This window comes from Anomaloglossus baeobatrachus, chromosome 9, assembly GCF_048569485.1.
Source record: "Anomaloglossus baeobatrachus isolate aAnoBae1 chromosome 9, aAnoBae1.hap1, whole genome shotgun sequence".
Lineage (NCBI taxonomy): Eukaryota > Metazoa > Chordata > Amphibia > Anura > Aromobatidae > Anomaloglossus > Anomaloglossus baeobatrachus.
The window spans coordinates 61,561,597-61,703,212 of record NC_134361.1 but is presented as its reverse complement, the minus strand read 5'-3'; the positions used below and the strand labels follow the sequence as shown (position 1 = coordinate 61,703,212).

Sequence of the window (141,616 nt, the reverse complement as noted above, 5' to 3'; positions counted from 1 at the left end):
ACCGCTTCCTTGAGAAACTCTGTGTGTGAACGGGTGCATTTCACCACCGATACTTGGACCAGTAAGCATGGAAAGGGACGTTACATGTCGCTGACTGGGCACTGGGTAACTATGGTGATAGATGGTGAAGGGTCTGCTGCACAAGTCTTGCCGTCCCCACGACTTGTGTGTCAATCCTCTGTCTGTCCAAGTTCCGCCACTGCTTCTGCATCCTCCACCTCATCTGGGTCCTCCACCTCCGCCCCAAGCCTGCCTGGTCAGGCCACCAGCGTTCTCACTGCGCAGAAGGAATCACGCACCCCTCATTACTATGCTGGCAGCAGAGCGCAACGGCATCAGGCGGTCTTTAGCTTGACATGTCTTGGGAATAAGAGTCACACAGCTGAGGAGTTGTGGTCAGCTCTGCGGTCTGAGTTTAATAAATGGTTGTCTCCACTCAACCTGCAGCCTGGTAAGGCCGTGTGCGACAATGCTGCAAACCTGGGTGCGGCCCTTCGCCTGGGCAAGGTGACACACGTACCTTGTATGGCTCACGTGTTGAACCTTGTCGTGCAGCAATTTTTAACACAGTATCCCGGCCTAGATGGCCTTCTGAACAGGGCACGAAAACTGTCTGCTCACTTCCGCCGTTCAAGCGCTGCAGCTGAGCGACTTGCATCGCTCCAGAAGTCTTTCGGCCTGCCGGTTCATCGCCTGAAATGCGATGTGGCGACACGCTGGAATTCAACTCTCCACATGTTACAGCGACTGTGGCAGCACCGCCGTGCCCTGGTGCAATACGTCATGACGTATAGCCTGGGCCAACGAGATGCAGAGGTGGGGCAGATCACCCTGATGGAGTGGTCTCAGATCAAGGACCTATGCACCCTTCTGCACAGTTTCGACATGGCGACGAATATGTTTAGCGCTGACAATTCCATTATCAGCATGACGATTCCAGTCATTTACATGCTGGAACACACGCTAAACACTATTCGGAGTCAGGGGGTGGGACAACAGGAAGGGGATGAACTACAGGAGGATTCATATGCGCAAGACACAACAACATCACCAAGGCGCCAGGCATGGGAGCATGGGGGACAGGGATCAACAAGGGTGCATGGTAGCAGGCGAGATGTTGATGAAGGTGCAGGAGGACATGAAGAAATGGAGGACGAACTGTCCATGGACATGGAAGACTCAGCAGATGAGGGAGACCTTGGTCAAATTTCAGTTGAAAGAGGTTGGGGGGAGATGTCAGAGAAAGAAAGAACGGTTAGCACCTCTATGCCACAAACACAGCGTGGACTTGGTCCACATGGCTGCGCAAGACACATGAGTGCCTTCTTGTTGCACTACCTCCAACATGACCCTCGTATTGTCAAAATTAGAAGTGATGATGACTACTGGCTTGCCACACTATTAGATCCCCGGTACAAGTCCAAATTTTGTGACATAATTCCAGCCATAGAAAGGGACGCACGTATGCAGGAGTATCAGCAGAAGCTGTTACTCGATCTTAGATCCGCTTTTCCACCAAACAACCGTGCAGGTGCAGGGAGTGAATCTCCCAGTTGTAACTTGACAAACATGGGACGGTCTCGTCATCTTCAACAGTCTACACGTACCAGTAGGACCGTATCTGGTGCTGGTAACAGCAATTTTATGGAATCTTTTCATAATTTTTTTAGACCTTCCTTTGCAAGGCCACCAGAGACAACAAGTCTGACACATAGTCAACGGCTGGAGAGGATGATACAGGAGTATCTCCAAATGAACATCGATGCCATGACTTTGCAAATGGAGCCTTGCTCCTTTTGGGCTTCAAATCTTGAAAAATGGCCAGAGCTCGCAACTTACGCCTTGGAGATTTTGTCGTGTCCAGCTGCCAGCGTTGTCTCTGAACGTGTCTTCAGTGCTGCTGGGTGTGTGCTGACAGATAAGCGCACACGTCTGTCCAGTGACAATGTGGACAGACTGACGTTCATCAAAATGAACAAGTCATGGATCCAGAAGGAATTTACAACCCCTGTGTCATCCTGGGGAGAGTAAATGCTTGTGGATTTGGAATGTGCTTGATGCAAATCTACCTGTGAAGTGTACAACTACGGCACAAGTGCTGCCACTGAATGGGTGGGTGTGTGGGGCACAATTTTTGGAAAAAAAGGGAGACTCCGCTTGGAGTAACCCTTGCTTACATTGTTTTTAAAAGAAGCCAAGATGAACAAGTCATGGTTCAGCAAAGACTTTATCTACCTACCCCGGTGTCATGCTGGGGACGGTTAATTATGGCGTATTTTGGAATGTGCTTGATGCAAATCAAAACATCCTGTTTGCAACTAGGGCCCAAGTGCTGCCACTGATGGGGTGGGTGTCTGTGTGGCCCAATTTTTGGAAAAAAGGGAGACTCCGCTTGGAGTAACCCTTGCTTACATTGTTTTTAAAAGAAGCCAAGATGAACAGAGCTGGGATCAGGAAAGACTTTGCTACCTACCCCGGTGTCATCCTGGGGACGGATAAGAATGGCGTATTTTTGAATGTGCTTGATGCAAATCTAGCTGTGAATTGTACAACTGGGGCACAACTACTGCCACTGAATGGGTGGGTGTGTGTGGGGCCCAATTTTTGGAAAAAAAGGGAGACTACGCTTGGAGTCACCTTGCGGTGTTTTACATGATTTTAGAAGGGCGTGCCATGCCTATATCTGTGTGTCCTCCTCTTTTTCCTTGTCCAGCTGTTTTGTTTTCGCATGAGTATATGTCCTTGTCACTTTCCCATGTGTTTGTGTTGTGTTGTGAGTCATTTGTCACCTTTTGGACACCTTTGAGGGTGTTTTCTAGGTGTTTTTATGTGTTTGTGATTGCCTGCCATTGTTTCCTATGCAGTTCAAGTTCGGTTCGTCGAATGTTCGACGAGCCGAACTCGAACGGGACCTCCGTTCGGCGAACCGACCTCGAGCCGAACCGGGACCGGTTCGCTCATCTCTAGTGCTGACTTTCAAGATTTATTCTGTGAATCAGGCACTTGAAAGTATCAGTTTTGCTCAGGCACAATGACACGAAGGCGGTGTTTTGACATTTATTTAGGTCATGTTTGTGACGGAAACAAACTTTAATCTTTTTTTTCTAAACTGTTGACATGTAACAGCCCTTATTTTTCTGCAGCAAAACCTTATCTTGTGGCAGGAAGTCTCCTGGTGGTTTCCTGCATTTTTTTGTATGATTTTTGTCCAGGATTTTGGTGCAGTTTTTATGTCGATTTTGCAGTGTTTTTTGCACTTCCTCTGGTAGCGATGGCCGGACCAAGTCCAGACCGGCTGGGGTTCAAAAGTACCGGAGCGTTGAGCCCGGGCCAGGATTGATCTGGATTCGGCACTCTGGTAATAATATTATATTATTATTAATAATAATAATAATAATAATAATAATAATAATAATAAAAAAAAATTAAAAATAAGATAAAAAAAATAAATAAAAAGCAAGTGCGCTATACTTACCAGTCTCTAGCGTGGCATTACCTGCTCCCACGGCTCTTACTTCTACTTCCGGGGCTGCTCATTAGCCTGATGCATATTCACCGCTTTTCCCGCCCACTGGCATCTGTGATTGGTTGCAGTCAGAGTTTCTGAGTGCTGCTGGGCATATTTTTTACAACTGTTGAATTTTCAGCGGGCACCAGTTCACACAAAGTGGATGGGCTGGTCAGTCTATTTATTTTAATATTTCATTCCTTTCTGACTGATCACTCCGCTCTCCAGTTAGAGCGTGTTCATTTAGCTTGATCCTACCTGCCCAATTATATGTAGGTTATTTAACCAATATTAGGATGGGGTCCCAGCAAAGAGATATACGCCTTGTCGTCTGTTATCGGGCTTACACAAATTGGCAAATTTGTAAACTAAGTATGTCATTATTTTCCAATAGATAACAGGATGGCTGAGAGAGAACCGGGTTAAATGCTGCGCTAGAAAACCACAATTCCGATGGATAAAGTGAAATCCTTTCCTTTATTGGCACAAGTCTACGCGTTTCGAAGGCATACCGCCTTCTTCATCAGGACAAAACAGTACAAGAAAAGAACAGTTGCTGTTCTTTTCTAGCGCAGCATTTAACCCGGTTCTCTCTCAGCCATCCTGTTATCTACTATTTCTGCATCGGGGCTGCTGCTGACCACTGCTGCATAATCTGCCTATATGCTTGCATAGGAGTTGTGCCTGTCACAACTGAAACAGGTGAGTGCCTGTCTTTACATGTGTATTCCCTCATCCATCAGATAAGACCCTATTTCTGCGCTTGTTTCTTCCACAGTTTATTCTCCTGATCTACAATATTATTTTCCAATAGCAGCAATGCAGTGCACAAATTACTATATTCAGTGTTTACATATTTTAGCTTTTCTGAGTGCTGCTGTGCATATTTTATGAAACTTGGTTGCAGTAAGATGCGCCACCACCCTGAATGACAGTGTGTCTGACTAGTGATTGGCAAAGCCCCCGATGTTCGTGTTCAGTAGCCTCGCCCAAACATTTTGTAAAGTTCGAGTTCGGGTTCTGACATAACGCAAACTTGCGTCCGAACACCGAACTTGGACTTTACAGTTATGGGATGGTGCAGGAGGGCTGTAAAATAAAGAATAGAGTTAATAAACATTGTCAATATACTTACAGGTCCCACGACGTGTCCTGCAGACTCTGTCTCCCGGCCGCTTCTGCTTCCGGGTCCGATCATTGCTGTGTCCCCGGGTAACCAACAGTGACTAAAGGACCTTCCATGATGTCACAGCCATGTGACCAGTCTGGTGTGAATGTTGTACAAACATTGGCATAAAGACTGGTCACATGGCTATGATGTCATGGAAGGTTCTGTTAACTTCCGGGGATATTCATTGCACTGCTCGTCACTCGGCAGTCTTTGGCTGTTTTCGGATGTCTTCGCAGTGACGTTAGGGTTCACCCGAGTCCATGGCTCATGGACTCGATTGAACTTTGACGGTCACTGTGCGAGCCTTGTATCGCATGACCCAGCATGGCACACACACTGCCAACAGGTGCAGTCGGCTGCATGTATTTCCATGCAGCTGAGGCGCTCCTGTCAGGACAGTGTCAGGCTGTGCGGGGTGATGTACTGCGAGACTCGCACGAGTCATGCGGAAGTGGAATCATACCCTCAGTGTCAGCCTGCTTCTCTCTCTGTAGAGACGCTTGTCTTTAGAGCGATGAGGCAGTGCTGACATGGCTCAGAGTCAGAGTCTGCAGGATACGTCGTGGGACCTGTAAGTATAATCATAATGTTTTTTAATAATGTGCTTTTAGTTTTACAGGCCATGGACCCGAACTGGACAGGAAAGCTCGTGTTTGGGATCGTGTGCACGAACACTATGTGTTCGGTACGGACCTCGATATTTACTGTTCGGGTTCGCCTATCACTATGTCTGACTGCTTCCAATCACAGATGCTATGCGTGTTTCATCGTGGTATAAACATAAATAAATAGATTACCATGGGGCCCTCCCATATTATGATACCCAGCACAGATAAAGCCTACGGCTACAGGCTACAAGCTGCAGCCCCCAGCTTTGGTGTTATTTTGGATGTGTGTCAAAATAAAAGTTACTGCATGCATCTTGGCCACCCCACAGCTTGAATGCATAGTTGTGTCACATCGGGGAGAAGGAATGCCTTGCATGTGGAATAAGAGGAGGGGTACACCAGGAAGGGTTTAAAGGAAGGCCCTGGCAATAGAGAGAGGGTAGAGGGGTCATTGCCTCTGACTCACCTGTGTATGATCCCTGCACTCCCTAATGTCCCTAGATGGGTCCTTTCCCTGTGCACGTGCCTAGGTACTGGTTGACATATGACTAGCTCTGGCTAGTGAGCAGGCCAGCAAGACACTAGTCCTACTACTAATATAAAACACAATATGATGATGGGGAGATAGATACATAAGAACTTCAAATCTTCTCCAGAGAGGGAACTTCACCACATCAAGTGGAACGCTAATCACAGCTTTTTTCAGAGACAACTTCTTCACAGGTCAGCATAGAATGAACTATCATGGGCATAAGGAACAGCCAGGAGCAAGTTTAAATAATGAAGAGAAGTGGCATATAAAAGGTGCAGCAGCTGAGATTAGAGCTAAATGGAATTTGTGTTCAGGAATGGTCAAACTATTGGTAATTTGTTGGCCACGATCGTTAAGTATGTGGGAACTCAAACTATGGGGGTGGAGGGGTGGGGGGGGGTATCAAACTACAACAACAAAGCAATCTGCAGAATCCAGGATGCTGGCTGTTACCTAGACCAGCCAATTTAGGTTTTACTCCAAGTGGTCATTGTTCATGCTGTACAAATTTATCTCTCTGCAGATTAACAAAGACAGTTTTTAATAATAATACGGATGACAATAAAACATTGAAAATCAAGGACATGATCACATGCTCCACAACAGTGGTTATCTATGTCACAGAATGTGAAAAAAACTATATGTTGGACGCACAAAACGCCCACTAAATCTAAGAATAAAAGAATAGCTTCATGACATTAAGAAAGGCTATGTAGGCCATCCACTATCACCGTCACTTTGCAAGCAAATCACAATGCTTAATATAAAGGAACTTGTTTTGGGGGGCATACAAATTGTTCAAAAGAACTGATAAATCTTATTGATGAGCAGTGATTACATTCACTGATTCCCTTTTTAAAATTATGGAACCTCTCAAGTGCTCTCCAGCTAATCATAGTCCGCTTACTATAAGGAATGCATTGTCAGCTACACATGGATGCTGGAAACTTTATTTAGCAGCTGCTTGCCTGCTCGTTCAATCCCTGATGAAGAAGGATGAGAGGCCCTTCGAAACGCTTTGGATTTGGACTTGGTTGGACTCTGCTGCTATCCACTCCACAGTGTGTGACGTTACATGCCTTGCAATACACACCATCCTGGTAGTCAGGGATGCCACCGGTAGGGGTGCTCTATACAACCACATGTACCACCGATACCAGCACCTCCATGAAGAAAACTCTGCAACTCTAGGACATTCTAGGAGTTACTAATGTCACGGGCGGAGGGGCCGCGCTCGCTACGCTCGGGTCCGGGGCTGCTGCTGCTCGGTGGCTCGAGCGGTTGGCCGGACCCGGGGACTCGAGCAGCGCTCCTCGCCCACGAGTGAAAAGGGGGTGGTTTGTTTGGGGAGATAGTTCGTGATGCCACCCACGGGTCGTGGTGATAATGGGCACCACCGCTGCTGGTGACGGGGATCCCGGGGGCGATGGCAGGGAGCAGCAAGGATGTTGGTTCCCCCTCCGTGGGTAGGGGTTGGTGATCCCGGGGCCCGGTGGCGGTACAGGGAGGCAGGAAGGCTGGGGTGCAGGGTTGCAGGGGCAGCGCGGCGCGGTGCCGGATGGCACTGTTGTACTCACTCAGGCACAGATTCACAGAGTCTCTGGTAAACCAAACGGCTGGATGGATGGGTCCCGCAGCCGGCTGCAGTGTCTTTGCTCTCCCCGGACAGGTTGATGGTGGCTGTCTTTCCCTGCAACGCTGTGTATGTATTGACTCCGATGGTTTCCCACTGGTAGTCCGCTCCCCGACGTGTATGTACCGAAGGAGCCAGTTTTGCCCGCAGGCGCTGACCCTTGGATCTCTAGCCTATGGCGGTGGCTTTTTATCCTCACTGTGTGGACTGTTGCCTTCTGTCGGGTCTTGGGTGTTAGGCAACCCCTGGGGTTCTGGTCACTATCGGATTTGACAGTTGTCGGCGGCTCCTAGCCTGGTCGGAGTCTGATGGCCCTGCCTTTGTGCTTGGTACAGATCTGCTCCCCAGCTCAGTACCGACGGGCCACCGGCCGTCCCCGTTCCTACGGTTCCGCTGACTTGCACCACCTCCTGCAGTCGGCCACCACCGTCTGCCGACCTTACTGACAGTGCCTGGGCTCCTACCCAGCAGACCCAACAGTTTCTGTCCTCTCACTTTCAACTCCAACTCAAATCTGTTACTTTTCCCGTTTCCAGGCCTGTGAACTCCTCGGTGGGTGGGGCCAAATGCCTGGCTCCGCCCCACCTGGTGTGGACATCAGACCCTGGAGGAGGCAACAAGGATTTTGTTTGACTGTTGTTGCCTAACCAGGGGAGGGGGTGTGTGGTGTTATGTCTGTGACTACCTGGCTAGTCCAGGGCGTCACACTAACCACTCAGGATACGGCATGGAGAGGCTGTTCCCAATTACTAACTAACGTAAGTGGATGCATTGATAATGCCAATGCTATGTATCAGCTCCCACTATCCTCAAATATTTATCTACCTATTCTACTGGGACTATACTTCATAGCTTTGATTTGGAATGAGATTAAGCTTAAACTACTCTACAATTGAATGGGTAGGTCTTTATTCTACACTGTTAATGCTGGAACTGTTATTACCACACAGGTAAAGACACACTGACCATTATCATTGCATCTGTAAGTCTTTGGGACACCCTACACCCCTCTTTTTTGTGTAGTGGTGCTTGTTTATTTTGTACTAGAGGGACTTTGTTACTTCTATATTTTGCGCTCCATACCATCAAGCGCAGTAGATCTTACAAATCTTGTCTAACTAGGATTTGAAGAGTGTTTGTGTGGAAGAACATGCCAAAATCACACCTGAGCAATACATGAGACTAGTTTATCCATACAGGAGGTGTTTTCAAGCTGTCATTGTGAAGACACGAGGGTCAGTAGGTGCTCTTGGCCACTGGCTTAGCTGCCTTTAGAAAGACCTCCCGGACTGGGGCTCACCATACTGAATTCCACCAATCCTTCACCATGGACAGTACACTACTCAAACAACACAGGGAGAGGTTACCAAACTCTGGTAAGACTTTATTGGGTCCCCAACAGACAACAGCATATAGTACATTCCCAGCAAGGACATGAGATTGTGCAAGTGACAGAGTCTCACCCTTCCGTTAGCTCAATAGGGATTAAAACCTCCATGATATTGAGGCATCAAGAGCCATTACCCCAGTCAGCAGCACCTCACTTTTGGCAGGCACCCACTGAGAAGCATAGTGACCAGCTTAAAAAGGTATTAAGCACAGCAAGGTATGTGGCTAAGTTATAGGGTAGTCCTAGCCTAGGTTCTCAAAATTAATTCATTGACTAAATCTTGGGTAGTAGACGAGTACTGTAATCCACCAGCTGAAACCAAGCTCCCTAGGCAGATGTCCTGTAGAATTACACAAGTGACAGGAGCAGGCTCCTCTTTATATCCCTCAACTCTCATTTCAGGGCATTGTGTCCCACATGATGGGGAGAAGATAAATATGGCTGTTCCATCATTGTTCATTAGTTCAACTAGACTGCATAATTGTCCTCCAAAATGATGGAAACTAGTATTACACAAATTAGCATACAAAAAAACACCAGACAGTTTCACATGAAACAATGGCTCATGCCCTTTGACTTACTGAACAAAGGAATAATACGTCTTGTCTAATTAAGAATACTTCATCCTCACACAAGTGGCCAAATAATCCTCATTGACACTCACAGTCATCAACCCCCAACAAAGGCTTTTGTACAAAGTACTAAATATAAGCATGTTCAAAACTTTTTTCCTGTTTCATTTCTCATTATTACAGATCAATAAATTTACAGACATCTATAGTTTGATTTATTTGCCTTTGTGGATTGGATGGGTTGTTACAGACATCTTGTGAGAAATTAATGTCAATAGTTCCTTTAGCAATATATTTACTTAAAAAAATTGGTGCCGTGTTCAATACTTATTTCACCTGCTGTACATATAATACTTATATAAAAAAACAAGAGTGCTGCCCCCGTGCCAGCAGCCGCCGCTGCTCGGATCCAGCCCTTCTGTGGGTGGCTCGAGGGTCTCCGGACCCGGGGGTCTTGCGGACACGCCGAATAAAAAGGGGGACGTAGATGTACGGGCTAGGCCATATTAAGTTTGTGACGCCACCCACGGTGTGTGGTGAAGTGGGACACCACCGGTGCTGTTGTGGGGCACCCGGGGGAGATGTAGTGGCAGCTGGATGTTAACCCCTCCGTGGGTAGGGATGGTTGCCCCAGGACCCAGTGTCTTTGTGAAGGGTGTAGCGACGGCAAGGGCCGGAGCGCCCGAACATGCGGGGGGTTGGTTGGTTACTCACAGTAAATGAATCACACGAGTCTTTTGGTAAACCAAGGTGCTGGTGGCTGGCCGCCGCGGCCGGTTGCATTCAGATCCCCCACCCGGGCTGGTGGTCACTGTCCTTTTCCTCTGCACTTGTTTTGTGTATGGTGGACTGCCTGGTCTGAAACTCAGGAGTACGCTCCCGGCTGGATGTGGCCTAAAGAACCGTGCCCACAGACACTGGCCATGGAATCTATGGGCCCTGGAGGTGGCCTTCTGTCTTCTTTTAGGGACTTTAGGTGGGACAGGACCTATAATCCTGCCCTCAATTGATTAATTAGCTAGGCCGCTGGTTTCGGTCCTGGCTTCAGGGTCCGAGTACCCACTCTGTGCTACAGTTTCTGGGTCAGTTCTCCGTGTCGGTACCGGCGGGCTACAACCCTGTCCCAGTCCACCTCGGATCTGCCGAGCCGTCTTCCCGTCTACTGCTGACAGAGACCACCATCTGCCACCTAGCCACCGTTCAATTTGAGCTTCTCCTCCTGCTGGGACTAAACTTAGCCCCAGTTCCACTCCTCTCAACTTGAACTCTGAGCTTAAACTAACAACTGTCTATTGTCCCACCCCGGGCTGTCGAGACACCTAGGTGGTCGTGTCCCAACCGCCTGGTCAAGCCCACTGGTGTGTCCATCTTTCCCTAAGGGGGGTGACTAGGGTTTCAGGTCAGCTGTGTGTTACCTGCGTGAGGGAAGGTGTTATGCGGGGGCCTATTTGTGACTACCTGGTTTTGCCAGGGTGTCACACAAGCACATACAACAAATTAACAGTCAGTGACAGACTGGTACAGAGGAGGAGAGGAGCCTGCCCTAATGGGCTTAATATCTCAAAGAATTGGCCATCAAAGCCAAGGGGTCACTGGCAATGATGAGCGAGTATCGAAATACTCGGATTTGTGATACTCGTAATTAGCTCTGTCCAATACTCGCATATTCATTCAGATTAGCGTGTGTGTGGCGCCCCTGCGGCTCCAGTCGCCACAGAGTATTGCACCTTATTTAAGGTGCGGTTCTCGACCTCGGGTAAGGAGGGGGTTAAACACCGATGTTCCACATTCACACTTTACATACAGTCAGGTGCCTTCCCACTGAGGTGATGGCACAGGGTAGATAGGGGTGTGGCCATCACGAAGCATGGGACTTTCCCAGTCACTGAAGCCAGCCACCATGGGGGGCGGGTATCACTTGGAGTAGAAGTAGGAGCAACTTACACAATCTTCAGACAGTCTACCTGGGACTTCAGCTCTGGCGACACGGCACCACCACCTTCTTCCCTTTTCTTCTCTTATGGGGCCTGTGGCTTGGAACGGAACGCTCAGCCCGGGTTCCTCACTACTGGAGGGGCAACTGTTAAGAAGGACAATTTCCAAACACCGGTGGCTTCTTTCAACTTATCCGAGGTTGACGGGGTCCATCATAGAGGGTGACTGGTACTACCCGGGCGTGCGGCATAACAGTGAGTAAAACAACCTGGAACCGCAGCAGTTGACTCGGACTCTTACCGGCACCCGGTGCCTATGGTCCCTGCCACCACCACTACAGCCCTCATCATCTTCCCTGGGGCCCGCTCCACCTGTGGGGAGGGAAACCATCTTTGCTGCTATTACCATTTGCCAGCGATGGACAGCGAGGACAGCGACAGCAGCGGTGGCTAATTTCCTGGCCACATACCGCAGGTAGTGTCACGACAACAACCTCCACCATCCCCCCTTATCCACCCATCTCCCTCCGTGTACACCTCAGGGTCACGAAATCGGGCAGGGCCACTCGTGACATCCGCTGACCTTCACAGGCTCGGTGACGAGTATCTTCCCTCGACCCCTTGGGGCATGACATGTGTAATGCAAGTCAATGGGGAATACTCACAATGTAATGAGTAGCCCGAATGCCATGCTATTCGTGCAAGTAGCGAATAGTATGGAATTTGGTTTACTCGTTACATTGCGAGTATTCCCCATTGACTTGCATTGCACAAGCTATTCTGAATGAAAACGAGAGTATTAAACAGTACTTGTTACGAGTATCACAAATCTGAGTATTTTGATACTCGCTCATCATTAGTCACTGGGGTCGGTAACATCCTGAAACAAGTGTCTGTAAAATGAATTTCTGGTTCGACTCTTAGGATTACTCCATCAAGTACTTGGCACCGGAGATCAAATCCTCTTCCTTCTGAAGAGGCTATTTGCACAATTTTCTTTAGAGCAAACTTCAGCTTTCTGTGAAGATTTTTACTTCTATTGAGGTCATTGCTCGTTGCTGACCAATTTTAAACAGTTTATTTTCTGCTACTTCTACATTCTTGTGTACTTTTACTGGTGTGCTTTGGGACGTTAAATTGTTGTAGGACCCACATTATTTGATTTAGACCTAGTTTTCTTACACTGGGGAGCAAATTAAGCTATAAAATGTTTTAATAATCATCTGATTTCATTGGTTCAGAAACACATTCAAGGTCTCCTGTCCCAGAGGCAGCAAAGCAGCACATCATCGATGCTGCGTGCTCTACTGCAGGTAAGGTGTACTGCCAAAAAGCTCTAGTTTTGTGTTATCTTCCATGAAACATTTTCCCAGAAGGATTATGATTTATCTATCTACCTTTAGGCAATGTTCAGTTGTGCTACGTTATGCCCTTAAGAAATGAAGTCCTCATAGGCCTTTGCATATAGAAATTTTTTTGCTCAGTATAACATTTTTCTAATGCTTTATGTGGTTTCTTTGCCTAATATTTCTCAACAAATTTTCCTCTTTCTATCATATCTTGGAAGGTTCGTGACTGCTCCATAAGTAGGAAATTTCTTGATAACATCTAAAATCCATGAAGCCGAGATGCATTGCCAATGTCTATGGAGATGGTCTTTTGCCTCTTAGGCTATGTTCACACAGCACATTTTTGCAGCGTTTTTTTTTCCTGACCAAAACCTGATCTTGTGGCAGGAAATCTCCTTTAAGTCATCTGCAGTTTCAGTCTAGGGACTCATAAGCATGAGGACCTTTGATGTGGGCTGTGAGCATCTATATTTTGAACAAAATTCAACTAATACATCATATATATATATAAATCACATTTTTTTGCACTAATCATATCTTTATACAGGATGCAGCCAGGCCCATTAATGTAGGGCTTGTAAACTAGGGTCTCCGTTCCTGTGTGGTGCACTTATATAGTGCTGGGCAGCCCGCCTAGTCTAATTGTATGGGTGTCATCAATAGGCTGTGCACTTACATGTGTGAACGGCGCCCTACACAAGCCATTTGTGTGCACTTTTAATGCTAAGCAATTACCCCCTCTATGAAGTGACAGTGTGTGAGGGGTTGCTCCATCAGTGATTTGCACCTGTTACCTCCATCTTTGATAAGGGGTTTTGCTGCATCCTGTGAGTGCATTTGTGTCTGTGGCCTTGGCAAATAAAACATTGTTGCACTTTTTTGTTGTGAATTTTTCAGAATTTTTAGGGGAAAATTTAATTTTTCTGTTTGTGGTTTAGCTTGTAATCCCAGGGCAGTAGCAAATTCCGGTGTACTATGCTTGTTTTATTGCCTCCCATTTCCGGTCTCCGTTCATAAACTGGGTTGTCATCAGACTTCCTCTTAATGACCACATAAATCCCAGTATGACCAAAGTTTTCCTGGTCCACCTTTCTCACGTAAGTTCTTGACTAACACACGACTTCCAGGTGTCAATTCCGCTCCATGACATTTCTGATCATAATATTCTTTGCTCCTGTTTTGCTCTTCCGTTGGCACTTCTGACGCTATAGTGTCTGCTTCTGTAATACGTTCTCTTCATATCCAAACATATTCAGGATACGTCCTGTAAGTGTCTGACACTTTTGTGTCAAACAACACATTGCTGAGTGGTCTTGGACATCGTCCAAACAAAAGGAAGAATGGTGAATAACCTGTTGCTTCACTCTTGGTAAAAATTGTAGGCATGTACCAGTTTTCACCCAAAATGCTTTCCATCCATCGCTTCCTCTTGTCAGCCACCAAGGTTCTCAGCATCAATAATAACGTACGGTTGAAATGTTCCATTTGTCCATTGCCTTCTAGGTGGTAGTGTGTGGTGTGGAATCCCTGGATTCTACAGTATTTTCCTAGCTTGGCAAAGAGCTAGTTTTAAAATTCTCTTTCCTGGTCATCATGTAGTCTTGATTTGGAGTTTGGAGACCCAAACTTCAGAGCAAAAATCATTGAAGATCTTGTCTGCTGTTGTCTTACCAGACTTAGTGGTGGAATACACTTGAGCAAATCGGGTAAATTGTCCATTACTACTAACATGTATTCGTTACAATTCATTTACAATACAATTCGTTCGTTGAAATGTATTCATTTCTACCCTTGCACTTCTCAACGTGCAGAAAGTCTATCGAAACCATCTCAAACGGGTAGGTAGGTTGGATGTTGCCCATAGGTGCTTGACTTGGAGTGTTAGGATCCTTGTCTTTCAAACAACTATACTCTTGGCTCACATAGCTATCTCTTTGCAGATATGGCCAGAAGAAACGTTCACAAACCAGGTTCTACTTCTAGGTGTCACATCTCTTCATGGTGTTCTTTGAAGCCCAATCTATGGTGGCTAGTACTAACTCTTCTGTCCTTTCTTGCGATACAAGATACCATCTGCACAGAGGTAAAGCTTTACCCATTCGCTAAATAAGACAGCTACCGCTGGTGATTCAGAAACTTTCTCTTGCTTCCTCGGAAATTCATTTTGGTCCAAATATGATAAGACTGCCAATCATTTGGGCTTCTCGTTGTGCTTTATGGATCATTTTTTTTGACAACTATTGAATGGACAAGGGGCGGTCTTGTTCCCTTGCTTTCATGGTAGTTACCACCGTCAATGGACACCATGGGGGTGTGCATTCCTCTTGCTTGGCTTGTGCTGTTCCAGTGGTGCTCACAATAGCTTCCAGGCTGACTTCTTCAGAGCATTCTTGTATAAACTGTTCAGGCTCTAATGGCATGCACGGCAATCCATCTGCATCAGCATTGCATTTTCCAGACCTGTACTTAATACTAAAGTTGAAGTCAGCTGGTTCAGCTACCCACGTCTGATGCGTAGCATTCAGGTTAGCACTGTATGGACGAAAGTCAGGAGGTTGTTGTTTGTGTATACTTCAATCTCTTGGCTGTAGTAGAGATAAACTCTAAATCATTCACAGGTAGCTCACTTCATGGCCAGGAAGCCTCATTTCCTAGAATGTGGATGGTAATTCTTCTCAGTGGCTGTCAGTGTTCTGGAACTGTAGCCGATGACTCTCTTTTTGGCATTTTGTTGCTGATACAGAGCAGCTTCAAGTACCACTTGAGAAGCATCACAGTGAAAGACGAATAGTTGGTTAAAGTCGGGATATCCCATTACGGGTAGTTTGACCAGGTAGTCTCCTAGGTCTTCCAATATTTCCTGGTGACCTTAAGTCCAAATAATTCAGTGCTGTGCAGAAACTGAGTTTCTTCCTATGGTTTGAATCCTGCCCCTGTTTTTCTTCTTTTGCATTGATGTGGCCAAGTTTGCTGCTCCCTCCCAGGGGATGTATAGTGGAGCGACAATCCGGGAAAAAGTTCTGATGTTATTTCTGTAGTAGGAGAGGAAACCAAGGATCCTCTCTTCACATAAGGCCTCCAGATAACATGCATGAATGTCTTTTCATAGAATAAAATTCACTTGCTACAGAGTCACTTCTCCTTACAGTGTGTTTACACAGAGCAGCACACTGTACCTTATGCAATGAGGTGTGGTGGAAGGCTTTTGAGTCCTGTGCTCGGTCGATTCTCTCCACTATCCTTCTGCTGCACATCAGGAGTTGCTCTTGAACTGTCCTGGCTATTCTCTTCTCCTAGCAGTTACTTCCCTGGTCTGGCTGGCCTCTGCAGCTTGACACATTTCAGGGCACACGCCAGTCTTTTTTTGTGGTACTGAGAGAAGACACACTGAACACTTCTGGTCTCCTGTAGCAGCCTTAATTCCACAGTTGCTGGATGAATTTAGATCACCAGTACAATTTCTACTTGTCACACTAACCTCCAGATTTAAAGAACAAACCTCTATTAAAGAATCTTGTTGTTGGTACATTTGCCTCAGACTCTCTATTGAGGAGCTGAAAAGGCCAGCATCCACCCAAGAAGGTGGATGCTGGCAACACATGAATTTGTGGTGGCAGATGGGGCATAGGTACTTGCAGGGTAATAGCACCGAGTCCAATGCGTTTTGGGCAGTTGCCCGCATTGGAAATGGGGCTTCCCATCCCACAGGGTGCGGATTCTAGCATGCCTTGGTGATATGCACTCAGAGGGTGGTGATTACCCTGGACTGCACAACATTATATTGTGTTAGAGTGTATGCTTAGTATGCCACCACAACATTGGATTGGGATGGTATTACGACACAGCACTCTATATAGCAGGAGGCACATATGTTTTGGAGGGACACCCTATAGGGGCAATTGCCCTGTGTTGCAAATTGTCACAGCAGGTGTCTAGCATGAAATCATAATGTGCAACTAGGTTAGCACTGTGTTAGGGTATGGGGCATAGCATACTACCACAATGTGTAATCGGGATAGTATTACGTTGTGGTACAATGCATGATATGCTGCCATGACACAGGGTTGTGACACCTTGCATAGCATAATGCACAAAATTTCGGCTCCATATATGCAATTTATATGCAGATGACTCTAGACATTGTTTGTTATGCGTACCTGCGATGTGCATGTCGCTCACATCCAATCATCCATTGTTGCCACTGGCAGGATGTTCACTGTAAAGTATGGGTGAGTGTGAGCGTTGTGGCTGCGAGTGACTTGAATTGATATGTACGCATGCGCCGGAACTGTAGCACGGTGCCTATGCATATGAACTCCTGACTCGCCGTCCGACTCTTCCTGCGCACGCGCCCTGACTCATCACGACACACATGGTCCGGACCGCGCCAGCGTCATGACCCAGGTGACGGTTTTTACCTTTAAATACCTGTCGGATTCAATGCACGGTACTCATTTTTCTTTCCCTGACGAAGCCGCAGCGGCGGCGATACGCGTGGGGTCCCTGGGCACCCACAATTGCGCCTAAGGCTTGTGTCCTACTACCTTATCCCTTGATCCATGGGATCTGTTGTCAACCTTATTGGAGCCATTGGTGAGATAGCACTATTGTCCACGTTGGTGGGGGTGAGCGGTTATTCCGCATACTTGTAGGGGTGGCCATTTGGCTGCACTGGTTGTTCTCCCCGCATTGGGGATAAACCTTCCTTTCCCCTCCCCCCCCCCCCTTCCCCCCACCTTCTTTTTCAGATTTTTTCAGAGTTATTCTCATGTATATCTCTCCATTTTGTAAAAAAGATCTAAATTGATTGTATATAATTGTTGGACATTTTGGGTATTGTTAATTCTACTTGTACCTTGACATGAATTCTTGGGGACTCTGGCTGATATTGTTCGGCTAGGGGACACATGCCTTCTGTAATTGAGCAATATATATATCTCATTGTATGAATTCATTGATTGTAGGGCAATAACCGTGGGTGCCAGGTTGTGGAGTTATTTTAATTGGTTTTAACATGTATATGTGCATTGAATAAAGGTTTTTCTATATTATCATTGGGTAGTGCGGTCATATGCAATGTCTTTTCTCCTTGTTATTGATTTTTAGCTCCATTGCATTTCCGGCACCCCCTTAAGATATATATTATATATGTATGCCGTGGTGGTGCACTCTTTTTCTCCTTTTTGTACACACATGAATTATCCCTGCTTTAGGGTTCTTAGAGTTGCACACCATCTATTGTGGTGGCATTGTTATTAGATACTGATTTCATCATTATCAGTCACCTGGTGGTGACGCGGCGGTTGAATTCCCATGGATTGGGATTCCCGTGAGGCGGCGTGGCAGGCGCAGTCGGGTAATGTGTTCCTCGCAGGGGGACCTTCTCACCAACCCTCAGATGAATTTTCTATCTTGACTTCAGATTTGACCTCGGCCCATAGAACGGGTGTTAGACTATGGTGGAATATACGTAGTCTGGAAGAATATTTAAGAGCCGGCATAGTCCCACGAGGGTTACGGGTTTCTATTTTTCCAGCATGGGAGCCCTCCCTGGCCTTCCAAGATACTTGGGAGCAGGGCCTCCTGAAGTGTTCAGGTATCCTTATAAACATGTTGTTAGAGCATGACAGGACCCTGTTGGCAACTACAAAGACCAATATTAAAGATTTGGAGACTAAACTGAATAAATTAGACAACCAAACGGCGGTGTTGGAGTTTCAGGGAAAACTCAAGGAGACTATAGATCGCTACGAACAAGAAATCATAGATAAGAAACGAAAGAAGTTCCAAAGGGACCGCACGGACTTCGATAATAAAACCATTTTTAAATGGAGGCACAGGGGGAATGCCCGGAACTTCAAATCCTTTAGGCCCCACTCTAATAATCAAGAAGATCGTAGGGCCTCCAGGGATACGAGCTCCAGTGATTTTTTGTCAGCCACCGGGAGCGACCTGGATACAGGACCAGAAGAGGGGGCCGTAGGAGGGGTTTTCACAAGAAGAACGACCAGAACTCGCAAACAAACAAACCATTACAAATTGGGTGCGAGACCGAAGGTACGGAATTAAGATCACCGACGATTATTCAGGAAAGTGACGATACCCTGCAGGTAATCAATTTATCTGATTATGCTTTATCTTCACATGAAGTTTCGGTCTTGAGGAAAGGGCTTACCTTTTCACCTACATATAAGTTGGATAAATTCATATTGATTAAAGACCTGTACCTCTTTTGTAGGAGATTAACGCTTCAAGTTCTCTTCAAGAGACCAGAGGCCGTAGATTCACTGGAACCAGACGAACAACAGGTTTTTCGTGATCTATTGGAGCTATTACAAGAGAATGATAATGATACCAGTAGGGGTAAGTTTCCTCACAAAAATAAATCCAGTGTTACCCCCTCATTCTCAATTGCACCCTCCATTAAACTATTTTTTGAGTTGGTAAAAAATGATTTTTTGAAATTTCCGACTGCCAATCCTAGAGCCCCTAATTTGACTCTATTAGAGAAAAAGGCCATCAACAACCTTAAAACAAATAACCAACTAGTTATTAAGGAAGCAGACAAAGGGGGTAATGTGGTGATCTGGCCTATCGATATGTATTTACAGGAGGCCCATAGGCAACTTAGTAACATAGCTTATTATAGCAGGTTGCCATCAGATCCCACTACCCCCTTTATGGCTAAACTCCATCGCTTACTTAACAGGGCACAACAGGTTGGCATCATTTCCATGGACGAGAAGAAATTCATGTGGGTGGAGCATCCTATTATTCCAACTTTTTACATGCTGCCAAAAATTCACAAATCCATTACTCGGCCACCGGGAAGACCTATAGTGGCTAGTATAGGCAGTCTGTGTGAAAAGGCTAGCATCTATATAGATTTTTTCTTGCAGCCCATGACCACCCGTTTGCCTTCTTTTGTGCAGGACACTTCCAATTTTATAGATATCTGTAGGAAGATCACACTTCCACCGCAGGCATTGTTGGTAACCTGCGATGTGGAATCCCTATATTCCAACATAGGGCATGAGGATGGTATGCATGCGGTCTCCTATTTTTTGGACAATCAGACACGTTCAGACCGCATGCATGACTCTTTTCTCATAGACTTATTGGACTTTGTACTTAAGCACAATTATTTCCTATTTGATAGGATTTTTTATAGGCAAATTTCGGGCGTTGCCATGGGGGTTCGTTGTGCCCCGGCCTTCGCAAATCTATTTTTAGGTTGGTGGGAGGCCACACAGGTTTTTCCACTGGATACCTTTCGCAACAGGATTAGTCATTGGTACAGATATATCGATGACATATTCTTTGTGTGGTCTGGGTCAAAGGATGAGTGTGACGAGTTCATTGCAACCCTGAATGTGAACTCCTATAACATCTTTTTAACCCACCAGGTTTCAGCTTCCAGAGTGCCCTTTTTGGATTTGCTAATTTCAATCAAAGAAAGCCATCTGTCGACGACCCTATACAGGAAACAAACCGCTACTAACAGTCTGTTGGAATTCCACAGTTTCCACCCACATCATGTGAAGACCGGGGTACCAATGGGTCAGTACTTACGTATAAGACGCAATTGCACAGAAGAGCAAGATTTTAACCAACAGGCGGCTTTACTCACTAACAGGTTCCGTGCCCGAGGATATCCCAGGAGAGTGCTATCTAGAGCATACCAACGGGCCGCAACAGAGACACAGGCATCCCTGATCAAAACCTCCTCGAAGCGCATGGACGGTAAGGTGAGGTTCATTACCACCTTTAACGATCAGTGGAGAGAAATAAGGAGTGTTTTGCAAAATCATTGGTCGGTGCTAACCTTAGATTCACAAACAGCAGATATGGTGCATCGGTATCCACAAATCACAGCCCGACGGGCTCCTAACTTGAGGGATCTGATTACAAGAAGCCATTTTGTGAGACCTTTGACTCGGCTTAATCGTGGTGTGGTGTTGAGGGGGTCGTTCCCATGTGGGGAATGCAATATTTGCAGCTATATGCTGCCCACTGCCAACACTTTCAGCAACCCTCACGACAACAAGAGTCATGCACTCACGGGCTACATAAACTGTAAAACACGTAATGTGATTTACTGTTTAATATGCCCATGTAATCTGGTATATGTGGGACAGACCACGCAAGAGCTCCGTAAGAGAATTCAAAAGCACTTCTCAACCATTAATCTTGCTCCATCAGATATAAAGAAGGGCAAATCCATCACCCCAGTGGCTTCTCACTTTATGATGCACCATCGGAGCAAGGTGTCAGGCACACGTACCCTCGGACTGCAAAAATACCTTGGAAACGGTAGGGGTGGATCATGTCATAAATGGTTACTCCAACAGGAATCTAAATGGATTTTTAATTTACATTCTGTTTCCCCAGCAGGCTTGAATGAGGAGTTGCTGTTTACAGGATTCCTGGGCTGACAGCTCGAATAATGTTCTCCGTATCATCTTGGATGTCCCGCTTGCATGAACTCACGATCTATAAGACTACGTTTGGACCTTTGTCTAAAATAGACTTCTGGGAGCCACCAAGAATATGACTGACATAGGAGTACTGACTTAAGGATTCTTAGGAGGCCGTCATCACTGCTACAACTCTCCTTTATAGGCAACTGGTTTGCCCATTTGCCCACACACTTTGCTGGACATATGTTTTGGAATTTATGATGATGGGCTAGCCTTATGGAGCTTTTCTATTAGTTGGATCTCTGCTGTCATTGTCATTGGCTGGTCTGCGGCTAACCCTCGATGGCACCCTCTTGACTCAAGGATGGATCCCTCGTGAGACCCTCTAAATGGACTCTGCCCCCCTTAGGAATTCTGGAACGGGCTCTGGATATACTCCTGAGGTTGTACTCAGAGACTCCAATGGAATCGGTACCCCGAGATTCATCATATTTACATTATAGGATATTGGATGTGTTCACAAAATATACTTTATTGGTTGTAGATAGGCGATGTGGATGTGATAGGCTTTTATTGGGGGTGGCCCTTTAGTTATTAACCCTTTGGGGGCACATGTAAAGGGTTACAAGAGATGTGTCCCCATAGAGATATCCGCAGGTTGGCTGTGGATGATTCCGTACTAATGGGTTCTTCGCATTGGGTGGGATTGGTTGGGGCTTGTTCTTTTGGGGGTCTATTCTTGTCCTTGCCATATCCTTAATATGGCAACACATGAATTTGTGGTGGCAGATGGGGCATAGGTACTTGCAGGGTAATAGCACCGAGTCCAATGCGTTTTGGGCAGTTGCCCGCATTGGAAATGGGGCTTCCCATCCCACAGGGTGCGGATTCTAGCATGCCTTGGTGATATGCACTCAGAGGGTGGTGATTACCCTGGACTGCACAACATTATATTGTGTTAGAGTGTATGCTTAGTATGCCACCACAACATTGGATTGGGATGGTATTACGACACAGCACTCTATATAGCAGGAGGCACATATGTTTTGGAGGGACACCCTATAGGGGCAATTGCCCTGTGTTGCAAATTGTCATAGCAGGTGTCTAGCATGAAATCATAATGTGCAACTAGGTTAGCACTGTGTTAGGGTATGGGGCATAGCATACTACCACAATGTGTAATCGGGATAGTATTACGTTGTGGTACAATGCATGATATGCTGCCATGACACAGGGTTGTGACACCTTGCATAGCATAATGCACAAAATTTCGGCTCCATATATGCAATTTATATGCAGATGACTCTAGACATTGTTTGTTATGCGTACCTGCGATGTGCATGTCGCTCACATCCAATCATCCATTGTTGCCACTGGCAGGATGTTCACTGTAAAGTATGGGTGAGTGTGAGCGTTGTGGCTGCGAGTGACTTGAATTGATATGTACGCATGCGCCGGAACTGTAGCACGGTGCCTATGCATATGAACTCCTGACTCGCCGTCCGACTCTTCCTGCGCACGCGCCCTGACTCATCACGACACACATGGTCCGGACCGCGCCAGCGTCATGACCCAGGTGACGGTTTTTACCTTTAAATACCTGTCGGATTCAATGCACGGTACTCATTTTTCTTTCCCTGACGAAGCCGCAGCGGCGGCGATACGCGTGGGGTCCCTGGGCACCCACAATTGCGCCTAAGGCTTGTGTCCTACTACCTTATCCCTTGATCCATGGGATCTGTTGTCAACCTTATTGGAGCCATTGGTGAGATAGCACTATTGTCCACGTTGGTGGGGGTGAGCGGTTATTCCGCATACTTGTAGGGGTGGCCATTTGGCTGCACTGGTTGTTCTCCCCGCATTGGGGATAAACCTTCCTTTCCCCTCCCCCCCCCCTTCCCCCCACCTTCTTTTTCAGATTTTTTCAGAGTTATTCTCATGTATATCTCTCCATTTTGTAAAAAAGATCTAAATTGATTGTATATAATTGTTGGACATTTTGGGTATTGTTAATTCTACTTGTACCTTGACATGAATTCTTGGGGACTCTGGCTGATATTGTTCGGCTAGGGGACACATGCCTTCTGTAATTGAGCAATATATATATCTCATTGTATGAATTCATTGATTGTAGGGCAATAACCGTGGGTGCCAGGTTGTGGAGTTATTTTAATTGGTTTTAACATGTATATGTGCATTGAATAAAGGTTTTTCTATATTATCATTGGGTAGTGCGGTCATATGCAATGTCTTTTCTCCTTGTTATTGATTTTTAGCTCCATTGCATTTCCGGCACCCCCTTAAGATATATATTATATATGTATGCCGTGGTGGTGCACTCTTTTTCTCCTTTTTGTACATCCACCCAAGAAGGTGTCACACCTACAGTGCCCTTCCTATACGCTAACAGAAGTGGCAGTGGTATGATGACATTATATGACAGTAATGAACATTGAATCCTGCTTTGCCACTTGGGTCAGATAAAACACTTACTAGTGACAGCAGTATCCCTCCCCTCTTTCTCTCGTCAGTGTATGATTTTATGAGCACTTTCATAGTGAGTAATTAGTGCATGTGTAATGTTTAGTTACTTTTGAATTGTCTCTCCAGTAAAGGCATTTAAACAATTTTAATGTTTCATAGAATATACATCCTAATTAGGAAATGCTTTGTTGTATTCCTAGATTTAGGTTTTATAGAAAAATGTAGACTCAATATGCCACTAATATCTATAATATCTATAGTGGACTTTTTTTTATTTTTCTTAGAATGCCTATCATTTTAACCTATATAACTAAAGTTCAGCATCAGGAATCAACAAGTGTGGTATTTTCTGTTTGCAATCACTTTATATTTTTGCAACTTGTGTTATATTTAGGTTCTGAAACTGAATGTGGGTTGAACGGAGTTAAATATTAGGTCTTAGCAATTTTAGAAAAAAATGCTGCACAGTGGCTAACGAAACTATGTAAATAAAAGGGTCACTTTCCATTGTACATGTCCTCCAAATACACTTCAGCTGTCTACCTAAAGGCTCTAAAGCTGGGTTCACACACAGCGACAGCGACGTCGCTGTTACGTCACCATTTTCTGTGACGCAACAGCGACCTAGTAAGTCGCTGTTATGTTCGCTGCTTAGCTGTCAAACACAGCAGACGCAGCAGTGATCATAACGACACGCGTCGCTGTGGAAGCCATGCTGCACTTGGTATCTAAGGTAAATATCGGGTAACCATTACCTGATATTTACCTTGGTTACCAGCGCACACGCTTACCGCTGGCTCCCTGCTCTCCTAGCCAGGGTACACATCGGGTTAATTACCCGATGTGTACTCCGGCTCCGGCTATGTGTGCAGGGAGCCAGCGCTAAGCGGTGTGCTCCCCCGCTGCCAGCGCCGGCTCCCTGCTCACGTAGCTGGAGTACACATCGGGTAATTAACTCGATGTGTACTCTGGCTGTGTGCAGGGAGCCGGCGCTAGCAGCGTGAGAGCGGCGGACGCTAGTAACTAATGTAAATATCGGGTAACCAAGGAAAGGGCTTCTTGGTTACCCGATGTTTACCGTGGTTACAGCTTACCGCAGGCTGCCAGACGCCGGCTCCTGCTCCCTGCTCGCTTCAGTTCGTCGCTCTCTCGATGTCACACACAGCGATGTGCGCTTCACAGCGGGAGAGCGACGAGCAAAAAATGAAGCTGGACATTCAGCAACGAGCGGAGACCTCACAGCAGGGGCCAGCTCGTTGCTAGATGTCACACACAGCGACAGAGACGTCGCTGCTACGTCACAGAAAATGGTGACATAGCAGCGACGTCGTTGTCGCCGTCGCTGTGTGTGACACCACCTTTAGACAATGTAAAAGTGTTTACTATGCAGAAAATCAGATATCTACTCAGTATTTGTCCTCCTCACAGTTTTAACACTTTCTTGCTGAACCAAGAAGGCAGGATGAACATTGTCACACCCAGATAAGTATCAGAAATTGTGCTGCAGTCAAGTTTAAACTGGCTAATTAAAGTAACAAAGGATCCACTGATGATCTCTTAATGCAATAGGATCCCAAAGCTCCGGAATTTGGAGATGAGTTTGGAGCCAACAACTCTCCACTGGGGTCAATTCACACCATATTATTAATACAGTTAGGTCCAGAAACATTTGGACAGTGACACAAGTTTTGTTATTTTAGCTGTTTACAAAAACATGTTCAGAAATACAATTATATATATAATATGGGCTGAAAGTGCACACTCCCAGCTGCAATATGAGAGTTTTCACATCCAAATTGGAGAAAGGGTTTAGGAATCATAGCTCTGTAATGCATAGCCTCCTCTTTTTCAAGGGACCAAAAGTAATTGGACAAGGGACTCTAAGGGCTGCAATTAACTCTGAAGGCGTCTCCCTCGTTAACCTGTAATCAATGAAGTAGTTAAAAGGTCTGGGATTGATTACAGGTGTGTGGTTTTGCATTTGGAAGCTGTTGCTGTGACCAGATAACATGCGGTCTAAGGAACTCTCAATTGAGGTGAAGCAGAACATCCTGAGGCTGAAAAAAAAAAGAAAAAGTCCATCAGAGAGATAGCAGACATGCTTGGAGTAGCAAAATCAACAGTCGGGTACATTCTGAGAAAAAAGGAATTGACTGGTGAGCTTGGGAACTCAAAAAGGCCTGGGCGTCCACGGATGACAACAGTGGTGGATGATCGCCGCATACTTTCTTTGGTGAAGAAGAACCCGTTCACAACATCAACTGAAGTCCAGAACACTCTCAGTGAAGTAGGTGTATCTGTCTCTAAGTCCACAGTAAAGAGAAGACTCCATGAAAGTAAATACAAAGGGTTCACATCTAGATGCAAACCATTCATCAATTCCAAAAATAGACAGGCCAGAGTTAAATTTGCTGAAAAACACCTCATGAAGCCAGCTCACTTCTGGAAAAGTATTCTATGGACAGATGAGACAAAGATCAACCTGTACCAGAATGATGGGAAGAAAAAGGTTTGGAGAAGAAAGGGAACGGCACATGATCCAAGGCACACCACATCCTCTGTAAAACATGGTGGAGGCAACGTGATGGCATAGGCATGCATGGCTTTCAATGGCACTGGGTCACTTGTGTTTATTGATGACATAACAGCAGACAAGAGTAGCCGGATGAATTCTGAAGTGTACCGGGATATACTTTCAGCCCAGATTCAGCCAAATGCCGCAAAGTTGATCAGACGGCGCTTCATAGTACAGATGGACAATGACCCCAAGCATACAGCCAAAGCTACCCAGGAGTTCATGAGTGCAAAAAAGTGGAACATTCTGCAATGGCCAAGTCAATCACCAGATCTTAACCCAATTGAGCATGCATTTCACTTGCTCAAGTCCAGACTTAAGACGGAAAGACCCACAAACAAGCAAGACCTGAAGGCTGCGGCTGTAAAGGCCTGGCAAAGCATTAAGAAGTAGGAAACCCAGCGTTTGGTGATGTCCATGGGTTCCAGACTTAAGACAGTGATTGCCTCCAAAGGATTCGCAACAAAATATTGAAAATAAAAATATTTTGTTTGGGTTTGGTTTATTTGTCCAATTACTTTTGACCTCCTAAAATGTGGAGTGTTTGTAAAGAAATGTGTACAATTCCTACAATTTCTATCAGATATTTTTGTTCAAACCTTCAAATTAAACGTTACAATCTGCACTTGAATTCTGTTGTAGAGATTTCATTTCAAATCCAAATGTGATGGCATGCAGAGCCCAACTCGCGAAAATTGTGTCACTGTCCAAATATTTCTGGACCTAACTGTATATCCTGCATAAGCATTGATATAGCAAATAACTACCATGAACCTTAAAGCAGGTATGCAAATGTTCTATGCAGAAGTGTGGGCCCATTATTTACTCATGGCAATCCATCTGCATCAGCATTGCATTTTCCAGACCTGTACTTAATACTAAAGTTGAAGTCAGCTGGTTCAGCTACACACGTCTGATGCGCAGCATTCAGGTTAGCACTGTATGGACGAAAGTCAGGAGGTTGTTGTTTATGTATACTTCAATCTCTTGGCTGTAGTAGAGATAAACTCTACATCATTCACAGGTAGCCCACTTCATGGCCAGGAAGCCTCATTTCCTAGAATGTAGCTGGTAATTCTTCTCAGTGGCTGTCAGTGTTCTGGGACTGTAGCCGATGACTCTCTTTTTGGCATTTTGTTGCTGATACAGAGCAGCTTCAAGTACCACTTGAGAAGCATCACAGTGAAGGACGAATAGTTGGTTAAAGTCGGGATATCCCATTACGGGTAGTTTGACCAGGTAGTCTACTAGGTCTTCCAATATTTCCTGGTGACCTTAAGTCCAAATAATTCATTGCTGTGCAGAAACTGAGTCATGTGATACTTTATCGAATGCCTTTCTGAAGTCAAAGTATACTATATTCACAGCATTCCCCTGGTCCAACCATTCAGGGACTTTGTTGTAGAAGGAAATCAGGTTGCTTTGACAAGGATTTGTTGGTCATAAAGCCGTGCTGACTTTGGTTATTTAATGCCTTCCCATCCAGGTACTTAAGTAAATGTTCTTTGACAATTTACTCAAATTTCTTTCCTTCTATGGAGGTCAGGCTTACTAGCCTGTAATTCCCTGGATCCTCCTCCTTCCCCTTTTCTAAATAGGAACCACAGTTGCCATTTTCCAATTTAGAGGGACCTCTCCTGTTTCCCATGACTTATTGAAGATTATGGCAAGCGGTACTATTATTTCCTCAGCTATCTCTTTAAAGACTCTAGGGTGTAAATCGTCTGACCTGGGGACTTGGTTTCCTTGGCCAAGTGTTCTAATATCAATCCTTTGCTTATTGTCAACTTGGACTCTTTCTGACCATTATTTCTATCATGATTATTTTTGATGCTTGCATTAGTTTTTTGGGAGAAGACAGATACGAAATATAAATTTAGTATCTCCACCTGCTGTTCCACTTTGTTGACTGTTTCACCTTTTTTGATTTTTCAGGACTCCAATGGTCTCCTTCCCTTTTCTTTTGCTTTTAACATACCCCTAAAATCCTTTTACTTTACCCTTGGCCTCTTTTGCAAGCCTCAAATCGTGTTCTGCCTTAGATCTTATGACGCTTGTCTTGCAGAGTCTGCAAACTGCCATGTATTCTTCCCTTAGTATAATCCTCATCTTCTACTTGTATGTTTCAATTTTGCTTTTAAGCAGGTGATGTAATTTGTTGGTTATCCAACCTGATTTCTTTAGGGCTTTCCCATTTTTCTTCCTTTTAGGTATTGTTAGTTCTTCTGCATTAAGGATTTCCTTATGGAAGATTTCTATCCTTCATGTGCAGTCTTGTGCTTAAGAATTATGTGCCATCAAATTTTATAGAGGAGAGAGAATCAAAGTTTAAAGTGTACATACACTAAGTACTATGCCTTTAAACAATATGGCACAGCCCATATGATGATGTCATGTCTTTGGAAGCTTCTAATAGGTTTATTGGCAACATCTGAGTTAATTAGAGACATAGTTGTGGATGCATTTTAATGCACAACCGAAACACACTGCCTCTCCGATTAGCATCATGCAAAAGACAAAACAAATCATCCAAGATCTCAGGAAGAGAATTGTGGACTTGCACAAGTCTGGCTGATCCTTGGAAGAAATCTCCAGATACCTGAAAGTGACTCATTCAACTGCACAAACAATTATACGTTAGTACAAACAAGTCCAGCCATCATACTGCTCAGGAAGGACACAGATTCTGTATACCAGAGATGAATGTGCTTTGGTCAGACATGTGCATATCAACCCAAGAACAAAAGCAAAAGACCTTATAGAGATGCTGGTGGAAGCTGGTAAGATTGTGTCATTATCCACAGTGAAACAAATACTGTATCAACTTGGGCTAAAAGGCCACTCTGCCAGGAAAAAGCTATTACTCTAAAAGAAACATAAAAAAGCCAGATTAATGCTTGCAAATGCACACAGGAACAAAGACCTTAATTTTTGGAGACATGTCCTGTGGTCAGACGAAAGTAAAATTGAACTGCTTGGTCATAATGACCATTGTTACATTTGGCTGAAAAAGGGAGAAGCTTTGAAGCCTAAAAACACCATCCCAACTGTGAAACACAGGGGTGGCAGCATCATGTGGGGTTATTTTGCTGCAGGAGGGACTGGTGCACTTCACAAAATAGATGGCATCAGTGGAAAAGAAGACTATGTGATAATACTGAAGCAACATCTCCAGACATCAGCCTGGAACTTAAAGCTTGGGCTGAAATAGGTCTTCCAAATGGACAATGATCTGAAGCATACTGCCAAACTGGTTACAACGTAGCTTAACGACAACAAAGTAAAGGCCCCGTTACACGCAACGACGTATCTAACGATATATCGCCGGGGTTACGGATTCCGTGACGCACATCCGGCATAGTTAGCGACGTCGTTTCGTGTGACACCAACGAATGGCTGTTAACAATCAAAAATACTCACCTTATCGTTGATCGTTGACACGTCATTCATTTTCAAAAAATCGTTGATTGTTGAGGACGCTGGTTGTTAGTCATTCCCGAGGCAACGCACATCGCTATGTGTGACACCTCGGGAACGACGAACTACAGCTTACCTGCGGCCGTCGGCAATGAGGAAGGAAGGAGGTGGGTGGGATGTTACGGCCGCTCATCTCCGCCCCTCCGCTTCTATTGGCGGCCGCTTAGTGATGCCGCACGAACCGCCCCCCTTAGAAAGGAGGCTGTTTGCCGGCCACAGCGACGTCGCTAGACAGGTAAGTCCGTGTGTTGGCTCCTAACAATTTTGTGCACCACGGGCAGCAATTTGCCTGTGACGCACAAACGACGGGGGCGGGCGTTTTCACCAGCGAGATCGCTAGCGATATCGCTGCGTGTAAAGCCCCCTTCAATGTTTTGGAGTGACCATCACAAAGCCCTGATCTCGGTCCTATTGAAAATTTATGGGCACAGTTGAAAAGTCCAGTGCGAGCAAGGTGACCTGCAAACATGACTCAGTTACACCAGTTCTGTTCAGGAGGAATGGGCCCAAATTCTTACCAACTATGGTGAGAAGCTTGTAGAAGTATATCCAAAACGTTTGACCCAAGTCATACAGTTTAAGGGCAGTGGCACCAAAAACTAATGAAATGTATGTACATTTTTGACTTTGCAGAAAGTAATAAAAATACCTTAAAACATGCTCCCATTACCGTATTTTCGGACTATAAGACGCACCGGACCATAAGATGCACCCTGGTTTTAGAGGAGGAAAATAGGAAAATAAAATTTTAAGCAAAAAAATGTGGTCATGACACACTGTTATGGGGCGAGGATCTGCTGCTGACACTGTTATGGTGGTAAAGTGCCCAAATTCTCTACTAAGGTACCCATCCTGGTAATGAGCCTCCTGCCTTGTACATGATCCCCATGCTTGTATATATGTCCCTCATCCTGATATAGTGAAAAATAAATGTAGAGTTCAGCTCACCTTCTGCAAGATGTATCCAAAATCCTTCTGCTGCTCGGACATTCAGGCGCAGCCACCTGATACCATTGAAGAGAAAAAGAAAAAGAAAAGCAGCTTGTCCAGCACTATGGATAAGGATTATTCAGTCAGGTAAAGTTTCCATGTTTGTTACCACATGGTTTTCATTAAAAAAGGCATTATAGCAAGGTCAAACAAAACTCCATGTGGAGAACTATGACAAAATGACGACGCGTTTCGGCTACTAAGTGTAGCCTTTGTCAACTTGACAAAGGCTACACTTAGTAGCCAAAACGCGTCATCGTTTTGTCATATTGCTCTCCACACAGATCAGCTGGTCGGCAGACAGCAGGACATCGCGATGCTGCAGGGAACATTGACCGGTGAGTATACCGTACTTATTCACTGCCCCCCGCACTAATGATGATGAGCGGGGGGCAGTGAATATAGCCGCACATGATAACTCCAGGCTGTAGTTGCCAGGGGTGATCACGCGAGCCGGCTCCCCGCACATCATCCTGCCCACCTGTCAGCGCCGGCTTCAGCGCTGAGAGATGATGGGCGGGAGGATGCATGCATATGAAATGAGCGGGCCCACATGGTCATGGCAGGCGCTGCTACAGCCTGCGCATGCCACCGTTGACTCGCTTCACCGCAGCACCCTCATTCCCCGCAGCCATGCCCTACATTCAAACTATAAAGATGCACCCCCCACTTTCCCCCAACATTTGGGGGAAAAAAAGTGCGTCTTCCAGTCTGAAAAATACAGTATTCTGGCATTTGGCAAATTTAAATACATTTTGGTTCCTAATTGACCTAAAATGGTTATGGTTTATTCTGATTTCATGTCAGATAGTGAGAAAAACCTGCAGATCTGTCTTTTTAAGACAGCATATGTAAACTTCTGGTTTCAACTGTATGTCTATATATTATGTATATATACACACACACACACACATACACACGAATTTATATATCAAGAAAAACAGACGACAATAAGACAGTCTGAAATACTTGAGGCCAAATCTACAAAGCATTTGATTCACTCTTTCCTTTCATCTTGGAGAAAACACTTGCGTTGCTATTTCTTTGTAGGTCATGTTGTTATATTTGGCTATTCTGCAGGTAGGTAACAATGCAACATGTCTTTTCTGAAACTTGATGTGAGATGCATACAGCTACAGATTAGATTTTCTTTTTTTTTTTTTTTAAACAAAAAGGCAGTCACCGAGTTTCTGAAAACTGCCCTTTCTTTTCTAATATTAGAAACAATCACATGTGACTGAATAGAGTCCTTTTTTAGTTTCGCATTGATGTGACCACCAAATGGGCTAAAGCTATCTAACAGCAGTAAAGCATATGTTGTGAAATGGAATTTAAAGATCTAAAATGCTACTTGAGATACCGCAGAGAGGGCTCGCACTATTTCCGTTATATGGCTTCGGTTGATATTTATGCAGTAATGTAGTAAGTAACTAAGAGGTGACCTATGTAGGTGCAATTATGCAAAGAGTAACCGATAATTTGTTGGCTCCATGGAACATTTCCCCAATCAAATAAGAAGGCTGGAAAGCAGCAGAGTGCTTTAATGGACATAGCCTCTAAATTGATTCACTCTATTAATTCAAGCCTATTTCGCCAATGGCCATGTCAGAATTCTGGGGTTCCCAGATGGGAGGCTTTCAGACCTCCTCCTACCTGCCCCTCTTCTGACTTTCAGGCTCTTGCAACGTAATTGTTGCTGGTTGATGCACTCATGATGCTGGCAGGTAGGAGAAGGTCGGAACGCCTACTATCTGGTTACCCCAGAATTCTGACATGGCCACTGGGGAAATATCCTGCAAATTGTTTCACTCATTTTTTACTCTATATTTACCAGTGTTGCCTAAGTAATATGAACAAAGTTCCACAAACTTTCACATGTCAAGAGCCTTCACTAGTCTTTGGATCCAGGATGCCGGTAGGACCAACCCTCCCTGTCTGATGCTGACTGATTTTTTCCAGCCAAGGCGAAGTGGAGAAATGGCTATACGAGTGTGATTTTCTTTTCATGGCTAATCAAGTTGCTGGCTTGACTACCTCCATAATTACAACGGATTTCAGTGTAGAGGGTAATGGATGACTTCTTTAATAAGATGTTTCTGAAGGGGTCAACAATGTGAGATTTGGGATTTAGGCATGTAATGCTTGCCAAACTTATAAAGGTAGTCCAGTACTAACATACTAAAGAGCTAGGCCATCAGTATCAGATTGGTGGGGGTCTGACATCTGACGGTCCTGCCAAACAGCTGTTAGTAGGGGCCTATAGAAGTATAGCAGAAGAATGGAAACAGCTGACTAGGTGCTTGGAACAATATGGGTGCGGTGCACGGAGGCCCTCGACCAACTACCAGTAAGGAAACATTTAAAAAAAAGAGAAAGATTCCAGAATCCATAAATAAGTCAAATAAAAACTTGACTTTATTCATATTCTGTAAAACAAGAGGTTAAAACATGTGTAGACAAAAGGTCAACAGTCTACGTGTTTTGAGCAGAGGACTTGCTCTTATGTGGAAGTGTTTTGAGCTGGGACACCACAGTTCTGTACTCTAAAAGGGGATTTTGGGCACTACAGCTTAATTTTTATTAAAAAGAATGAGAGCTTAGCTGCAGAGTGTGTGGAATCATGCCAAACAATTCTAGAGTCTGAAAAGGAATCTCTATTTTCATTTCATACCTTAGTAATCTAACTTATAAGAAACATATAGCCAGCTTACCAATATAGCAGTTAGTGCTGCTAAGTCAATATACAATGCCCAGCGTCTCGCTCCGGATAAGGGTGTGAGTCCTACACCCGTTGCAATTAAGAATAAGAATAAAGAGAATAGCCAGAGAGCAGGCAAGGACGGCAAGTATAAAAAAAAGTTTCTAATCTTCATTAAAAATCCATAAGAAAAAAAAAAAAAGGTATATGCGGAGGAGTGCAGCTAATGCAACAACGCGTTTCGGCTTTCTGGAAGCCGCCTTCAAGGTCACAAACTGTGCCCTTGAAGAAGGCTTCCAGAAAGTCGAAACACGTTGTCACGTTAGACAGCAGCAACTGTTAATGCTGCGTATACCTTTTGTATGGATTTTTAATGAACATTTGAAAATAAAGAACTTTTTTCATATTTACCTACCTTGCTTTCTTGCTGGATCATCTCCTCTTTCTTAGTAATGTATTACCCTAATCCTTAGTGACTGAATAGACTGAACTGTGTCAATAATGTTAATCCAGACTTCAGTAGCGGAGGCGAATCACCGGCTGTGTATAGGCAACAGATACATTTACAAAGTGGAATGATTTGTTCTCCATTGTGATATTAAAACAATAAATATGAAATTATTTAAGTGCAAAGAAATAGCAAACATAATAACATTTTTATTGCATTATAAAATGGAACCTAATTTAGTCTAAAAAGGATAAAATACACAATTTCTAAAAATGTTAAAATATCATTGCCATGACTTTCATCATCTTATTACCATCATTATAATAATATTATGGTCACCTTTTCTTTGACACACTGACATATGTCTACTAATGCTGCCTAAAGGGGCATTTATACTGCAAAAGAATCGTGAATGTTTTGTTAAAATTGCTCGTTTCATGATTATCTTGTATAAGCAGGATGTCGGTCACCCAATAAACGAGCAAAAATATTCATTGAGTGAAATGATCTTTTGTGCGGCACATAAAATCATCGTTCTCAGGAGCATTGTCCTGTAAAAAGAATTTGCAATTCCAAAAACTAGTGATCGGTGAGAGTGCTCGGTACTTGATCGAGCATCGGGGTGCTCGAGACGCTCGATGCTTAAACAAGTTTCCTTGTACTCGGATGCCATTCACAAGTCCCCGCCCTGCATATTTCACACCTCTTTTTCAGCTACTAAATATGCTGGTAATACCTGCCAATCATGGTAATGCCATAGGCATGTTGGCTACTGACACTACTGTTATTGTATAGACGTGATGACGCTGGCCAAGACCAGGTGACATCATGCTTGGTACACTGTACATGTAAATGAGAGGTTCTGCTGGAGAAGGGACAGTGCATTATAGCGTCACATTGCCTTCAGGTGACACATTAAACCAACAGTCGTTTTCAAGGCTAATTCTATAATAACATTTAGTGTAGGGCAAGCTGCTGCAGAAGATAGTGTACTAGAGGAATGTAGGCAGGAATTATAACCTTACAGACCTTGCTGCTGCTACATTGGCCTTGAAAAGGACTTTTGGGTTAATTCAAATCAATTATATTCTCTAATACTATTGCTCTTAGCTGCAACTAGTGTAGGGAGAGCTGCTGGACAAGGGATAGTGTATTAGAGTCATGTAGGCAGGGATTCTAACCTTACAGAACTTGCTACTGCTACCTAAGAATCTATTCTTTATTAATACTGCCCTTAACTGCATTTAGCATAGGGCAAGCTGATGGAGAAGGGATAGTATATAAGAGGCATGTAGGCAGTGATTCTAGCCTTACAGACCTTGCTGCTGCAACCTAAAAAATATATTCTATTCTCTAATAATATGGCTCTTAGCTGTGTTTTGTGTAGGGCAAGCTGCTAAAGAAGGTATAGTGTATTACAGGTTTGTAGGCAGGGAATTTAGCTTTATAGACCTTGCTGCTGCTACCTAAAAAACTATTCTCTAATATTACCGAGCTTAACTGCATTTAATGTAGGGCAAGCTGCTGGAGAATGCATTATTAGATGCATGTAGATTCTAGCCTGACACAGCTTGCTTCTGCAGTCTAAAACCAAAAGTCTTTTTCATGCCTACATCTATTCTATTCCCTATTAATTCCAATTTTAGGTGCATTCAGTGTAGGGATGGCTGCTGGAGGAGGGATAGTTTGGGATTAGAGGCAACTAGAGTATATTGCTTTACAGTACTTCTATAGGTATACTACTGCTGCAACCTAACTGCGTTTGTTAGGGCATGGGTGATTATATAGGACACATGCAGGTGTAAGGCAGGGACAGCATTGTGGGAAATATATTGGCAGCTGGGGATCGAGTACCGCAGAATGGCCACCGCCATCAGGTTGCAGAAAGATTCAGAGTCCACACGCCTAAATGGCAACATTTCCAGGGCAAGCAGTCAAGAAATGCAAGCACGTAGCACGCTGTATACCTTCTCCCATCTCCACAAGATCCACCTGCAAAGTGAAAAAGTGTTTGAGTAGAGACAGAAGTGGCATGGCTATGTGGATTATGGCGGGGCAAAATTGTGTTTTCAGAAAAACAATTTTTATTTATATATATTTTTTTATTGCATTTTATTCCACTTTTATTTTGAAGTTATGATGAAAAATACATTTTTTGGGGATTTTTTTTGCATCTTTTTTACTGCTGTTTACAGTAGGAGATGAATAGTGTTAGTTTTATAGATCGTGTCATTCTACATGCGGCAATACCAAATGTGTACTTTATTAATTTATTTTAGTTTTTACAAAGATATTTTTATTTATTTATTGATGTAATATTTCTTGTTCTTTATTTTGTGGTTTGTTTTTCTTTACTTTTTTTTTTTTTTTTACTTAGTTCCTCTATGGGACTTTAACTGTTATTATTCTGATGACTGATCTCATGCATTGTCATAGATACTATATGAATTGCATTTTCATGAGACCTGTGAGATTACACTGACAGAAGGCCTGTTAGACCCTGCCAATGGCTGGGTCTAACAGGCCAACACACCTGACATAACAGCAGGTCATTATTTGACCTCCAGGTGCCATGACAACCATCGGCAGCTCCCAGTGACTGTCGCAGAGGTGTTGTTGGAGGGGAGAGAGGGAGACCCCTCCTTCTCACAACCTTCGAAATGCTGTGATTGCTATCGGGGCATCTAGAGGGTTAATCAGCTAGGGTGACTCACACACACCGGCTCTAGCTGTTACTGCAGGATCTTGACTGTTAGCTAAGCCGAGCGCCTGCCGATCACGGCATGTGATTGGTCAGTCACAGCAATCAGAGTGCGGGACTACTGTACAGTGAAAGTTTAAATCCATGACTGACATAGCTTGTTTTGCATATTTTCCCAGGGGGCCTTATTCTAGTGTCACTGCGTTGAGAAACACGTGATGGTGTCTCCGCGGTGTTGGATGTTGCTCTCCCCGAGGTCAACCATCTGTACCTATGTAGTCTTCTACTAGGCATTGCTCCCACTAGCCAGTTTCCTACTCCACACTGATGAGGGGCAAATACCCCGAAATAGCTGTCTGTGGCTGGATACCATGTTTGGCATAGGCGGTCTCCTTGACTGGAGACTGCCCTTCCCGTGGTTGTTCCTTCCCGGTGAAAGACCTGGCTAGTTTCTTGCCAGCGTTGAGAAACATGTGAGGATGTCTCTGCGGCATTCTTGTTCTATTTTCCCAGGGGGCCTTGTTCTAGTGTCACTGCGTTGAGAAACATGTGATTGTGTCTCCGCGGTTTTGGATGTTGATTTCCCCGAGGTCAACCATCTGTACCTATATAGCTTGTGAAGATTCAGGAATTGACAACTGCTCATGACATGTGTCAGTCATTCATCCTTAAGGAGTTATTCAGTAGAGCAGACTAAAGCCATCGTACTTAGCATTTCTTCAAATTTCCAAGAATTTTGCAGCAACTGATATTTTATCAATAACGGTGATTATGTCACACACAACCATATCAGGTGTGCAGTTTTCCTCTGTACCCTTACTGTTTTACCTGGATAAGATACCCTTATTGTTTTACCTGGATGAGACATTATTGTTACAAGTGGGATTTCCATTTGCTTTAGGCATTAGTGTCTATTTTTATTTTTCCCACTTAGGAAAATAAATGCAGCAGTTAGATCTTACACAATTGAGATTATTTTATGACATTCCATTCATACAATGCAGTTTACATTTATTGATCAGAATTTTGCTGCATTGGTTTCAGTATAGAACCTTTTCTTTGATAGCCCCCTAACCCTCTCACGAAGAACACTGCTAAACCAAAAAAAGCCAGCATGCAGTATCACGTGATGAAGGGGCCAATCTCGATCTGAAACACATTGCAGTCTTAAATATCAGTCAAGAAAATGGGTCCGTCCATTACACATTAGACCTGGATGCACAGTATCAATTTTAAAATACATAGTTAAACCCACAGATTCTAACAGCGGCACCTACGTAGCCGATTAGATCCAATCCAATGGATGAGAATGAAGCCATATAAGCATGCATTGTGTTTCTGAAGTGTAGTAGATGTGACGATTTCTACAACCGGCACACAAGATGGTATACGGAGTGGTAAAAAATGTCATGTCACACGCAAGTGACACCAGAAGTATGGTGCATGATGCGACACTCTACAACACAAGGGATACACCAGGGACACTATAACAATGGTAGGCCCTAGCGCTAGTGAGGGAGAAGATGGGACACCTCCCTCAGTCACCTGCCTGCTGCTGTACCCTACATTCCTAGCCAGGCCCAGGTTCTGCACCTGTCACATAACAGGATATCCGAGACCCTGTTATAGCCCTGGCTAGTGAGCTGGCAGGTGAGGGACGCTAGCCCCACCACTGCACTAATACAACACCTAGGGAAGGAAATACAGATAGGGAGAAACAACAACAGACTGCTGCAGTCAGCACCAAGACTGAAATCTACACAGCAATTTGCAGAGAGGGCTTCACCATCTCCTTCCACCTCCAGGCAAGCTTCCAAATGAATGAGAGAATAGCCAGTAATCTCTACCAAGAGCAGAGGGTATATATAGGGACTAGGAGTGGTCCAAACCAGAAACAACTGGGAAGGTAATGAGAATGCTTGCAAGGAATATTTACATTAACCCTCTCCTCCCCAAAGGAAAGGGAGCATGCTTAATCTGCAGAGTCTTAAAGCAAAGAGACTCTGGCCCAGAACCTGTCACTAGTCTCTATAACAGAGAGACCACTGTGGCATCACCTCTGATACATACATGCAATATTGTAATTAACATATGTAGGCAGGTTTTTTTTTTTCTTTTTTTTTTTTTTTTAGAGATTTCATAATGGGATATTTTTTAGACTGCATTGTTTATAATGTGAATGTCAGAAGAAGTGTGGTGTAAATATAACTTTCTATCACTCAAATGTGAAATATTTCTTTTTAGATCTACAGATTTTAGTTTCACCTCTACTAGAACACTAAAAAGTCATACACTACGCTAAACAAGCATCATTCTTAGAGGCAAGCCACGAACACAATAATCCAAGGAATAAACCAAGACATAAAAATATTATATTTCATAGCAATCTCTTTATGCAGAAATAAGACTCATCAATGATCCATTCTTAGAACTTTGGGTAGGGCGGCGCACATGGTGTATGGGCATTAGACAGATCTTCATGGAATAATCTAAGTAGATCTTTCTAAAAACAGTTTCAGTTCCTTCCTTTCTTCGACAACTTCGTAGCGACCACGGCTATCTCTAGATGAAGATGACCTTGATTCAATAGTCTTCCGATCTCAAATATCCACATGAGAATTCCTCAGAGGTAAAACTTGAACCTTTGATATAATCTACAGCATATGGTACTTAAATTTTTCCATGAAATCACAGCCATATTTTGACTATACCCCCAATTAAAATATAGGAGCAGCGTATAACAGTATTACTGATGAAAATCTTCTAAGCTGATGGTTTTTTTTTTTAATCCCAAGTAGAAGCTTTGGTGACCTCAACTTCTCTACATACAAAGAAAAACACTTTGTAATATTAGATCGACAATTATAGGACTGTGATAATAAATGTAAACTCCTACCACTCTCAGTAATGATAATGGTCACATAATGATGGCCACTTGCCCACTGTAATCACACTGTTCTTCTCCAAATTCAGTTCTGGTCCTTTTTATGTTGTCTTGTTACAAATCACTTAAGTGATTAAGCAGCAGGCGGTTTGACATTAAAGCTCATCTATAATCTATGTAATGAGCTACCAGAGTCATTTTTTGTGGCTTTCCAGCAGATACTGTTGTGTCCTTTCTTGGAAATGACTGGTTAAAACATTGTTGGATTCTGTCGTTTTCTTTGATTTGTAGGTCTTTCGAGTGTCTTGAATTTATAGTCAAGTCACTATCGTGTTGTTCGGATTCACATTTCAAAAGAGATAAAAGACACCTGTGAAACTGAAATAAAAAATAACAGAAAAATAAAAAAATATCAGCACTGTACATCATAAAGGTAACATGGATCAAATTGTGGGACTACCACCTATTGTCCAAGTTAGTAGTCTCTGGTCGCCTGTCTCTCATCTTCCAAGGTGTGGCTTTTGATTAGCAAAGCTGTGTGACGTCATCTATGCATCATGCTGCAATGATGCCGTCGCGCTAATGTAATGCCCATACCGACATCCCCACTCTGTCTTGTCCCCCTCCCCCAGCAGGGACGCCGCCTCTCTCACTTTCCCGGTCATTCAGCGATGACTGCTCCATCCCTGGGCCATGCTGCTGTCTTCCAGGACCTGTGCATGCCACACAGGCCTCCTGGGAATGCCCGTAGGGTATGCATGTGGATATGCCTCTGTTACAAGGCCAGGACACCCTGATCTGGAAGTGCCTGTCAACTCAGCAGAGAAGCTTCAGGTATTTAAGTCATCTTCCCCTTAAGGGAGGTGCCTTGGCAACAAGTTCTATAAATTGCTAGCTCTTAGGTCCCTTTATGCTGCCACTGCTGCTCTTACTGTGCTGTTCCTGATTCCTATCTGCATTTCAGTGCATTACAAGTCTACTGCTGCAAGTATCCACACTGGCCGCTTCCACTATACCAGCTTCCGCAAGAATCTACGCTGACTGCCTACCATGATATCCGCTGCCAAAAGTATCCACGTTGGCTGCTGCTACTGCATCCATCCATCCGTCCTGGGCGAATCCAAGACATCAGCTCCTGCTTTCTGTTTCTAGAACCAGAGACTGTGTGTATCCGTGGCGCCCGCTGCTGAGGTACTGTTAATCCCTGGAGTTGCCCTCTGTCGGCTACCTACCAGCGTGTGTGCCTATCGCCTACTGTGGTGACTTTAGTGAAAATTGGGTGACCAATCCAGTTCACTCCTCCAGGCCAGTGATCGGTACCTTCGGTCTAGTGGATCCACTAACCCTGGCGAGCATAACAACTAGCCTAGCTAATCAAAAGCCATGTCAGGGTGGCCAGAGACTACTGACCCAGGTGATGGGCCAGAGTCCCATGATTCAATTTGCCCAACTCTAGTAACGAGCAAAAATTCATTTATTTGTGTGAAGTTTAAGACCACTAAAAATAAAGTGATAAAGGGGGTACCACTTCTGGAACAGTAGGGGGCGTTGGCATCAAGTGTTCTATTCATCTGCAGCACCATTTTGTAGCATAATTTAAAGTATATGAACATATTCAAGAGGAATTTTTTTTCCTTAACTATATGTATTTTGGGCTAAAAAATATTTTTGCAGTTGTCTTCATAAGAAAAATATTACACTGTTTGGATTTTACATTCTTTCTTTCCATGCACATTACTGGTTGCAGAATAAATTAACACTCAGTGAGTTAATTCTAACTTGGAGTTTTTATTTTGTATCGTTTTTTTGTTTGTTTTTTTTATTTATGACCACAGCCCACATCAAAGTTGAGATGAAATTTGATGTGGTCATAAATTAGCTGCGAGTTCAGAAAAGACAGAGTTATAAACTCAGAACCAGCTCACTGATGTACTGATCATTAATTCTCAAAATTATCAATTAACAGTCTTCAGTGAAAATAGACTTTTCTGTTACGGAGATAGGAGATAATGTTTATAAAGTTCTATGGAGACCTGTAACTGTTGTTTCAGGAAAACATGCAGCAAGAGGTCTGTCTAAATCGCCTCCCTCCTCCCATCATCACGCCTCCTCCATAGAATTTAAGGAGTACCAGCTCCTATCTCGGTAATGGGAAAATCTGTCTTCGCTGAAGACAGATTTTACCTATGAATTGAGAGTCAACAATGAATCTAGGAGGAGGATTTCCCTGATAAAAATGAACAGCTTTGTAATATATCTTATGTGCACTATTGATCCATGAAATAAAACTTAAAGCAAGGGATACTCTAAGTAAAAAACAATGTCACTGTCGATGTCCATATCCTTTAAGTACTAACTTTCTCAAAAAGAATATAATTACTTACTAATGTGGTCAACAGAGATGTAATAAGCTAGTCACTAAATTACATTGAAATTTGTAATAAAAATGTCATAAAAAAGAACTTAAGAACAGTCCTCTGATAAGAAACAGTTAACTGAAAATTACCCTAAACCCGTGAACCTCAAACTCACCTTTGTCTATCTTCATACATAAATATTTAATCCTATGCAGGGAGAACTTTAGTTCTTTATTTTCACCTTTCTTCACTAATTAGAATTTATTACATTGGGATATTTTCAGTTCCTATGGTAATTAGCCAGAATTCAGACCTTTCACCCAATTTCTCATTTTGAATTTTACACAGGATGGAAATAGTGGCTGCAGAGAGGAATAAAACATATTTATTTTGCCTGTTGTGATATTAGCAATCAAAGTATTAGCACATAATGAGTTAAAAAAAAAAAAAATCTTAAGTCCAAGTAGGTGTTATTAGGTTTTTTTTACTGGCGGCAAATACTTTTTCTCCCTCTATAAAAATTGCCCAATCATAAACAGGCAACAACATCCTAGAGAGAGAACACGCCCTCACTATAGCTTAGCTTTCTCAGTGTGACACAGAGCTGATCTCCTGGTCTAACCTCCTTCATGATTAGAGAGTGCTGATGACTAAAGGCCACGTCTCACTAAGCGACATCGCTAGCGACATCGCTGCTAAGTCACGTTTTTTTGTGACGCAACCGCGATCTTGCTAGCGGTGTCGCTGTGTGTGACACCCAGCAACGACCTGGCCCCTGCTGTGAGGTCGCCGGTTGTTGCTGAATGTCCTGGACCATTTTTTGGTCGTTGCTCTCTCGCTGTGAAGCACACATCGCTGTGTTTAACAGCGAGAGAGCAACGATCTGAATGTGCAGGGAGCAGGCTTCTGCGGACGCTGGTAACTAAGGTACACATTGAGGAACCAAACAAAGGCTTTGCTTGGTTACCCGATATTTACCTTGGTTACCAGCATCCGCAGCTTCTAGAAGCCGGCTCCCTGCACTCGTAGCCAAGGTACACATCGGGTAACTATAAGCAAAGCACTTTGCTTAGTAATCCGATGTGTACCATGGTTACGAAGCACAGCGTCGTTAGACAGGTCGCTGGTGGCTGATCTCTGAGGAGATCTGCCTGTTTGACAGCTCACCAGCGACTATGTAGCGACGCTCCAGCGATCCCTGCCAGGTCAGATCGCTGGTGGGATTGGTGGAGCGTCGCTAAGTGTGACGGTACCTTTACAACATTCAGATAAGGTCGATGTGAGGGGAATGGCAACACAATTTAGTTTAGCTGTGTTACATCGCAAACCCTTCTAAGTTGTTTTTCCCCCACATACTGACTACACTGAACAAAACTATAAAACGCAACACTTCTGTTTTTGCTTGCATTTTTCATGAGCTGAAGTCAAACAAACATCTATAAGACTTCTTCTAAGTACACAAAAGGCCTTTTTCTCAAATATTGTTTACAAATTTGACTAAATATGTGTTAGTGAGCGCTTCTCCTTTGAAGAGATAGTCTATCCACCTTACAGGTGTGGCATATGAAGATGCTGATTGGACAGCATGATTATTGCACAGGTGTGCCTTAGGCGGGCTTTGCACGTGGCGACATCGCAAGCCGATGCTGCGATGTCGCACGCGATAGTCCCCGCCCCCGTCACAGGTACGATATCGTGTGATAGCTGGCGTAGCGAAAATTATCGCTACGCCAGCTTCACATGCACTCACCTGCCCTGCGACCGTCGCTCTGGCCGGCGACCCGCCTCCTTCCTAAGGGGGCGGGTCGTGCGGCGTCATAGTGACGTCACACGGCAGGCGGCCAATAGCGGCGGAGGGGCGGAGATGAGCAGGATGTAAACATCCCGCCCACCTCCGTCCTTCCGCATAGCCACCGGCGGCAGGTAAGGAGATGTTCCTCGCTCCTGCGGCTTTACACACAACGATGTGTGCTGCCGCAGGAACGAGGAACAACATCGTACCTGTCGCGGCACCGGCATTATGGAAATGTCGGTGAATGCAACGATGATACGATAACGACGTTTTTGCGCTCGTTTATCGTATCATCTAGCATTTACACAGTACGATGTCGAAAGTGACGCCGGATGTGCGTCACTTTCGATTTGACCCCACCGACATCGCACGTGCGATGTCGCAACGTGCAAAGCCGCCCTTAGGCTGGCTACAATAAAAGGCCACTCTAAAATGTGCAGGTTTATCACACAACACAATGCCACAGATGTTGCAAGTTTTGAAGGAGTGTGCAATTGTCATGCTGACTGCAGGAATGTCCTTCAGAGCTTTTACCTGTGAATTAAATTTTCATTTTTCTACTGATCACCGCACGGGGGGAAAGAACCCATCTAGTGACACCAGGGAGCTCAGGGCTGCTTAGGGTAAGTGTCATGGGTTGCCCCCTCCCTATCATTCCCTACAGGCAGTGTATCTCCCATCCTGCCTTGTGCCGACCTTGGTGAAGAGCAACAATCTGGAGCTGCCCTTGAGTGGTACCTGGTACCTATAGTCAAACAAGTACACCATCACTATCGGAGGCTCTGGTAAGGCTGGTTAGGCACTTCGACACGCCCCTCTCAGGATAAGCTGGCTTTTGGGAACAGTGGGCCTACGTCCCTCTCTCCCCTCCATCACCGTACCATTACAGTATATTTGGATGCACTGGATCGTTCTATATGACTGCATGTTCAAGTTCCGGCCAATATCCAGCAACTTTGCACAGCCATTGAAGCGGAGTGGACCAAACTTCCACAGGCCACAATCAACAACCTGATCAACTCTATGTGAAGGAGATGTGTTGCACTGAGTGAGGCAAATGCTGGTCACAACAGATACTGACTGATTTTCTGACCACCCCAAACTCCACCAATACTGTAAAACTGCACATTTTAGAGTGGCCTTTTATTGTGACCAGCCTAAGGCACACCTGTGCAATGATCATGCGGTCAAATCATTATCTTGATATGCCACACATGTGAGCTGGATGGATCTCAGAAAATAAGTGCTCGCTAACACAGATTAAAGGGTGCTTTACACGCTGCGACATCGTTAGCGATCTAGCGTGTCACATCGCTATCGAGATCGCTAGCGATGTCGCAGCGTGTAAAGCACCCTTTAGACAAATTTGTGAAGAATATGAAGAGAAAAAGGCCTTTTGGGTTCATAAAAAAGAAGTCTTAGATCTTAAGGGTTCAGCTCATGAAAAATGAGAGCAAAAACAAAGTGTTGTGTTTATATTTTGTTCACTGTAGTTGGACTTAAAAAAAAAAACTATACCTTTGATTGCTAATATCTCCATAATGGAGAAGCAAAATGAAAAATAAAAACACATTTTATTCTGCTCTGCAACAACTATTTCAATGTATTTCCAGTTCAACATAAAAAATTTGGTGAAAAGGTCCTTATTCTGGTGATCATCACTAGTGATGAGTGAGCACTACCATGCTCGGGTGCTCGGTACTCGTAACTAGTGATGAGCGGGCACTACCATGCTCGGGTGCTCGGTACTCGTAACTAGTGATGAGTGAGCACTACCATGCTCAGGTGCTCAGTACTCGTAACTAGTGATGAGCGAGCACTAACATGCTCAGATGCTCAGTACTCGTAACTAGTGATGAGTGAGCACTACCATGCTCAGGTGCTCAGTACTCGTAACTAGTGATGAGCGAGCACTAACATGCTCAGATGCTGGGTACTCTTTAAGAGCAGTTAGATGCTTGGATGGAGACGACTCGAAAATCCAAGTATAATGGAAGTCAAGGGGGGGGGGGGGGTGAGATGAGCATTTTTCCTACATATTTCCAGAAAAATGCTCAAGTTCCCCATTGACATCCATTATACTCGGTACATGAGTCGCACCATCTGAGCGTCCAATTGCTCTTAAGGAGTACCCAGCACCCGAGCATGGTAGTGCTCGCTCGTCATCACTTTTAGAAAACACAATAAACCTCTTACCAGTTTTTCAGTTCCAATGTATCTGTACTCCAGAAATAGAGACTTTTAAAGTACATATCTATTGCAAAAAAAAAATCTTAAATATAATCTAAAAATATGCAATAATATAAAATGTATACACAATTTGTTGAAAGCTTACCTGTTTATTCATAAAAATATAAATTAAAGGATTAATAAAAGTGCTGCTCTTGGCGAGAATGGATGGAATGATACTGATTGTGGGTGAGACAGCTCCCGGCTCTCCAAATGTTGTAATCAAGGACACTAAACCATATGGTAACCAGCACAACAAATAGCAAGTGACCATGCACACGATCATAAATAGTAAATGGTGTTCCCTCTTCTGAGCTGTTGTGAGGTTAATCCTGCACATCTATGAAGAAAAAACAAAAACTAATATTAACACATTGAAAGAAAGAAAATCACATAGAGACCTACCATGAATATTTATACTAAAAGGGAACCTGTCACCAGATTTGTCCCTTATAAGCTGCGGCCACCACCAGTGAGCCCTTATATACAACATTCATGAATACTGTATATAAGAGCCAAGGCCGCTCTGTATAACATAAAAAACCCTTTTATATTACTCACCCGCGGAGCGTTCCGGTCTGATGGGTGTCGCCGGTTTTGGTTAAGTGCCTCCTTTCTTCTGTCCATCACAGTCATCCTTCCCAGCTCCATGTAGATGATGTGTCCTATGTGATGCACACAGAGGCTTCCACTGAGGTCCTGCGAACGCACACTTCTCTCTGACCTGCTGAGGGCAGATCAAAGTATTTTAGTGTTCATGTGCGAGTGGTCCTTCACATTTCTCTGCGCCTGCGCATTACAGTACCTTGCTCTGCCCTCAACAGGGCAGAAAAAAAAAAAAAGTGTACGTGCGCAGGACCACCATGGAGGCCTCTTTGTGGATGACGAAGGACACACCATCCATACGGAGCAAGAAGGAGGACAGCGATGAAAGGAAAAGAGGAGATGCCGGACTGAGATCAGTGATGACCATTGGACCAGACCGCCCTGCAGGTGAGTATAATAAAAGGTGTTTTTTATGTTATACACAGTGTCCTGGGCTCTTATATACAGTATTCTAGAATGCTGTATATAAGAGCTCAGTGGTGGTGGCCGCGGGTAGTAGGGGACAAAACTGGTGACAGGTTCCATTTAAACATTTTGTGTTGGACAAAAATCCGCATTCATCAAAAGACAATCAAGTGTGATACACAAGCAAGTTAGGTGCGCGCTAATAAAAAAATAAATTAATTGGGAGTACATCTTTAAACAAAAGAAAAGGAAAGCATAAATATGCAGTTTTTCAGCAGAAAAAAATAGAATTGTCTTTAGGCTTAATTATTTTTGGCCAGTATTTCATCAGTATTTGCCAAAACCAGGAGCGTCTCAAAAACACAGAATAGATGTCACTTTCAATTAGAGCAATCACACTTGCGTATCGCTTCAGATGCGAGAGCGTCGGATGCGATATGCTAATGACCCTAGTTTCAGGCTTTGCTGCGAGCGTGAGCCGAGTGTCATGTGACTGATCCGTTCCTGAGATCGGATCACAGATCCGGAGGAGAGGGTGGGATTAATTCCCTCCATTGTCAGCCTATGTATATATTGCACTGCACTCAGATGACATCCGAGTGCAGTCTGAGGTTTCTCTCGCACCCATAGACTTGTATGGTTGTGAGTGACACGGCTTTCACAGACAATCACAGCATGCTGCGATTTTTTCCCAGTCAGATTAGGGCTGGGGAAAAACACGCAGATCTGAGCTGCCACATTGCACTCGGCCCCAAGTAAAACAATGCGAGATTTTCTCCCATTGCACTCATCGGGGTCATACACAAGTGTGACTTTGCCCTTATAGTTTTTCCTCTGTAAGTTCCACCCCTGGTTTTCGCATACAAACACGGATGCAAAATACTGACCAAATACCGATATGTCAACAAGCCCTTCAACTGTGACAACTTTAACCCTTTCACTTACAGATTTTGTACATTTTGCACTTTGTGGCCAGGATTTTTTTTTCTTTACACTTGTCATGCACAAAACAAAATAATAATATTATTATTATTATTATTATTATTATTATTATTATTAATAATAATAATAATAATAATAAAAAAAATAAACACTTAACCCCTATATCAAAATATCTTCAAGATGATGATACCTGACACATTGTCAAAATATTACTGCATCAAATCATAATTTTTTTATTAAAACATAATCAGATATTAATTAATACCGCGGCCTAATTAGAGCTGTAAAGAAAGCAGCATATAAAGATATGTTCGCTCATTAAAAGCACCACTTGGCACTGGAGTGGCGTTTCATGTGTAAATTCCCTGCCCCCGGTAAAATTCACCTTCTGACATTTTCACCCTTTTTCGACGCAGCTCTGGTCCTGTAGCACCATCTTGTCCCCGTAACTTTTGACTGCTAAAAAGTCAAAAGTTACACCACAAGCTCCCAATACAATTCTATGAAAGCCAGAATTAGGCCACAATGAGGTTCTCATAGACTTGTAAGGAGTTGTGACCTCCGCCACGCAATATGAAACACTTAAGATGCCGGTGTGTCTCCCAAGGATAGGGGGTACTCAGAGCCGGGCCAATGGGGTCACTTCTAGAGGTATCACGGTGGCGTGAACCGGTCTGTGATCCCAGGCTTCACAGCAAACGGGGAATATGTAAAGGGAGATTGTCTGTGACGCCACCCGTGGGTTGCGGTGATGAGATGGTGGCACTGCCGCTGCCTCTGGGGACCGTGCCCGAGACTGATGGTGTGGGGGCAGCAAGGTGGGATCCCCTAAACGGGTAGGGGAGTTGTAGTCCCGGGGCCCAATTGGGAGTTGTGGTGGTGGCAGGGCTTGCAGGGATCAGCACACTTACAGTTCGGTTGTCCTAGTGTTGGATGAGGCTGCTTTCATGTGTAGGGTCAGGAAACACAGAGTCTGTTTTGTCAACCAACTTGCCAAATGGCCGGTCACCTTTGTCGGGTGTCTTCGGGACCCACACCCAGATGTACAGCCAGGGCCCTTCTTTCCCTACTCTCTGTCTGTCTCTTTCTTGTCTAGACTAGTCTGTTTGAACGGCCTCCGGATCGGGTCCCTCTCCCAGCACCGGTGGGCTACAACCCTGTCCCGGTCGCCTCAGGATCCCCGCGACCGGATCTCCATCGCCTGTGGCTTACACAGCCACCTAGTCTGGTAGTCCAGGGCTCCAACCACAGCTACCACCTTCTCCCGGGGAGCTCCAAGCTTCCCCTGTCAGCGCTTCACTGACTAAAGCACAACTCAAACTAAAACTCTCTCCACTTCCTTAGCTCCTCTCGCCCCCCTACCTTTTTCCTGGGGAGGGGGTGAGTAGGGCCTGATTGGCTTCTGTACATCTGTGTGGGGATTGTGTAGCTGCCAAGGAGGATTAACTCTTTCTGTGACTACCTGGTTTTGCCAGGGCGTCACACCGGCAGGTAGGTCTCACATAGCCAGACAGCAACTGAAGCGACGCTGAAAAAAGATGAAGATGGCAACAGGTGAGTATAAACTTGGGGCAAGGGATTTATATTTAAAGAATCACTCAAGTGGGGAAATAAAATAAACGCTGGAGTGGTGCTTTAAAACGTAAAGGAGCTTTCCAGCATCTCAATGTTGATAGCTCACCCTATGATAAGCAATCAATATCAGATTAGTTTGGGGGCCAACAGTATTTGGGGCCTTTGTGAGCAGAAAATACTATGACATGTATATGTACTGGATTGTAATTCCAAAAATCTCTTGGTATTACAATTCTTACAATCATGTGAACTGTGAAAAACAAATCTATAAAATATGGAAATAGAAAGATGTTATTCAGTCAAGATAAATTAAAATATTTTGCATACTTTACTTAAAAGCGTTAACTGCCGAGGAAACATCTTTCCATTGTATTATCAACAAGCAAATCTGCGCTTTTCAAGACTATAATTACAGCCATACCTCTGCCCCCTGCTGGCAATTCAATTCAACATAACTACCGTATGCACAAATGTATCACAGAATGAAGCAATGAAAATAGCCGATAAAGTAAAGACATATTTGCATCAATTTGCTTGTTGCAACCATATGTAATCAGTGTTGAAGTCGATCAACAATAAACCTAAATAAATAATTTATTATTGACTATGTATTGCGATGCGGAAAATAATTGATAAAAAAAATTGATTAAGTGTGGGGAGTCTTTAATTCACCCTTGGATTATGTCAGAACTTCACCAATTTATTAATTTTTTAAAAAAAATCCTCAAACAAGGGATTGTGAGGGAGTCGTTATTCAAATAAACTATTTTTTTCCAAGTCTATGCATGGGTGTTTCTTAACTGTACACTTACTGGGTTAATAATGGGGATGTCTGATAGACCCCTCTTCATTACTAACTTCTGGGCTTGATACCAGCTGTCAAATCACAGTTGACATCAACTCCAAAAATATTAACCCGATTGCCACTGCACCAGGGCAATCGGGAGAGCTGGGAATAGCTTCAGAATTGGCACATCTAATGGATTTGACACTTATGTGTTGGCTGTCGGCTGCTATTTTTAGTCTGGGAAGGGCAAAATAACTATAAGCCTTTCCAGCCTGATAACAGTCCCCAGCTATTTGCTTTACCTTGGCTGAATATCAAAAATAGAAAAACACCCCCAGCCGATTTTTTTTTTAAATTATTTATTTATAAATAATTTTAAAAAAAACGGTGTTAGGTCCCCTCTATCTTTGATAACCAGCCAAGATAAAGCTGGCAGTTGAGGGCTGCAGCCTGCAGCTGTCTGATTTACCTTGGTTAGTTATCAAAAATAGGGGGAACCCATGTAGTTTTTTTTAAAATGTATTTTGTTTCCCGCAGTGTCTACGTATCTTCCCCATGTAGAAAGCTTGTCAACTGGCAGCGCTGCAGCCTTTCAACAAGCTTTATTCAGCATCCAAACAGTATCCAAACTCAGACTTCTGTGAAACGTCTTTGTACACTAGTGTCCGGTACGAACCCCGAACTTTAGGATTCAGGTTCGTTCATCTCTATTCGCCAGTAGTTATATACTTGAAAATGAAAATGGGGTATACTACATTCTATAAGGCAGGAACTGGAATCTGTATAAATATATTAGTCTCTAGACAATAAAGGGAAAAAAAACAAAAAAAAAACAAAAAAAAACCACAATTCAGTGACTGGATAAGACCATCATGCTGTAACTTTAACCACCCCTCCACCCCTCCTCATTATACAATGATGGGATAATCACCATACTGTGGTTGTATAACATCAACACACTGTCACTAATAACATCCTCATAAGATGACTGGATAAGGTCTCCTAATACCATGATGGCACCATACCATGACTAACCCTCCTATAATGTATCTGAATAAAAACCCCATACCATGACTAGATAACACACTATACCATGCAGGGATAGCACCACCATATTATGATTGGATATCACCACCATACCACACCATGGTACCACCATCATCATACTCTGGCTCAATATTGCCATCATAATATGAATGGATAATGCCATCCCCTATTGTTAGAAAAACAAATAATGGGCATAATAAAAAAAATGACCATAATATTCTAAGTGAATATTATCAGCATACTCTCATTACAGTGATCATGTAGTGGCCAAATACCTAGACAAATGACAAAATGACTGTTAGACGGCAGTCATAAGAGCAAAATATACAAATAAATCCAATAATTCATGGGTAAACTTTGCTTTAATTACATTAGTTGTTTACTAGGTCAGTCTTCCCCTTCTGGCCCAGACCACAATGACCACTCCTTTCAATGCTTCTCAGATGTATTCACTGTACTTTTTTCTAATTATTGCCTTTTCATAGATCAGTAAAGTGTTAACTTCATTAATAATTTCTCTTTTTGTGGGTAGAGAGGATTGGATCTTGAAAAAAGAAATTAAAAGAGGTTGGCCACTACTTTTTTATTGATGCCTATTCCAAGGATAGGCCATAAATATCTGATTGGTAGGGTTGTGACACCCGGCCTCCCGGCCGATCAGCTGTTTCCAGTACTGGAAGTGTCCGGACGTTCTCAGATTCTACCCAAACACAGTAGCTCAGTCAAAACTATAGTGGTCATGGCCGAATACTACAGATCCATCCCCCATTCATTTGAATAGAGGATTGAGTTGAAGAAGCTGTGGCCTCTATATAAATAATGGAGCTGCTGTGTTCCGGCCGATTCTGGGCGTACCGTCAGTAACAGCTGATCAGCGGGGCTGCCCCCCCAATCATATATTGATAGCGTATTCCAAGAATGGGTCATCTATAAAAAAAAAAAAAAGTGTTGAACCCCTTTAAATTTTGAGCATTCTATAATAAATAGTTAATTCAACAAGCAAGACTGTTCTCAGTTCTTCAACATATCCTAGTATATACGTAATGGGTTTGTTAAGCATTCTAAGTAGGAATTCCTTATCAACCATTTCTCACACTTTGTTCCAGGAATTTTGGCCCACTTTGACTTGCGTTTCTTAAGCTCATGCATTTGTGGGCATTTGTTTATACCCAGTTTTTAAGATCCCATCTGTCACGGGTGTGTCACGTGCAACAGACAGTCATGTGGTTTCTGGCCAGAGAAGGTTACAACATCTGGCTGTGCAGGATGCTCCCCGACTTTCCATTGTTCCTGCTGTCAGTATTCAATGGTATAGGTAGCTTTCCTGGGCTTCATCTGTCTCCCTTTGAGACCCAGCAGGAGCTCACCTTCCACCCAGCTGTTTATTTTCAGTATTCTCCTGGTGTTTAAATATCCCTTCAGTCCTTTGGACTGTGCTGGTGATATTTTCAGTTCCTTCATGCTGAGGTTGCAAGCAGGTGTTTTTTCTCTCCTTTGTGGTATCATTGAGGAAATCTCTGCTGAACTTCCATCCGAATGATCCAATGATAGGTAGTTCCAGCTTTTCCCCTGTGTCCCCCCTTGTGTCTTATATAGTGTTAAATAGGGTTGATGAAGAGCTCATTCCATCCTTTTCTTATTTAGGGCCTAGCACTACAGATACCTAGGGTCAGGTATCCGGCTTGGCGCATAGGTGTGGAACCTATCTAGAGTGGTGAAGGGACCCAGGGACCATCAGTAGGTTTGGTCAGGGGTCAACATCTTCCCTCTCCCTAGACACAGGGTGTCTCTTTCCGTTCGCTTGGTACTTCCCCGTACCTAGTGTGACACCACCAAAGCATTACAATTGAGTTTAAAGGCCGCTTTACACGCTACGACATCGCTAAAGCGATCTCATTGGGGTCACGGAATTTGTGACGCACATCCGGCCGCTTTAGCGATGTCGTTGCGTGTGACACCTATTAGCAATTTTGAATAGTCGCAAAAACGTTCAAAATTGCTCATCAGTGACATGCCCCCCTATTCTCGATTATCGCTGCTGCTGCAGCTACGGATGTAGTTCCTCATTGCTGCGGCAGCACACATCGCTATGTGTGACACCGCAGGAACGAGGAACCTCTCCTTACCTGCGTCCACTCGCAATGAGGAAGGAAGGAGGTGGGCGGGATGTTACGTCCCGCTCATCTCCGCCCCTCCGCTTCTATTGGGCGGCGGTTCAGTGACGCTGCTGTGACGTCGCTGAGGCGGTTTGCCGGTCACCGCGACGTCGCTAGGCAGGTAAGTAGTGTGACGGCAGTGATTTGCCCGTGTCGCACAACCGATGGGGGCGGGTACGCACGCTAGCGATGTCGGTCACGATATCGCAGCGTGTAAAGCGGCCTTTAGTCTCGACTTTGACTGAGGCATTATAACATTTTGATTCTTTTCTTTTTCATCCATTCTGATGTAGATTTGCTGTTGCGCTTGGGATCATTATCCAGTTGTATGATCTGGATTGGGCTATGCTTTATCATTAGACAGATAAGCTCACATTTGACTCCAGAGAACTTTGCTATACAGAGAAGTTTATGGTCAACTCAATGACTACAAGGAAGCCAAGGTTCCATGACTGCAAAACAAAGCCAAAGCATCACCCTCCACCTTTGTGCTTGAAAGTTGGGATGAGGGCTTTCTTAGTGCATCTAAGGAGCAGATGGTTTTTTATCCTGCCTTATTATGTTAAACCATAAAAGTTCAAAGAGTGCACTTACTTTTCATCATGGCTATACAGTATATGCAGCCACTATACAAGATCAACCAGTTAGGAATAAAGATTTGCAAGTAATATGTGAACCTTTTCAGGAAGGAAGGTAATAGGTCAATTGGTCTACGAGAGAAATAGCTTTCTTGTGAATATCTATGTGTGAGAATAAAAGTGCTTGAATTTATTATATAGTCATGGACGAAAGTGTTAGCACCCTTGCAATTGTTCCAGAAAATGAAGTATTTCTCAAATATAATTATTGCAATTACACATTTTGCTGTAGACATGTTTATAGACATGTTTATTTGCTGTGTGTAAATTGGAACAACACAAAAAAAAAAAAAAAACCAGAAAAAAAAAAAGCAAATTGGACATAATTTCACACAAAACCTCAAAATGGTCAGGAAAAAAAGTTGATGGCACCTTCCATTTAATATTTGGTTGACTCCCTTTGGAATAAATAACTGCAATCAACCACTTCCTTTAACCATCAATAAGCTTCTTGCACCTCTGAACTGGAATTTTGGACCACTCTTCTTTTGTAAACTGCTCCATATTTCAAAGGTGCCTTCTTCCAACAGCAATTTTAAAGATGTCTCCACAGGTGTTCAATGGGATTTAAATTCGGACTTATTGTGGCCAGAACTCTCTAGCGCTTTGTTTCCTTCCATTTTTAGGGGCTTCTTGAAGTATGTTTGGGGTCTGTCCTGTTGGAAGACCCATGACCATTGTATACAAAATGCTTTCCCAGAAGGATTTTGGCTTACTCATGTACATTTCGGCAAACTGTAGTCTAGCATTTTTATGTCTCTGTGTCAGCAGTGGGGTCCTCCTGGGTCTCCTGCCATAGCATTTTATTTCATTCATGTGTGGATGGATAGTTCATGCTGACACTGATGCACCATGAGCCTGCAGAACAGCTTTTCTTTGGAACTTGATTGGTGCTGCTTATCCACCATTTGGACTACCCAGCGTTGCAAACTTTCATCAATTTTTCTCTGCTATCCACATCTAGGGAAATCATGGGTTCTAAAGTTCTTTATTATGTTGTGTATATCTCTGGATATGGACTTGTAGCCTTGAGATTGTTAATATCTTTCAACAATTTTGGTTCTCAAGAACTCAGACAGTTCTATTCTTTCTGTTCTCGATGCTTAGTAGGTCACACACAGACAAATTTAATTAATTTAGATTAAAATAGATATCCCAAAATGAACCAGACCTACACACACACATATATATATATATATATATATATATATACATACACATACATATAGATACATAGAAAAGTGCTGCAGTGCAGAATGGGAGTGGTGAACACCCTAACACTTCTCCCTACCTAGCCTGCGGAGGTCGGCACCCTAGATCACGTAATGGCGCCCCCGCTCAGACGTCGGCTCACCCTCCTCTCCCTCCACTAGATTATAAGTGCAGCTAGTCTGGGAGTATAGGAGTGCTCAAACAGGGTTTTTCTGCACTGTCACAAATTAATAATAACACAAAGTGCAAAAATTTGAATGTCAGGGGTAGAACCTGTTCTCATTTGACACATGTGAGTATAACTCTGCAAAAATGGGGTGTAGTATCAAAAAACGGGCTCTATCACATGAGGACAAAGTGCCATAGTTCAAAAATGATTCAAAGGGATTTCATGCACATATGTTAGCTTGAGCTGTAAACATTCCACTCAATAGCAGCATATAAATAAACACATATTAAAGTGCTGTGCATATAGTAGCCGGAAGACAGGGGGGCTCTCTCAGGCCCTGCATCAACCTGCTTCCACCAGTATCAGGTTATAACAAACTGGTAGCAAACCAATGGCTCCCCAAACAAAACATATATAATAGTCCTCAGAAGCAACCCAGTAATGATAGCAGCATAAATAATGAATTGAACATAAATCAATTGCTCCACTTACACCCAATCACTATAGGTAAAAGGTAACAATAATATAGTCATGTACTTAGCTTATTGCGCAGACTTAGACCAATCGCCAGACAATCAATAGTATACTTAAGTGTAATCACTGGACGCCTATATTCAGGTTTGATATAGGAACCGCTTGTTCTGCTCGACGCGTTTCCCCCTGGCATCCAGTCCCGCCAGGGTTCCTCAGGAGCTCCCACAGTGGGGTTTATGCAGCTGGCCACAATCTGCCGCCCTGCCTCGGTCCTAATCCCCGAGAGGCGGGGATTAGGACCGAGGCAGGGCGGCAGATTGTGGCCAGCTGCATAAACCCCACTGTGGGAGCTCCTGAGGAACCCTGGCGGGACTGGATGCCAGGGGGAAACGCGTCGAGCAGAACAAGCGGTTCCTATATCAAACCTGAATATAGGCGTCCAGTGATTACACTTAAGTATACTATTGATTGTCTGGCGATTGGTCTAAGTCTGCGCAATAAGCTAAGTACATGACTATATTATTGTTACCTTTTACCTATAGTGATTGGGTGTAAGTGGAGCAATTGATTTATGTTCAATTCATTATTTATGCTGCTATCATTACTGGGTTGCTTCTGAGGACTATTATATATGTTTTGTTTGGGGAGCCATTGGTTTGCTACCAGTTTGTTATAACCTGATACTGGTGGAAGCAGGTTGATGCAGGGCCTGAGAGAGCCCCCCTGTCTTCCGGCTACTATATGCACAGCACTTTAATATGTGTTTATTTATATGCTGCTATTGAGTGGAATGTTTACAGCTCAAGCTAACATATGTGCATGAAATCCCTTTGAATCATTTTTGAACTATGGCACTTTGTCCTCATGTGATAGAGCCCGTTTTTTGATACTACACCCCATTTTTGCAGAGTTATACTCACATGTGTCAAATGAGAACAGGTTCTACCCCTGACATTCAAATTTTTGCACTTTGTGTTATTATTAATTTGTGACAGTGCAGAAAAACCCTGTTTGAGCACTCCTATACTCCCAGACTAGCTGCACTTATAATCTAGTGGAGGGAGAGGAGGGTGAGCCGACGTCTGAGCGGGGGCGCCATTACGTGATCTAGGGTGCCGACCTCCGCAGGCTAGGTAGGGAGAAGTGTTAGGGTGTTCACCACTCCCATTCTGCACTGCAGCACTTTTCTATGTATCTATATGTATATATATGTGTGTATGTCTGGTTCATTTTGGGATATCTATTTTAATCTAAATTAATTAAAAGTGATGTTTTAATAAGGGTTTTTTTTCTACGGTTTACAGTTTATGATCCCTTAATAATTATTTATGACGGTTTTTTCTTTCCACACACAGACAAACAATGCAAAGATTGAGTCAACTTCTCCCCTTTTTATCTGGTTTTCAGTGCGATTTTCATATTGCCCACACCTGTTACTTGTCACAGGTAAATTTGAACGAACATCACATGCTTGAAATAAAGTTGTTTACCCACAATTTTGGAAAGATGCCAACAATTTAGTCCAGACCGTTTTGTGTGTGAAATTATGTCCAATTTGCATTTTTTCTCTTGTATTTTTTTTAATAAACATGCATAATAAAACATGTAATTGCAATCATTTTCTGGGAGAAATACTTCATTTTCTGGCACATTTTCAAGGGTGCCAACACTTTTGACCATAAAAGTATGTCTGTGTGCGCATCCATTTATCTGTGAATGCAGACCTGGCCTTCAAATTGTTGTAAAAAAAAAATATTAGAACAAAACACTTTTTTCCATTACGCCATCGGTTCTTATGTCCTCATGCACACCAGTATGGACCTTCTGTCTGCAACTACACGTACAATATCCTAATAGCGTGGAGAGGGCGACAATGACGAGTCTCGTTCAGGGCCGACCTCCAACGTAAGGCCAGCCTGGAGCATCTGCACAAATCTATCTTTGATACCGTATAATTTGCGAATATATCACATGTAATTGCCTAGACTTGAAATCACTTTTACTCCTTATTTGAGAACTGTACAAGCTATGTACCAGTTTGCAGCTTGAGGGTTTTTTTTTTTTTTTACATCAAGGGGTATTGATGATTTCAAGTCACATTTTAACCAATGTGTTTGCAACACCTGCCGAAAGTACCAAGATACCAAGTGTGTCACCTCTGGATGGCACAGAATATATAAAAGCAGCAAATTCCTTTAAGAGCTCTTTACACCTGTATGAGAACAGCTCAACTACTAAAAAGAAAGATAGTCAACAGAAAAGACGTACTTCAAAGAACAGGACAACTTCATTACTTATTTCTTAGGGTATGTTCACACGCGACATGTTTTTTATTCCCACAAAGATGCAGCGTTTCTGTCCCAAAAAACGCACCTAAAACGCACGACAACAAAAATGCATCAAAAACGCAATACATTTTTGACGCATTTTTACTGCGTTTTGCCTAATGCATTTTTTAAGTCAAATCGATTGAATAGAAGGGCTCAAAAATGCTGCAAAAACAAATTGATATACTGCATCTTGGGTGCATCTTCAAAAATGTAGCGAAGATGAAGCCAACAAAAGATGCCCAGTGTGGACAGCAAAATCGAAATCTCAGACTTTGCTGGGAGACGGAAATGCATGTGACTCGCCCACCCCAGGGCTATGGGACACCCGGTGCCGGGCTGGACTAGTCTGGGGGTCGTCAGTGGTGGCGAGGTCCGGCTCCGTGGCCCTGGTGGGTGTCAATTAACATGGCTGGTGACTTGGGGTGAATAAAGTTTATATTTGTCGTGACGCCACCTGTGGTTTGCGGCTATTAAGCCGCCGCTGCTGTATGAGGCCTCCGGGGTGATGGAATGGCAGCAATGGTGGTACTACTCCCCACAGGTGGAGCGGTGCCCCGGGGACACTGTTGGTGCTCGTGAGAGTCTATGGTGTAAGTTGTAGTGCAGGGCCGACAGGCGGTGAAAGGACCGGACACAAACAACAGTCTCTTTACCTTCTCCTCTTTTACTTGGCAAACGGTTAGTCCTGGGAGACCGTTACAGGTGGTCGAGGGCTCCGGCCGGCCTGGAAGTAACTCAGGAATCTTGTTGGCCAGATGAGCATGAGGCCTACTCCTGTTCTTTCCTTACTGTTATAGGACCCTGCTCTCTGGATTGGCAATGGCCCTCTTGCTCCTGGGACCGGTGGTTCGTCCCTTTTTCTGTGTGGTAGGCTGCACAGGCCCTCTCTGGTGCTTCTCTGCTGGAGTCTACACCAGGCCCTTGGGATGCAGCTGTACCTTCAGATTGCTTCTGCGCCAGGGGGCTTGCAGCTCTCCTGCCCTCCGGATTCGGCTACCAGGGAAGGATTTTACACCCTGGCAACCACAGACTCCGATGTCTGAGTCTCTTCTGTGCCTCTCTGCAAATCTTGCTTCACTGGGCCAAGCTATTCCAGCTCTAGGCCCCAGTTTCACAAGACAGCACACTCTGCGTCTGCATTCTCTGCTCTCTCTACACAGACTGACCACTAACTCCTCCCTCAGGTCAGACTTGAGGAATGCTCCCTGGAACTCCAGGTTCAGAGCTCCCGCTGCTGGCCTGAGAGAGGATGGTGTTGGGTGTTGGTACCTACTGGCCAATAGACCTCCCAATTACCTCCAGGCTCAGCATCACCCTTGGAGGGGCAATGCTGTTGTGGCGACCAGGTCCTGGGGCGCCACACATGCATTTTGGTGCATCTTTGTGACCTCAAAAAAGGCACCAAAAGATGCCCTGTGTGAACTTGGCCTTAGCTGGTCTGTGAACTCCGCAAAGGATAGTACCTTTGATTTGCAGAAACAGAGTCAGCTAGATATAGTAAATCTACTCTACATATTTCAGAGTCTTTAAGTCCGTACCAAATTTTTTAAGGGTTAAAGGGAACCTGTCACCAGATTTGGTGACTATAAGCTGCAGCCACCCCCAAAGAGCCCTTATATACGGCACTGCAGGATGCTGGATATAAGAGTCCAGGCCACGCTGTAGAACGTAAAAAACACTTTTATAATACTCACCGGTTGGTCCGGTCCGATGGGTGTCGCTGCTCTCCGGTCTGGCGCCTCTTCTCTGCTGCGAGCTCCATCCTCCTTCTACCCAGCCCAGTGTGGATGACGTGTCTATGTCCTCACTTCCCAAAGTGGAATACACTTTGGGAAGTGAGTTAAAAGGGAGTTCCAGTATCAATAGTTCTGGAAGAATTCTGATGAAGAGAAACCTTCCACTCAACAAGAGGGGCTGTTAAGCTACAGTATAGGTCAACCATGACCGTTCCTGTATGCCTTGAACTTGACTTCAGTAAAGCATTTGACAAAGTATCTCATACAATCCTTATTGAAAAAATGAGTGTGGAATGGACAAGGCAACTGTTAGATGGATTCTTAACTGGCTGAGTGATCGGAGTCAAAGAGTGGTCATAAATGGCTGCACATCCAGCTGGAAGACTGCCTCAAGTGGGGTACAACAGGGCTCTGTCCTGGGCCCCATGTTGTTCAACATCTTTATCAATGATTTAGATGAAGCTATTAAGGGTAAACTGATTAAATTTGCTGATGACACAAAGCTAGGAGGAATAGCTAATACTAGAGAAGAGAGAGAAGAGGATTCAACAAGATCTAAACAAGCTGGAACAATGGGCAGCAACTAATAGAATGGTTTTTAACAGGGAGAAATGCAAAGTCATACATCTTGGCAAGAATAATGAAATGAGCATATACAGCATGAAAGGAATAGAGCTATCCAAAAACGTGTGTGAAAAAGACTTCGGTATACTAATAGATCACAGACTGAACATGAGTCAACAGTGTGACGCAGCAGCAAAAAAGGCAAACACCATTCTAGGATGTATTAACAGAAGCATACAGTCTAGATCACGTGAAGTCATTATGCCCCTTTACTCCTCTTTGGTCAGACCTCATCTGGAATATTGTGTCCAGTTCTGGGCACCACATTTTAAAAAAACACATCAACAAACTGGAGCAAGTTCAGAGAAAGAGAAGAGTGATCAGAATGGTGACTGGTCTGCAAACCATGTCCTATGAGGAACGGTTACAGGATTTAGGATTGTTTAGCTTGCAAAAGAGAAGACAGAGGAGACTTAATAGCTGTCTACAAATATCTTAAAGGCTGTCACACTGTAGAGGGATCAGTTTTATTCTCATTTTCACAAGGAAAGACTAGAAGCAAATGGGATGAAACTGATGGGGAGGAGACACAGATTAGATATTAGAAAAAACTTTTTGAGAGTGATCAATGAGTGGAACAGGCTGCCACGAGAGGTGGTGAGTTCTCCTTCAATGGAAGTCTTTTAAAAAGAGGTTGGACGGACATCTGTCTGGGATGATTTAGTGAATCCTGCTTTGAGCAGGGGGTTGAACTAGATGACCCAGGAGGTACCTTCCAACTCTAATATTCTATGATTCTATGACTAGAATCTACCAAAATTATGAATTTGGGCATATAAATCACTTTAAAATAAACTTACCCCTCGAATTACTCGAACAATATGGCCGTAGCTAAATATCATGACGAGCAGAGGTACGACCAGGCAGAACAAAAAGAGGCACACAATGTATGAGACATTGTTATATGACCTTGAGTGCCATACTACGGAACAGGTAGTCCCCGAGCTCTCAAGCCCATAACTGCTCCAGCCAAAAAGGGGAGGTATTGTCCAAAAGAGAGAATAGATCCAAGACCCAGCAATGCAAATCCAGGCATTTTTGTAGTTGGAGGCATCAACTTTTGTACACTTCAGTACTGTAAGGTAACGTTCATAAGACAGCATGGAGAGAGAGACCAGAGAGACGATGCCTAGAATGTAAACAGAACATCAATTAAGTTATTGGCATAAAAATACACAAAATTCTACAAAAAGACGAAAAACATGGAAATAAATAAAATCACTTCTGTATTCTTATTCTGATGTTATACGGCATGTAGAATATGGTGTATTGTCAATTATAGGTTGTAGTTGCCAGGATACTACTTTGTCTGATACACTTGGTTTATACTTCTGACATGAACACAATTCAGAACACATTGTTAAAACCCCAGAGTCTTGACTTGGAAACATTATAAGTGCTAACCTGTAACAGGATAAATCCTCTGAAATGCGATGTATCGGATAAACAATCTTACGTTTTAGCTAACCATTAATTAAAATCTGTGTGAAAGCAAAGTGAAATGTGAAAGTTTTCGCTTATGTACTTTATTGTATTTCAGCAACTCTGCAATAACGGCTGTAAGAATCCAGATGACAGTGGTTCGGGCAGCATGAATCAGCTGTCAGGTTCCCTTTAATGCTAGTGTTATATGACTATTAAAAGTGAGTGCCGGAATCCCTGGAGGGATGCATTTTAAAAGCGATAAATGCAGCCTGTTATTTTACCTGCAGACAGCAAATATGATCAGGAAAGCAGATTAATATATGGATTTGGGGGAAAAGATTTGGTATAACTTGTATTATATTAATCCAAACCACTGCTCGCTCTGGGAGAAAGGGGTTAGAATTGTCCATCAATTTTTGATCAGTTTGGGTGCAACACTCGGCACCCCCACCTATCAACTGTGTGCGGTGTTACCACCTGTCAGAATTTGTCAGCTGCAGTGTTGACGAGGGCTATTGGATCAAATACTTAATTAACCTTGAGATGTAGGGGATTCTAGGACATCACCGATGAAACGTATTATTTCACCTTACATAGTTTGTTCAGATACATACATGTGACACAGGTCAAAGATGGCTGCCGCTTTCTGTCCTCTACACCATGCCCTGGTATGCAAGGAATGCAGGGAATGTCCAGATGTAAGAAGATCACCATATAAGGAGAAGACCCACTAGTCAACATTGAGGACCCACCCACTGATTACCTCATGGACCCACCCACTGATGACCTCATGGACCCACCCACTGATGACCTCATGGACCCACCCACTGATGACCTCATGGACCCATCTGAACATGCCCACTGTAGAGCTGACCACACCCCTTTTCCTTGTTTGTAAGTCCATGTTCTGTTGAAAAACTCTTTGAGATGCGCCATACTCTGATCAAGGAGAGACTTACATCCGACTTTGTCTGGTGTCAATTCTTTCACGCATGCACTTGATCCATATCCATTAGGCTAGGAGCAGGCAACTAGTGGACATTTCAAAGTGTTCTGCCTAACGGCAGAGCTGCACAGCACAGCTCTGGCAACAGATTTGTGTACATGGCTGGATACCGCATATCCGCCCCTACTCAAATCAATAGGGGTGGATGTGCAATACCTGGCCACGGCCACTATTCCTTTGTTGAAACCGAGTAGCTTTGGCTGGCGACAGCACCGTGAACAGCTAATTGGCATTGCGTGCCGCATGTCACACCCCCACCGATCAGACAATGATGACCTATCCCTAAGATAGCTCATCATGTTAATGTCCCAGAAAAGCCCTTTAAAAGGAACAAGTGAGCAGCTCTACTCGGTAATTGACATCCACACTATATGAACAAAAGTATTGGAGCACACTACTTGAACACTGAACTCAGGTTTCTCATCCGTCCCATTGCCACAGGTGTTATATCCACTGTTACAACTAGAGATGAGCTGTGGAAGTTCAGCTCCTGCTGGTGCAGATGGACTTTTGAAAAAGTTCAGTTAGGGACCCGGACTTGACTTGAATCCCAATGGGAGTCACTAATTGGGCAGTTCAGATCTCCGCCCACATGCAGCCAGCCATAAACAGATCACTTCCGGAGGACAGGTAGACGAGATTTTTGCATTTTGTTTTTTAGATGCACACTACATCCTATCACGCTGTTGTTACCACCAGTGCAAGCCGATCAAACACTGCAAATGGCTTGCACTGGGTTGAGCACCAAGCGCACCTGAGCACAGCGATGTTCACGCAAGTGGTCAGCATACATAAAGCACCCAATCTCCGAATTTGAACTCCATTTTTTTTGTAGTCTGTGCTCGTTACGAACACCGAACTTCGGGTTTGCTCATCTCTAGTTACAACAAGACGGGTTGTGAAATTTCTTCCCTGCAAAATATTCCACCATCAACTGTGAGTGGTAGTATTTAAGGGAATAAACGCAGCAACTCAGCCAAAGTGGACAACATGGAAAGTTACAGAACAAAACCACCATGTATTGAGACATCGAAGGCATAAAAGTCACCAGAGCTTTGGTGACTCCATAATTGCAGAGTCCGTACCTCCTTCACAAAGACTGAGCACCAGGAGCTTTGTGGCCAAGAAAACTTACATCACCAAGCGTCAGATGGAGTTGTGCAAACAGCTACCATTGGACCTGGGAGAATGTGTGTTATATAGAGTGATGGATCACGCTTCTCTGTCTGACATTTAGAGGAATCTGGATTTGGTGAATCTCAGGAGACAGTTACCTGCCTAATTGCATTGTGCCAGCTGTGAAGTTTGGTGGAGGAGGGATAATGCTATACAGTTGAATTTTAGGGATCTTCCTCCGCTACTTAGCTCCAATGAAAGAAAGTGTTAATGCTTCAGCACACAAGACATTTTAGGTTCTTACTTTGTGGTAACAGTTTGGAGAAGGCCCATTTCTGTGCCAGCATTACTGTGACCCAATGCACAAAGCAAAACTAGATTTACGGGAAATTACTGTCATGGGGCCCTCAGGCTAGGGGGCCTTAGCTGTCCGTGATCCCAGAGATACGTCTGATGGTGACAATTTGTGGGCCACCTTCCTACCCCTGTTCCTGACCAGCCTGATCTAGAAACCCCACCCTCCCAACCACAGGGAGGTGGGCCGGGACAGGAGCAAGTAAACACCAGTGATAGCATGCTCACACAGAGTAATCAGACAAGTGATTAATTTTTTTCCTTAAGCATGGAGGAAATAAGCAAACAGGAGGAATTCCACAGAACAGGAAGCAACACACAGTAAATCACCAGACTGGAAACCAAAAGCACACGGACCGATTTAGCAGAAAGCTATAGACGGCACAGGAAGTCAAGTTCCTCCATCTTAAAAAGGTGGGGAGTTCCTGTGATAGGTCTCCTGTAACATGTCATTGAAAGGGTAAGAGGCAGGCTAGCGTAAATTAACTCCTGTTAGACCAATCACTAATGAACACACAGCTGGTCGACACCTTAGCCTGTCTGTGCAACTAAGAAGCACCAGAGAAAATATAGTGAGGAGAGTCAGTCTGTCGTCTGAACAGTGTCTGATGCCACCATAACACTCGGCAAGTTTAGAGCCAAACACCGTGTGACAATTCTTCCCATAGACACCTCCAAAATCTTGTAGAAAGCCTTCCCAGAGATGAAGATCCATCTCCATATGAATGCCTATAGATTTAGAATTGGATCAGAGGTCATAAAACTTCAGTAGGTAAAATGTGTAGGCGTTCAATACTTTTATCCTACTGTTTATTTTTTAGTTGAAAGATACAAGATTCGAAAATTCATTATCTGGCGAACATACCATAAAGAAGAACATTGTGCCTTACACTTAAAAAGGGGTTGTACATGATGATTGTTTTTATCCAAGAAACAGCAGCACACCTGTCCACATTTTTTACGTAGTATTGGCCTCTGCATGTAGTTATGTAAAACCCGGACTGTTAATTAAAAAGTTCTTTGAACATATATCTGAGGATGGAATGTATCAGTCTGAAGCTTTCTTCTACGATTACAAGAAGGTTAATTAGATGTCATTATGATTTATTCAGAACACGTGTATATATATACGCATACTCTCCGAGACGCACATCACAGTCTCCGGTCACTTTCTATGGCTGGCATCATTAAACGCTACAATGCTTCATCTTTAAACTCCTTGTGATGACAAAATTAGCGAGAACACGGCCAAAAAGAATGACCAATAGATTGACCACATCATGCATGAAATCCTTTGTGGCATTTTCTGCTGATTTACTGCTTCTTTAGCTTCAGCTGTATTACATTACATGTATAATAGGGTTCAAGCTGAGAATATTTGCATATGACTTATGTAAAGCCTGTCCTAACTCAATTCTGCCTTTCTCTTCCCTGTTATTGTGGTCTTGAATACATTTTTTACCATATCAAATAGGCTTCACAGAAGAACGGATATTCTTTATAACAATAGTTCTTTTTTTTCATGTTCACACTTCAGAGATAATGAGAAATGCCATTAAACATATGACAATTATTGGGAAATAAACACAGATTATGTCCGAGATGTAAAAAGGACCGAACACGACAGCGCAACACGTGACCGAAACCGGCTACATTATCAGAGACACTACTGCTAAGAAGGTCTTCTTGAAAAGGTTTTCATTGAGTATTGTAAACATAAGATATATCGTAGCTACTTTTATTCTTTGAATATCTCACACAAAGCTGCAGATAAGCATTACCTTGCACATATGGGGCGCGACTCCCACCTTTTTGGGATGTGCATCTGGTCATGGACATGTGTGGATAAGTCAAGTCTGGGTCCTGTCCTCTTGATAAAAATAGCGTCAAGAAAGTACCAAATCTCATTTATGTGTACTATTACTAGATACTTACTTAATTTAGTGTATGTGCTCATTGTTTTTTTCCTAGGTTTTGTCTGTTAATGGCCACAATGTGAATGTGGAACTACACAGTGCCCTTTTACCAACACTCTCGGTTTTGGTCTAGTCCGGTTTTTATGTATGTATATACTGTATGTGTCTGTTTGACATATCAACCTATCACAAACACACATATACATTACATACATACATTATATATATATATATATATATATATATATATATATATATATATATATATATACACATACACACACATACACATACATACATACATACATATACCGTATTTTTCGAATTATAAACACGCACTTTTACTCCCAAAAATTTGAGAGGAAAATGAGGGGTGCATTTTATAATCCGAATGTAGCTTACCGAGGGGTGGTGGAGAATAGTGGCAGGAGCAATGTTTCGGGCGCTGTGCTGCGGGATCTGAGGCACAGGCCATCCTGAAAATGTCGGCGGTGAGGGCCTCTGGAGTCGGCACGTGTGCAGATGGAGCTCTCGGCTCAACATCTCATGTGTGCACGTGCCGCTTCCAGCTAATTGATCTCCCAGCAGTAGACTTAAGGAAAATAGTGTCTGGAGGTGGCGCATGCGCAAATAAGACCTCGGCTTGTAATTGAGCCAATAGCTCAATCTGTGCACGCACTGACTCCAGGTGCCATTTATGTGAAGCCGCACTGCGTACAGTTTCTGGATGTTCCCTGCATCACAGCGCCTGCAGCAAGCATCTGGGACAGCCGCTGCACCACTCTTACCTCGTGACCACACTCCATGACCGCTGCGGCCCCCTCCTCTCATCAGTAAGACACCACGGGATTACAAGATGAACCCTTTTTTTTTTCCCTCTAACTTTGGGGTGCGTCTTATAATCTGATGCCTCTTATAAAATGAAAAATATGATGTATAGGAGCATGGGCCCTCCCATTTTAGGCTATGCATCTTGTCTATTTGGCTTTCCACAAGCAGGCGTGACATAGTCAGGTCTAACTCTGCCAATATAAAGGCCTGCTGGCACATGGTGAGGTGAGATATTAGCATGAAGGAACATACTGATTACTGGCTTCTCCTTTTTGTGGTGGGATGGCTTTAATGCCCTTGAGAAAGAGATCATATGATACACAAATAGCCCCCACAGCAGTCTCCCTGAACTGGTGGAAGAAGCTTGTGTCAATCAAAAATAAAAGGCACCGACAGCGATAGAGTGGGGCCACAGAAGGCAAGTGCAGGGTCACCACTGCAGGAAGCCAATGGTGGCAGGAGCAGTGAATATTCATTTCCCATTAAAGGGAGATGAATATTCACTGCTCACCACGCCCATAATCCCGCTCACCTAAAGCCAGTAATAGCAAATGACTAAAGATTTTTACTATCCCTAACAGTGGTGGGATTATGGGCATGAAGAGCAGTGAATATTAATTTCTGTTTAATGAGGAAAGGAATATTCACTACTTCTGCCGCTGCTGGTGTACCGCCCCGGGGCTTGGCCGGCTGCCGAGCCGCTCGGATCCGTGCTCGTAGGTGGGTGGCTCGAGCTCTTCCAAGGACCCGGGGGTCACGTCGCTCTGAAAGGGGGTTGGCGCTGCACGTAGGGACTTCGGTGGGGAGGTCCACGGCTGGAGCCGCGGTGGTTTGCAGGGGGATTTAAGTTTGTGACGCCACCCACGGGTTGTGATGAATGGATGGATACCACCGCTGCCGTTGACTAGGCTCCCGGGGACGGTATTGCGCAGCTTTGTGTTGACCCCCTCCGTGGGTAGGGGGAATGATGGTCCCGGGGGCCCGAGGGAGGTGCCGAGGCGGGGATTGGATGCATGCTGGGGTGCTGGTGCGGTGCGGCGCGGTGTGCGGCCCGAAGGCACTGGTGTGCTCACTATGATAAAACACGCTGGAGTCTCTGGTAAACCAAACAAGATGATGAACGGTGCCCGTAGCCGGCTGCAGCTTCCCCTTAACAGGTTGGTGGTTTCCGCCTTTTTCCTGCACCTCTTTAGTGTAGACATTGTGACTCTTATGCCTAAGCAACGGTAGTCCGCTCCCCGGCTTGCTGTATGTCGGGAGAGCCCCGTTTGCCCGCAGACACTGGCCCCTTGGGTATCTATGCCTTGGCGGTGGCTTTACCCTAATGGTTGGGCTGTTGTCTTCAGTCGGGTCTTGTGTGGGAAAGGTCCTAAAATCCAGTCCTCAATCAGTTAATTTGACTTAGCCTAGTTGTTTCTGGGCCTCATACTGGGTCTGAGTACCCCTCCTGGTGCTCCGGTTTCCAATCGGTTCCCCGGTTCGGTACCGGCGGGCCACCGCCCGTCCCCATGGTTCCACCGGCTGTAATCCCAGCTCCTGCAGGCGGCCACCACAGTCTGCGTCTTTGCCAAAGGTGACTGGGCTCCAACCCAGACACCTAGTGTAAACTTTGGCAGGCCTGAGAACAGGTCTTCCCTTGAACTTGACTCTCCTCACTCCTCTGTCAAGACTCAACTCCGACTCGCTGTTTTCCCGTCTCCGGGCCTGTGAACTCCTCGGTGGGCGGAGCCAACCACCTGGCTCTGCCACCCCTGGTGTGAACATCAAACCTGGTGGGTGGTGACAAAGGTTTGTAGTTTGGCTGCTGTTACCTTTCTAAGGGGAGGGGGTGTGTGTGCATGGGACTACCTGACTAGTCCAGGGCGTCACACTGGCATCTTGCAGAGTTGCATGTGACTGGGGGCATATGTAGCAACATCATGCGCTGCTCGTCACTTACACGCCAAAGTCAGTTGTTGGCGTCAGAAGAGGATGCTGCACGCCGAGGGAAGGTGAGCAGAATAGTTTTGGTTTTTTTTGTGTGTGGCATAATGGGAGGCATATATACCAGGATGAGCCCACGATGGGGAACATATATACCAGGAAAGGTTCAAGGATGTGGGACATTAGTACAGAATTGGAGGACATTACCCCCATAACAGTGTCAGCAGCGGATCCCCCATAGCAGTGCGTCACAACCACATCTTTTTCTTCAGATTTAATTTTCCTCCTCCAAAACCTATGTGTGATATATAGTCCAAAAAGATAGTGCGTTATTTAACTACTTTCAAACTTTTTCTGCAGTTTAGTCTCCATTTTAATCAACTGGGGGGGAATAGAAAATAACTTTATTTCATAAATATCTTTTTCAAGAGTGCTATTGAGTTCCGAAAAAGAAAATAAAAATGTTTCTTGTAATCCATTTTATTATGCACACTGAATTTTCTGTTAGAAGACTTTCAAGGCTCTTCAAAAATTTAACGTAATCCCTTGTGCATTAGGTAAAATTGGGATTCTCAGCCCTGAGTGGACAAGCCCTTTTTTTTTTTTTTTTTTTTTTTTTAAACAGGAATCTAGGCTTGCCACTTTCCACCAAGACCTTGTAGTGTATGTGACTTGAATGTTTTATGTAAACTCAATAGTTATAAATAAAAAAAAAAAACCAAAACCTCCTGCAGACAGGCTATCAGCATTTGTATGCTGAAACAGGAAGTCTACCTACCCTCAATCACATGAGGTTGGCATTAGATGAATGTCACTTTCCTGCTAAGAGCAGAAAATTCTGGACACAACACTGGTGAATAAAGCCACATAGTTAGGCTACTTTCACACATCCGGTTTTTCCTGTGCGGCACAATCCGGCGCTTTGCAGAAAATCCGCAACCTTTTTTTTTTCCGCCGGTTGCCTTATTTTTGCATAGACTTTCATTAGTGCCGGATTGTGCTGCATGGGCTTGCGCCCGGTCCAGTTTTTGCCGCATGCGGCAGATTTAGCCGATGCGGTGGCCGGATGGAACGTTGCCTGGCATGGTTTTCTGTCCGGCAAAAAAAAACCGCATCACGCCGCATCCGGCCGATGCGGCGCGATTTGCAATGCATGCCTATGGACGCCGCATGCGGCATCCTGCGGTAAACACCGTATCCGGCCGCCACATGCGTTTTTTTCCACTGCGCATGCTCAGCAGCCTGCCGCAAGCGTCAAAAACTGGATGGGCCGCATGTCAAAAACTTATGCAAAGGATGCGGTATTGTCGCCGCATCCGTTGCATAGGTTTTAGAGCCGGATTGGCCGGCTCTGATAAAACCAGATGTGTGAAAGCAGCCTGATATAGCTAATCCTATATTGGCCTTCTAGGAGATTACAATGCCTGGGAAGCAAAACATTAGAGTACTGTGCAAAAGTTTTAGGCAGATGTGGAAAAACGCAAAGTAAGAATGTTAACAGTTTATTTTTATCAATTAACAAAATTCAAAGTGAAAGATAAAAGAGAAATCTAAATCAAATACATATTTGGGGAGCCTGCCCTTTGCCTTCGCGGCAGCATCGATTTCTTCAGGCGCTTGCACACAGCTTTTGAAGGAACTCAGCAGGGAAGTTGTTCCAAAAATCCTGGAGAACTGACCACAGGTTTCCTGTGGATGTGGCTTGTGCAAATCATTTCTGTTTCTTCATGTAATACAACATAGAGTCGATGATGTTGAGATCAGGATTCTGTGGGGGTCACATCATTTCTAGGACTCCTTGTTTACACTGAAGAGTGTTGTTAAAGAGAACCTGTCACCAGATTTTGGCCTTCTAAACTAAAACTATCACCTTCAGCAGTACCTGTGCTGCATTTGTGACGCCCTGGCCCATCAGGTCGTCACAGGGTATTGTGCAATCTGCCCTTCTGTACAATATCCACCTCCTCCTTGATTACGGGTCCCTAACCAATGGTGTTGCCAAAACCAGCTAATCAAAATCATGGGGACACTGCACCACACCCACCAGTGGACGGCCTGAGTGGAATAGGGTCGCCCACGTGGGGGGGGTTGGTTAAGGGGAGGTCAGGAGTCAGTCAGATTAGAGGAGAGTGCAGTGTTGGAGATGAAAGAGAGAGGAGGTCAGGAGCTGGGCTCCTTGGAAGTACTAGGTAGCAGACGTTGGTCTGGGCCTGGTAGGAGCTGAACCCCCGGTCGCAGGGGATCGTGACAAGGGGCACGGCATCGTGACAAGGGGCACGGCCTTGTCGTGAAGGACATCCGGCGGCCTTGTACCAGGTTACGACGGGGTGTGTGGATCCTAGGTCAGGGAGTAGCTCCAGGCAACCTGACAATTCACCCGACAAGAAAGGAGCCTTCAAGATCCGCTCTCCACCCGCTCCAAAAAAAATCGGGGTACTAGCGCAACGAAGGGGGGGGGGGGGATAAGACTTTCCACACATACGATCCAAGAAATCCCAAGTGTGAACCTTGAGAGCAAGCTCCCTGAGTTAGCCACACTGGGGAGCAGGACCCGACTAGTTTCAAGCTACAGGGACCAACTAGAAGAGAACAAAGTGCCAAAGGAAAGGTCACAGATCAACAGGCAACGCCAGCAGAAACGGGACCCAAACGTGCTCCCCCTCAGCGGCAGCGGTGTCCAGAACTTTGGTTTACTAAAGTTGTTGGTGTCAGCATTATTGGACCGAGTGAGTACGCAAGTAACCCTTACCTCCCCAACGTCACATCCCTGTCCCCATCACTGAGTCCCGGGGCATCCCCTGACCCCCCAACCCGTGGAGGGGTTAAACACCTGGCTGCCCACTCCATCGCCACCGGGTACTCCCAGCTACAGCGGTGGCACTCCACCTTACCACACGCCACGATGGCGTCACAAACTCTCAAAATACACCATCCCTTGCAAATATCCCCCTTCGAGTGGCCGCGCGACCCCCGGGTCCGGACGCCCCTCGAGCCACGGCACACATTCTATAAAAAGGTGCACGTTACCCCCTGACCCCTTCGTAGACCCCACAAGTACCTTCAGAAAATCTCCTCCCCTGTATGTAAATTGTCAGGTCCAGTCTGATGGGCGTCCTAATCTGCGCCTCCTGTCCCTCCTTTTGCCCTCCTCCTCTGCTAATTGACGTGGATAACGCCTCAGACGTTATCCACATAGCCGCGCAAAATCTCCATACTTCCGGCTCGTGCAGGTGCACTTTGCTTTGCCCTATTGCAGGCAGAGCTGAAAACATAGGTGCACTTGCACAAACAGGAGAGTTCTCTGGGCAGGCGCGAAATTTTGCCTGACGATGTGGATATAGCGGGTGACGTCAGCCACATTGCTGAGCAAAATCTTACGCCTGCGCAGAGAACTCACTGGTTTCACAGGCGCACCTATGTTTTCAGCTCTGCCCGCAATAGTGCAGAGCAAAGTGTGCCTGTGAGCTGGCAATATGTCTGCGCAGGCGTGAGATTGAGACGTCATCCACATCAATCGGCACAGGAGGACTGCGAAAGGAGGGACAGAGGGGCAGATTAGGGTGACCATTGGACCGGACAATTTACATACAGGGCAGGAGATTCTATAAAAAGGTATTTCTGGGGTCTACGGGGGGGGGGGGGGACTCAGGGGGTAACATGCACCCTTATAGAGTGCAGCACAGGGGCTGCTTAAAGTGTTCGTTTTAGTTTAGAAGGCCAAAATCTGGTCAATTATGCACCTCCTGGATGGTATTGCATGATTGAGAAGTATCTGCCTGTATTTTTCAGGAATGACGATAACAATAAATGGGCAAGGTTGAAGACTGTAGATGCAGTGGTTGATCAAGGAAACTTAAGACAGCAGATAAAAGACAAATCACGTTTGCTTCACTTCAAAATTGAAATCTGTCCAGCAGTGTCATCAGCTCAGAACTGGGGGAAACCAATGGGACCTAGTTACAACCATCTACTGTTCAGAGTATTCTAACAATAAGTCTACATCATGGAGAATTGGTGCCAAAAATGTATTCATGCCACCGTGAAATGAGGCCAAATAACTCCATTAAACAAGAAAACATAGGAACTGGAGGGCAAAAAAATGGCGGCAAGTGCTCTGGACTGAGGACTTACGTGAAATATTTGGGTGTTACGAAAGGCAGTTTGCCCGCTAAAGGGCTGGATAGTGGTACCAGATGGACAGGCAACAGTGAAGCATGATGGAGGTTCCTTGCAAGTTTGGGCTCCATTTCAGAAAAAGGAGAGGTATTTGGTCAAAATTAATGGTGTACCTGTGAAGCCCCACAGGTGTTATGTCGGTGCATTACCTTCAGGGACTCCACGTGGGATGGTCTGGTCACAGGTAGGTTGCTTCTTTATATGTAGTTTCGTGACGCCAATCTCGGTATTGCGGTCAGGGGACCGCCACTGCAGATTAGGGGACGCCTGGGGCTGATGTTGGATGCAGCTAGATGTAGTGGCCTCCCAAGAGTGAGGCAAGCCCCAGGGCCCTGTGTAGGTGTGTGGAACCACAGGTCGCAGAATGACTCAGGCACAGTCCAGACAGGCTTTTTACTCACAGTAGATGGCAGGGTGAGTACCCGGGCGTAGCTAGGATTAACCAGAGGAAACTAGGAATTCCTTCAGGCTGACTGGGAGTGTGACTACCGCCTCGCCTTCTCTAGCCCTGATGTTTTTGGTGTGACCCCGACTTGAAGTCCCTACGGGGGTCACCCATGGAAGTTGCTGCTGCCTGTTCTCCCCTCTTTTCAGCCCGTTTGCTTGTAGCCTGGACCAAGTCACTCCGGCTGCTTGCCTTTTGTGAGCTATGGGCCCTCTCATTGCTACGTGGCTGCGGACTCTGTGGTGTTGTGGTGGGTGTCTGAAGTGCCCCCGCCGGCAGGTTTGGCAGGAGAAAATTGAATAAATCTCTGCACTGGGACCTGTTACCCTTTGGGCCTGGTCCTCTCCTGGTAGTCCCCTTACTCAGCCACCGCTTGCCTCCAGCCTCGGGTGGTTTTCGGGTGGCACTCCCAGGTGACTGTTCTCCCCAGTCGGTAGCCACTGCACGTGCATTGTCAGATTGTGCCAGACTCCAGGGTCTGCTGCATGCGTCTGCTCTCCCTGAGCTGCACTCACTAACTGGCTCACTACTCCCTCCCCACTGTGCCTGCCTACGCAACTTAGCAACCAGGCTCTCTACCACACTCCTTGAGTGGAGATGGAGGCCACGCCCCCTCCTGGATTCCCCAGGGGTCCACCAAAGGTCCATGTGGGAGACCTGATTACTATGCGCCTGTGTAATCACACCTTGGCCAGCCTTCTGGATTACCTGTATTGTACTGCCCCCAGCATGGGTGCAGTACTCAGTGGTGCCTGACCAGGTCAGGGGCGCCACATCCCCAATACTCAGAAATGAAGACAGATACTTATCGATCATGCAATAAAGTCATGGAGGCATCTGATTAGCTTCAAATGTATCCTGAATCTGGACAATTAACCCAAACAAAGCTGTCACGCTAGGTACAGGGGAGTATCACGCAAATGACGAAACAGAAGGGAGACATTATGTCTAGGGAAGGGGAGATGCTGACCCTTAACCAAGCCTACCGCTGGGCCCTGGATTCCCTCAGCTCCCTAGATAGGTGCGGAACCTATATGCTGAGCTGGATACCTGACCCTACACTGACCCAGATATGTGCCCTAGGTAGAGAGCAGATGGGATGAGCTCTTCGTCAACCCCAGTAGGTGCTAAAAAAACACAGGGAAATAAACAACTTTTCTCAAAATAGGTACATGGAGAGGGTCTGCCAATTCCAATGAAGTTACTGCAGATGATTGCAAGCCATCTGCTCGCACTCAGGATCTGTAGGTAGTTAAAGCTCTCTCCAGCACCTAGTTATAGGAAGTAAAGGTATATAAAGTCACCAGGAAAGTACTGATGAAAAGCAGCTGAAAAGGAACTCTGCAGGGTCCTAAAGGGAAAGGTATGAAAACTAAGCAGAAATAATACAAGGTCAGGAAGCATTTTGGGCAGCCATACGCTGTGACCGTCTATAGCTGGACATCACTGGACTGTCTGTTTGTGTGGGAACACATATAGCGGCAAAAGGGTTTGTGCAAACCTACATCCATGGATCTGTGGTTAGTTTTCAAAGATGTTTGGAACAACCTTCATGCCAAGTTCCTTCAAAAATTGTGTGCATATATCAGGTTTGACAGGGTAATACTGACACTTTCAATATTCACATAATGAAAGAGGCAAGTTCTTATGTAAAAAAGTTGTCTTAAGTTTTTGGCATACTCCACAGCTATCCTGTTTGAGTAACTGGAAGTTGCCCGAGAATCCCCTGTACCATTGACCAGTATAGTACAGGGAAGTAATGATTACATGGTGAATGTGAGGCATACTGTGAGGACTGATGCACTCTGTTTATATATATCAAAAATGTCCAATCTGTCAGGATCTTGCATTTTCTGTCCCATTACCCCTGATGAAGCTGCCGAGTGCAGTGAAATATTAGTGGGAACAGTGTTCTAATACAGATTAAAACAGAGGAACAGAAGACGAACTGGACATCTGATTCCTATATACTATATAATATATACACACAGTGTCATTATATATTATACATTACACACATACAGTATATCCCCCATTAATAGTATGGGTTTTTTTATTTGAAATCTGTGTATATAGGTATGCATTTGTAGTGTGAGTGTTAATATACTCATCTACCGCCGTCTTCTCTGGTGTCCAGTGCAGTTCTGATCCTCTTCTCAGTGACATCACCGTTCTGCAGACTCTCCAGATCCCGCTAAGTCGGAAGCCTCTTTTACAATGGAGCCTTGTTCTGATGCTCCATAGATTAACATTGTAGCAGCCACAGAGCGCAGTGTAACTCAGAAAGTCTAAGGAATGGTGACGTCACTGAGCAGAGGAGCAGAACGGCACTGGACAAAGGAGAAGATGGCTGGTAGGTGAGTAGATTAATCACGTGCATTACACTGTATTCCTATATACAAGTGTGTTAATATACTCACCAACGCTGTCTTCTCATTTGTCCAGTGCCATTCTGCTCCTCTTCTCAGTGACATCACCACTCCTCAGACACAGGGCTCCATTGTAAAAGAGGCTTCTGGCTCACACAGAGTATAGAGTAATCCGGAGAACCTGCAGGGCGTTAACGTCACTGAGAAGAGGAGCAGAACAGTTTTGGATACCAGAGAGAGCAGATAGGCGACTATGTAAACACACACACACACACACACACACACACTTTAATGAAAAACTATTCATCAGCGTGCTTCTTTAAAAAAAATTAGTAATGTGCTGAGAAAGAATGTTACTTTATGGCTTTCAACATAGAACTCTTTATAACTCAGCAAGAGAAAGGGTTACATTTCCATTCACAAATGTGCATTTCCCATCATCATGACCTTTACTTACAGCAAACAAGTGTGATATTTGTTGTCTAATGTTGCAAAAAAATAAAATAAAATAAAAAAAAAAAAAATCAATATTGATGCCCACACATAGAAGTGTGACTGCTCTACAGGGTCAGCAACACATACAGAGTACAAAAACAATAATATCATCACAAAGTATAGAAAGTGCAGGCAAACACCGACAATACATGTTATACAGCTCGTTGCAGGGATTATTATAAACCATGGCAAATAGCAAAATAGGTATCATCTCCTGACTGCTCTGTTAGTATAGTGATCAATGTAATAATTACATACACTCAATTGTTCTCAGATTAAAATCTTATTTCAATAAATGACAATAATAATAATCAATAAAAAATTATGCATAAATAGGAATAACTAATTTTGCAATTAATCTGATCGATAAAGGGTGTATAGTGAGAGAAAAAAAAAAATAATTAAAAGCTAGAATTACGGGTTTTTTTGGTTGCTGCAACACTGCATTAAAATGCAATAACTGGCGATCAAAACATCATATCTACTCAAGAGTGGTATAATTAAAAACATCAGGTCAAGATGCAAAAAAATAAACCATCACACAGCCTTAGATCCCGAAAAAATGAGAACACTGAGTCTCAAAGAAAGTGATTAAAGCACAATTTTTTTTTTATTTTTTATTTTTTTTTTTTACAAAACTTCTAAAAAAAAAAAATGTTGCCACTTAAATAAAAGTAAAATTTTACATGTTTGGCATCCATGAACTTGTACTGTCCTGCAGAATCATAATAGTTTTACTACATAATGAACACGGTAAATAAAAAAAAATAAATAATTGTGCGATTTCACTTTTTTGGGAATTTTTCTTCCATTTCACAGGACAATATAAGGAAGAATGAATGGTGTCATGCAAAAGTACAACTCGTCCCACAAAAAACAAGCCCTGATATGACTATATTGATGGAAAAATAAAAAAAAAAAATATATATAAAAATTATGGCTTAGAATGAGGGGGGGGGGGAATAAAAAAAAAAAAAAAAAAAAAAAAAAAAAATCGCAGGGTTAGCGTTCGCCATTGCAAAATAGCCAAGAAGATAAGGAAGGGCTAAAGAAAACAATCACACTGTCTTCTGTGACGTTTTTTCATGAACGATGCTTGGCCAACTGAGCAGGGAGCATGTACCTAGCAGGGGAGGGCAGCACTGTGAACCCAATTGTCTCCGAAATTTTTTGTTTTTTGGTACCCCTCTCATACAGGCCACCTCCAGTAGCAGAGAGTCAGCTATGTGCATCCACAAGGGCTTAAAAAAAAAAAAAAAGGAGAGCCCTCTTGTACTCTATACCTGGGGCTATTCTACAGTAGGGGGGCACATTGTTTGAGGATAGGATTGCTGGCCAGCCGTTCTCCCCCCTTGCTTAAATCAGCATATGGGACAGCAGTGGGAGTCGCTGTCTCTAGCTACTGAGGTTGGTGGCTGCAGGCTGTGTGTGCACCGCTCCACTAAAGCTCTCATTGATCATATAAAAATGTAATCAGGGCTTTTAAAGGGGAAACCTCAGCAATGTAATCGTTATATACAATCAGAGGGCTTTAATGGAGCTATGCACAGACTGAAGATAGAAACTCCAACAGCTTTAGTTGGCACCTGCAGCTCATCGACCACAACGTGTTTGGAGAAGCTGAGGTGTTCCTGAGAATTTTTCAAGACCTGTTCCCCTCCAGCAGCAAATCAGCCCAACAGAACCCATAGCTCTCCTTGCCAGATGATCCTCCACCAGCCAAGGGCCTTTCAGTGGAAGAAGTACCGGTAGTTCTCATATATCCTTACATCCTGCAGGAACATGTGTGTGATACTTGTGTGCCCTTCCTAGTGTCTTCTCAAACGTTCACCATAGTGTCCGGTTGGTTAGTGGATGCCTGAGACAGATGCCATACAGTAGCATCTGCCACCCATTACAGTGCCTTGCGAAAGTATTCGGTCCCCTTGAATTTTTCAACTTTTTCCCACATTTCAGGCTTCAAACAAAGATAAAAAAAAATAAATAAATAAATTATGGTGAAGAATCAACAAGTGGGACACAATTGTGAAGGTGAACGATATTTATTGCTTATTTTAAAAACTTTTGTAAAAAAAATAAAACTGAAAATTGGGGCGTGCAATATTATTCGGCCCCTTTACTTTCAGTGCAGCAAACTTAGGCCCCACTCACACTTGCACTATTTTGACGCAAACGGAATCTGTCACTAATGTAGTACAGTTCATTTATTTACAGTGGAAGCGCAACATCGTGTGGACACAAGCGGGTACTGCATGACACACACACGCGCCATAGTAACGTGCTTCCACTGTAAATAAATGAACTGTACTACATTAGTGACGGATTCAGTTTGCGTCAAAATAGTGCAAGTGTGAAACTAGCCTAACTCCAGAAGTTCATTGAGGATCTCTGAATAATCCAATGTTGTCCTAAATGACTGATGATAAATATAAGCCCCCTGTGTGTAATTAAGTCTCCATATAAATGCACCTGCTCTGTGATAGTCTCAGTGTTCTGTTTAAAGCACAGAGAGCATCATGAAGACCAAGGAACAAAACAGACAGGTCCATAATACTGTTGTGAAGTTTAAAGCCGGATTTGGTTAGAAAAAGATTTCCAAAACTTTAAACATCCCAAGAAGCACTGTGCAAGCGATCATATTGAAATGGAAGGAGTATCATACCACTGCAAATCTACCAAGACCCGGTTGTCCATCCGTTCATCTCAAACAAGGAGAAGACTGATCAGAGATGCAGCCAAGAGGCCCATGATCACTCTGGATGAACTGCAGAGATCTACAACTGAGGTGGGACAGTCTGTCCATTGTACAACAATCAGTTGTACACTGCACAAATCTTGCCTTTATGGAAGAGTGTCAAGAAGAAAGTCATACAAAAAGTGTTGTTTAAAGTTTGCCACAAGCCACCTGGGAGACACACCAAACGTGGATGGGTGGGTGGGGCAACAAAAAAAAAAAAAAACAAACCGAAATTTTTGGGCACAATGACAAATTATATGTTTGGCGTAAAAGAAACACCGCTCATCACCCTGATCACACCATCCCCACTGTCAAACATGGTTTGGGCCTGCTTTTCTTCTGCAGGGACAGGGAAGATGGTTGAAATTGATGGGAAGATGGATGGAGCCAAATACAGGACCATTCTTGAAGAAAACCTGTTGGAGTCTGCAAAAGACCTGAGACTGGGACGGAGATTTGTCTTTCAACAAGACAATGATCCAAAACATAAAAGCAAAATCTGCAATGAAATGGTTCACAAATAAATTTATCCAGGTGTTAGAATGGCCAAGTCAAAGTCCAGACCTGAATCCAATAGAGAATCTGTGGAAAGAGCTGAAAACTGCTGATCACAAACGCTCTCCATCCAACCTCACTCAGCTCCAGCTGTTTGCAAGGAAGAATGGGCAAGAATTTCAGTCTCTCGATGTGCAAAACTGATAGACACATATCCCAAGCGACTTGCAGGTGTAATCGCAGCAAAAGGTGGTGCTATAAAGTATTAACTTAAAGGGGATGAATAATATTGCACGCCCCAATTTTCAGTTATTTTTTACAAAAATGTAAAATAAGCAATACATTTCGTTCACCTTAACAATTGTGTCCCACTTGTTGATTCTTCACCATTACATTTAAAATTTTTACCTTTATGTTTGAAGCCTGAAATGTCGGAAAAGGTTGAAAAATTTAAGGGGCCGAATACTTTCGCAAGGCACTGTATACAGGTATGATTCTATGGCATAGAAAGTAATGTGAATAGGCCCTTAAAACGGATGTAAAAAGTGGAAAAAAAAAAAAAAAAAAAAAAAAAAAAAAGTACTGGCATCACTCATCCTGAATAATCTCAAACATATGGCATAACTCATTTTCAGAAGAACAGTAGCTTGTGAAATTATTACACAATGTTTCTTAAAGGGAACCTGTCACCAGGTTTGTCCCCTTTCAGCTACGGCCACCACCAGTGGGCTCTTATATACAGCATTCTAGAATACTGTATTTAAGAGCCAAGGCCGCTGTGTAACGTAAAAAACACTTTTATAATACTCACCTAGGGGGCGGTACAGTCCGATGGGTATCGCTGCTCTCCGATCCAGCGCCTCCTCTTTGCGGTCTGTGGCGATCTCTGTCCTCCTTCTTTTGAGGCCCGTGTGCATGATGCGTCCTACGTCATCCACACAGGCTGGCATTGAGGTCCTGCGCAGGCGCACTTTGATCTGCCCTGTATTGTAGTGTGCATGCACGGGTGGTCTTTAACTTTCTCACTTCTGCCCATTACACTACTTTGATCAGCAGAGCAGATCAAAGTGCGACTGCGCAGGACCACGATGCCGGTCTGGGCTGGATAGAAGGAGGACGGAGATTACAGCAGACAGAAGGCGTCAAATCGGAGAGCAGCGACATCCATCGGACTGGACTGCCCCCTAGCTGAGTATTATAAGTGGTTTTTTTACATTATACAGAGCGGTCTGGGCTCTTATATACAGTATTTTAGAATGCTGTATATAAGGGCTTACTGGTGGTGCCCGCAGCTATTAGTTGTGAAATCTGGTGACAGGGTCCCTTTAAAAGAAAGAAAACAAAAACACTATTAGGTACATTCCCACGAGGAGTTTTTGACGCTGCATTCTTTCGCTGTGTTGACATTTGGCTTTGCCAAAATTTTATAGATATACTATTGGTGCGGATTAGATGCGTTTTTGATGCAATTCTGCCACGGAACACACAAAACTCGTGGTTTTTTTTTTTTTACCTGCAGATTTTCCGCATCTAATACAAGTCTATGGGGCAAATCTGCACTGAGATCTGAGCATAATTGCAAGAGAAATTGACATATTGTGGATTTAAGACACGCACCGCAGGTCAGAATACACGGAGTTAAAACAAAAAAAAAAAATAACCGAACAGAAGGCAGGAGATTTCTATAAATCCATCCACTTAGTTAGAACTTTAAGAGGCTGCGTTTCTAGAAAGCATAAAAATACGAAGCAGTTTTATTTGAAGCATGACGCGCCAAAAAGAGAGAAAAAAAAAAAGTAATAAGTGCGATAAAAACGGAAGTAACGTAAATTAAATAATAGCTGAGAAATTCTGCAACATCAAAAACCTCACAAAAGGCTCACAGTGGGAACGTAGCCATAAAATCCACTTCACTCTGGTAAATAGGGTGTAATTATTCTTCCTGATAGAAGGAGGTCATCATGCTGTTGTATCCAGCCTAGATCACACTGCTAGGAAACAATAAGCAATTAGGTAAAACGTAGAATGTTATTTTTATTGCATCTTGTATGCAGCATGTGCCGCTGAAAAAGGTGACCTTGCTGACGTTAGCGCCGAACCCGATTGCATTTCCACAGGGCAGGTAGGAAATGAAGGCAGATCAGTGATGGAGTGCCTTTTAGCTAACATATGAGGATTCCGTGTATCAGGGGCGGACATATATCATTGGTGCAACAGAGGCCCAAAGGATATGGCCCAAGGGATATGGGGGCCTATTTATACCTCCAAAGTATGAGGAATTGTACACTATGATGAGCTTTTGGGCTCTAAAGGGCCCATATATTGTTCTTGCACAGTGGTCCTCATCTGCCTGTGTCCGCCAGTGCCGTGTACAGATGTCGCGTTGTGGAGCTTACTATTGCAATGGTTATATACCGATCAACGGTGATCAAAAGTTGGGGTCACGTTCACAGAATTAATTTTTAACATAGGAACCCAGGAGGTAGACCATGTGATGAATGGGACCCTTGGGTAGAGGGGTCCTGTTCCAATGTGCTCCCTGTCTTTATAGTACTATGTGGTGACATGCCCATATATATATATATATAAAAAAAAAAATCTAGAAAATTATAAATTGATCTGGATAAAGGATAATTTGAGCTCATTAAGTAGGCCACATTCACGTGTTGAGTATTTGGTGAGTTTTTTTTACCTCAGGATTTAACAAAACCATTAGTGAAACGATCGAGTAAAAATATACTAGAAACATGTGCACCATGTCTGCATTTTTTACCCACTCCTGGTTTTGGCTCATAAGTACTGAGGTAAAAAAAAACCAAAAAAAAAAACAAAAAACAACTCAACGTGTGCACGTGGCCTTATATAGGTCCTAAGGAAGTATCCAAGGCCATGTTCACACAGTGAGTACTTGGGTAATTTTTTTACCTCAGGATATGTATGACAAAACCCATTAATGGAACGATCAGAGGAAAAATATAATAGAAACATGTGGGCCACGTCTGCATTATATACCCACCCACTTGGTTTTGACTTAATACTAGGGTAAAAATGTGTGCACGTGGCCTTATATCAGTCCTGAAGAAGCAAAGGCCACGTGCACACATTGAGTGTTTATTGAGTTTGTGGCCTTAGGTTACATGCTTACGTTGAGTGTTTGGGGAGTTTTTTTACCTTAGTATTTGTAACCAGGAGTGGGTAAAAAAAAAATACAGAAGTGGTGCCAGTGTTTCTATTATACTTTTCCTCTGAAACCTGGTTTTGTCTTACAAATACTGGAGGTAAAAAAACTCACCAAACACTCAACGTAAGCATGTAATCTAAGGCCACGTGCACACGTTGAATATTTGAGTTTTTACCTCAGTATTTGTAAGACAACACCAAGAGTGGGTGATAAATACAGAAGTGGTGCCAATATTTCTGTTATACTTTTCCTCTGATTGTTCCACTCGTTTTTTTTCTTACAAATACTGAGGTAAAAATCTCACTAAATACTCAACGGGGAGACAAGAAGTAGGGATTGTCCTTCCTAAAGAGTGATATATGGAAGGAACATCGGCTGACTGGGCTGTTATGGTGCATGTAGTTATTTGGCCATGATATCTGAAAATTCGGATGTTGTTCCAAGAACTATATATGAGGATCTGATCTCCTGTCCGCTGGTAACTTTTCAGGATCATTTTCTGGACGATTACTTTTGTTAACCAGTAGGTGGCGCATGTGCCCAACTCTATTCATGATGAAAATTGTCTTACACCAAAATAAATGTCATAGAACATGCACAAGAACAGTCCAAGATACCGATACACACTAGAAATATTTTTTTTTTTCGCTATTTGTGTCCACAGCCGCTATACACAAAATGTCCTGCATCATCCAGTGACACCTTATACATAGGCCCATCAATCATTTAATTCAGGGGGTTACAGCTCCACACTATTATTTCTGTCAAAAACACAAAGCTAAAAAGGATAAGGGATTTTCTGATCTTACAAAAAAAATAAATAAATAAATAAATAAAGCTTTGAGTGTTTGTTTGTTTTTTTTCTTTCCTGGAAAAACACAGCATTTTTCTTTCCCAGTTAAGTGAATGGGATTTCTGAAATCTTCCTTCCAGAAAAGTAAGAACAATTTCAAATCTGCAGCAATGATAATTATTTCACTGTTTTTGCACCAGTTTTTCACCCATTCTAATGTATGGGAAAAAAGGCACATATTTTAATTTTTCTTGCCAAGGGCAAGGCACACTTTTTTTTAGTTAGAAATGTCTGCAGAAAATACTTAACATATTGCATATATCCTTAGTGTATATTAAAAACTTTAAAATATCTCTCCTTTTTTATAAATTGTAAGATTTCTGCTTGCTGTCAATGAATGGAAACACGTCCTCAGTTGCTGCTTATAAAAAATGCTTATATAACATCAGGACATGCACAGGACAGCAGAATACTTAAGGCGGGTTTTTCACCTTTGGCTTCAATAATTCAGAGCTAAAAAGTAGAAAACAGGGCCACATTCAAGTGTTGTTCCCAAAATATACTTTTCAACATTGAAATATCAACACCAGGAAGGAAAAGTTGTGGCAACGCCGTGGCTGCGCACAGTTGAGCAAGCAACATGTGGCCTGGTGTTGTAAGAGACTGCTCCTGGGACACTTTGACATTCCCTCTTGAAGGCCTCTTTTTGACGTCTCCAGACCAATATCCAACTATCTGCATTCAAGACAAAAGCGCAACTCATCGCTGAAGAGGATAGACCTCCATTCCAGCCTCCATTACCATCATGTTCTGCACCAATATAGCCTTTGAGAGCGGTGCTGTGTAGTCAATGAATACCTGAAGATAGACGTCTGGTTCATGGCCCAATGTCGTGCAAACACCTTCTGATGGTTCATGTAGATATTATTTGATGCCTCAATAGTCCCTGCGCTCATGCTACCCTCTTAGCATGTTAGCACGCCTACAGGATTGTGCTAACATGCTATTCAATGCAGCATCATCAATAGTGACGCATGTACCTGTGTCCGCTGTCAAGTCCTGGCACTTCCGGTCATGTGCAATATGAATCCTGGTGTACGCGTCCCAGCTTCTAAGAGGTCTAGTTCGCATGACCGGAAGTGTCGGCTCTTCTGATCAGCGGTGACAGCGGACACAGGTACGTCACTGCTGGTAATGCTCCATTGAATAGCATGTTAGTGCGTCCATGCTGAGAGGGCGGAATGAGTGCAGGAACTAACACCCTTGTGACTAGTCCCTGTACTCATTAGCATATCATAAAGGATCTTTATAAATACTTTTCTAAAGATCTCTTTATTTATGCTACTAGATACAGGGACAGTTAGGCAGGGATTAGCAATATGCACCCAGAACTGCTCGTGGTTCTCGCTGCATATTGCACCTGACAGGTTCCCTTTAAAGAGTTTCTTCCTGTACAGTTGATAGGGGATAACTGGCTTATTGCTTGGGATCCAATTCCTGGGGACCCCAATGATCCCAAAACTGGAGCTCTAGAATCCTAAGAACAGGCGCTAAATGGAGTGGAGGGACACATGCGTTGCCTCCACTGATTTGCATTGTCTATGGGACTGCTGGACAGAGCCGAGGGCTGTACTTATCAGTTCCATATACAATGAATGGAGTGAAGTCCGCACATGTATCCCTCTACCCTATTCAGCCTTTGCTCTTAGGATCCTGCGATCGATGGGGCTCCCAGCTGTTGGACTCCAAGTAAACAGCAAGTCATCTATAAATTTTACAAGAAATTATTTTCTTTTTTATAGTTCCTTTAACAATTCTATATATTATAAGCCACAGTACCCCACAAAATGACCCAAAGTACACAAAAGACAGATTTATAACACTTTTTTTAGGGTAAAACCTAATTTGGTAAAAAAAATTGCACAAATTTGTGACATCTCACTTCAAAAAAGAAAAAAAAAAGAGAAAAAAAAAAGTTTAGAAAAGTGATCCTGAACAAGTTGTAATCTTATTTAAAGCTTTGTGTGGGTCACAGTTCCTGAATAGAAGAGATTGCCACAGTTCCAAATGGTCCAAGATATACTAGCCCTATAATGCTAGGCACATCACATACGACAGGCACAGGGTACCCATAAAAGATCAATAGTACCCACATGAAACAGCGCAGTGCCCCCACAATCATAGCCACGGTGGAGTAATGTAAGGTGTAGTGATGAGCGGGCACTACCATGCTCGGATGCATAGTGCTCGTTAAGAGCAGACGGATGCTTGGATGGGCGCGACTTGAGCACCAGAGTGTAATGGAAGTCAATGGGAAACTTTAGCATTTTTCTGGAAAAATAAGAGTTCCCCATTGACTTCCATTATACTTGAGTCACCCCCATCTGAGCGTCCGACTGCTCTTAATGAGCACAGAGCACTCGAGCATGGTAGTGCCTGCTCATCACTAGTTACGAGTACCCGAGCACACGAGCATGGCAGTGCTCACTCCTCACTAGTTACCAGTACCGAGCACGGTAGTGCCCGCTCATCACTAGTTACCAGTACCGAGCACCCGAGCATGGCAGTGCCCACTCATCACTAGTTACCAGTACCGAGCACCCAAGCATGGCAGTGCCCACTCATCACTAGTTACCAGTACCGAGCACGGTAGTGCCCGCTCATCACTAGTTACCAGTACCGAGCACCCGAGCATGGCAGTGCCCACTCATCACTAGTTACCAGTACCGAGCACGGTAGTGCCCGCTCATCACTAGTTACCAGTACCGAGCACCCGAGCATGGTAGTGCCCGCTCATCACTAGTTACCAGTACAGAGCACCCGAGCATGGTAGTGCCCGCTCATCACTAGTTACCAGTACAGAGCACCCGAGCATGGTAGTGCTCACTCATCACTAGGTACGAGTACTGAGCGCACCCGAGCATGGTAGTGCCCGCTCATCACTAGTTACCAGTACAGAGCACCCGAGCATGGTAGTGCCCGCTCATCACTAGTTACCAGTACAGAGCACCCGAGCATGGTAGTGCTCACTCATCACTAGGTACGAGTACTGAGCGCACCCGAGCATGGTAGTGCTCGCTCATCACTAGTTACCAGTACCAAGCACATGAGCATGGTAGTGCTCGCTCATCACTAGTTACGAGTACCGAGCACGGTAGTGCCCGCTCATCACTAGTTACCAGTACCGAGCACCCGAGCATGGTAGTGCTCAATCATCACTAGTTACGAGTACTGAGCACCCAAGCATGGTAGTGCCCGCTCATCACTAGTAGGGTGATCTCTAGAGGACAGTTACTGAACTCACCCAGGAGTTTGGGACTTTATGGGAGAACAGGTAAGTAGGTTGTAAATTAAATCTCAGGTTACTCAAAAAAAAAAAAACAGCATCAGCAGAATGTGCAGAAGTAGCAGAGCTGAATTTGTCATTAACTGATTGATTTTGGGTTGGTTTACTGCAGTCCTATATAAAACCATAGTCTTGACCTTGTAAAAGGAGTAGTTCTACTGCCAACAAAGTCAGCTCTGCTACATCTGCAAATAAAATCCAAGGTTACTCACCAAACAAGGAGTTGCAGAAGCCATACCACTTACATCCCTGCTGTCCTATAAGCCACCCACCAGACACACTGGCTGCAAAGCTGAATGGAGTCCCAAAGACACAGACCAACAGGTCACTGACACTGATGTTCAGCAGGATCATGTTAATAGGTGTCCTCACAGCTGCAAACTTCACAAAGATCAGCAGCACCAGAAAGTTGTAGAGAGATCCCAGCACCAGGATGCAGCCCAGGCACACAGCCACCACATTGTGAGCCGTCCTGCTGAGCCCAGCCACTGAGGAGTCCCTGCTGTCCCCAAGGCAGAGATTATGCACTGCAGAGCCATTCAGCAAGCCTGGGGCACACACCATGTCTTCTGATCATCACCCTCTGCTACTGCAGCTTATTATTAGGGAGCCCAGGTCTAATTCAGCAGCAGGAGCATCCAGGACTCGTGTGTGCAGGAGCTCCCCCTGCCGGCAGCTGGCTGCACTGCATGGTAGGATCGTACTGACATCAGATCAGCAGGGAATCAGCTCATGGACTGGGGTCCGCAGCTAACCCAAAACTGACTGGTATTTTTGACCACAATATAGCTATTTAATAGATGTTATTTTTTTGTGTGCTTTGATTATGATATGAAACATATTTTTGCATGATAAGATTAAAGAGTAATCACCATTATAAATTTTATTTCATAAATGAATAGAACATATGAAAATAAGCAAATTTGTAATATTTCTTATCAGACACATTTGCTTCTTTCTGTATCAGAACTGATCAGCCATTATCAAAACTCTCAATTCTGTGGTAATATTAGTATCCAGTGAAGACTTTCCCATTACTGAGAGAGGAGATGGCAGTTGGTGCTGATGAGATTCCATGTAGATAGAAGGGGGAGGGGGCAAAGCACTGCCTCTAGCTCTACTCTCTGCCTCTAGCTCCTCCTGCTTCTAGCTCCACCCTCTGCCTCTAGCCACACCTCCTTTATTTAGTCCCTCTCCTGCCTCCAGCTCCTCTTTCTGCCTCTAGCTCCTCCCTCTGCCGCTAGCTCCCCTGCCTGCATTTAGTTCCTTCCCTGCCTCTAGCTCCTCCCTCTGCCTTTAGCTCCTCTTTCTGCCTTTAGGTCCTCTTTCTGCCTTTAGCTCCTCTTTCTGCCTTTAGGTCCTCTTTCTGCCTCTAGCTCCTCCCTCTGCCTCTAGCTCCTCTCTCTACCGCTAGCTCCCCTGCCTGCATTTAGCTCCTCCCCTGCCTCTAGCTCCTCCCTCTGCCTTTAGCTCCTCTTTTTGCCTTTAGGTCCTGTTTCTGACTCTAGCGCCTCCCTCTGACTCTAGCTCCTCCTGTGCCCTTAGGTTCTCTCTGCCTCAAGGCCTTCCTTCTGCTTTTGATTAAACAGAATCTGTCAGCAGGTTTTTGCTACCTCATCTGAGAGCAACATGTTGTAGGCAAAGAGATTCTGAATACAACAATGTATCACTTAAATTACTGGGTGCAGCCATTCTGACACAATGTGCATTTTTAGCTTTAGTCATATAGCTGAGTCCACAGGGCTGTCCCCACCCACACCAGGCTCTTTATAGAAATTGTACATTAACTGTGAGGTGTCAATCACTGCAGGAGGCATGCTGGACAATATGGCCCAGACAGCTAGTCACAGCAATGATAAGAGTCCAGCTGTATAAAGCAAATATAGCAAAACAAGAGATCGGACTGTGACAACACAGGCATGCCTGAACTTTCTGTCTTAACCCTTGCAGCATGCCAGCTTCAGCTTATGTAGTAAAAACCTGCAGACAGATTCCCTTTAAGGGCTCATGCGCACGTTGCGGGTTATTTTTTTGCAGCGTTTTGCATCTCTGGATAGAAGTCTTAGGCTGTGTTCACATGTTGCTTTTTTTCTGCTGGCAAAACCTGCTCTCAACAGTAAAAAAAGCTGCTTACTAAAAGCAAGTTTTGTGGGTTTTTTTACTGCTTTTTTGTTGCGTTTTTGCTGCATTTTTTTATGCAGATTACATGTGTCATTTGTACAAAAGTATGTTTAATAAAGTTCACTTTTTTTCACGAAAAAAGCAACAAAAATGCAGCAAAAATACAGCAAAGACATATTGTTGCCCTTTTGCAGAGTTGCTTTCTATGGTAGAAAAAATGCTGCATAAACACTGAAAGAATTGACATCCTGCAGATTTAAAAAACGCAGCGGTTTTCCAATTTAGTCAGGGAGAAAAGCAACCGTGTGCATGAGATTTCTGGAATCCCATAGCTTTTGCTTGTACTGCAAAAACAGCTTTTAATTTGCATTAAACAATACAGCAAAAAAAAAAGACCCCACAATTAGAGTTGAGGAGAAAGAGAGAGAAAAAAAAAACCCCTGAATCCGGATCGTGCACCCGGAATCCCGCATCCGGGTCAGACCCGGATCTACCTCTGAAACCGCGCGGATCCGGATTTTTAAAATTCGGGTCCGCTCAACACTACCCACAATATGATACATTTGTCACAAAATAAGACTGAGTGTATACTACTGTGGAAAAATAAGTGACAGTCACATATGTAAATTGCGGATGTGACTGGCTCAAATTATAGCTCTTTGTGCCATTCCAAATATCACATGAGACCAGAATTTGCCTGCCAGGTACATGCACTAGTCTGGTCTCTAAGGCTAAGTTCACATTTCCGCTAAAATGTATCAGTCACAATCCGCTGCTCTGGTAAACAACGGAATCGGAAGCGAACTACAAGAACCATGAGGCCAGCAATGGAACGGAAAGTAAAGTGAGTGTAATATGTGTACCTTCTTTTCTATCGCCGGCCTCATGGTTCTTGTAGTTCGCCGCTACAGGATGTGTATCGGCAAGCATCGCAACGAGGGAGGAACTGGTCGTGATGGTTACCTGATACACATCCTGTACGATACACATCCTGTACGGGCCAACTACAAGCTCCAGGAGGCCGGCGATGGAACAGAAGGTAAGGTGAGCATAATCTGTGTGCGTGCGTGCTTGTGTGCGTTTGTGTGGACTGCAAGAGCGTGTCAGAGCACGGTGGAGGTACGGAACTGGAAGTGTTTGTGGTGAGTATTTTGCTCGTATAGCAAAGCTTGCTCGTGAGTTGAGTTACAAATTTTCGTTAAGCAAAAAACTCGCTAACTGGGTTACTCGTTAAGCGAGGTTCCACTGTATTCCTAATTGACTTGCCTTGTACACAGTATTCGGAATGAATACGCAATTATTAGACAGTACTCGTTATGAGTATTGCGAATCCGAGTACAGTGGAACCTTGGATTAAGAGTAACTTGGTTTGAGAGCGTTTTGCAAGACAAGTAAAGCTTTTTACAGATTTGAAACTTGGTTTAAGAGCAATTATTTGCAAGAAGAGAAAATTCCCACTGTGCACACTTCCGATTCCGTCCATTCACCGCGTGCTGACCCGCTCTGGAGGTAACTTTCTGTACATATGTACTGTATACTGTATACCATTGCACAGCACAGTATATACTATATAGCAGGTCTATCAATTTGCATTAGTGGATACAGTATTGTACTTTCTTTCTGCTAACCAGTACAGCACATTACTTATACTGTACCTCTCGCACACCAACAATTCTTTTGTAAGCTAATGTGTAGTTTAATTTGCTTTACATGTTTACTGTGCAGTATTTTGTATTAGTGACTGTAATAATTTTATATGAATACAGGACATTATTTTGTATTACTGTAATAAGTTTGTATAAATACAGTAAATATTTTTGGGTTGAGGAACAAATTGTCTGTGTTTCAGTTATTTCCTATGGGGAAATTCGCTTTGATATAAGAGTAACTTGGTTTAAGAGCGAACTCGCAGAACCAATTATGCTCATAATCCAAGGTTCCACTGTATTTCGGAACTCGCTCATCATTAATCATGTCCTCTATATCCTGCAGAAAATCAATATTTCCACCTGTCCTAATTTTATAGTGTATGCTAATGGTAGGAAACTTAACAGATTAAAGAGGTTGTCCACTACTTTTACATTGATGGCCTATCCTTAGGCGGGCTTTGCACACTACGACATCGCAGATGCGATGTCGGTGGGGTCAAATTGAAAGTGACGCACATCCGGCATCGCATGCGACATTGTAGTGTGTAAAGCCTAGATGATACGATTAACGAGTGCAAAATCGTCGTAATCGTATCATCGGTGCAGCGTCGGCGTAATCCATAATTACGCTGACGGGACGGTCCGATGTTGTTCCTCGCTCCTGCGGCAGCACACATCGCTGTGTGTGAAGTCGCAGGAGCGAGGAACATCTCCTACCGGCGTCACCGCGGCTTCCGTAGGATATGCGGAAGGAAGGAGGTGGGCGGGATGTTTACATCCTGCTCATCTCCGCCCCTCCGCCGCTATTGGCCGCCTGCCGTGTGACGTTGCTATGACGCCGCCCGACCCGCCCCCTTAGGAAGGAGGCGGGTCGCCGGCCAGAGCGACGGTCGCAGGGCAGGTGAGTGCATGTGAAGCTGCCGTAGCGATAATTTTCGCTACGCCAGCTATCACACGATATCGTACCTGCGACGGGGGCGGGGACTATCGCGTGCGACATCGCAGTATCGGCTTGCGATGTCGCAACGTGCAAAGCCCGCCTTAGGATAGGTCATCAATTTCTGATCAGCCACGGTCCAACACCCTGCACCCCCGCCAATCAGCTGTTCTCGGTCCCGGTGGTCGGCAGCCGGAAATAACTCTGTTCCCCAAAATAACTTTTTCTAGGATATTAAACCTATTGATATTAGAAGCCTTGATTTTGTGTGTTGGGAGGTGGATTCAGCTGTATCTATAGGCACTACAGGTGTATGGCGGTGCTATCAGGATTACGTGGAGCCACTGGTGTCAGTTAATGAGAATATATGAGACAAGGAAATGCATGTGTGCAGCTCTGAATACCATTTCAATTAATGAAGCTTATCAGAACGGCTGGAGGACACGTTCTGCCTGTGCAGCTGGATAGAAAGAGGATTTCACCCTTATCTACCCGCAATACACAGAAATAATTACTCTGTGTGTAATCCATTAGTTGCTACACAATAAAGTTCATTACTTGTAGAGGATTTACCTATTCCTAGATCCTTGAAGGAAGACTCTATAGCCATCATTCCATTGTTCACCTTTGGGGACAATTTTCTTTTATTTCTTAAATGCATGTATTTACTAAAAAAGAAAAAATAATTTTGCCATTTGGTATCATTAAAAAAATTAACATTGTTTGCTTTAAAGTGCCTCTGTGTTATGCTGCCTATACCTAGCTGCAGAATAAGCTAACTAAGGCTATGTGCGCACTAGAAAGTGACTTTTTCTTAAGAAAAAAACGGATCCTCTGAAAGAATCCCACACCCACGGTAAAACCGCGGATTTACCACGGATTTACCGCGGATTTACAGCTTATTTTTCGTAAGTTAGTCCCTGTGGTTTTTACTATTATCTATGGCAAAAGCCGCAGGTACCTGCGGAAAAGAAGTGATATGCTCATTATTCTGCAGCGGAAAATCCGCAGGTAAATCTGCAGGTATAAAAAAACGCAGTGTGCGCACAGTATTTTTTAAAACCCATAGGATTTGCTTGGGAATGACTGCAGCAATGTTAGACATATTTTCTGCAGCAAATCCGCATCAAATCCGCAGCAAAATCCGCGGTAAATCCGCAGCGTGCGCACATGGCTTTAGAATCCATCAGTGAGTGCATTCTAATGGTAAGTTCTCACAATCAGCATTACTCGCATTTTTGACCCTGCGTATTGCCGCTGCTTCCAAAACGCAGTGTTTTACTGCACAAGCAAAGTGGATGAGATGCATAGAAATCTCATGCTCACTGCGCGTCTTTTTTACGCAGTGTGAACTGACTTTAGGTGCTTTTTTTCAAGCCACCACATGTGAATTCCTCTTGGGGGAATGCTGTTTACTGTACGGATTTTCCCCATAGACTTGTATTAGATGTGGAAAATTTGCTGGTAAAAGGCATACAGGCATTTTTGTTGAGTTTACAAGACGAAAACGCCGCAAAAATGCATCTAATCCGCACCTAATGATGTCAATACCAGGAAAATTCAAAAACAAAACAGCTTTATTTAAAGGATGAGACTCCAAACAGAGACAAAAAACGTGATAAAAACCCAGCAGCAAAAACGCAAGTAAACTAAGATTTTGAGATGGTGCAGAAATTCTACATCAAAAACTCAACTCATCCTGATCGTGGGGACTTACAGGAGTGTTTGTTACTCTTTCATCTGTCTTTCCCTCAGCGCCTTGTAGCTGATTTATGATCACAGACCATATCATTACTATTTCCCAATCACCCTGCAAAAAACACACATTCACTGAGGACTGGTATTAGAATACATTGGGGGGAACCTATAACTTTGTTGACCAGGTAGGAGAAACACTAGTTCTCATGGGCACAAATCAGTGAGACAGCTACATAAAGACGCTGAGTGATGATTGTAGGACAGTGGCAGACAAAGACAGAAAAGGGCCCCTGTGTAAGAACAATATATGGGTCCTTTGCAGTCAAATACGTTTATGACAGATGTTGCTCACTTCTTTGGAAGTGGAAATGAACCCCTCTTGGGCCCCTCTGCGGTTGCACCAATTATATGTCCGCGCCCGGTGTAGGATAAACCTCCCCAACAACAAGCATGTAGGGGTACCTTCCCTACGAAATGGTTGAAAAGTACTGCTCCCCGTTGTTCTTCATGTTATGAACTGTTCAGATCAGTCTCTGAACTGTGAACTTAGACTAGCTGGGCCCAATAAGTAGAGCGAGAAAGACCAGTAGAAGAGTTTAGGCGGGAACAGGAGTAGTCGGGTCGTCGAGGGAAGTGAAAGAGAAGGGACGCTGTCTGTGTCCTGTCAAAGGGCGGCAGTTTGGGAAGAGGTAAGATGCCGGCTGTGAAAGAGACTGCGAGCTGGACCGTGAGAAAGCCCTGATCACCATCGAGCAAGTACTGGACTAAGATGTTCCTGCGGTCGGTGAATCCGAGGAAGAAGAAGAGTCCCCCCTGCCCTGCAATGAGAAGTGCACACCAACGAGTGTCACAGCACTGAAGTCCCGGGAGTGTATGTGTCCTCTCTCAACTGTACCGTGAGTCTTTACCGCTGTGTGCACCTAATAGGGCGTAGCGTAGGCTACAATAGCCAGAGCATGGTAACTATGTAGCTCAAGTAGCGAAGACCAGTTAGGTTGCTAGTGCAGTTGTGAACATTTTGTGCTTGCCTGTTTATACTGTTGAATTTATCTTTGTCATGGTTGGGGTGACGTATTGTTGGGGCGCTCCAGATAGAATCTGCAGTGTGTTAAACTTGACTGTTACTACAATACTTACCCCCGTTCACCTGCATAAACACTTTTCTCCTGCCTGTAAATAAAGTTTTACCCTTGTTTCTGCCACCTCGTGTTGAGTACCGTAATTGAACTCTGCACAGCACTAGTCTCTAGGCCACCGCCACAAGCAGGTTGGATCAAAAGAGGTTTGTCTCAAAATAGAGAAAGAATGAAGACTGAGAAAAAGTGAGATAATGCCTAAGGAATGAATACGGTGAAAGGGACATGAATCTGTATCAAAGACTGCTCAAGCTTTGTGCCTCTCTGTGCAATATACTTGGGTGGAAACCATAAAGACCTTTGTCCCATGCATTGTAGACTGGTTTTGTGAATAGCATTTACTCATATGTGTCACAAGTAGAAATCTAGTTTTCTACTTGTGACGCCCCTGCACTAGTCAGGGTGTCAAAGGGAACTGCACTCCTTTTTCTTATTGTGCAGAACCCACCCTCCAGGGTTCTAGGATCCTAACCTTTGGTATTGCTTCTATCAGCATTCAAATCCTAGTCACCTTACACCACACCCTGTCAGACACACCAGTGGGTGGTCTAGCTTGAATAGGGCCACCCGCCTAGGGGTCAGACAGACTGGTGGGAGGGACTTAGGGTATGTGCGGACGTTGCTTTTTACCTGCTTTTTACCTGCTTTTTTGCTGCTTTTTCTTCTGCGCTGTTTAATGCCAAAATGGATGTGTTCTTCTATTCAAGCAAAGTCTATGGGAATTTGGTTTTCTTGTCCGCACTATGCTGTTCAAAATGCTGCCTTTTTGAGGCAGAACTTTGGTCAAAAACTCAGCTTTTCAAAGAAGCAACATGTCAGTTGTTTTTGCCATTTGGGTTTTGCACTGCAAAGCTGAGTTTTTGACCAAAGTTCTGCCACAAAAAGGCAGCATTTTGAACAACATAGTGTGAACAAGAAACCCAAATTCCCATAGACTTTTCTTGAATAGAAGAACACATCCATTTTGGCATTAAACAGCGCAGAAGAAAAAGCAGCAAAAAAGCAGGTAAAAAGCAGGTAAAAAGCAACGTGCGCACATACCCTTAGTGCAGTTCAGTGTCAACTTTCAGTAAGAGAGGAGCTGAAGTGTCAGCTCCTGGGGAGCTGGGAGAGGAGTTGAGTGGTAGCCCTCAGAGAGTGAGGAGCTAGGGGAGTTGGAGCTTCCTGGGAGACGTTGGTTAGGTCGCAGACGGTGGTCTGGGACTGGAGGAGTCAGAGACCCGGTCGCAGGGTATTACAGAAGGGTGCCCAGACTTAGGGCGGCTTTGCACGTTGCGACATTGCACGTGCGATGTCGGTGGGGTCAAATCGAAAGTGACGCACATCCGGCGTCGCAGTCGATATCGCAACGTGCAAATCCTTTTTGATACGATGAACGAGCGCAAAAGCGTCGTTATCGTATCATCGCTGCAGCCTCCGACATTTCCATAATGCCGGTGCAGCGACAGGTACGATGTTGTTCCTCGCTCCTGCGGCAGCACACATCGCTGTGTATGAAGCCGCAGGAGCGAGGAACTTCACCTTACCTGCCGCCGGCTGCAATGAGAAGGACGGAGGTGGGCGGGATGTTTACATCCTGCTCATCTCCGCCCCTCCACTTCAATTGGCCGCCTGCCGTGTGACGTCGCTGTGATGCCGCACGACCCGCCCCCTTAGGAAGGAGGCGGGTCGCCGGCCAGAGGGACGTCGCACGGCAGGTATGTGCGTGTGAAACTGCCGTAGCGATAATAATCGCTACGGCAGCTTTCACTAGATATTGCACGTGCGACGGGGGCGGGACTATCGCTGCAGCATCGGTAACACATTGTTACTGATGTCGCAGCGTGCAAAGCCCGCCTTAGTTTTGGAGAACGGTCGGCACCGAAATATCTAGTAACCGGACTGGTACCGAGCATGGTGGGGTACTGGACTCTAGATCAGGGAGTAGCTTCACGCAACCTGATAATTAACCTGTGGAGGATAGTCTCTCTATGAACTGTCCCCAAGAGCTCAGAGATCGAAGGCACAAACACAACAAGGGGGATAGGGCTTTCCAACCCATGCGGCCCACTGAAATCCCAAGTGTCAGCCATCGAGAGCACAGCTCCCCCATCCGAGCATAGGGAGCGGGACCCCGAAAGCTTCAAGCTAAGGGGTCACTCAGAACATTTACAATTAAGTGCAAGGAGGCAGGTCAAGACCACCAGCAACATCAAAGGGAGAGGATTCCCGGACGAGCTCCCCCCAGAGAGGCAGCAGCACTCAGAGACTTGGTTTACTTATGTGTCAGAGTGTGTTTGATGGTCACACCAACACCCACACGGCCTGAGTGAGTACATTGTACATACCTGACTGTCGCGCGGCCTGCACCCCGCATCCCTGCACCTCCACCCTCTAGAGTCCTGGGGCCTGCCATACCCGTGGAGGGAAAACATCATCTGGCTGCCCCGCTCCATATACCCCGGGTACTCCCATCGGCAGCGGCGGTACTCCCATTTACCACGAACCACGGGTGGCGTCACGAACATTTATCCCCTGTAAATAGTCCCATTTAAATTTGAGTGGCCACAAGCCCCCGGGTCCGGAGACCCTCGAGCCATAGCAACCCCAGATCCGAGCGGTTCGACTGCAGCAGGGGCGGCACATACTTGCCATCCTGTGCTGTCTCCTATTTTTCTGCTGGGCCGTACGTCTTCAGGACAATTGCCGCTGAATCCTTTGCCTACACACGGACCACAGTTCTGACACAGCCACATGCAAATAGAGAGGGGGATACCAAAATTAACTATAGTGGTATGGCTGTGTCATCCTATAAAAATGCCAGTCAAGTGTAAAAGTCATATATAAATCAGGCTGAAAGTGCACTGGGGGTGTGTGTATTTTGTGTATATCTACAAAAAAAGGTATAATTTTAAAGGAAACCAAGCACCCATACAGCCATGCCACTACGTCCATATTTAAAGGGGTATTCCCATCTCCAAGATCCTATCCTAACGTAGTAGATTTAATATTAGCAAATACCTCCAATTAGAAATGTAGAATAGTTCTTCTGATTCACTGTCTCTTACCTCATGTGCAGGGCATTGCAGGACCTTAAATATCCATGCTTGTGACCACGTATATAGTCATGGTTAGTTAATTGATTGAGGTCATAACCATGAATACCTAAGATCCTGCAATGCCCTGTACATGAGGTAAGAGACATGGCTATATCAGACTATACTACATTTCTAATTGGAGGTATTAGCTAATATTATTAAATCTTACATTAACTACATATTGGGACAGGATCTTGGAGATGGGAATACCCCTTTAAACCCATGCTGACTGGTTCATTTTAGGCATGGGAACTTGAAAATCATGCAGGATTTTTGGTTGGTTTAGCTCTTGGACAGATTTAACCATCTATAAAAATGGATTCTACCAGGTCAGAACTCGTTATCATTGCTTAAATCTGGAGTTAATTAGTTTTCTAACAAATTAGAAAAAAGGATGGAGGGTATTGATCACAGGAGAGATTTAGAACATAATGGGTAATGAAATGTCCAGTCACCTTTGAATTATAACTGCGATACTAACTTATACAAGACAATAATTGGAAATCCAACACAGAATCCCATAACGCTGTCCAGCAAATGAAGACGGAATTCTATCATTTCCATTAGTGTCCTCTCATCAATATACGGTAAATTCATTTTAAGGTAGGCTTCATTTTTTTTTCTTTTCTAATGACATTCCATAATGTTTTTTTTAACTATTTCAGTTTATTAGGATGGGATATGTTTATTTTATAAGTCATGGACCTGGATAAATTCTGTAAGGATAAAATTCAAATTGATGATACAAAATGTAAACCATTAAACACCTAAGTGTCACGGTCCTGACTTGCAGTGCGTCTTCTGTACTATGACTTCTGTTGCGCCTTCCTGTGGAGCCGGTATCTGCCTGTGTGCCTCGCGGAACATCCTGCCGGGATCTTGATGCCGTTCTGTATTCCAGTGACGGGCTGTTTCCCTGCATCGGGTCTTTCGCTGGTGATGGGAGGGGCTTTCCCACATGCTCCGCATTCCGGGTAATTGCTCTACTTTATCAGGGAGCATTCTCGGCTGGAGCGGTGCCAGTTGTATTTCCTGGTTTGTTGCAGTAAGTGCCTGGCTCCTGGTTTGTCTTGTGACTTGATCTTGGCTACTCGACCCTGGACTATCTTCTGACTTTGCTCTGCCTGCCCCCCTGACCTCCTCGTTCCCGTCCGGCTTCTGACCTCTGACCACCTCCTGACTATGAATTTCCTGCCCTTTGTGTCCTGTATATAGTCTCCTGGTTACCTGACCCCAGCCTGAATCCTGACCTCGTTCCTGTCTATTGCCAGTGTTTTGTCGCGTCCTCTCAGTATTGACCTCGGTCTATCTGACTTCCCCTCTGCTCTCGCAGCACGCTCATGCTCACTGCGCCATCTAATTGCAAACTCTAAACTACACCCCATATTGACTAGTATCTCACTCCACTGTGTGAGTGGCGTAACACTAAGATTGCCTACTGTCAATAATCCCGAGAATCACAATATCCACTCTATTATGAATGAGACCAAATCAGAATACATTTTTATAAAAGCTCCTTATTTTTCAAAATGTGATTTTTGCCACAGTATCAAAGACTGAAGTTACACTACTGAAAGATTCCAGTGCAGTGCCATCATTCCGACTATGCAGTGCCAGATTAAGATAAGTGGAGACTCCTCTCTCAAAAATTAGACATCAGCGCCTATAATTTAAGCCACAGGTTGGGGTGATTTTGAGCCGCTCTTATTCTATGATCTGGAAAATGATTGGAAACAGATATTGTTTATTACCCAACAAAAGAATGGCACAAATACTTATTCAGACTCAGCACTGATGCAACTAAACTCAATTTACCCTAAAAAGAGCACAAATGTTGGTGATTATAATGAATAGTGCATTGCTCTATAATTCTAGTTCATAAAGCTGTCTGCCTTTAGCAACGTAAAACACTAAGGGGTGTTCTCATGTTATTAAATTGGTTTAATTAGTTACACAGCATAAAAATAAGCAAGTTGGAAAGTGACTTGCTTTTTCTATCTGCTTTTATTCTTCTATTTCAAGGAGCTTTTATCTTGCTCAGTGTACAACTTTTTTCCATCCAACAAGCTCAGTCACCAGAGCGTGGTCAACTGTGCGCAATAGTTAGAACAGGAGTTAACTCCTAAAGGTACCGTCACACATAACAAGATCGCTAGCGAGATCGCAGATGAGTCACGGTTTGGTGATCCCGTTAGCGATCTCGTTATGTGTGACACTTACCAGCGATCAGGCCCCTGCTGTGAGATCTCTAGTCGTTGCAGAATGGTCCAGGCCATTTTCTTCAAAGGCGATGTCCTGCTGGGCAGGACACATCGCTGTGTTTGACACTGTGTGACAGGGTCACAGTGACTGCTGAGATCGTTATACAGGTCGCTACTGCGACCTGTATTGTTCCTGCATCGCTGGTAAGATCTGACTGTGTGACATCTCACCTGCGACCTCCCAGCGACTTACCTGCGATCCCTATCAGATCGCATCATTTTCGGGATCGCTGCTAAGTCGTTGTGTGTGACTGGGTCTTCAGATCACAGTCTCTCTAGTCCAATTTCCGGATCAGTTCTAATCATGGCTCTCACTTTCCTGAACTAATATGCAAATATAGTGATAAGAATGTAGATTGAAAGCAAAAACTTCAAGTCCATTAATATATTGTAGCAGTACAAAGCTTTTGGATCTTAACTGCCATTCAAGAAGAAGTGCCCCTTTAAGGGTGGTTGAGCCCCCTACAGTGTAAGGTGTATGGTTATGTAAAACTAATGTGTTTTAATTACCAAATAATGTTAATGTATGCGGTAAAGTTACTCCTGCTGCTATTGAAACACAGGTCCCCGAGGTAGCAGAGCTGAGACCAGGTAGCAGTCGGCACCAACTAGAGGAGTAAGGGGTACTTCTCACATAGCGAGATCGCTAGTGAGATCGCTGCCGAGTCACAGGTTTTGTGACGTACTAGTGACCTCATCAGCGATCTCGCTGTGTGTGACACTAAGCAGCGACCTGACCCCTGCTGTGAATCGCTGATCGTTACACACTGTTGTGGTTCACTTTTTACTCTTTGGTCTCCCGCTGAGCAGCACACATCGGCGTGTTTGACTGCCAACGAGCACCGACTCTGTGTAAGCAGCGTACGCTGGTAACCAGGGTAAATATCGGGTAACTAAGCAAAGCGCTTTGCTTAGTAACCCGATGTGTACCCTAGCTACGTATACAGGGAGCCAGCGCTGGCAGCCTGTAAGTGGTGTACGCTAGTAACCAGGGTACATTTCGGGTAACCAAGCAAAATGCTTTGCTTAGTTACCTGATATTTACCCTGGTTACCAAGCGCAGCATCGTTACACAAGTCGCTGGTGGCTGATGGCTGGTCGCTGGTGAGATCTGCCTGATTGACAGCTTACCAGCGACCATGTAGCACAGCACTAACTATCCCTGCCAGGTCGGATCACTGGTGGGATCGTTGGTGCGTCGCTACGTGTGACGGGACCCTAAGAGCAGCGTAGATTAGATGGCCATGTGGGAGTTAGTTCTGCAGAAGAGTTTGAAGACTAAAGATGCGGCATGGAGAAAGGGCTGGTCAGGGAACCCTGAGGTAACCTCCTAAATGTCTTGAGCCTACAGCTCCCCCAATGGGCCCAGGGAAGTTTTCCAACTAGACAGCCATCGGGGCCCAGAAGCAGACAGCGGTGAGAATAAGAGTGGAGGAATGGAGGCACATGTGCCTAGCAGCTTGCAGACTAGTTCCAAGATATCGGAGATAGGCCGAAAGAGAGTAACGGGCCCAGAGAAAACAGCAGCAAAATCGTAGGAGTGAGGCCATGTCTGTCATAACCGTAAAAGGAAAATAAACTCTTCAAGTTTGGTTTGCCAGGAGAACACCGATGTCACATGTTTGCCTACTGCGTCCATGACGGGGGCCAGCTGCAGGGTGATGGACACCAACTTGAAGAAAATAGTGTCACACACCCCAACCGAAGACCTACACACACACTTGCTCTCTCTGGCCTAGGAGTGCGGAACCCCCATAGCCCGGCATAGCTGGGATGTGTCTTACACACACACCCCAAATACCCAGGAAGTAAGGAGACTGCCTAGCCCTGAGATGCTCAAGAAACAACTTGAGAATATCCCTGTAGAAGGCAACTTGTCAGTTAGGCATGATACATAAAATCTCAGATTGTAATTTACAAGTTTTCACCTTGTTTATCTTAGTTGGTGGCTTCTTTTCTATGTAGCAGTGCTTTAACAGTGCCCCAAAATCAGGCCTCATATATGATGTGGAGCCCCATTACCTTCAGGTCGCCTCAGGGTCTTCAGGGACTTCACGTGCTGGGATTCATCTGACAACAGGCAAGTCAGGTTTACTTCAATGGGAATCGTGACGCCACTCTCGGTATTTGTGGTCGGGGCGACCGCCACTGCAGTTTAGGGAGCTTCTGGGGCTGATGGTAATGCAGTCTAGTGTTATGGCTTCCCGAGAGTGAGGCTGGCCCCAGGGGCTTAGTGTAAGTGTGTAGTACCACAGGTCGCAGAAGAACTCACACACAAACAGCAATGTCTTTCAGGGCTTTTACTCACTTTCAGATGGCAGGGGTGAGTCAACCCGGGCGATGCTATGATGAACCAGGTGGAACCAGATATCGCTCCGGCTGATGTAGGGGTGACTGCTGACTCGCCTTCCTAGCCTTTCTTGTTTTGAGGTGATCCCAACTTGGAGTACTGCAGGGATCACCCAGGGAAGTCGCAACTGCCGTTCTCCCCTTTCTGGCCTGTCTGCTGGTGTGAAGCCCCACAGGTGTTGTGTCGGTGCATTACCTTCAGGGACTCCACGTAGCTGGATCTGGTCACAGGTAGGAGATCTTCTTCTTGTCGTGACGCCACTCTCAGTATTGCGGCCAGTAGGGACCGCCACTGCAGGTTGAGGGTCGCCTGGGGCTGATGGTGTGTGCAGTTAGTTGGAATAGCCTCCTGAGAGTGAGGCAAGCCCCAGGGCCCGGTGTAGATGCGTAGTACTACAAGTCGCAGAATGACTCACACAGGCAGAACTGTCTTTCAAGGGCTTTACTCACATTTGATGGCAGGGTGAGTAGCCCGGGCGTAGCTGAGATGAACCAGGTGGGAACCAGGTATCCTTCAGGCTGACTTTATGAGGGTGACTACCAACTCGCCTTCCTTAGCCCTTGGTGGTTTGGGGTGACCCCGACTTTGAGTCCCTATGGGGGTCACCCAGGGAAGATGCTGCAGCCTCTCTCCCCTTCGTTCGCCGTGTGCTTGTCGCCTGGGCCAGATCACTCCAGCTTCTTGCCTCCTGTGAGCTATGGGCCCTAACTGTGGCTACGTGGCTGCGGCTTTTTGTGGTGTTGTGGCGTGGGCTTTGAGAGCCCCACACCGGCAGGTTTAGCAAAAGAAAGCTGGATCTATCTCCGCTTCGGGATCTGCCGCCCGTTTGGGCCTGGTACTCTCCAGCAGTCTCCTTACTTCCCACTCCGTGCTCTTCTCTCTAGCTGAAGATGGATTTCGGGTAGCACTCCTAGTTGACCGTTCTCCCCCGTCAGTAGCCACTGCGCGGGCGCTGTTAGACAGCAACAGCCCCACAGGTCTGCTCCTCACTGAGCCCTAAGGAGTTCTGCTCTAACTGACTCACTGCCCCTCCTCTCCTGTTCTTGCCTACGCCACCTAGCAACCAGATTCTCTTACCACACCCCTTGAGAGGAGATGGAGGCTTTTGGCCCCCTCCACTATTCCAGTGAAGGTCAAGGCTTTTCCCCCTCCTGGGATCCCCAGGGGTCCTCTCATGGGTACATGTGTGAGACCTGATCACTATGCGCCTGTGTTCCACACCCCTGTCAGCCTTCTGGATTACCTGTATTGTACTGTCCCCAGCATGGGTGCAGTACTCAGTGGTGCCTGACCAGGTCAGGGGCGCCACATTCCCCCTTAGTTATCACCAGCACGTCCTCGGGCTGCAAGACAACATTTTAAAATGCATAAAACATTAAAACATGTAAAACATTTTTAAAAGCACCAGGTACCATACATCACCACCCTCCACCCACAAGTCCGTTAACCCACCCAAAACCCTTTCACGTTGGCCGCGACTTCAGCCACTTCTGGCAGGATGTAGAGGCGGCTTTCATGGTCTGGTGGTCTTCAGGGTATACTTGGCCTGGTGGATCCGCGCCTTCAGCCTCTTCTGGCAGGATGTAGAGGCGGCCTCCACAGTTGGTGCTGACCAGGTACCCTCTTTGTGGTGGAGAGCCAGGCCCCATAAACAGGCATGCTCTCTGGTCGCAGGGGAGCCAAGGCCCTATATACGGACGGGCCCCTCCTGGTTGCAGACGAGCCAAGCCCCTAAACAGGCTGACTCTGGTGGCGGTGGTGCCCTCTGGTGTAACTATTTACACTGCGAGAGTTTGTGGCTATAGCCAGTTCATAGCCTTAAGGTTTATGGTTTTCTCACAATAGTTTTTGTGGGCACATGCTTAAACGTAAACGTTGCAAAACAAACTTTTCAAAAACTTTAACTTTCTAACTGCTGAACTTCTTACTTTCCTTTACTCCTCCATACCAGGGCTTTGGCCTGTTGGGCTGCGGCACCTGCTGCTTTCTTGCTCTTTGTCGTCGTCTGAGGTAGTCTCATCTGTAGGTTCCTTGTCTTTTCTTTCTTGATCTTCATCTGTTTCCTTTGCTGCATCTGTTTCTTTATCTCTGTCTTTTCTTTCTTCTTTGGGACATGGTGCTACATCAAGCGCATACAATCCTCTTTCGCCTTCATGCATAGTGAATTGTACTGTATTTCCCATCTTTAAGTTTCTGCCAGGGTGTCCTCTAGGCAGATGAGCGTTCACATCTCTTCTGTTGACAAATATCCCTTCTTTGATACCAGGGGCTACAATGAATCCATATCCACTTCTCAAATTGAAATCCTCCACTACTCCTCTGCAAAGGGGTCCTCTGACCTGGGCTTTGGCTCTTCTGAGGGACCGTTTTTCTTGTAGGTCTCTGGCTGTGACTTCTCTCTGCTCTGGAGACTGTGGTGCAGGGGACAGCGTTGTTCTGTTGCGACGCCTTGTCTTGCGGGCTGGGTTTTGCCGGGCTGTTACTTCAATGCCTGCAGGGCCCCAGGTGAGGTTTCTGGGCTGATCTTCGTCAGCAGACGGTGTCAAGTCCTCCTCATCCCAACGTGAATAGGGTAACATCTCCGGCTCTGAGTATTGCTCCACTGCCGGTGGCTCCGGAGTCAGCTCCTCAGCTTCCTGGCCTCCTCTCCCCCTTAGTGCTTCTGAGCACTCTGGTTGTGGTAGCGCTGGAGATGAGTGGTCCTCAGCTGGTCTGGGCGGTGGACTCTCTGGCGCGGCTGCAGGGGTTGCCTGAATCTCCTTGGGGGTATGCGGAGGGAGCAGGTACCGATCCACCATCTCTTGTGGGAACTGGGCCTCTAGGTCAGCCTTCAGCTTCCAGTATTCGGGGTCCTCTCCTATCAGGGACTTCCTAGCAGGGACCTCTTTGGACTGGGGAGCGGTGTCTGCTCTGGCCTTGCAGGCCGGGGTAAATGGTGATGCAATCTCTTTGCGGGCCGCGCCCTGTATGGCGGCGGCCTGGTCTTGGCGGGCCGCGCCCTGTATGGCGGCGGCCTGGATCGGCGTCGCAGCTGTGATGGGATCTGTGCAGGCTGGGCTGGGCGTCGCTGCAGGGACCGGGTCTTGGTGGGCCGAGCAGGGCATCGCTGCGGCGGCCGGGGCTTGGCGGGCCGCGCCTGGCGTGGCTGCGGCCTGGTTCAGCACCTCACTTGCAGCGCGGACGAGCGTTGCTGCGGCGGTGGGGTCTCGGCGGACCGGGCCTAGCAGGGCGGCGGCCTGGGTCAGCGTTACGCCTGCGGCGCGGATGAGGGTCGCGGTGGCAGCCGGTTCTTTGCGGGCCGGACTGGGCGTTGCTGCAGGGACCGGGTCTTGGTGGGCCGAGCAGGGCATCGCTGCGGCCGCTGGGGCTTGGAAGGCCGCACCTGGCGTGGCTGCGGCCTGCTTCAGCGTCGCCGCACCGGACGCCTCTTCGGGGACCGCGGGCGTGGCAGCAGGGGTCGGGGCACTTGCGCTGGCCGGGGCATCACTCGACTCACCCACCGGTGGCAGCATCGGGGTCTGCGTCATCGCCGTCCTGTCTGGCACTCGGCGCGCGGCTCTCCTTTCATAGGCCCGAACCGCCGCGGTCATCTCCAGCATTTCCATTCGTTCTTCCCGGATCTGCTCCACAACCCGGGTCTCCAGTCGGTCGCAGAACTGGGCCAGCTCCCGATACCACCAGGCAGCGGAGCCCGGTTCTGGATTTCTGCGGTCAGACGCCATTTCTTCTGCGCCCTCTTCTGCACGACTCTCCAGCTGTGGACTCGCCGTTGCCTCTGATAGCAAGCTGTTCAGTTTCTGCTCTGCCTCTTTCAGCAGCTCCTCTCCCAGCAGCAGGCTTGTGGCTTCCTTTCTGTCCCGACGTCTCTGGACGCTTCCACTCTCATAGCTGGCAAGGTCAGAACTCTGCAGGGGATCTCTGGGTAGCCACACCTCTTCGTGGGCGGTAACTTCTCCCAGCGCGGGCTGCTGTTGTTTTTCGGCGCGCTTTTCATGGTGGCAATATGGCGGCGCTTCCAATTTTTCAAGCGGACCGCCCAGGCACATGGTCACCTGTCTGAACAGGTCTAGTCCTTATCCTGTTCGTGACGCCAGATGTGAAGCCCCACAGGTGTTGTGTCGGTGCATTACCTTCAGGGACTCCACGTAGCTGGATCTGGTCACAGGTAGGAGATCTTCTTCTTGTCGTGACGCCACTCTCAGTATTGCGGCCAGTAGGGACCGCCACTGCAGGTTGAGGGTCGCCTGGGGCTGATGGTGTGTGCAGTTAGTTGGAATAGCCTCCTGAGAGTGAGGCAAGCCCCAGGGCCCGGTGTAGATGCGTAGTACTACAAGTCGCAGAATGACTCACACAGGCAGAACTGTCTTTCAAGGGCTTTACTCACATTTGATGGCAGGGTGAGTAGCCCGGGCGTAGCTGAGATGAACCAGGTGGGAACCAGGTATCCTTCAGGCTGACTTTATGAGGGTGACTACCAACTCGCCTTCCTTAGCCCTTGGTGGTTTGGGGTGACCCCGACTTTGAGTCCCTATGGGGGTCACCCAGGGAAGATGCTGCAGCCTCTCTCCCCTTCGTTCGCCGTGTGCTTGTCGCCTGGGCCAGATCACTCCAGCTTCTTGCCTCCTGTGAGCTATGGGCCCTAACTGTGGCTACGTGGCTGCGGCTTTTTGTGGTGTTGTGGCGTGGGCTTTGAGAGCCCCACACCGGCAGGTTTAGCAAAAGAAAGCTGGATCTATCTCCGCTTCGGGATCTGCCGCCCGTTTGGGCCTGGTACTCTCCAGCAGTCTCCTTACTTCCCACTCCGTGCTCTTCTCTCTAGCTGAAGATGGATTTCGGGTAGCACTCCTAGTTGACCGTTCTCCCCCGTCAGTAGCCACTGCGCGGGCGCTGTTAGACAGCAACAGCCCCACAGGTCTGCTCCTCACTGAGCCCTAAGGAGTTCTGCTCTAACTGACTCACTGCCCCTCCTCTCCTGTTCTTGCCTACGCCACCTAGCAACCAGATTCTCTTACCACACCCCTTGAGAGGAGATGGAGGCTTTTGGCCCCCTCCACTATTCCAGTGAAGGTCAAGGCTTTTCCCCCTCCTGGGATCCCCAGGGGTCCTCTCATGGGTACATGTGTGAGACCTGATCACTATGCGCCTGTGTTCCACACCCCTGTCAGCCTTCTGGATTACCTGTATTGTACTGTCCCCAGCATGGGTGCAGTACTCAGTGGTGCCTGACCAGGTCAGGGGCGCCACATTGGCAGCGTGGACCAAGGTTAAGATGGCTCCAGGCTCAATCCTCCTTATGGGCCCCCTCGTTGCTGCTGATGCTGCGGACTCTGTGTGGTTCAGTGAGGTACCTCCAGTACCCTCACCAGCAGGTTTTGCAGGCCGAGTAAATGGGTTCCTGCACTTGGGACCTGTTTTCCCGTGCGGGCTCGGTCTACCGGTAGTCTCCTTACTCAGCCACCTCTGCACTAGGTGGATTTAAGGCAGCACTACTCGGTAGCCACTCTCCCCCGTCAACAGCCACTACAGGTACAGGGTCTGAGCGTGTCCTGAACTTCCACTCCACACCTCAGACGCGGCTCCTCCACTCCTACTCCTCTGGCTGCCACTGCACACTCCCTGTCTCCAGTCCCACTACCCACCACTAGCTGGGATGCAAGGGCTATGCCCTCTCCTTGGGTCTTCCCAGTGGTCCCCTCTAAGCTGGGTGTGTGTCCTGGAACCAAGGGTCTGTGTGTGTCCACACCCTAGTCAGCCTTTGGGATTACCTGTTTTGTACTGACCCAGCATGGGTGCAGTATTCAGTGGTGGCTGACCAGGTCAGGGGCGCCACAATAACACATCTACATCAAAATAAACTTATAGAAGTCTTTTAGTAATTCAATCTGGGAGAGATTAAGTAAAATTTTATAGAATTGGGCACAATTGGGCTAAAAAAGGACTTTATTATGTGAACCAAATGTATTACTTATTGAGACATTCCATATGCCAAACCTATTAATGACTATTGTAATTTTTAAGCAAGGAGGTGGATTTATATATTCTATCTATATGAAACAAAGCTGAATTTCTCACCACAGATGGCACAATGTGATATAACAATATGATGGAGAGCAAATCTACTAAGACAGCACTCTATTGCCATAAACACCAACTGTAACTGAATGTCCTGGAGGTTCCTGGAATAGGTGAACACTGGCTGCACTCCCGTAAGAGTCAGAAAGTCTCCCAGAGTCTCTGGGATTTGCCAACAACTACCAGGAAATCAGGGATTCCAGTAGGTTCCAACATTCATGAAGGCAGTAGACAGAAAATGGAAAGGCAGATAACGTTGGGTTTCAAACGTTACCCAGAAAACCAATGGCATCATCACCTAAGGTCTTTCCAGGTCAACTTGGACACACATGTGTATCTGAGTAAGCCTTGAGTAGGGTGTATAAAAAGAGAAATAAAATCCCGTAAACTCAATGTATGGTTACCCCTCTATAAATCACTTGTAAGGCCACATCTAGACTATGGGATCTAGTTTTGGGCTCCACATTATAAAAAGTACATTCAGAAGTTAGAGTCAGTTCTTAGGTGAGTAACTAGATTATTACAAGGAATGGAAGCCTCCCGTATGATGAGAGGTTGGAAAAGTTGGATTTGTTTAGATTCAATAAGATGTCTCAGAGGAGATCTCATTTATATGTATAAAACGTGTGGTCAATACAAAGGACTGGTACATGACTTATTCCTTCCAAAGACCATACTAAGGACCAGGGGGCACTCATAATGGATGGAAAAAGATGATTCAAGCAGGAGAATAGGAAAGGGTTCTTTACAGGTAGATCAGTCAGACGGTGAAATGCCCTACCACAAGAGGTAGTAAGGGCTGAAACTATAACAGCTTTTAAATAAGGGTTGGATGATTTCCTCATCAAAAATGTCATTGTGGTTGTAGATAATTTAATGACAAAGAATGTGTAATTAGTGGAGAAAGGTTGAACTTGATGGAGTTATGTCGTTACTCAACCTATGTAACTTGAGTTTCATACGTTACACCTTGGAGTTTGTCCCATCAGTTTATGGAGAAGATACACTCTGATGCAGAAGCGATAGCCAATATGAACAGTCTCTAGAGAGGCATTACAACAGACAATGGGTTAATTAGCAGTTCTGAACTAGGAAGGAAATGTTTATTGTAGAAGTAAACAAAAGCTTGAAGAGATGAATCCCACAAGTTTGCCTTTTCATCTTTGCTGGCAGCAGTGATCCACTGTTTGCTTATTATAACCGTCTGAAAGTAGAAACTTCCTTCTGAAGAAGTTCACATTGCAAACGCTAATTCTTTTCCTGGACTGTTTATACACCGTCAGTTTCTGTGCATGTCTACTGGTGCGCCCTGCTCCGCTTGTCCACCTGCTGTCCTAGTCCACACTGTTGAATATGCTATCTCCTAGTTCAGCCTGCTGCACCATCGCCTGTGGTCTGAGATTTCACCCTGAGCTGTGACTTTAGTGAATCCACCTCAACAGGTGGGCCCTAACAATAAATATCATGAGAGGTTTTTTGTGTTGTAACAGAGGTACAGTATGGACCCACAACAATGTCTGGCTGCTGTGGTACAGATCCAGACAACACATTCAGAATATTTACAGTAGAATATGGCTATGCATCTGGTTTATCACAAACTAGATCTGTACATGTCTATCTCTAACCTCATGGATGGACCTACAATTTACCTCTATGACATTCCATGAATGGGCCCACACTTTACCTCTATGATGCTCCATGGATGTACCTACACTTTACTTCTATGATGCTCAATGGATGGGTCCACCCTGTACCTCTATGATGCTCCATGGATGTACTACACTTTACTTCTATGATACTCCATTGATGGACCAACACTTTACCTCTATGACGCTCCATGGATAGACCCACGCTTTACCTCTTGGATGCTCCATAGATGGACCTACGCTTTACCTTTATGATGCTTCATGGATGGACCCACGCTTTACCTCTATGACGCTCAATGAATGGACTCACACTTGACCTTTATGACGCTCCATGGATGGACCCACGCTTTACTTCTATGACACTCCATGGATGGACCCCCACTTTACCTCTATGATGCTCCATGGATGGACCCACGCTTTACTTCTATGACACTCCATGGATGGACCCCCACTTTACCTCTATGATGCTCCATGGATGGACCCACGCTTTACCTGTATGATGCTCCATAGATGGACCCATACTTTACCTCTATGACGCTCAATGAATGGACTCACACTTGACCTCTATGACACTCCATGAATGGACTCACACTTGACCTCTATGACACTCCATGAATGGACACACACTTGACATCTATGACACTCCATGAATGGACTCACACTTGACCTCTATGATGCTCCATGGATGGATACCCACTTTACCTCTATGACACTCCATGGATGGATCCACTCTTTACCTCTATGACAGTCCATGGATGGATTCCCACAGTGATGTTTTTGTTTTGTTTTAAAAAAAAAATAAATAAATAAATAGCTATGCTTCACAGCATACAAAGATATCACAGACAATTCAGCACCTGGAGTTCTTATGGCTCCACGATACAATAGAATCCACAAATGCAACTTTGTTCTATTACATTTTTTTACAACTTATAAAGCCAATTCTGTTTTTGCCATCCTATTCAGGATCTGTTATTTTTACTTCTGCTTCTTCCTCTTAATTTTGAAAGAAAAGCAATTTTTAGTTGAAAAATAATTTATTAGATGAAAGTCTTCTGTAAGGGGTCTGGAGAAAGACAGATGTATAAGCAAAAATATATTGGCTTCAAAAATGTTCTGATAATGAGAAATAAAGCCACCATGGAAATCTTTGCTCTGCGGCTATGTGCATGTCAGCTGGTTGTACTAATTATCAATAGCTTCCTCAAAGGGTCCTATTAATGCAAACGTAAACAGTCAAATTCTTTAAATAAAATATTTTTTTCTGCACACCTTGTCCATTTGTGAAGATAATAAATCATTTTAGGAGTCCAGAAAGCATGACGCAAATTACGGAGGGGGAAATAAGAAAAATTCAAAAAAGGTCAATACTTAAAAACACTTTTCTAAGATCCCGTTGCCCCCCTCTGCTTTCTTTATAGGTGCCAACAGTCTAAAATTTGGCAAGAATGTCCCAAATTTTGGAAAATGATCCCAACAAATTAAGGAATGTCCTATACCCAAATCCCAGTCACTGACAGCTATCCCCTGGTGCCAAATGCACATCCATACCTTGTGCACGACATTCAGCAACCCAAGGCATGGGAACGCTCCTAAGTCTGAAATCCAGAGATGGAGATGCGGACATTGTGGCCACCCACCATGGTTTTACTTTCCTCACAAAGACAGGTACCCTGTATTTGGTCTCCACAACTGGAAGGACCCTACTTCATGTTTAGTCTTAGAGACCACCACTTTATTTGTTCTGTTCAATCATGGAGAACCCTTCTTGCTGTTTAGTAGTGGAGACCCCTATTTTCTGTTTATTTGTAGATGCCCCCACTTTCAATCTCTGACAGTGGGATTTAACACAAGCCGGCGGGGAGTGGGTCATTCCATGGCCCATCGGTGGCCCCGTAATGTAATTACAAGGTGCCGATGGGTTGTCAGGACAGCTGGGGTCAGCTGATGACCCCTGTGTCTGTCATGATTTTCTTCCGATGAATGCCAACTGTGATCCGGCATAGATAGGAGATCATGATTTCTGCTGTACAGAGCAAAGCTTATGCCCTTCTCTATACAGCACAAGCGATAAGACGATGGGCCCCTAACGGGGCTAGTAAGTATTTGATGATAGGTGAAACAGAATATCTAATAGGTGGGTTGGGTTTTGCTAGTTATTCTGTCTGCTGCCTGTCCTTCCTCCCCCTGTCTCTGTTATTACAAGGGAAGGAAGGAAAGGAGAAGGACAGGGGGAAGAAAATACAGGGGGAGGAAGGAAAGGGGGAGGGGAACTAGCAAAACCCAACTCACCTATTAGATATTCTGCAGCACCTACTGTATCATCAGAATATCTAATAGGTGAGTCGGGTTTTGCTAGTTATTCCCCCCTGTCCTTCCTCACCCCTGTCCTTCCTCCCCCTGTAATAACAGAGACAGGGGGAAGAAGGACAGGCAGGCAGACAGGGGTGGAAGTAACTAGCAAATTCCCGACCCACCTATTAGATATTCTGTTGCACCTATCATCAACTAACAGTGCATTTCACAAACTTTACTTGCCTGTATTTCAGAAACTATACATCTGATCTCACAAATAAAGGTATGTATAGAATCAGCATGATAGCGCCAGTATAGCACTGGCTTTAGTTTATATATGAAAATCCTGGTGATTGGTCCTCTTTAAGTTTCTGGTAGGTCTTTTTTAATGGAAAAGAAACTCATTATTATTATTATTTATTATTATAGCGCCATTTATTCCATGGTGCTTTACAAGAGAAAGAGGGTATACGTACAACAATCATTAACAATACAAAACAGACTGGTATAGGAGGAGAGAGGATCCTGCCCGCGAGGGCTCACAGTCTACAGGAGGAGAGAGGACCCTGCCCGCGAGGGCTCACAGTCTACAGGAGGAGAGAGGACCCTGCCCGCGAGGGCTCACAGTCTACAAGGAATGGGTGATGGTACAATAGGTGAGGACATAGCTGGTTGCGCAGTGGTGTACTGGACTGAGTGTTATTGTAGGTTGTAGGCTTGTTGGAAGAGGTGGGTCTTGAGGTTCCTCATGAAGCTTTCCACGGTAGGGGAGAGTCTGGTATGCTGAGGTAGAGCGTTCCAGAGTATGGGGGAGGCACGGGAGAAATCTTGTACGCGATTGTGGGAAGAGGAGATAAGAGGGGAGTAGAGAAGGAGATCTTGTGAGGATCTGAGGTTGCGTGCAGGTAGGTACCGGGAGACTAGGTCACAGATGTAGGGAGGAGACAGGTTGTGCATGGCTTTGTATGTCATGGTTAATGTTTTGAACTGGAGTCGTTGGGCGATGGGAAGCCAGTGAAGGGATTGGCAGAGTGGCGAGGCTGGGGGATAGCGGGGGGAGAGGTGGATTAAGCAGGCCGCAGATGGCTATCCAAAAAATATCATGATGGCTATTAAAAAAAATTATTCAAAGATTTGCACACTAATATAAAACATTTTCTCTCTTTTCAATTCATTTATTAATATTTCTCTTGCATTCTTGGCAAAGTTGATGTTTTTGTGTTTAAAGGAAATCTGTCATTGACATCGTAAAACAAATACATACAATTTATAAGTCAGAAAAACGATGTTTGCTTCCTGCATAAAGAACTGATATTAAATTATTAGAATAGGATAAAATGTTGGCAAAATCTATAGTTCCATCAACTCCCCGAGTATGCAAATCCATACTCAGAATAGAAATTGATTTTCATGTAGTGTCGACGCAGATTATATATCCAGGATTCCATTTTTGTTGATCTCTAGATGTTGAAAGTTCACAAGAAATCATTATAAAAGGAACGTTTTTTACTGATGTTGTTTCCTGACGATGGAGATATGGTTTTGTGTAAATACTAAAGAGCACAGACTGCAGTGACATGAGTGTTCATATCATTTATCTCCCCTCATTTTAACCCCTTCACCCCGGGGCGATTACTGTTTTTCATTTTCCCTTTTTCTTCCACTTCTTCCGAGAGCCGTAACATTTTTTTATTTTTCCCTCAATCTTGATATATGAGGGCTTATTTTTGGTGGGATGAGTTTTACTTTTGAATGAAACCACTAGTTTAAGCATATAGTGTACAGGAAAACTGGAAACAAATTCCAAGTGCGCTGAAATAAAAAATAAAAAAGTGTAATTGCATGATTGTTTTGGGGATATTTTATTCACCGTCTTCACTATACGGTAAAACTGATGTGTCAGTGTGATGCCTCAGGTTGGTACAAGCTCATTGATACCAAACATGTATACTTTTACTTGTATCTAAGGGGTTAAAAAAAATTGTCCTGACATTTTTAATTCTACCATTTTTGTGCGGATGCTACATTTTGATCACCCTAATGGCATTTTAAAAAAAAATTGCGGCGACCAAAAATGTAATTTTGCCATTTGGAACTTTTTTTCTTACCATGCCGTGTATACAATCAAATTAATTGATTTTATATTTTGATAGATCTGGCATCATAGATTGGGTGGCACGGTGGTTCAGTGGTTAGCACTGCAGTCTTGCAGCGCTGGGGTCCTGGGTAGAGTTGAGCGCGGTTCTAGGTTCGTGGTTCTCCAGTTCGCGGCTCGAGTGATTTTGGGGGCTGTTCTAGATCGAACTAGAACTCGATCTTTTTTGCAAAAGCTCGATAGTTCTAGATACGTTCGAGAACGGTTCTAGCAGCAAAAAACCCAGCTAATTCCTAGCTGGCTTTCCGCTGTAATAGCGTAAGTCACTCTGTGACTCACACTATTATGACATTTCAGTGTATAGTGTGCGGGAACAGTGCATTCAGATCACTGCTGTTTGGATAATGGCGATCGCCATTTTTTTTTTTTTTCCTTGTCTTCCTTCCCTAAGCGCGCGCGTGTAGTGGGGCGGGCCAGCATGTCAGCCAATCCCAGACACACACACAGCTAAGTGGACTTTTAGCCAGAGAAGCAACGGCATGTGTGATAGGATGTCCATGTCACATGTCCCTGCATTATAAAAACGAGTATCTGCCCGTCCGGACGCCATTATCTCTTCTGCGTCCTTGGTGTCAGACATCACTGGCGCAGCTCCTATCGCCGATACTGCTGTATACGCTCCATATACAGCGCTGGACAGCTTAGGGATAGCACTTTCTATCAGTCCTTTTAAGGGCTCATACGGGCAGGGTCAGAGCCATAGGTGACAGGTCCTTAAAACAGAGTTTAACAGCTACACAAGATGACAGCGTCTGTGTAGCTAAGGTCAGGGATTTCCTCGCTGCATTTCCCCATTAGGAGGGATAGAAAGGCAGGCTTCAATTCCTCTACCCAGAGCCCCACAATCCTGCCACTGTACCCTCCTGTCCTCTGCACACTCCAACTCATTATAACTAAGCCATTATACTAGCAAACACTGAGTGAACTTAGTGGCATCCTAAACGTGGCTATTGGACTTCTGTATAGTCCCACTAGTGCACAGATATTTGCAGCACGTCTGCCTGCATTGCACACTCCAACTCATTATAACTAAGCCATTATACTAGCAAACACTGAGTGAACTTAAGCCTGCTTTACACCTTACAATTAGGTGTGCGATCTCGTATGCGATGTGACACGCCCAGGTCGCATATGCGATTGAATGAGATTGCACGTAGGTCGTTCATTTGCTGTCACACGTGCGTTAGTAGTCTATGTTAAATTGATCAATTTTGTGTGCGATCCTTTAGATCATGTGTTCTGTAACGTATGCATTGGGCACCCTTTTTTTTATTTTTATTTATTGACTTGCCAAGCGTGTGTAATGTGTAGGGATGCGTTTTTACTATGTCATCTGCCATTCAGCTATGCTACATGGCCGCTAACAGCAGACACAGACAGCCATGCAGCAGAGCTGAATGGCAGATGACAGCAGACACAGACAGAGCCGCACTGTCAGAATGAACTCGGGTGAACTTCACCCGACTTCATTGTCATGCTGCGGCTCTGTCTGTGTCGCGTCCTGATTAGCGGTCACCAGTGAAGGACTCACCGGTGACCGCTAATCTCCTAAGTGACTGAAGTTAGCAGCCCTCTCTCATATACTCACCGATCCCCGATCCCCGGCGCTGCACGGCGTTCACACTGCTCCGGCGGCTTTTACTGTTTTGAAAAAGCTGGCCGCCCATTAAACAATCTCGTATTCCCTGCTTTCTCCGCCCACCGGCGCCTATGATTGGTTACAGTGAGACACGCCCCCACGCTGAGTGACAGGTGTCACACTGCACCCAATCACAGCAGCCGGTGGGCGTGTCTATACTGTGTAGTGAAATAAATAATTAAATAATTTAAAAAAACGGCGTGCGGTCCCCCCCAATTTTAAAACCAGCCAGATAAAGCCATAGGGCTGAAGGCTGGTATTCTCAGGATGGGGAGCCCCACGTTATGGGGAGCCCCCCAGCCTAACAATATCAGTCAGCAGCCGCCCAGAATTGCCGCATACATTATATGCGACAGTTCTGGGACTGTACCCGGCTCTTCCCGATTTGCCCTGGTGCGTTGGCAAATCGGGGTAATAAGGAGTTATTGGCAGCCCATAGCTGCCAATAAGTCCTAGATTAATCATGTCAGGCGTCTATGAGACACCCTCCATGATTAATCTGTAAATTACAGTAAATAAACACACACACCCGAAAAAATCCTTTATTAGAAATAAAAAACACAAACATATACCCTGGTTCACCACTTTAATCAGCCCCAAAAAGCCCTCCATGTCCGTCGTAATCCAGGATGCTCCAGCGTCGCTTCCAGCGCTGCTGCATGGAGGTGACCGGAGCTGCAGAATACACCGCCGCTCCTGTCACCTCCACACAGCAAATGAAGACAGCCGCGCGATCAGCTGAGCTGTCACTGAGGTTACCCGCTGTCACTGGATCCAGCGGTGGCCGCGGGTAACCTCAATGACAGCTCAGCTGATCGCGATACTCACCTCAGTTGCTGCGTGGAGGTGATAGGAGCGGCGGTGAGTAGCGCGATCAGCTGAGCTGTCACTGAGGTTACCCGCGGCCACCGCTGGATCCAGTGACAGCGGGTAAGCTCAGTGACAGCAGCTGATCGCGCGGCTGTCTCCATTTGCTGTATGGAGGTGACCGGAGCGGCGGTGTATTCTGCAGCTCCGGTCACCTCCATGCAGCTGCGCTGGAAGCGACGCTGGACCATCCTGGAGTACGCCGGACATGGAGGGCTTTTTGGGGCTGATTAAAGTGGTGAACCAGGGTATATGTTTGTGTTTTTTATTTCTAATAAAGGATTTTTCGGGTGTGTGTGTTTATTTACTGTAATTTACAGATTAATCATGGAAGGTGTCTCATAGATGCCTGACGTGATTAATCTAGGACTTATTGGCAGCTATGGGCTGCCATTAACTCCTTATTACCCCAATTTGCCAACGCACCAGGGCAAATCGGGAAGAGCCGGGTACAGTCCCAGAACTGTCGCATCTAATGTATGCGGCAATTCTGGGCGGCTGTTGGCTGATATTGTTAGGCTGGGGGGCTCCCCATAACGTGGAGCTCCCCATCCTGAGAATACCAGCCTTCAGCCGTATGGCTTTATCTGGCTGGTTTTAAAATTGGGGGGGACCGCACACCGTTTTTTTTAATTATTTAATTATTTATTTCACTGCACAGTATAGACACGCCCACCGGCTGCTGTGATTGGGTGCAGTGTGACACCTGTCACTCAGCGTGGGGGCGTGTCTCACTGTAACCAATCATAGGCGCCGGTGGGCGGGGAAAGCAGGGAATACGAGATTGTTTAATGGGCGGCCGGCTTTTTCAAAACAGTAAAAGCCGCCGGAGCAGTGTGAATGCCGTGCAGAGCCGGGCCGGAGATCGGGGATCGGTGAGTATGAGAGAGGGGGTAAGAGGGATAGACTGACATGGACAGAGAGAGAGGGACAGAGATAGTGACGGACTGACAGAGATTAGTGCATGACAGACATTGTGAGGCGCTTCAGAACGCAGCTTTTCAGCTGCGCTCTGAAGCGGACCTTTTTTAAGCTGCGGTGCAGAGCGCACACCTGCGCACATAGCCTAAGACACCAAAATCGTATGAGGGATGTCACACGTTACAATTCACTAGGTTCATACAACAAAACGTCCAATGTATGAGGAATAAACGACGTGTATGCGATCACCGTATTTTCGTTCAATCTTGATTGCATGTAGGTGTCACACGCAAATACGTCACGAACGATGCAGGATGTGCGTCACTTACAACTTGACCCCGACGACGGATTGAAAGATCTATTGAAGCGTGTAAACCAGGCTTAAGTGTCATCCTAAACGTGGCTATTGGACTTCTGTATAGTCCCACTAGTGCAAAGATATTTGCAGCATCTCTGCCTGCATTGCACACTCCAACTCATTATAACTAAGCCATTATACTAGCAAACACTGAGTGAACCTAGTGGCATCCTAAACGTGGCTATTGGACTTCTGTATAGTCCCACTAGTGCAAAGATATTTGCAGCACGTCTGCCTGCATTGCACACTCCAACTCATTATAACTAAGCAATAACTACTAGCAATTTATGCTGCCAGTTTAAGGGCCGTAGTTGCATTGTCAGGGATAGTTATTGTTGTTTATTCTGCTGTTAATAAAGCTAGACCACCGCTGCAATCTACACCACCTCTCAATTTTTACTACCACATTTTCAGTGCACAATCTTGTCGCAATCAACATGAGTGGTAAAATGACAGATGCTGGTGGAAAGGGGAAGAGGCGTGGTGGGAAAGGAAAAAAAGGGTTTGTCCGTGGGGAAGGTGGCAAAGCTCCATTATCATCTGCTGAAGATAGACCATCTACCAGCAAAAGTAAGATGTCTACTACTTACCGTGGACAATCCGATGTGCTCCCTTTTTTACGAACACGAACAACAGGAACAAAGCTAGATGATGGCCAAAAAAGGAAAATGCTTGAATGGATCTCAAGTGGTCCAACAAGTACCCTCTCAGCCACTTCAAGTACCGCATCCAAAAAACACCAGTCCTCTGAGTTGTCATCCCAATCAAACTTGCTTTCTCCCAGCTCTGAAGTCTCCATCAGCCCTGCACAGTATGGTGGAACTGAGATGGCTGAGTCTGCAGAGCTGTTCAGTCACACTATAGCCTGGGAATCAGAGGTCTGCTCCCAAGCTACAGTGAGTACAGACCAGGAAATGGTCTGCAGTGATGCCCAGAACCTTTGTGACTCTGATTCAGGCCGTGAGGACCAAGTTTCTGAGCGTAATGTTGACCCTTTGTCACAAACTGTAACACCTGTGGTTATAGACAATGAGGAACCTACTGATGACGATGAGACCCAGATACCAGATTGGGATGACAACTTAACTTAAATATTCGGTCAGGGCAAGAAGAGGCTCGGTCTGAGGGGGAGGGGAGTGCAAACACAACAATTGATGATGAAGTTCTAGATCCCACCTACTGTCAACCCCCAGTCAGGCACTCGAGGAGGTCAACAGAGGCGGTGGAGGAGGATGCAACCGACGACGAAGTTACCTTGCGCCTTCCTGGACAGAGTCGGAGCACTGGTAGCACGTCTACAACTGCATCATCAGCCACCACTCTGCCTCTGAGCACTAGTCGGGGGGGCTCAGCAGGTCGCATGCCCTCTAAGCCTTGCCTAGCCTGGTCCTTTTTTGACATAGAAAAAGATCGCCCAAATTATGTGATGTGTAAAATTTGTCATGATTCTGTTAGTAGAGGTCAAAACCTCAGCAGTTTGACAACTTCTTCCATGAATCGTCACATGTATAAATATCATAGGTCCCGGTGGGAAGCTCACCGTGCTGCAATGCGGCCTAGCGGAGCGAACCATCCACGGCCTGCCCCTTCCAGTGCATCCGCGCGCTCTTCATCTTCTAGGACTGTGGGGACAGCTGTCACACCTGGTTTTCCACGCACAACTTCCACCACTGTAACCGCAACAGGCAGTTTGCTTGGTAGGTCGTCAGTTGGTTTGGAAGGGGAAACAAGTGAGTGTGTACAGCTCTCTCAGACATCGATAGCACCAACGTTGGATGAAGGCAACATCATGTCTCCGCCTGCACTTTCCTCACAAACCTGCATTTTTCCAGGGACACCCTACTCAACACCGTCTACACACAGCAGCCAGATCTCTGTCCCTCAGATGTGGTCAAATAAAAGGCCATTTCCTGCGACCCATGACAAAGCTAAGAGGTTGACTCTATCCCTCTGTAAGCTCTTAGCTACCGAAATGCTGCCTTTCCGCCTAGTGGACACACAGGATTTTAGAGACCTTATGTCTGTCGCTGTGCCCCAGTACCAGATGCCTAGTCGCCACTACTTCTCTAAGAAAGGTGTGCCTGCGCTACACCAGCATGTCGCACACAACATCACCGCTTCCTTGAGAAACTCTGTGTGTGAACGGGTGCATTTCACCACCGATACTTGGACCAGTAAGCATGGACAGGGACGTTACATGTCGCTGACTGGGCACTGGGTAACTATGGTGATAGATAGTGAAGGGTCTGCTGCACAAGTCTTGCCGTCCCCACGACTTGTGTGTCAATCCTCTGTCTGTCCAAGTTCCACCACTGCTTCTGCCTCCTCCACCTCATCTGGGTCCTCCACCTCCGCGCAATATAGCATTAAAATATACACCTTTATTAATAACCTTAAAAGAGCAACGTTAATTACTCTGATGCATACAAGTCAGGTACAGAAAGCCATCACTATCTGAGGTGAACACACCATGGCCACTTAAGTTAGCCAAATAGGGATACACCCGCAGGGGGTCCCGTCTAGTGATGGCCACTAGAAAAAACAAACACAAGAAAAAAAACAAACAAACAAAAACAAAAAGTGATGTTGCTGTAGGCAAAGGACAATGGTCCAATTGACAAAAAACACAACAAACAAAATAATACCTAAAAAAGCAAATCAGTATGCACTAAATTAGCTGACAATGGTCAGTCATACATGTACATAAATATGCAGTAGACTTTTAGACATTTATAAAAGGAATGGTCTCACCCAATCCCTTTTCATGGGAGGTCATGCAGTCTCTTGATCCTGAGCAGTAGAGTCGTCCGCCATATACTGGCCCTACCACTTCTCGGATACAAAATAATAAAAACTGCTGCCCCAGACTTCCGTCCTAACAAGGACGGACCACAACTAGGTCTCAAGCTGGACCCCTATGCTGACCCTGATGACATCCCGACGTCCCGACGCGTTTCGTCACTCAGACTCCTCAGGGGACATAATAGTCGTCAGTCAGGTCCTTACTGCCAGCCCTCACCAAACCATAGTGTCAGAGATTTCCTCCACCTCCGCCCCAAGCCTGCCTGGTCAGGCCACCAGCGTTCTCACTGCGCAGAAGGAATCACGCACGCCTCATTACTATGCTGGCAGCAGAGCGCAACGGCATCAGGCGGTCTTTAGCTTGACATGTCTTGGGAATAGGAGTCACACAGCTGAGGAGTTGTGGTCAGCTCTGCGGTCCAAGTTTAATAAATGGTTGTCTCCACTCAACCTGCAGCCTGGTAAGGCCGTGTGTGACAATGCTGCAAACCTGGGTGCGGCCCTTCGCCTGGGCAAGGTGACACACGTGCCTTGTATGGCTCACGTGTTGAACCTTGTTGTCCAGCAATTCTTAACACACTATCCCGGCCTAGATGGCCTTCTGACCAGGGCACGAAAACTGTCTGCTCACTTCCGCCGTTCAACTGCCGCAGCTGAGCGACTTGCATCTCTCCAGAAGTCTTTCGGCCTGCCGGTTCATCGCCTGAAATGCGATGTGGCGACACGCTGGAATTCGACTCTCCACATGTTACAGCGACTGTGGCAGCACCGCCGAGCCCTGGTGCAATACGTCATGACGTATAGCCTGGGCCAACGAGATGCAGAGGTGGGGCAGATCACCCTGATGGAGTGGTCTCAGATCAAGGACCTATGCACCCTTCTGCACAGTTTCGACATGGCGACGAATATGTTTAGCGCTGACAATGCCATTATCAGCATGACAATTCCAGTCATTTACATGCTGGAGCACACGCTAAACACTATTCGGAGTCAGGGGGTGGGACAACAGGAAGGGGAGGAACTACAGGAGGATTCATATGTGCAAGGGACAACAACATCACCAAGGTCCAGACGTTCATCATCACCAACGCAGCAGGCATGGGACCATGGGGGACAGGGATCAACAAGGGCACATAGTAGCAGGCAAAATGTTGAGGAAGGTGCAGGAGAACATGAAGAAATGGAGGACGAACTGTCCATGGACATGGAAGACTCAGCAGATGAGGGAGACCTTGGTCAAATTTCAGTTGAAAGAGGTTGGGGGGAGATGTCAGAGGAAGAAAGAACGGGTAGCACCTCTATGCCACAAACACAGCGTGGACTTGGTCCGCATGGCTGCGCAAGACACATGAGTGCCTTCTTGTTGCACTACCTCCAACATGACCCTCGTATTGTCAAAATTAGAAGTGATGATGACTACTGGATTGCCACACTATTAGATCCCCGGTACAAGTCCAAATTTTGTGACATAATTCCAGCCATAGAAAGGGACGCACGTATGCAGGAGTATCAGCAGAAGCTGTTACTCGATCTTAGCTCGGCTTTTCCACCAAACAACCGTGCAGGTGCAGGGAGTGATTCTCCCAGTTGTAACTTGACAAACATGGGACGGTCTCGTCATCTTCAACAGTCTACCCGTACCAGTAGGACTGTATCTGGTGCTGGTAACAGCAATTTTATGGAATCTTTTCATAATTTTTTTAGACCCTCCTTTGCAAGGCCACCAGAGACAACAAGTCTGACACATAGTCAACGGCTGGAGAGGATGATACAGGAGTATCTCCAAATGAACATTGATGCCATGACTTTGCAAATGGAGCCTTGCTCATTTTGGGCTTCAAATCTAGAAAAATGGCCAGAGCTCTCCAGTTATGCCTTGGAGATTTTGTCGTGTCCAGCTGCCAGCGTTGTCTCTGAACGTGTCTTCAGTGCTGCTGGGTGTGTGCTGACAGATAAGCGCACGCGTCTGTCCAGTGACAATGTGGACAGACTAACGTTCATCAAAATGAACAAGTCATGGATCCACCAGGAATTTACTACCCCTGTGTCATCCTGGGGAGAGTAAATGCTTGTGGATTTGGAATGTGCTTGATGCAAATTTAGCTGTGACGTGTACAACAAGGGCACAAGTGCTGCCACTGAATGGGTGGGTGTGTGTGGGGCACAATTTTTGGAAAAAAAGGGAGACTCCGGTTGGAGTAACCCTTGCTTGCTGTGTCTTTTAAAAATGATCCAAGATGAACAGAGCTGGGATCAGGAAAGAGTTTGCTACCTACCCCGGTGTCATCCTGGGGACGGTTAAGTATGGCGTATTTTTGAATGTGCTTGATGCAAATGTAGCTGTGAAGTGTACAACTAGGGCACAAGTGCTGCCACTGAATGGGTGGGTGTGTGTGGGGCACAATTTTTGGAAAAAAAGGGAGACTCCGCTTGGAGTAACCCTTGCTTGCTGTGTTTTTTAAAAATGATCCAAGATGAACAGAGCTGGGATCAGGAAAGAGTTTGCTACCTACCCCGGTGTCATCCTGGGAACGGTTAAGTATGGCGTATTTTTGAATGTTCTTGATGCAAATCTAGCTGTGAAGTGTACAACTGGGGCACAAGTGCTGCCTCTGAAGGGGTGTCTGTGTGGCCCAATTTTTGGAAAAAAGGGAGACTCCGCTTGGAGTCACCTTGCGGTGTTTTACATGATTTTAGAAGGGCATGCCATGCCAATATCTGTGTCTCGTCCTCTTTTTCCTCGTAACGCTGTTTTGTTTTCACATGAGAATTTGTCCTTGTCACTTTCCCATGTGTTTGTGTTGTGAGTTGTTTGTCACCTTTTGGACACCTCTGAGGGTGTTTTCTAGGTGTTTTTATGTGTGTGTGATTGCCTGCCATTGTTTCCTATGCAGTTCGAGTTCGGTTCGTCGAAAGTTCGACGAACCGAACTCGAACAGGACCTCCGTTCGGCGAACCGACCTCGAGCCGAACCGCGACCGGTTCGCTCATCTCTAGTCCTGGGTTCAAATCCTGCCAAGGACAACATCTGCAAGGAGTTTGTATGTTGTCCCCGTGTTTGCGTAGGTTTTCTCCGGTTTCCTCCCACATCCCAAAAACATACTGATAGGGAACCTAGATTGTGAACCTCAATGGGCCATTGTATGTAAAGCACTGTGGAATTAACAGCGCTATATAAATGAATAAAAATTATTATTATTGTTCATTTCTGATCTGATACCAATTGTGTATATTTTTTATTTTTTTAACTGTTTTAGTTTCAATAGGGCGAATGGGGGGTTATTTGAACTTTTGTGTTTTTTTTTTATTTTTTCATATTTTTAAAAACTTTTTCTTTACATTTTTTCTTTATTTTACTAGTCCCCCTAGGGGACTTTATGGATCAGCAGTCTGATCGCTTGTTCATTTCTGTTGATCAGAGCTACAGAGCTCTGATCAGCAGAAATGCAGCGCTCCTGTGAGATCTGGTGCTCTGTCGGCTCTTACAGGAAGCACGTCATGATAGCGTTAGGCATCATCACATGACACTGAGCTACCATGGCAACAATCGGCTCACCATGATCATGTCACGGGCCTTCGATGGTGGCGAGGATTGGCGCGATCCCCGCTGCGCCCATTTAATTTGCACTGTCACATTTTGTCAGCGCGATCTAAGTGGCAAGCAGGTGTGGGTGGATTGCGGATACACCTGCACCTGTTAGCCATACGTCTGCTGTTGAAATCAGCAGACATGTGCAGGGCTCACAGCAGCAGCTGAGCGTAATTACCAGCACGTCATTGGCCGTGAAGGGGTTAAGACTCGCATACAGCACACACATGCAGCTGGGTTTCCTAGGCTAATCATAGAAGTAGTTGATCTAGAAAAAGTTTACTTCTCATTCCTCTTAACCCCTTCACGACCTTGGACGTATTGGTACTTTCAAGGTCGTGTCTGTCTGTCCCTATAATTCAAGCTCGAGTGGCGAGCCCGCATATTTTCCCGCACATGTCGACTGATATGATCAGTCGACATGTGCAACTAACAGGTGCGGGTGGATTGGAAAATGGCGACATAAGCAAAAGGTTTCTTTCCTACAAATTTCCACATTTTTTTCCACCACTTAAATAAAAACAAAAAATATACACCTTTGGTATCTGCATAATTGTACTGACCTGCAGAATCATAGTGCCAGGTTATTTTGTTTTCCCACTCTCCAGTGCCTCTTATCACAAGCCCTCATATGGTTTTTTGGATGGAAAAATAAAAAAGTTATGGCCTTTGGGCAGAAGGGGCGTTAAAATGAAAAAAGTAGAAAATAGCTGGGTTAAGGAAATCTGTCAACTTAAACAGGCATTGTCACTTATGCCCGGGGAACACAGGGTAACCTATTCTGGCTCTAAGGCTAGGGCCCCTGCGCTCACCCCAACACCCAGAGGTACTCTTGAAGGTAGGGAGGTCTGGGCCCCAACCTAGGCCCTATCTGTTTTTGTCCTTGATGATAAGACTCCCCTCCACAACCCACCACCCGGGGAAAAGGGGCAAGAACAGAAGTCAACAACCCCACCGACAAATAAGACTAACAGGGGTAATGACAACTCGTACACACGGCAACCACACACGAAAGAGCCACTAAAAGTGCACAAGGGGAAACAATCTAGAAAGTGGGAAGAAAACATAATACTCGTAAACTTCCCTACCATACATCATGAACTGCTGCAGCAAGCACCAATGCTGCAGCCAACAGGGAAGTCACACAGAGGAATTCTCCAGCTCTTTATTACTCCTGGCCAAGTTATCAAATGATGAGTGGAAGTAGAGGGTATATATAGGACCTGGGCGTGGTCCCAACTGGCTTTTGATGAGGGACCATGGGTTGTGTCTACCAAATTGCTGCAAAATGGTTTCCCAATTTGAGCAAGCAGGATTAGAATCCGATAGACAAGGACCAGCAGAGAGGTTGAGTCCAGGACATCAGGCTTAAGGCCCTGTCACACACAGAGATATATCTTTGGCGGATCTGTGGTTGCAGTGAAATCATGGACATATTGTTCCATTTGTACACAGCCACAAACCTGGCACTGATTGTCCACAATTTCACTGCAACCACAGATCTGCCGCAGATTTATCTCTGTGTGTGACAGGGCCTTTAGACATGGTGACATCAGTGTTTTGTTTTGTTGTTGTTTTTTTTTGTTATTGCAACTTTGAATTTTACAATGCAAAAAAAAAATAAAAGTGATGACACTTATTGACCCAAAATCCATGCAAAAATCCTATGTGTACAGCGTGTGCCAAATTGTAAATTCTGGAGTTTTATGCAATCATTTTAGTCCATGTGAATGTAGCTTTAGAGTTTATGATATGAGGTTGACTTAAAAAATGACAGTGGTATGGGTATTCATTGCAAATTTAGATCATTAAAATTTTGGTGTGTGTTTATGCCTCGGTATGGCCAAGTTTGAGTGCCATTTACAGTTTATAAATAATGTATTTATGATGGTAAATAACTGAGTAAATATATTGCATTACTTATCATGTACGAATCCCAAGTTACAGCTCGTATTATGATCCAGAGCTGCCTTCACATGTCTGCTGCCTTCAGAGTTGAACTCTCTGTACATTCCTTAATGCTGTAACGTCTGCATAGAGGTCGCTCACAGACTTCAATTCTGGAAACTGTCATATTCCACCAATCCATGAGAAACAGGCAGGGGCAGGGCCATCCTGGGGTGATAAAGTCACACTGAGCCCCCTTAAGCCTCAACTCGGTTAATCCACTCTGTATACTAAACACCAGAAATAGCACCAGTAACCTTTTTGTCAATTTTTTAAACCTGTGCTCGTGTTTTAATTTTATTCAATAACCTCCCACAATGCCTTTGTCCCTGCACTCCTTGTAGTGATGTGTCGGTCGCGAACGATCTGACACAAAGATCCGGCTCCCTGCAGTGACTGATAGGAGCCGGATCACTAGTGTGAGCCAATAAAATCTCTAAACGGCTCTTTTCGCCGCTGAAACCCCGCCCACCCACGGCTAAACTCCGCCTACTCAACAATCTAATTGGTCACTTGTAAGTGGGTGGGGTTTGTCGTCGGTGGGCGGGGTTTCAGCGGCGTCACTATAATCTTAAATATGTGTTCACCTGGGGTGAACACATTTAATAAGGAGCCGAGAACGATCTGAAAGATCCGACTCTTTTTGGTGAGCGGAGCCATGGGAACCGGATCACCAAAAAGAGCTGGACTGCCCATAACTAACTCCTTGCCTTCCTGCAGTGACACGTTCTGACTCACCCCCCTGGGCAGGTCTCTCCTCCACGTGGGTTCTCCTCCCCCAGCTCCCAGAGACTGTGCGCGCATCAGAGCACTCTTAAGGAGTGTATCCACGCACCGCTGCCCTCTCTTAAAGGGCCATAGCGCCACTCCAAGGAAGTGCCTCCCTACCTATTGCTGAGAGGCACTGGGTATTTAGGGCAAACTCCCACTAGGACAGTGGCCTGTTCAATACCATATTTCCTGTTGGTCAGTTTGTTCTGTCTAGTCAGTTGTCAGATCTCCTGTTGCTGCCTGTCCTGTCTGTTCCTGTCCAGCATTCAGTCCCATTCCTGCCCATAGCTGGCTACCAGCCCTGGTACCTAGGTCCAACCTTCCCTTCCTGTACCTGGCCCCAGCCCATCCTGCCTGTTGGCACCTCGGTCCAGCCTGTTCTGCCTATACCTTGCTACCAGCCCATCCTGCCTTTTGGCACATGGCTGTCTTGCCTGTACCTGGACTCTGCCTGCCTTGTTGGTACTAGAGACTCTGTCTGCCTGTCCTGCCCGTGCAAGACACTCTGCCTGTCCGTCCTGGCCCTGCCATCTGCCTTGCTAGTGACTCTGCCTGTCCATCCGGCCCTGTTGATGCTAGAGACTCTGCCTATCCATACTGCTTGTGCTACCTGCCTTGAGCCATCCTGGTGGTTCCTGTCCGCACTTGAGACTCAGTCCCGTCTGCTCCTGTGACCCCCCTGTCCTGTCCTGAGGGTCAGCTACAACAGTCCTGGTCCTCTACCCCATGTTAGGGTAGACCCAGGGTTCTCCTGTGGTCCAGTGGGTCTACGTCAGCTCACTGCAGTACCATCACCCAGCGACGTGCTTGACAGCCTCTCAATCACTGAAACTCCTTCTATCTTCTTACCTCACATCTTGTTTTTCTCGTCAGTGTCATCTTGGCAGTAACCATCAGAGCTGGAGAGAAGGTTTTCCTGCTACCACTATCCTCCATCTATAGAACCTCACAGAGTAAGATTCCAGCTGTATAATGTAAAGTTTTATGTATAACAGACACAGGAGGAGTACTAACCCCAAATGATGGTCACCAATACGGAAGGTGGGAGAAATTGCATCCTGTATAATTGTCACGTTCAGCTCCCTGCATGTAGAGATATTAAATTAGCAGAAAATAACTTCACTGTGAATCGAATTTCCCAAGAAAAAATTGTGCAAACAGGCAAATTCAAATTTTGCCTTATCGGCTCATGTCTACATTCGAGTGTTCACGCTGTCCCTTCATGTAGAGTTTGGGTAATAATACAACCTGTAACTCAGGATCAATACAAAACAATGAATTGAGGTTAGTCGCTTGCACTACTTTACATTTGTTGAATCAGCTAAATCATTGCCAAGTGTAAGCCCCTTAGGAGGTTGTTGGAGATTAGAGAAAATGATGATATTCTTCTTTCATTCCATAGATGGTGCAACTCTTCTCCGTGCGCTGTATCGGGTATGGCAACTCAGCCCAATTCAAGTTAATTTTTAAGAACTTGTTACTCATTTTCTGAGTAAATTGCAGAAAAATCGCAGTAATAATTCATGACTGAAACTTTGTAAGTGGATATTGAAAAGAGTTGGAGCCTTAACTTCACTAGTGCAAGTTCTTCTGCCTCTGGCCATAAAAAGCTTCTATCAAGATCATGGTATTTCATTGCATGAGTCAGAGAACAAAGGACGGACAGAAAGTGTGGAGTGTATTTTTCTCAGTAAATATATGAATGGTATTTTTCCCATATTTAGAGCTTTGTGATTTGACAGGATATCATATTCTCTTTATAGTGATTGAAAATGTTTTTATTTATTTTTTTAAGACCACAAAGGTAACTTTTAATAGGACTTTCCGTACATCTAGAGAAATGCCTGTTGTGCTACTCAGGCATATTTCATAGCAGACATGCTGTGCACATGAACTAATTTAGAAAAAGAAGTTTAAATAATATATAAAAATAACATCTAAAATTGAAAAGTAACACTTACACATCGCCCCAATGGCTCATTAGCTTAATATCTAGTATAAATACGAAACATTGTTTTTTTAAGCTTTACAGATTGTTTCAAGCAAAAAAAACCAAAACATTGAAGGGGAATTTCCAGTATAACTTGGCTGAGAGATATTACAGCATTATGATCAGTGGGGTCCGACCTCTAGGACTGTGGCACTCCTCTTCATCCACTGTTAGGGGTATGTCTCCACGATCAGGACCTGCTGCGTCCTGGACACGGCAGTGTTACGTCACCGCCGGAGTCTGCTCCAGCGGCTTCTGCTCCGATCGCCAGGTGACGCCGTGTTCCTGCCGTGGATGGTGCTGGTGATGGGAGAGGAGTCGATGCCAGCGGCACCGGTGGGCGCAGGCTCCGATCATCCACTCGGCTGGGTTATCTTGGGATTTGCAGTACCGCTGGCTGACTGTGGGTGGCATGTGTCTTCCAGCTGAAGTTGCCATCGTTCAGCTACAGCCAATGGGAAAACACCACACCCTTCTTATTCCCCCTCCTGTCACATGACCACTGCCAGAGATAGTTCTGATTTTCCTGGCTCCTGTTACATCCTATTCTGTTTGGCTATTCCTGTGTGCTGACTTCTGCGTGTTTTCTGACTACCCTTCTGCCTACTGTTTTTGTACCTTGCTGCCCGATCCGGATTTGACCTCTGCTACGTTTTCTGACTACGTCATTGCCTGCCGATTCTGTCCCTGTTCCGCAATTCCTGGTTTGACCCTGCCTGACTACTACTCTGATCGGACTGCAGCCTTCCACAGGTAGTGATAACCCCGGCCCTGTGTAATTCCAAATCCCTGTATAGGGGTTAAAGGGTTTCAGGGTTCTGGGGGTCCTGCTTGGTGAGTAGCTTCCCTCTAGCCTCCTCATTACAGCCCATCTGAGTCTGTGGATCCAGGCAGGCGTTACAGGCGGGTCTTGACCTGTAGGGCCGCGAGTCTCCTCCGCAGGAGACTGCAGCTGCCTGTGCCCACAATCAGGGTTCAGGGCGCTGCAGCCTCTCGCTGTTTTCTCCCTGCAGAGAACGACGGTTGCGAATCCGTAGCAAAGAATTGACATGCTTGCAGCTCGGAAAGCCGCACAGCAGGTCAGTTTACTCTGCGGGCAGTACATGAACAGTGGGCATGGGATTTCTATAATTTCTATCCACTGTGCTTCTACTGTACAACGCAGCGTTTTGGACGCAACTGAAACACATTGCATCCAAAACCCTGTAAACACTGATTGTGAGCACATACTCTTAGGCGGGCTTTACACACTACGACATCGCAAGTGCAATGTCGGTGGGGACATGTCGAAAGTGACGCACTTCCTGTGTCGCTCTCGACATCGTAGTGTGTAAATCCTAGATGATACGATTAACGATCGCAAAAGCGTCGTAATCGTATCATCAGTGTAGAGTTGGCGAATTCCATAATTACGCTGACGTGATGGTCTGATGTTGTTCCTCGATCCTGCGGCAGCACACATCGCTGTGTGTGAAGTCGCAGGAGCGAGGAACATCTCATACCTGCGTCACCGCGTCTCCCGTCGGCTATGCGGAAGGACAGAGGTGATCTCCGCCCCTCCGCTCCTATTGGCCGCCTGCCGTGTGACGTCGCAGTGACGCCGCACGACCCGCCCCCTTAATAAGGAGGCGGTTTGCCGGCCACAGCGACATCGCACGGCAGGTGAGTGCATGTGAAGCTGCGATATTATTCGCTACGGCAGCTATCACAAAGATATCGCAGCTGCGACAGGGGCGGGGACTATCGCGCTCGGCATCGCAGCATCGGCTTGCGATGTCGTAGTGTGCAAAGCCCGCCTTAAACTGTGCAGAAAAAAAGTCAACAAAGATGTTAAACAATGTTTAAAAAGGATCTGACACTTGTCTTAAATATGTAATGTATTTATAGAAAATTACCCCCTTGGTCTTACATGACCAGATTTGCATATAGATAAGAAAGCTGGATATTTCAGGAATGAAGGGGAGCATGAATAAATAAAATAAAAAAAACAAGGCCAGATTCTGGAGCACTGTAGTATATAGAGCAGGAAAAAAAAAATCATAATTAAGATAAATGACAGGTCGTCTTTAACACATTTTCATTAGCTTGTACTGCAAGTAAGACTGATCCGGACTTATTGATGGGAAGTACCAGGAGGATGAAATTCACAATCAGAAGACTACAGTCTGCCTTAAGAAAACTTATAGTCTGTGAGGAGTGCAGGGGACCTCTTTTTGTATGTTGTGTTCCTGAGAACAAGCATGTTTTTTTTAATGCTATGCGATCTATTTAACTGTGTGAGCTATCCTGATTTGTAGTTTTAATTCAAAGAGCTTGTATGTAAGAGGTGCACTATGTCTGCATGGTGGACAGACTGTCAAACTACTAAGGGATACCAGGGAACTAGGGCTTCTAAGCTGTCCCTCAAGCTAGGAGGCCCTATGCTATCCCTAATCTCAGGGATACTCCTGATGGTGGAGATGCCCGAGTCTCCTTCCTGGCCATGCTCCTACCCAATCCTGATCTGATTACCCCTCCCACCAGGGAGGGACAGGAGTGAGATGAAACCTACAGATAAAGAAAGACAAGTTAAAACCAAAACTTTGTCACATGGCACACACACACAAAGGTAAAGATAGTAAGATTCAGGAGGAAAACCAAGAGCAGGAAGGAAGTACAAAACAAAAGGGGTAAACTCCACGACCACACCAAGCAAAATGCACAACTTTTACTAGAAAGTCTGGAACACCACACCTAACAGACCAATATAGACAAACTATAGCTGGCATAGGTGTAAGAATTCAACCAGCATAAATAGGAAGGGAGCAGATGTGATAGGACTCCACACAACATGTGATCAAAGCAGCAAGCAGACCAGCACAGATTAACTCTTGCTAGCCTGTCTATGAATCAGCAAATAGCAGGTCAACAACCAAGTCTGCTTCTGTTGATCCCAGAGCGCAGTAAAACCATTGGGTGGGGTGTCAAAATCTGCAATCTGAAAAGAGCCCAATGCTGCCAAGACAGTTGGTGAAGTTTGTGCAAAACTCCATGTGACACAGACACTATAAAGTCTCTTGCAAAAATGGTAAGTTTAATTTGTTTCACAAGGTTGTCTCTTGAACATTTCAGCAACGACTTTCTGACATTGTGTTTGCAGACAATTCATCCACACATGCCTCTTCTGGCCACTTTACCACAAGATGACTCGCATGCTTTGAAGAAATTGTCTAGTGATGAGCGAACACTAAAATGCTTGAGTGCTCATTACTCGAATCAATCAGGTTGGACGCTATGACGGGCTTGACTCAAGTAACAAGCATATTGGAAGTCAACGGAAAACTTGAGCCTTTTTTACTAGAAAACCCTAAAAGGTGGGCCAGGGAAGAGATATGTGTCTCTCCCAAAGAAAGAATATGTTGGGTTGGCAATCTAGCATATCAAACACCTGCACAATAGTCTATCGACTACCGATCATCTTGAGCACCCAGATACTCAATTGAGTATGGAGCAGTGCCGAGCCTGCTCGCTCATTACTACTGTCTAGTCCTCCAAATCTCTAACTCTAGGCTGGCTCCTCTGCTGGCAGTGAGGTTCCTTCTCTTTTTCTTCAGCAGATCTTTGTACACTCACATACTGGCACCTCAGGACCTCGTCCCTCCGCCATATATCTCTTCACTCTTAGTATGGTCACTCTTTGGTCGCAACTCTTTTTACCTGGCCTTTTGCGTCTCAGCTCCTTCAGTTGGTGATTTTACCTTCCTGTCTCTTTAGGAGTCCGTTTCCTAATCCTACTTGCCGGATGCCTTTTTTTGGCTGAACTCACACAGCATAGAGGCTATCAGTCATGCAGTAGGGGGTGGCTGTGGGTAGGAAATAGAGCTGGAGTGACAGAGGCTTCAGATCTACAAATAATTCTTCAGTCTTATGTGCATATAATTTCAAACGCTGAATTCTCAGAAACGAAGAAACGGACTGATCATGTAAAGGTCTCGCTGGAATTGGATTTGAAAGAGCTACATATGCATCTCAATAAATTAGAATATCATCAAAAAGTTAATTTATTTCAGTTATTCAATACAAAAAGTGAAACACATATATTATATAGTCATTACACACAGAGTGATCTATTTCAAGTGTTTATTTCTGTTAATGTTGATGATTATGGTTTACAGCAAATGAAAATTCATCATATCAGATAATTAGAATAATTACCACAAAACAACTGCAAAGGCTTCCTAGGCATTTAAAATTGTCCCTTAGTCTTCTTCAGTAGGCTACACAATCATGGGGAAGACTGCTGACTTGATGTGCAGAAGGCAGTGATTGACACACTCCACAGGAGGGTAAGCCACTAAAGATCATTGCTAAAGAAGCTGGCTGTTCACAGAATGCTGTATCCGAGAATATTAATGGAAAGTTGAGTGGAAGGAAAAACTGTGGTAGAAAAAGGTGCATAAACAACCGGGATAACCGCAGCCTAGAAAGGATTGTTAAGAAAAGGCCATTCAAAATTTTGTGGGAGATTCACAAGGAGTGGACTGCTGCTGGAGTCAGTGCTTCAAGAGCCACCGCACACAGACGTATCCAGGACATGGGCTACAGCTGTTGCATTTCTTGTGTCAAGCCACTCATCACCAATAGACAATGCCAGAAGCGTCTTCCCTGGACCAAGGAGAAAAAGAACTGGACTGTTGCTCAGTGGTCCAAATTGATATAAGGAGAAATTTTAACTGTAAAGATAAGTTAAAATGGGTTTCCCAATATAATAAAATACAATATAATGTAATATTTTCGAGGTATCAATACTATTTCCCCATCATGACATCTAACATATAAGATAAATGTAAAAGATATAGGAAATATCCCACGCTATAAAGATTTTATTAAATGTGTCTACATAAATGATAGATCCCATATAATTCAAATATACTGAGTATAACTTTATTTATATTTATTCATACAACGGTTTTATGCAATAGTTTTTTATCTAATAATGTTCTTTTGTTTTTTTAACATACGCTTTTATTGTAACTTCTAATTAACCAATGATTCACCATAAGATTTTAGCTCTTAAAGGGTTAAATGACCTAATGACCTAATTTTACGGCACACCCAGAAGTTTCACTTGTGGGGGTTTTTTTCTACCTATAAATTTAATGTATGTAAAGTGCTCCTGCTATACCTGAGGAATGCAACAGTGGTTTTGCTGAAACGCGTTGTGTAATAACAGGAGCTTTTTATTATTATTAATAATAAAGCTAATCATCTTACAAGACTGGCAGCCCATTTAATAGCGCTCAACCAGACCGAAACTTCTATCCGACTAGTCTCATCTGGCTTTTATCTATAGAAATGAATTAAGATAAGCCGAACACCTCTTGAGGTCTCCATAAATAAGAACAGTAAATAGAAAAACCACGGACGTTCTCCATAATCCGCCCTTAAACATGTACAAGTCCCCAAAGAATTACAACGTAAGTAAATATACTTTCCATAGAACTATTGAGAAAACTGAAGCTTCAAAAATGCGGCTATGCTGTAAATAAGGCTAATCATCATTTTTTATTGTAACTACCGAATCATCCAAAAGTTAAATAAGGAAAATAATAGATTATGTGAGTCATCATTCATTTCCAATGCAAGGGTTACACAATTATCACGTGATGAACTTAAAGTCCTCTAAACCTTGTCAATCTCACGCATGGAGGTTAAATCCGATATAAATCTTGGAAAAGAAAAAGCCTTGGAGATATAATCAATAGACGGCCGAGGAAGCCGCAGGGAAACTCTCAGCGCAGGCCAGATGCCAGAACAAGACTTTATTTTGGAATGGTAGTAAATATGGAAAAGAACAAGGTTAGCTTACCTCTACTGATCACTATACAACCCAAGTGATGAATATTGACTTAAGGCCGCTTTACACGCTGCGATCTCGCTAGCAAAATCGCTAGCGTGCGGTCCCGCTCCCACCGTTTGTGCGTCACGGGCATATTGCCCGTGGCGCACAAAATCGCGCGGACCCGTCACACATACCTACCTGCATAGCGACGTCGCTGTGACCGGCGAACCGCCTCCTTTCTAAGGGGACGGTTCGTTCGGCGTCACAGCAACGTCACTAAGCGGCCGCACAATCAAAGTAGAGGGGCAGAGAGGAGCGGGACGAACATCCCACCCACCTGCTTCCTTCCTCATTGCTGGCGGGACGCAGTTAAGGTGAGGTTCCTCGTTCTTGCGGTGTCACACATAGCGATGTGTGCTGCCGCAGGAACGACGAACTACATCGTACCTGCGACAGCAACGATAATTGAGATTAGGGGGGCATGTCACCGATTAGCGATTTTGAACATTTTTGCAACGATTCAAAATCGCTAATAGGTGTCACACGCAACGACATCACTACCGGATGTGCGGCACAAATTCTGTGACCCCAACGACATCACTTTAGCGTGTAAAGCGGCCTTTAGTGCATTCTCCTTATAACCTCAGATAAAGGTATAAACAGGGGCAGATTTATCAATACTGTCTCATTCTAGACAGTGCAAAAGTACACAAGACAGTCTTAAAATGCGCTGATTTATCATAGCGGTAAATGCTGTTTAATCAATCTGCAATGTAATGCCCCTATAACAGTTAAATATGCAAATTGCCCATTAATTCACACTCCATTTCAGCGAGGCCATGCCTCGTCATCGGCCAAAGCGCAGAAAGTGTCTAAAATTCTTAAAAAACATGGTTGTGGAAGACAGTTTTGGGGCACATTTAACTTGCTTAATCTTCCCAAATACGGTATGTCTTGTAATAAAGTTCAGGATCGGTGCTATAAAAAGGAGAGAAGGAACTCTTCACAGTACTGATATGTTCTATCAATGAAAATGGAGGAAATGTTATCATATTATTATTATTATTATTATTATTATTATTAATAATGTTAGTGTGTCGCCCCGGGAAGGGGGTACTCGGTCCCGAGCAGTTGCAGTTGGGAATATCACTCTGGTGGCCGTTGCCCGGTCCCGTGCCCTGGGGATGCTTAATAAAAAGGAAGTATTTACAGGGGATAATAGAGTTAGGCTCTGTGCGCACTAGTGCGTTTTTCCCGCGGATTTACCCGCGGATTTGCCGCGGAAATTTCTTGAGAAATGTCTGCAATCTTTGTGCAGACATTTCCCAGCAAATTCTATGGTAAAAAAAAAAAGCTGTGCGCACTGGTGCGGATTTTTCTCAAGAAATTTCCTTGAGAAGAATTTCTCGAGAAACTTTCTTGAGAAAATGAACATGTCCATTATTTCCGCAGGTACCCTGCGGATTTCGGCAGTACAGCCTGCAAAAATCCGCAGGGAACCACCCGCGGGAAAATCGCGGCAATTCCGCGGCTATTCCGCGGCAAATCCGCGGCAAATCCGTATGCGGATTTGGTGCGGATTTTTTCCGGAGGTCCGGAAATCTTTCACTCCCAGAAGTTTCTCAAGAAATTTTCTTGAGAAACTTCTCATTTCTAGTGCGCACAGAGCCTTAATGTTCATGACGCCACCTGCGGGCTGCAATTAAGAATGGAGAACCGCAGCTGCTTAACGTGGGTACTCCCAGGGCTGGTAGTAATGGCAGCTATGGTGGTAGGCCCTCCGCAGGTAGGGCTGTGCCTGGGAGATGTATGGTGTATAATGATGGAGACCACACCAGGTTAACTTTAACAGTCTCTACTCGCATGGACCCTTGGCCTGCTGGTTCCGGTCCCAGGAGTATCAGTGCCAATGTGGTGACCCGGGTTGCTCTGTCCCCGACACTCTGTAGATTGAGTCCCCATAGCTTGAAGCATTTGGGGGCCCTGACTGCCCTGACTGTCCCTTTTGGGGTACAGTCTCCTCCGTACGGCAGGCAGTGCGGACCCTGCGGGAAGGTAAGTGTCCGAACCCTGATCCTAGTTTACTGCTGATGCCCCGGATTATTTGGTTCGATGAAGTCCATGAAGGTGTCCTCACCGTGCAGGTATTTATCAAACCGTTTGAAACTTGACATTTGACCTAGGGCCCTGTGCCCCGTTCGTGCTCTGGTCCCAGCGTTATCTCGGTACCCGTCCTGGCTACCTCTCTCCTGTGCTCCACGGTCACCGTTACACGGACCCAGCTCAGGCGCGTCCGCACACTTCTCCTGTGTGCTCCCTTCTTCAACTCTCCTCTAGACTGACTCTAACTGACTACTGAACCCTCCCACCAGGCTGACTATACCCAGGGACTCGTTCCCATGGTGACCATCCCCTTACATAGTTAACCCTTTATGCCCAGTGTGGAGAGGAGAACTAGGATTTTAGATGTGTGTTGGTGGAATCGGCACTGGTACTTCAGGTCCCAGGGGGTAGGTCCTGCATCCCCAAGAGGATGCAGTTCCATGTAGTGCCCTGAGGGTCTCAGGCGTGCTACATTAGTATAAATAGCTGACAGTTAATAAAGTCATCCTAATGTCCATTAGTTGCCAAAAAGATCACTTATGTCACCAGATTTTGGCATTTTAAACCAAAATCACCTTAAGAAGCACCTGTGCTACATTCTATAAAGGTGAACCAGTTACAGAAGTTGCAGCGGATCCAAGTGGACAAAAAAGTTTTTCTTGATTATTTTATATATATATTTCTTGATTATATATATGACACGCCCCACCAGGGCCGTCCGAGGGGACACTCAAAACCGGGCCGGTTTTGTTCTGGTAGGATATCACAGCGGCAGGGCCTGACTCCATGACCCTGGCGGTGTTGTTTAAATGATGAAAGGAATATATTTATGCTGCGGGCAGGGTGTGACCGACCACGTCAGGGAAGGCTACCCGAGGTGCTTGGATCCGGGATTGTGGCTGGGGCTCGAGTGGCAGCCGGATCCGGGGGTCGTGCAGCAGCCCGTCGCCCACAACAATTGAAAGGGGGGTATTTACAGGGGAAGAGTTTGTCAGTGACGCCACCCGTGGGTTGCGGTGATGGTTGGTGACACTGCCGCTGCCTTGGTATGGGGGTGCCTGGGGCTAATGGAGCAGGGCAGCAAGGTGGAATCCCCTCCACGGGTAGGGAAGGTGTAGTCCCGGGGCCTTGAGGATAGTGATGGAGATGGGAGCAGTCTTTAGGAAGGAACCGGATGGTACCGGTGTACTCACTATAGTAATAAACACACAAAGTCCGTATTGTAAACCAAGGCCGGATGCCGGGGGCTTCTGGAGGGGTGTGCTTGGTCCCGCACACGGCTGACAGGGCAGGGGCCCTTCCTCCTGCACTTTTAGTTTCTTGTGTGGTGAATTAATCTGCATAAAACAGGAAAAGTCCGCTCCCTGTGTTTCTATGTGTCGGGAGCTCTTGCCCGCAAAATCTGACCCGTGGGATCTCTGTGGGCTCTGGCAGACACCCTATCCCCCGCGTTGGGCTTCCGTTTCGCTCTCTAGGCTAATCGTGGGACTAGATCTGGAACCTTGTCCCCTGCTGGCTAATCGGTAAGGTGCTTGAAGCGGTCCTTGCCCTAGGGTCCAGGCAACCCTGCCCCGGTCCACTTAAGGTCTTTCATGACCGGATCTCCGTCGCCTGTGGCCCTGCTCTGCCATCTGCCACCTAGTCCGTTCAGATAGTCCTGTAGTCCAGTGGCTCCAACCCCCTGACTACCCTGTCACTTTTCACTCCTCTCACTTCCTCTGTCTAGACTTATCTGTTGTGTTCCCTCCCCTGACACCTCAGGACCCCTAGGTGGGCGTTCCCATCCACCTGGTCCCGCCCACTGATGTGTCCCTATTGTCCCGGAGGGGGTGACTAGGCTTTTAAGGCTGATGTAACCTGTGTATGGTGTGTTGGTGGAATCCCAAGGAGAAGGTGATTCCAGCACCCAGAAGGGGTACAGTCATCTGTGACAACCTGGTTTTGCCAGGGCATCACATTTACAGGGAATGATGCTTTGTGACGCCCCCTGTCGTATTTGGCCAAATATGGCTGACGCTGCTTAGACAGGATCGCTGGGTCAGATGGTGATGCAGCTGAGATGGTACAGCTCCCCACAGGTGGAGCTGGGACCCCAGGTCAACCGTAGGCAGTTTTCAGCGAGTGCGATGTTTGAACAGCACAGGGCTGGCGGCACAAACAAGGACTCTAGGACACAGTGGAATGCAGTCACAAGTTCTTTACTCAAATTTGTCGGTTTCAGATTATCATGGCCGGCTGGTCAAATGCGGCCCTCAGAGTTCTGAGTGATGGAATCCAGCCGATCCTCGGTAATACAGAAGCACAAGACCGGTGCACCTTTCTGTGTCCCTTTCCTGGTCATTTTCCTACGCTGGCTTCACCCTGCTGCCCTGCGTCTCACATACAGTGCTCTGAGCCGATGTCCCTGTCTGTGTTGGGAGACTCTTTTGCCTAATCCCCTGGCCCTCTGTGGTCACCTTTTCAGTGAATTTGTGTGTGGTTGTGGCTTCAGCACATGAAGTTACCTCAACCTCCAGTTTTGCTAGCTGAGCCTTGTAGTTCTCCACTAGTCTAGTCCCTCCACTCCGGTCAGTCGGCTGTGGATGTGAGTCCACAGGTAGCTCTCTCACTTCCCGCTGCTCTAGGACCCCTTCTTCCTTTTCTTCCACCTGGCCTTAGGACGAGCTCCTCCGGCTCCAGTCCCCAGGACCTCTCCCCTCCACTTCCTACTTTGTTCTCCTCCTAACTTGTTCTCTTTAGTTTCACTTTCTCCACTCCATTCTAAGTGTCCACCCACTAACTAACCCCACCTCTAGACTGGTTCCGGGACTGTGCTCTCCCTAAGGAGCAACTCACCCTAACCACGGCCTGATGTATTGTAGCTATACTAAAGGCCCTGTCACACACAGAGATAAATCTGCGGCAGATCTGTGGTTGCAGTGAAATTGTGGACAATCAGTGCCAGGTTTGTGGCTGTGTACAAATGGAACAATATGTCCATGATTTCACTGCAACCACAGATCTGCCAAAGATTTATCTCTGTGTGTGACAGGACCTTAAGAGAGTGTGTGAGTGTGTGAGTGTGTGTGTGAGTGAGTGTGTGAGTGTGTGTGTGAGTGTGTGTGTGAGTGTGTGTGTGAGTGTGTGAGTGAGTGTGTGAGTGTGTGTGTGTGTGTGTGTGAGTGTGTGAGTGTGTGTGTGTGTAACAGTGTGTGTGCTCCTCCTTACCAGGGATGGGGTTTCACACCTCTGGCTGTGGTGCAGTACCTCTACGGTGACTGGACCCTCAGGTGCGCCACATATATATATACAGTATATGGTAACTTCATTAAACAGCACTACATTCAAATGGCTGGTGAAAAACTAAGTGTCCGAGACAACGCATTTCAGCGATATACTACGCCTTCTTCATGGTCTGTGACAGACCATAATGAAGGCGTAGCATATCGCTGAAACACTTAGGCTGCTTTCACACATCCGGTTTTTGCTGTGCGGCACAATCCGGCTCTTTGCAGAAAAAATGCAACCGTTTTTTTTTGCCGCCGGTTGTGTTTTTTCCGTATAGATTCTCATTAGTGCCGGATTGTGCCGCATGGCCTTGCGTTCGGTCCGGTTTTTGCCGGATGCGGCATAGTTAGCCCATGCGGCGGCCGGATGGAACGTTGCCTGGCACGTTTTTTTGTCCGGCAAAAAAAAACGCATTGCAACGCATCCGGCCGATGCGGTGCTTTTTCCAATGCATGCCTATGGACGCCGGATGCGGCACAAAACCGCATCCGGCCGCCGCATGCGGTTTTTTGCACTGCGCATGCTCAGTAGCGTGCCGCAACCGTCAAAAACCGAATGGCCGCATGTAAAAACTTATGCAAAGGATGCGTTTTTTTCGTCGCATCCATTGCATAGGTTTTAGAGCCGAATTTAGCCGCACTGCTCAAACCGGATGTGTGAAAGCAGCCTTAGTTTTTCACCAGCCATTTGAATGTAATTCTTTTTAATGAATTTAATAAAAATTGTAGATTTTTTATATATAAAATAATCTTGAAAAAAAGCATTTTCTTTGTTCACCTGGATCCGCTGAAACGTCTATAACTGTTTCACATTTGGCTCTTGCAATGGTAGTCACCCTGCTCCGTGCGACTTCTTAGAGCATAGATGCTACATGAGGGATCTCTACTGCCAGTAAGCTGGCATTTTTTCTTTTCTTCTATAAAAGTGCACCGTGTGCCCTGACTCCCTCTTCAGACCCCGCAAATACCTTTATAATATCTTCTGCTATGTATGCAAATTTGTGGGTAAAGTCCAATGGGCATCCTATTTTGAGGCTCCTGTCCCTCCTTTCGGCTCTGATCGCCTGCGCAGAGACATTGTCGG

General features: G+C 45.3%; 1 protein-coding gene across 1 annotated transcript; it reads right to left on the bottom strand.

Moving 5' to 3' along the window:
• Positions 1-38,902: 38,902 nt before the first annotated feature.
• LOC142250478 (pinopsin-like) lies at positions 38,903-87,630 on the bottom strand. Its single transcript, XM_075322666.1, has 4 exons — positions 87,274-87,630; positions 61,254-61,582; positions 45,859-46,092; positions 38,903-39,752 (listed from the first exon to the last, which is right to left on the bottom strand). Exons 1-4 carry the CDS (start codon positions 87,623-87,625, stop codon positions 39,537-39,539), a joined length of 1,131 nt encoding a protein of 376 aa, XP_075178781.1. The 5' UTR covers positions 87,626-87,630; the 3' UTR covers positions 38,903-39,536.
• Positions 87,631-141,616: the final 53,986 nt, after the last annotated feature.

Excerpts from the sequence above, each read along its gene's own strand:
- LOC142250478 (XM_075322666.1), bottom strand. The coding sequence starts at position 87,625 with ATGGTGTGTGCCCCAGGCTTGCTGAATGGCTCTGCAGTGCATAATCTC. Across the intron at positions 46,093-61,253 it reads TTGTTCGAGTAATTCGAGGG|ATGTGCAGGATTAACCTCAC; the intron begins GTAAGTTTATTT and ends TTTTCTTCATAG. Across the intron at positions 39,753-45,858 it reads ATATTTTTATGAATAAACAG|TTTCACAGGTGTCTTTTATC; the intron begins GTAAGCTTTCAA and ends TTTTTATTTCAG.